Source organism: Phalacrocorax aristotelis, chromosome 3, assembly GCF_949628215.1.
Source record: "Phalacrocorax aristotelis chromosome 3, bGulAri2.1, whole genome shotgun sequence".
Classification (NCBI taxonomy): Eukaryota; Metazoa; Chordata; class Aves; order Suliformes; family Phalacrocoracidae; genus Phalacrocorax; species Phalacrocorax aristotelis.
Window position 1 is genome coordinate 67,408,743 of NC_134278.1, and position 142,813 is coordinate 67,551,555.

Consider the following 142,813-nt stretch of genomic DNA (forward strand, 5'->3'; position numbering starts at 1 on the left):
GCCAGAGCTACCTCAGGGACCTGGAAGCAATAAGGAATAATCTAATATACTTCATTACCCTACAGATAAATGCTAAGCACTGCATTTTTAACAGTTGGGTAATTCTGCTCTTAGTTACCTTGTGAAAAGCTAGCTCTGCTGTTCCACCTGTCAGTGGGTTTGCAGTATAGACATACTATAGAAAAGGAGTTGCTCCTCTCAGGTGCAGTCCTGAAAAAAACATTCACAGCATTCAGCCAAAGAGTTGCTAACCCTCCTGTACCACGAGGTGTGTACTACAACCTTCAGCTGGCTGACAGCAACAAGATACTCACCATGTACCTTTAGGAAGCAAGAGGAAAGGAAGGTCTAGCCTTTGCATGGATATAGGCAGCGATAATTTGAATCCTCTGCATACAGGAGTAATTTCAACAGATGGAGCAGATCAGATTAGTTCCTGCACTTTCCGTGAGAGTGTTGTGATGAAACTTGATGGTAAAGATGCAGGACTTCCAAAAACAATAGCCAGAAGAGTGAAAATCTGGGCTCTTTTGGAGCTTTAGTGACACCTACTGAAAAACAATGAAATCCACTCAAATACGATTAGAGCTAATATTTTAAGGTATACATATACGTATATATTTAGCTGCATACATATACACACATAATATGTGGATAATTCTTTGTTAATTTTCAGTAACAACTTTTCCATAGTTGTTGTTTTAATCGTCTATGTGCACATGGAAGACTGGTCCCTCTGTGTTTCACACTTCCTTTTTGAAACGTAATGAAACAGTTTTACATCATATTCCTAAAATACCAAGCATACTTTTTTGGTTTTTCTCAGCAAGGAGCACATATGCGTGTGCCCGTGTTTGCGCCCAGGCATGCTACATGGCATAGGTGCAATTTATGCAGTGTCGTATCACCAGCAATAAGAACTCATATATGGCAAAACACCGTTAATATGTATTATTTACACCTGTGCCTTCAAATTCAGCCTGGGTATGAGCTTGTGCAGAGCCACATTGCAAAGGTGCACACCAGTGACCCCTGTGGCACAGCTAGTTGAAGAGGCCTGTTCTGCCGGGCCAGAAGGCGAGTATCGCTGTGCCTCCTATCTCACACAGGTTCTTCATAAGTTTATTGTAAGTTCAAAGTTTATCGCATCTTACTGTAGCGCCCGATCACCTCCCTGCCCCTCTCCCCGGCCGCCCTCAGGCGCCCGCCCTGCGCCGCCCCGCCCCGCCCCGCCCCGCCCCCAACAGCCGCCCCCAACAGCCGCCCCCAACAGCAGGAGCAGGGGGTGGAGTCCCAAGCCTAAGCCACGCCTCTCCGCCGGCGAGCCCCGCCCCGCCCCCGCCCCTTTCTGCGAGCCACGGCACGGTCGCTGCGCAGGCGCATTGCCCTTTGGCCCGCTCCCGAGTCCTCCATTGCTGCCCTCTGGCGAGCGGAACCATTCTCCACTACTGGGGGGGGAGAAGGAGGAAGATACGTATATGAATGGTGAGGGAAAAGCACTCTGCTTGAGCTGACGGAGCCCCTCTTTTATTAAAGAGCTATTCAAGTCTGAGCAAACTCTCGCTGTTGTTGTTACTGTGAAAAAAAAGGGTCAAGAGTTGCAGCTGATCGTCTTCCCCCCCCGCCCTTGCTCACTGGTTTATCCCAAGATGGAGGCTGCAGCCGATCGGTGCTGAGGGCCGGTCCGCGTGAGGGCGAGCGGGTCGAGGGGTGCGGGCAGCGCGCGCCGCCTGTCCTGTCCTGGCGCCATGGTGAGCAGGGGCGGAGGGCACCGGGCGGCCGCCAGCCGCTCGCTCAGCCACCCACCCGCCCACCCACCTGCCTCTCCGCTCTCCCCCAGCCTTTGGGTTGAAATCGGGCCGTTTCCGTAGCGTGGAAACTTGCTGGGCTGTCCGGGGGCTTGCACCGGGCCCGGGCCCGGGCCCGCCACGGGGAGCGGCGGCGGCTGCGGCGGGGGGGCGGGCCGCGGCGGCGTGGGAAAGCGCCGCAGAGGGGCGGCCTGCCTACCTCCCCCGGCGGCGGCCTGGGCCCCGGGGCGCGTGCCGCCAGTAAGCCGACCTGAGAGGTGTTTGTCCGGGTGGCGCGTTGCCTGCTCCCGAAAACTTACCGTATTTCCTTTTACCGTTGCTCCAAGTACAAGATTTTAAAGCGCGGTTTGGGGTTTTTAGCTGAAAACATGTGGCAGCTGATGTGCTCTGGACTTTGATATGACACGGTGCGTAATGTTGTACGCTTAAAGTTACCAGGTGGAGAACATAGGTTAGGTCTGTAGAGTAGTTTCCGAGTTGCATACTTCTGCTATTAACGCTTTTTCGTAGGTAAGTAAAGCAGGAAATTTTGTGATAAAAGCGTTTCCCTGGGTCAGATGTGCTAACTTGTAGAAAAGCCTTTTCTACCCAGTTGAGAATGCTTCAGACTTTTGTTGATCCTGAATGTAGATATATTCTTGATGTTATAGCAAAGTCTGCGTAACGGTGCAGTCGATAGTTTTCATGGCCGATACCAAATTACTGCTGTAGGAACAGCTGCCTAAACAATTTTCAAGAAGCTAGGTGTGTCTAGATGGATTTCCTTATGTCAGTTTCCTGTGTTTCTTGGATGAAGTTTGTTTCAGATTTGACTCAGTGTTTAGAAAGTAGTTACTTTAAAATTCCTTTCTAGGATAATGTCTAATATGTATATGCTACAATCAAATATTTATTTTAGCAATGTATTGCCATTTTGCAGCTGAATACAGCTGCGTGTGCTGTTAGAACATACGAAATGGCTGTTGTGCATGTGGTGAGAAGAGTTAGGCTACCACTAGTCTCTTTTTCCTATGTCTCTAAGTATATGTTTATAAGACATTGCCTTAAAAGGAATATAGTAGCATGCTCCAGGCAAAAGATTCTCTTTATGTGTATTTAATATTTAATTTATTATTAATGGTTAACCAAATGTCCTTTTGCAGCCTCACAAGAAGAAGAAGCCCTTCATAGAGAAGAAGAAAGCAGTAACGTTTCACTTAGTGCACAGAAGTCAGAGGGATCCGCTTGCTGCTGATGATACTGCACCCCAGAGAGTTCTGCTGCCTACACAGAAAGTAAATACTTGCTTTAAACATTGAGGTTCATTTAGGTAAGAAATGTTGCAGGAGAGAAAAGTGGATATGCAATCATACAATTAAAAAACATAGTCTGAGAAGAGGTAGTTTTTAGTCCAGCTTATTGAGAAGAAGGGGATGTTGTAGGGAGCTTGATATTTGTGAGTTACTACGTGATGGGCTGAAGGATTACTAACTGGCAGTAGGGATATAAATGTATTTAAAAAACCAATAAAGGTTGCCTGACCCACCTTAAAAAAACAGGCTATGTTAGTTATGCTGCTTATGGAAAGAGTTGTTTATGGTCCTGCTCAGACACCACCTGAATGCTGAACGAGACAGTTACGCGTTCTAATTGGTGGTGCGTTAGGGTAATGAGTGAGGAGAGGCTACAAGGGCTTTAGAATTCAGGCATTGTCAATAGATGTGTTACTCTTCCTTTTGCTAATAAGTTTTAAATGGACTTAAGTAACTAAATGTATTTCTTTTTACGATTCCAAGGGGCATGAGGAGCAAAGGAGGGAAGAGCAGCGGAAGTATGGAGTCTTCTTTGATGATGACTATGACTATTTGCAGCATCTAAAAGAAGCTTCTGGTCCTTCTGAGCTTGTTCCTTCTGTGCATGGACAGCAAAGCAGAATTGTTGTCACAAGTGAGGGCCACATAGAAGATGAAATTCAGCGGGTTCCAGTAGGTACTATTTTTGCTAATAATAAGATTATGCTGTTCTTTGGAGTAACCATATATATACTTCAGGCAATGAAGTATGCCATTGCTAGTCAGTCACTTCTAATTGAGGGACTTTGGTTTAACAAAATACTGTCATTTAGTTGAAACAGGTGTTCTTGGTCAGAAACACCTTTTAGGTACAGTTTGGTGATACTACGTAAGATTTGAAGTTTAGATGTGTATGTTAGTAAGCTTTTGATAAGCCTTTCAGTAAAGGGGGAATTTCAAATGTGTGGTAGTGTTCTCTGAAACAAAAAAAAATATTACAAATTTCACTGTTTCTGCAGTACAACCATTCTCTAAAACACTTCAGAGGTGTAAAAATACTGTGTCTATACCTGGAGAATATCAGAGAGATGAGAATTAATACTGCTAATGCTTTACCTAGCTTTCATTGCATAACTGAAAATTTGCCACCAATGAAGTGGTGCTTGTCTTAATATTTAAGTAATACTCACAGAGATTCTTCTGGTCACGTGATTATCTGCACGTTTGTTAATGTGAGCTCAAATGAGAAACTGAGAACAAATATATGGTGGTGATGGGGTGTTTTTTTTTCTTTTCTAAGGCTCCATCTATTAAGTTGCCTTCCTCAGTATTTGCCACAGAGTTTGAAGAGGATGTGGGCTTGTTAAATAAAGCTGCTCCTGTTTCAGGTATCATTAAATCTTTTACCTTTCTGTAATGTGAGTTGCCATCTAGGCAGTAGGTGGTAATTATGGGTTTGATTACAGTGTCATATTTGTTTTGGTTTAGAACAGCTCCGTAGCAGACATAAAGAATGATCTATAAGAGGCCTATGTTTCAACTTGAGACCTGTTTCTGTGGTTCACTAATAATAGCTTTTCAGCTTTGCTTGGGGGGTGGAATTCATGAGCTCTTACTCTTGTGTGGCAAATACAAACTAAAAACGGGAAAACTGTAGCTAATACTATTGATTTATTACTCTATCTGTTTGAATCCAAGTCTGGGACTGGATTTTCACTCTCAAAATTTCTCTTCTCAAATGCTCAGTGGTGTTTACTTCCTTAGTATTCTTTTAGTATTACAGGCTGTAAGAATGCTTTTGTTTTGTATCCATGCTTGCACTGAACATTCACCTTACAGCTATCTAATATTTTATAACAGGGAATAATTGTGGTAGTTCTCTCTGTCCTGACAGGAGGATGCTAAAGACACTTTGGTTAATTGCAGTAGAGAAACACTTCTGACCTTCTCCAATATAGGGAATTTTAGGGGGTGGGAGGTAGGGTTGGCAGTTGATCGTACAATACTTTAACTTGGATATTTTTCCTTCTCTAGTATTCTAAGTAAAGTATATTAAAACACATTTATGGAAGCTTAACAGCTCTGGGGAATGTTGTTTTCTGCATGAGGAAAATTGACAAGAGGCTGGTGACTTGCATGGGCATGTACCAATCTACAAATTTTATTGAGAGGTTTTGTGATTCTTAGGTTTAGTCTTTCCTTAGTGCAAATTAACAGTCTAGTTGGATTCGGTTTTATAAAGAAAAGTAGCTTCTTAATGTCAGAGAAACTTAAATATTTATGTTTTCTGTTTGTTTTTTTTTTAACTTTCTAGGGCCACGGCTAGATTTTGACCCTGACATTGTTGCAGCTCTCGATGACGATTTTGACTTTGACAATCCGGACAATATCCTGGAAGATGATTTTGTTCTACAAGCAAATGAACTGCAGAAGGGGTATAGAGCTTTGTAGAACTGTTTGTCCTGTGTAAATAGGAATGATGCTATTTGTTATTTTATTTGTTGTTATAGGAAGCAAGAATGGTTTCAGATTTCAAATTGAATTCTTAGCTGTGTTAAAGGAAAAAAATATTACCTTGTGTTATATGGGTGGTAGCTTATAAAATCAAATTTTCATGTGTTATTCAAGAGATGAGCTCAAAATAACAAATGAAACCCATGGATTATATGTATTTGTTTACAGATGCAGTGTATGGAATAATAGGATTCTTGAACTATTTAGAACATTACCATCTCTCACATTTGAAATAAGTCAGTAATGATACTGATGAAGGCTAATGGGTGTTTCCAGAAGCTTTACAAATGCTTCACCTGATATCCCACTGCATATTGTTCAGGTTTTGGTATCATTCCCAACATTCTATGAACAATGAGAAATTTTGCTAGTTTTAATATTCAAGAATGCAGCTGGTGTTTTTCTTTTTCCACTTTGACAGGTGTAGCTGTATGTAAACATACTCTCATTCTCAGTGCACAGATGTGTGATCCAACAGTTACCAGGAATGTTTTCAGCTTTCAAACAAACGTATTGTTACGCTGACTTTAGTAGCACCGTTACTGCTAAACTTGTTTTTATTTTACTGGCTTGAAAATAATCACTTTTTATCTTGGCCTCTCAAGATTTGAATCTATTATTGCCAAATGGTGTCAGATAACCCAGCATTGGCCAGAGCTGTGGAAAGGTCCATGTATGATTCTAAAACCATTTTATACTTCTGTTCAGGGGATCAGATGCTGAGGATGAAGATGAATGGGAAGATGTGGAGGACGATAGTGATGAAAAGGATAGTTGTAGTAATGATAAAGACTATGATTCAGAAGGTCCTTTATCAGATGATGGGCTGAATGGACAGACAAAAGAATTTCTTTTTATGCAAGAAGAAACCAGGAGTCGTTTCACGGAATATTCCATGACATCTTCAGTAATAAGAAGGAATGAGCAGTTAACCCTGTTGGATGACAGATTTGAGAAGGTGAGGCGGCTCAAGAATGTAACTGTTAATCATGAGGGTGTTAAATGCTGCTTTGTCTTTTTATTCATCTCAAAGTGGTGTCCTGTATCCCTGCCCGAATTCGTACTGCCTTCAGTAGTCAGGGCATTTAACAGCTGTTCTTTGCACATATTCTGCACTTAATATTGTGTGCGCTAAGTGGCTCATATTACATAGTGTTAATTATTATTAAAAGGCCTGACACTGATATTGTTAAACAAAACTATTCCAGTCACTAATCATTCATAGTTGGTGTTACAATTTTATCTGAAAGGCTCAGTTCAATGCACCACGTCACGTACAAGTGCCTGGTAAAGACTCAGTTCTTTCACCCCTTCTCTGCAGTGTGCCAAGTATGCATTCATGAAATGATGTCACAGCAGTGGAAATATGGTGTAACTTTTTCCTTGAGCAGCACCAGGCTTTCTTAATGTACAAATTGAAATAACACATCAGAATAAGAAATACTTTCCAGAAGCTGATTTATATATTATTAAAAGATAACTTTGTGACTCTGGTGCTGAAAGAATACTGACAGTAAGAAGGGAATCGTGCTGCAGATGCGTTTGGCAGTTGTTTATCAAGTGAGAGGGGAGAGGAAAAACGGCAAGCAGAAATGAATGTGCAAATCTTCTTTAAGCTAACAAGAAGTTGCATGACAAATGTGATCTAATTACAGATATCCACTTCTTTATTTTAGTTTTTTGAACAATTTGATGAAGATGAAATTGGAGCCTTGGATAATGTGGAGTTAGAAGGCTATATTAATACGGACAATGCTCGGTTGCAGGAAGTCCTGAATGATTACTATAAAGAGAAAGCAAAGAAGTACGTATTCCCAGAAGTACTGCTTCACATAAGTACTTATGTAATCCTGTGTTTATACTGAAAGTTTTTGTATGTTGTTTCCAGTTCATGTACTTGGAGGTTACATCCTGTGGTAAAAAGCAGCTACATATGAGTATTAACCATTTTTTTTATGTCACTGAATGTCAGTCTTTGCTTATGAAATTGTAAAATTAGGTGGAGGCATTTTGTTGGTTTATGTGAAATTATGCTCCTTTTGTAAAATTGTGTTGAATTCAGAGTAAGTAATATCTAGAGGCATTCTTCCTTTTGCTTTTTAGTGTAGCTTACCTTTCTCCTTATACCTTTACTTTTGGTTTTAACAGGCTCTGTAGCCAAGCATATTCTGTCCTGTTGGCATGCAGCTGATTCCACTGTATACCTAGTCACACGATATGTGTGACTGTTGCATGGGTGCCGCTGTTTGCAGCACTGCAAAAATCAGTGCTTATAAAGCAACCCTGTGTCAGTGTAAGGCTACATTTCCGCAGTATCTTTACTTTGTCTTGAAGCAGGTGATATTATCCCAAAGTTAAATGGCTAAATGTTCTCACATTAGTCTTATGCTTCCTGACTGAAAGATATGGCAATGTGTCCCTTGTAGTGAAAGATGACTGGTCAGTAGCAGAGCCCATAATCACCTCTAGGGCTGCCTTGATTACAGGCTAAAAAGTATACCCTCTTCTCTTCCTGTCCTCCAATCACAGATTTTGTGTGCCACATAATTTTGAAACGCAGAAATACTGCTTTTGTCAACTGTGTCTCTTGTCCTACTGTTATGGCTTATTTGGGGAGTCTTACTTAAGGAAACTTACTTTTGATGCAAGTTTCATGAGGTTTTACTGAGGGGAGACTGCATTTACATAACTACACGTTTTCAAGAAAAGATAAACTTTTTTTTTTCTGGACTTCAAAGTTGTGTGAAATTGGATGCTCTTGAACCCTGTGAAGATATAGACTCTCCTGTGAATGAAGAAAGTGAGGAAGAAAAGGAAGAAATAGTAGCTGTAGTTATTGAAGAACCAAAAGAAAAGTGGGATTGCGAATCCATTTTGAGTAAGTATTTCGGAGTTCACGTGTTTGTTCCTAGGACTTCAAAGTAAATGATAGGTGATCTCATAACTTTTCTAACAGTGCTTTAGGTAAAATGGTTTATGCTTCTGGAGCACAGCAGCAGGAATTCTTGCTAGATAAAACTACTGGTTTTGTGTGGATAACTTAATTGTGCTATTTTATATCTCGAAAGACTAAATAATAGTACAATTCAAAATAGATTTACCTAATTTCGATTTGCAAGCCCTTCTTCACTACTTTTTTTTCCTTTGTGACCTAGGTACATATTCAAACTTATATAATCACCCAACACTTATTAAGGAGCCATCAAAGGTAAAATCATTAAACTTATTCTGAGTAACAACCTGGCCTGGGAAAATTTGAGACAAAAGTGATTGTTTTCTCAATGGATATCTGTTTTTAAAAGGAGGAGGGAGCAGAAAAGAGGTTTGGGGAGGGTGCTAGCCTCTGGTATTACTTCTTCACTGAAGAAGAGTTTGGATGTTCTTTTTTCTATTAGAAGGAAAATTGAGTAAGTTCAAAATGTCTGTAATAGCTAGGCAGAAACGTAGAGAGGAAGGAACTTATTACTGTCTTGTTATCTGTGATATACCTTTGAGTAATCTGTGTCTCACAACCACATATTAGGTTTTTCTTCTTGAAAATAGGCTTGTCTTTCCCTTCTACAGATTGAAGCAATTTATTCTAGTTCTTTGGCCTTCCAGACGTTCCCCATCATTAGAGCACAGCTTGATGTTCCAGATGTATGAGATTTTGAAAGGAAACCTTTTTCTTGAAAGCTTGTAAAGGAATATTAAGCGCCTACTTAAGTTGGGTTTTTTTTCAGTAATATTTAAATTAAAGGGATACATGTTTTCTTGTTCTGGGAGGCCAGATTCTGCTTACAGGTGTGTTTGATTTCTTACTTTGGGATTAATGTGCATTTTTCTGAGGGAAGAAAATAGTATGAGGAAACTTGTGTTATTGCTGTTAAATCTGAATCTAATGGTTTTATACTGATAAAGGAGTGCGACGTGCACTTCTTGGAGGGAAAGCTAGGGACCATTAATACAATGCGCTCTCTATTTTAGCCCAAACCAATAAAAGTTTCCCAGAAGACCGGAATTCCCCTACACGTCTTGCCTCAGAAAGGTCTTACTGCTAAGCAGATTGAACGCATGCAAATGATTAATGGCAGTGACCTGCCAAAAGCATCGACGCAGCCCCGTCCCAAAGATGAGAGCAAAGAGGATCGCAAAGCTAGAAAACAGGCAATAAAAGAAGAGCGAAAGGTATGCCTTATTTTAAAGAAAACCCTGAGAAACATAGTGTTATCTGAATTCTGTCTTATGAACTTTTTTTAAAGCTCTTTTTTTCTTGTGTCTGGAAATTAATGGGAAAAACTTGCTGGTCTCAAAGGACTGATTATTGCTTTTTTAAAAAAATCCACTGGAAAGAAAGTTAACCTCATAATTTTGTCATCCTAATTTCCTATTGGAAATTTTGGTCTGTTATTGTGGCCACTATTACATATATAACTTCAGAAGGAGCCCTCATATTTCCTTACTATCTAGGGAAGCAAAGAAAACAGTTAAGATGTTTCAGATCACACAAAGTGAAAAAAGTCTCTGAAAGAAATGTGGAAAATCTAATTGGCCACAATGATACACTAGTTGTTTTATTTGGGAGCAGAAATTGCTGGCATATTAGAAGCTTCAGCTAATTAAAGATGATAATCTTGGCTTTACACATATTAATTTGACTACTAATAATTAGTGCCATCAATAATATTACTGTCCAGATTGCTGCTGTCTTCATGATCTAGAACTGTTAATGGCTTCTTTTTGCACATTATGCCTATTTTGTAAAGTTGTAATTATTCATACGCGCAGGAACGCAGAATGGAGAAGAAAGCCAACAAGCTAGCCTTCAAATTGGAGAAAACAAGGCAAGAAAAAGAGTTGCTCAATCTGAAACAAAATGTTCAAGGACTGAAGCTGTCTTGATGAAACTGAGGAACTTCATGTGGAAACATCCTTAAGTTTTCATTTGTATTGAGAAGGGAACGGCTTTGCTCAAATGCTACTGTAACAGGAACAGTAACTTGTCATTCTTTCTGAAATGAAGTTATACATAAAACAAGGTATTAGTGATGTCTAGTCTGCCGTGAGTGACATGGCAACTGTTACAAAGTTTCATTACAGTAGAGATGTAATAAAATTACAAAAAAATATTTTTCTTACAAGCTATCACTGGACAAAGTTTTATATTTCTTGAATGTATTTGACAAATCAGCAGAATCCTACAGATTTGATCTGATTAATAGAAGAATCTAAATTATTTCCATTTACAAAGCAGTATATCCTTTTATGTCTTCTCTCCCCTATACTGATAATTAAATACAGTTCCTTGATATAGCACAGTTTTGTAAATTGAGGTCTTTTCACCCACTGCTGAGTTCTCTTCTCGGTTGGTTATTTATTGTTCAGGTACCATTATGAAACATGAAAAATAACCTCTTGTAAACAGGTGTCTGAAAAGCTGCTGTGTTGCTAGGCATCCCTGTTACCTAAGCTGAATTTTTATACTTCTTAGCCAATAAAATCTGTTGCGACAAGTTTTGCAGTTATCGTAGCCTGCAGAAAATGAAATTTTCCACTAAGTAATAACAATGGACCATGTGAGCTTTGCAAAACAGAATCAAGTGGACAGAGGAGGGAACTGAGAGAGAGGGGGAAGCATTTGTTTTGCAACTCTATCCTTGGAAGAACTGAGAGACTGGTAAAAGGGAACGTCCCACCTCAAAAGACACCGAAAGCTGAGTGATCAAGTATGAAGTCAAGGAGGACAATTAGTTGGGGTGTTTATACATGCTGATAAGAACTAAAACTAAGTGTCCTCTAGGTGAACTGTCCTGTATTATAATACTAAAAATCACACCCATAGGTCAGAAAGCCCCCTACTGCCCTGCCTGAGCATGCATGGCAGATTTAAAGGGAGCTGTCCCCGTAAGACCAAGTAAGGAAGAAACTGGCCAATGGTCAGCCGGGGGGGCGGGAATAGTGGCTGTTACTGACACGCGGAGCTGCATAAATACCTTGTGGTTTGTCGGTGCGGGGCACTGGCCTTGCGGAGTTACCGCCTAGCACCAATCTTTTTCATTCATTTCATATTTGCGCATATCTCCGCCCCGTGTGTAGTCTGGTGTTTTGCACACTGGGCGAATGAACCTGCCTTTGGGGAACAGTTGCAGTAGTCAGTGATCCTTACCGTTGCTGTTGAAATCAGCTTTGCTGAAAGTACTCGATCTGAGTAGTACGGCAAACAAAAGAGCAGTTGCTTAGGAAAATACTGTATGTTGCAGATAACCATTGTCTTGTTCAGATATTCTTCACATCTTGCATTCAGTTTGGTTTCACTGAAGTACGAATTTATGACCCGCTGCAAGGACTCTCTGAAGCTGAGCTGAGGGCCAGTATCTTTAAGCTTGCGGTGATCTTCTATTTCTGTACTCTGCAAGTGACATGAAGGGGATTTGTAGTCAGTCCTCCTGCATCCTTCTGTATTCCTGAGAAACACTCATGGAAACATTCTGTCTTAAGAATGAAGATTGTGTCATGTTTAGTGTGCCACCTGCTACTTTCTGGAATAGTGATGGTCTGCCCTGAGCCATGACTGGGCATCGCCGGCTCCTAATGACTTACAAACGAAATGGAATAAATGTGGGTGCAGATGGCCCGCTCTCGCTTTCCAGCCCCCCTCCCTGCATTTAGGCAGTGGTGACTTTGAGCACTCTGCCGTCATCTCCTTGCCCAACTGTGATGTTATTGTGAAAAGGCATACCTGAGCAGTCATGTGGAAAACAAAAAGCTGTCCATCGTAGTAAAGGAGAGCTTGTGCTTCACAGAGGCAAGAGAAATAAGGTAGTTCTGCAAAAGGGAACCCTGGCACGTGGCTGTAGATGTGCCTTTCTGACAATGAAATACTGTTTCAGCAAGTGCTCAGTCCAAATGCTGACTGACAGCCAAAAGCCATCCTGTACTGTGTAACTGAGGCTCTTGCACGGTTTGAATTTTACACAGCTGCCCGTAGTCAAGATCTGGTTCCTTGTGCAACCTGTGGAAAACATTTTGCACAAGATGTTCCAGTAAAACAAAACTTCTGTCTGTTTTCCTTTTTTTTTTTTTTTTTTAAATGGGAATGTCAGTGCATTTAGCTGAAAGGGATGGTGAGCACTGGGGAAGAAGGAGGTGGCTGCTAGCAGACAAATGGGTTGAACACATGTTTAAGAGAGCAAATGATTTAATAACTGATTTCATTAGTGAACTTGGTTAGAGAATTAATGTTCATAGAAATATTGTGACTTAATCTGCAGTCTTGCACTATCTTAATTTACCTGCTTGTCCGAAACCAGATGTTTACTATATATCACATTTAAAATAACATATTGTCTCTTGGTGAGATATAAATTGCTAACCTGAAGCTTCCTTTGTGTTCCAGGTTTCTAGGCAGAACTTGTTATTTCAGGCTTCCTGGGAAAAATAGACTAATAAACCATCTGATAAGTAGTCCCTTTGACAGCATAATGTAGGCACCAGGCTCTGTTCCAAAGCCTGCTGAAGTGAATGAAAAGATTCCCCCTGACCTCCCTGATCCCTGGATTACAAACTAAATGGGTGGCTGCACAGTTTGCCTGGCACAACCCAACTGCGGGGTTTGTCTGCAAGGGGGGTTCTGCACTCACCCCCCCCCCTCAGTTTGCATTACTGATCCCATGGCTCTGTGATAAATCAGATCAGCCCCGTGATAGAACTAAAAACTGATTTAGTAAAACAAAAAGAAAAGACAGGGAAAATAGGCTGAAAGCTGAGTAACTGTGAGCATGGAGATGCAGGTGGAACTACCCCGTGTTACTTACTAATTCCATGTTTTGGACCTCAGATCAAATACATTAAGAATATGATGGTTTAATCCAGCAAAATAATTTGAAAATACATGGTTTTGGGGAGGCAGGAATTTTCTTGTCACTATGACTAGTGTGAGATAAAAGTCCTGTAATCCCTGTCCATGCCCCAGTGATGCAGGACTGGCATGCTCCTTGGTAAGCAAGGCACCAGTATCTGCCGCCCTCTTGGTCCTGCAGAGGAATTCTCCTCTTAAGTTTGCTGTCAAAAATGTCTAGAAACAGAAGATAAGGACCTGAAGCACCTGAATAGAAAGGTTCAAAGGGAAATTAGAATGTAGAAACACTTGTTGTGGTAGAATGAGGTGCTGCTTGGCCTAGCTGAGCTGCAACGGGAATGCCTTGCTCAGGCAGCTGCTTAACTCATGGGAAGCGGGTGGGTAGCATAAAGAAACTAATGAGAAGATCAAGAAGAAAACTGAGAACAGGAAAGGGGGGCTAAGCAAAGGAAAATAGGAATGGAGCCTTTAATTTACCAGCTGTGCATGGGCTCCAACAGGTGTGATCCACAGCGCAAGAGCAAGGATGTAGCTTGGCCCTCGCTTTCACGTTGCTCCTCACAAAGGGGACTGGCCATCCTGTTGCAGAAGAGAGCGGTCAGTGCTAAAATCTGAGGCGCTTCTGAAGCTTAAGACCTCCTTTGTTGAAAGGTGTGGCTCTTCCAGAAATTCAGCACTGGGTGTGTACCTACCTAAAATTTCCCCATGCTTTCAGCTGCAGGTGTTGTCCCTAGTTTTCCTTCCGAGTTGCCAGGTTATGTGTGCTGGTGGGCAGCTGCTCCCTTTCAGCCTGGGGCTGTTGCTGTTTTAGTGGTGCTGATGGGATGGACAGTGCTGCTGTTTGTCAGGGGAGCCGCCGGTCTGGAATACTTATCTAAACTCAAAGAACTGATAGTGTAAATATCAGCCCCTTGAACAGGATCACTCTGTTCTCCCTCTTCACCAAGAAAGAAAGAAAACCAAGGGGGGGTGGGGGGGTGGGGAGTCCAATGGGACTGTTCCTGTTCACAGACCCACTCTGTTATTCTCTGCAAGTTGTTATTTGTGCTGGCCTTCAGCATGTCCCTGAGCAGAACAAACTGGAAATGGCTTCTATTTCTTATTTGTGTCAAACTGCAGCTGTACTTGGACAGCTTTTTAAAGTTTTGCTGAACTCCTTCAGGAGTTAAACTGAACCCAAGATAAATACTGCTTCAGCTCCCTGCTCTTGAATAAAAGTAATTTTAAAGCCTGAATAAGGAAGCGTATTAACAAAGCATGACTTCAACCCATAAACAACTGTTTTTCTTTGCATCCCAGCTGAGACATGATCCAATATGCAGGAAAGTCTTCAAGAAGAAGCGTAAGCCCTTCAGCTCTGTGAAACAGAGACTGCAGGGAACAGAAATCACCACTGTGAAGAAGAAGCCCCCGGCAAAAGGTATAGTTAAAATTGAAGCATGTGTGTTATCTCCATACAAAGTCTTTCATTCAGTAATGCTATTGTTTCCTCTGGGGACAAAACCTGGATGCTGTGGATGAGTCTCACATATGTGCTTGATTCAGTGCCAAATTCATTCCTCCCCCTCCCTGCATGGCTAGTGTTTGAGAATATTCCTCCATTCAGAAGCCAAACCAGTAGGTGTCATGACTACTCTGAGCACATGTCTCTGCTCTTCTAGGAAATTTTCAATTAAGTATTTTAAAGACTATGTGAGTGTCTGACAACTTCCTCTTCACTTAAATCTGAACAAGAGTGTGATCCAAGATGGTTGGTGCATGAATGCCCCAGGTTGAACCCGAGAGCTGTCAGTAGCCGCAAATATTCCATGGATGAAGCTATGGAGATTCACTGCTATGGAACTGAAGGGTTTCAAAATGTATTTAATTTGAACTTATTTACAGAACTTGAGGGGAAGAGGCTTAAGCTCTTACTGGAACAAGGTTTTTTCCATGCATTGTTGGGGAGGAGGCAAATACACATGGAAATGCATGTGTATAGCATTACCCAGAGATGCTAAATCACTGCTATTTTGGTATCCATGCAGACTGCTGTTGTAAAATGTCCTTTAAAATCAGTTGTGGAAAGAAACAGAAGTGTACAAAGGTTTAAAGCAAGAAGACGACTCTGACAAGTGGAGGAGAAGGGAAGGTGTTGGTCATAGTGTCTCTTCTATTCCCTCTGAAGAGCCCTTTGGTCTGCCACGACCAGAGTGTTTTGCTGGAGAGCGATGTTCTTTTATCCATCTTCTGGTGCCGTCAATAGACGGCAAGCAGCCAAATCAGCTTTCCTATGCCTTTCAAAAAAAAAAAGAAAGCAAATTTCTTTTGTTTGTAGCATTTTTCCTTTCCCTCAGAAAGGAAGAACCCTCACTCTATGATTTTTTCCTGTCCCTTGCAAGTGGGAAATATAGTTTGTGTCTTCCTTTATTCCATTACAGTAACAGCCAGAAAAGAAATCTAACTGGAGGCAGCACCATGAGGATTTTATTAATACTATTCAATCAGCCAAGCATGTCACAAAAGCTCTGAAGGAGGGCCACCCCCTTCCGCCTCCTCCCCCACCAAGCATCAATCCAGGTTTGTGGTCTACTTTATCTTATTACTGATCTTGTACTGATCTTTGGTAAAGCAGTGACCTCTTATTATCCACAGCTGGGCTTCAGTTTTGCACCCCCAGCACAACACAATGTGAACATTAATTCCCTTTGCTATCTCTAATTTTCAGCTGTATTTCTCGGATTAAATTGAATAGGAGTGCAATGCAGAGGTGGGAGGGAGAAAGAGAAGACTAACTGTACCTTTTAAGTTTAAAGGCAGCAAGTTTGGGGTCTGATATTAGACAGTGCTTTGGGAAGAGAGTCGGAATGCCTGTGTTCTAGCACAGGATGCACCACGGTGTAATAGAGGGAGAAGTACATCCCCTCCACATTCAAAACAACTGCAGTGCACATGGGCTTCCCCACTGCCATGTGATGGCTTTTCCACTGTCTCCTCCTCCTGTGTTGTTAGGGGAAATCAGTTAGAAAAAGACAAGTCTGGTTTACTACTAGTACCAGGTGTGGTCTCTGCACAGAGCTCACTGTGTTCAAAGTTACAGATCCAAAAAGATCCACATACAGCCAGTATTTATCATGATATGTGATTTATGAAACATGGGGAGCAATCTTGGAAAGGGTCTCAGTGCAGTCCTGCCTGCTTTAGGAAGGCAGAGGGAGGGAGGGGGAAGGGGGGAGGCTCTCTGGGCTCACTTCCAGAGGAGGAATTCGTGACTGATAGCAAAACCAGCTGCCGTGACTCCAGCCTTTCTCCTCTTCTAGATGACTGAGATGCAATATAAGCAGCAGGACACATCTTCCTTCCTTGATTGGGGTCAAGCTCCCCTCTGAATTTCCACTGGTGAATTCTTTAATGACTCTGTTATTTCTTGTCTGACTCTACTGACTCTAAAACCAGACCCCTCCCTTTCCTTCTCCCTCTTGGAGGAAACCAAGTTGTGCAAGAGCTGCTGCGGTTGTGGAGAAAGGAATTGAAGAACTGCTTTTTAGGAAAGACAAATTGCTGAGGGGCCTAGTGAGGATGTATATCTTATACTACAGGACTGGAGAGAAAGCGTATGGATTGTGGGGAGGAGAGATATTCCCCTTCCCTCTCCTCCTCCTCCTCCTCCAAATAGAGCCCTAAGCTCCCCGTTCTCCCCCAAAGTGCCAGGTCCTCCTGCAAGCCCCCCTGAAGCCAGGCATCTGCCCTGTCTCATCCTCCCCTGCTCTCTTCAGAACCATTTTGCCCATGCTGCTGTTCTGGGGCTGGCTTTTGGTGGCTGCGTGGGCCACCTTTTCTGGGCTGTTACTAGGAGAAATGGTTTGTAAAGGTGCTATATCTGTAAGATGAGGATAAGGACACTTGGGCTGCTTTTGTGAAAGGCACAGGGTGGGGAGGAAGGGTCTGAGGACAGCAAGGGCAGTGCGAGGGCTGAATGTGACTGTGCTGACCCCAAACACCAACCATTCATTGAAACAAGAAGGACTGCACCAGTAATAACTGTAGCCGAACAGTTTTTAGGAGAATCAGGACTATACCACCATCAAAAATTACTCTAGGAAGCACTGCTGTGTGTTCTTCACAATGCCGCTTCACACCCAGAAACCTGGCTCTTGGCTGCACCTCAGCTGGTGGGCACAACTTCTTAAGCAGTATTTTGTCCATGTCCAAAGGAAGTGGGTTTTGTGAAACCAACTAACAATCTTAATGACCAATCTTCAAAAGTAGTCTTAAAATCATTGGTTTAGACTACTTGAGGAATTCCTAAATATTGCTTTTTCTGCAGATATGTTAATTGTGAGTTTGGGTGGGAATAGGACAAAGATAATAAGATCTGCTTTTAATAATCTCCAGGGATTTATTTCTGAAAGCAATTACTGTTTAGTTGCTGGGTTAATACTGTAAGCATGTATTTTGGGATCCCAAGTGCTTTTCTAGAGGAGGCTTTTGTAGTTCTCCTAAGTTTGCACTTTGGGAGCTCATGGGAACTCACCATGGTCACCTGCTGATGGAGCCAGGTTTTGAACTACATCTTGAGTGCTCCAGTAAAGCAGGGCAACTCTTCCCCTGTAGTGTATGAACTGTGACACAAGTTGTTCCTTTCTCATGATCAGAGTATATTCAGTGTCCACACTGCTCATGAAGGTTTAATGAGGCTGCAGCAGGGAGGCATGTGAAGTTTTGCGAAGAACAAGCTGCCCGCCGTGCCTTTGCTGCCAAGACTACTGGGAAGGCTTTGTAAGCAAACACAGTGCTGGAGATTTACTGAACTGTAGTTTTTAGTGAGACCTATATTAATATAAAACTTAAGACTCCAGGGAAGTTGGTAAATTTTTAAGACAAGACACGTGCTGAACATCAGCTAGGAGTTCCTTGAAGCTGGAGCCCTTTGATATAAAAAGTGACAGAATATGATAGTATGAAAAAGTTGGACAACAATTCCTTCAGACTCTTCTGCGATTGGATTCCAGGGTAACAGCTGTAGGGGAGCGGAAACCTGGCAGCTTTTGCAATATGTAGAGAAAGCTCTTCCTGTTCATAAGGGCTCCCTCCTGTCTGCAGGTTTGCTGCTCCTTGCAAATGTATAGCTGATTTACTGAAGGCCAAAGGGCTAAGCCCCTCTGGGGAATCAGAAGGTGGAGCTAATTGTCAGTGGCTTAAAGTGAGCTCCTATTTTATTATAGAAAAAAAAATTAATGTAAACAGTTCCTTTAGGAGAGTACTGATTCTCTGGTTTGTTGGGTTTTGGTGGTGGGTTTTTTTTTGTGTTTTTTTTTCTTTGATTGTTTTGTTTTGTGTTTTAAAAGGCGTTTTAAAAACTTATTACTCCTTTACCTATTTGGGGCAGGAAAAATGGCTTCCAAGGGGGAGGGGGTGCACCTCCCTGGTCCTGTTTTTCCTGTTTCGAGCACTGCTTCTGCAGCAATTTGGAGAGTTGTCACCGGCTCCGTAAGCTCATTGCTGGAGTTGTGTGGATTGTGCATCTTCTTTTACTAGGGCAAGCAGCCAGTGACTCAGAGAAAACCCCCAATGTTAATAACTGCTGTGCTTCTGCTTCAGAAGAGGCTACAAGAAAGTGCCAATATAGACAAACCTAGGCCAGGTAAGGCATTCATTTAGACATATTTATGTTTTTAATACAAAAATCCTAAACTCATTTCCATACAACACTTGTTAGAAATGAAGATGGTCAGAAATTTCCCAGTGGATGGTGTTGATATTGAATGGCTAAGTCATTATCCGGATCTGTTGCGCTGAGTGTATGCACAGAGGTTTTCATGTGGGTTCTCAGGAGCGGCTTCTCAGCCTTTTCAATTAGAGGTCCTCAAACAGATATGTCCAGATGTAAACCTAAAATACACAGTCTGGGTGTGAGGTTCCTTCTGTCCCATAAAGGACTCCATAACCGTTAAACTTCAATGTTAAGATTTATTCCATATTCTTTAACTTTCATTAAGTCCATGTAGATGAAGCATCAAGCTTTGTATGTGTTTTGTTCCATATGACTTTCCCCCTGTTCATACCTTAAAGTTAACACCACCACATCTCTAGAACAGGATACTATATAATACATTTGCTAGCACCCATCGCTACTGGTAATCATGACCCATACTCAGTCTCTGTTAGGAAGACGTTTTATAATGTTATTTTAATAGTTATTTCTAGTATAACCTGTGAATGATAACACATGCTGCTGTCTGTATCAATATCTTTGACACCTACATTTCTGGGTTTTATATTGAATTTATGTAGGTTATAAGTTTTATGGTCAATAAGTTGTTTTAGATAATGATCTGCAGAAACCTCTCTAGGAATACTGTGGGAAATCAGATAATCTTTGGGTATGTCTACTGGAAAAAATCTTCAGGAGAGTGTGAGCAAGACCTTTTTTTTTCAACATTATAACATAAAAGGACCTCATTTGCTTTTGTGTATATACAATATCCTGTTGCAATGTTTGCAGTATGAACTTCTTTGTATTAATTGAAGCAATCAATTGCACTGAAAACTTTTGCAGAGCTCCTCATGTCCCCAGTGTAGGCTGCTGAGAATATTCTTTTTGGTGGTCAATGTTCTTTGGTTTGGGGCAGCTCCATCTCAAGTAGGAAGTGACTGTGCTCAGCCACAACGGGCATCTTGAGAAGATTTGCTGCTTGATCGTGCAAGCCTCTCTAGCAGGTCTTGTGCTCTCGTGATGTGCTTCCATTGTCCAAGTGAGAAAGATGCCAGCATCCATTTCAATAATCACTATGTCAGGATGATGGTGTGGAGGCTCTTCCTCCTTCTCAGTGTTTACTTTCCCAGACCATGTTTGGTGCTTCTGCTCCTCAGACCATGCAGCCAGTCTTCTTCCTATCTTGGGCCATGCAGAGCCATGTCAGAGCAGCAAGAAGGCCTTTCAGTCCCTGCTTAAGGTGGTTGTGGTGCTGTTGTGCAGGGGGACAGCTCAGGTCATCAGCATCTTGCACCCCTGTGACATGCATATGACTGCAGAATATGAGATTCTGGCAGGGAACATAGCCAAGACAGATCCCCTGTAGCTGGCAAGGCATTTTCAGCCTGGGACATGAGCTCATAAGAGCGCTTGGAGTGTGCGATGAACAGTAACTTGCACAAAACAGTCTGTTGCAGAGACTCACATTCAGAGTCTTTGTAGGGTCCTACTATGTGGAGTTTTGCTGTCCTTGTTTGCTGCTGGTCAGTTGCAAAGTACCTACAACTGTGGGGAAGTCTGCAATGGGCACGGGAGCGTTCAGTCCACAGTGCCATCATCAACTCTACCTACCTCCTTGACTTTGGCAGCTACAGAAAAAAACTGTTGACAGTAGGAGACCAGTGGTCTCATCTGGTGTTCTCCACTCCCTGGATTACCTGTGACTAAGTTAACAGTGCAGTATCTCTTAGGGTTATTGTGCAGGGCCTTGCAGACCATCAACAAGGATTTATTGATACCATCACCATTCTCAAGGTTTAGCTGCTGAACTCTGAAACTCAGGGCTTGACGGGACTGGGGAGTAGATGCCTCTTCCCTAGGGACACTGGCGAGTCCAGGTACCACCAGGATTGTAGTTGCAGCCAGTTTACAGAGAGGCTTGGGGCAGCCAGTGCCTCCAGCAGGTCCCCAGCACAGACATCCACACTAGCGTCCAAAATACAGGAGAGTCCTGTATGTCCCTGATAACTGTGGGAGTGGCTACCCTGGGTGAGCTTGTACGTGCTGGGCTGTGGGCAACTGCTGCTGCATTTTCTGTAAAACTTGAGCTTTGCCAGGTGCTTTACAGAGCGCTTTGGGCTAGTGAGAGATCAGTTTCAGTGCAGAGCAAGAGTGCTTTTTAGCTAAGAAAGCATACATGAGAAACTGGCTTCGAGTGGTGCAAATAAATGTCCTCATTCTTAAAGTGTTTCGAAATGGTTTCCAGGGTGAGCTGCTCCATCACCTTCCCAGGGATTGAAGTTTAATCTTCTTAGGTAAAAATATAAAAGCTGTTTCTATGCAAACAGCATATACATGGCTTGTGGCTGCTTTCAGACAGCAAATATGCAACAGAAGATAGAGTGGTTGGTCAGCAAATATGTGTTAAGGGTTTCTTCTGACGAATTATGGAAGACCTTAAGCAACACAGTTTTCCAGCAAGTCTTCTGCTCCAAGTGCTATAGCTACCACATCCAATAAAATAAGCAGACTGAAACTCACTGTTCTTTTTTTTTTTCCTTCCCCACCCTCCCCAGGCTTCCCAAATTAACAAAGTTAATTATGCTGTCATTTTTAAAGTTGTGAGGTTATTTGTGTATCAGTTGCCAAAATGTAATTAACTGATTGCCTAAAAGGAGATGGATGTTACCAGTAGTTCAGTCAATGGTTTCAAGAAAATGTAGGAAGATCCAATATAATGTTTTTTTCCCCAACACTTTGTTTTGTTATAGTGAACAAGACAAATGAACATTTTAGAATTTTGTGTATATGTTTAATAGAATCTTCCAGTAAACAATGATGCTAAATGGTAGTGATTGATAAGTGATAAATGGCCGTGTAAGCTCTGCAGCAGCTTCAAAGCACCTCAAGTTCAGACTAACCAAATCTCATTCTTCCATTAAAAACTTCAATTGCTTTTAGAAATTGATTGGCAAGACAGAGATGTCATGGAGGCATATCCCCTTCTTAGGTCTGGCCACCTGATTTATTACCAACCTTGGAGCACCTTGCATAAATTGTCAATGTTGCAATATGCTGGGCTGGGGTTTTGTTGGTTTGGTTTGGTTTTTTAGCCCAACAGTTCCCAGTAAGGCTTTCAATTAAAACCCTTAAGGAATGCTCTTGGCCATTAAATGTTTATAGAGTAAATGAAGATGAAAAGTAGTTGGACACACAAATGACCAGTACCAGACTCTGCTTAGGCTGTAGCTAGCCACTACTAGCTAAATATAGAAAGGATGACACTGAAACCAGGGTAACTCCTATAGCTAACCTGTCTTAGAAACAACAGGCATGAAATTACCCCAAATATATTAAATCAGTGCTTCTCAGGCTTTTTTCTCATCCCAGAAAGAAGGAGGGAAACAGCCCATTCTGGACTATCCTGTGCAACACTAGCACAATTGCTTTCTTTTACAACCAAATAAATGAACCCTTAAAAGTTAGAGGAAATTTTAACTGCGTTTGTTTTCCCCTCCCACCATTATTGTCTATCTGTGTGTAGAGCTGTTTGGTATTGATTTCACAGATCATTCCCTGTGTCTTACAGAAAATGTAATTATAGGGACAGGAAAGGTGTATTGAAGAAGAGCACCTTAAAATTCTGCTAGCAGAAAAATGAATTGATCATTAATATATGGAACTTACCATCCTATATCAGACCGGCTGGGAAAAACTCTCAGGAATTAACAGCAACTCATTGGTTAAGAAAATGGAGAGCCCCAACAGAAATGTTTAGTAAATAAAGGAATAACAAATTAACATAGTTTGATGGGAAATGAGCTAAACACAACTAGAAATAGTTGTGTTTACATAGAGGATGCAGTCTCTTTTGTTCCATGTAGTAGAATTTTAGCTCCTTACCGTTATTTCAGCAGGTTTACATGACTTCCTTTTTTAATTTTTTTTTTAGTAACATGAGTACATTTTTGTCTATGAGACCAAATTTTTACCAAGTTTCTCTATTTTATGGTATCACTTGATTATAATAATTGTGTTGCTTAGTTGGCATGTTTCACTCTGCTTCCACAGCTTTCCAAGCAGTGTCCAGGAAAAAAAAAGTATTTTTCTCTGTACTAGGATGCGAGGTAAAATACCCTGAGAAAGATCTCTAGGAGGGTCAGCGCTTGAACTGGATTGGATCTTTCTGTTGCATCTCTCAGCTGCTATGCCACGGTCCCCTACCTTCCCCATGGCACCTCTCTGCCCTTGCATCCTCCTCTCCCATTTTGTGCCACAGAGGAGGGAGGACCGGCCACTGATGAGGCTGCACTCTTCCTCTGCCATACCCGCGGCGTGTGCGTGCGGGGCCGCCTCTCCCCACACTGGTGCTGCTGCAGCCCTGCATGAGCCAAAGGCAGTGCTGCCAGATGTCCTGCTGCTCTCGCTGCCTTCTCCACCGTCACCTCCTGAAGTCACGCCTGCCCGCCCACTGCAGCCCCATCCTCTCCGGCACCACAGGTAAGCCCAGGGAGAGCTGGTGAGGACTTGCTGCTGCCTCCACACCTCTCCTTTAGCACTGCCTTGCCTGTGATCTGAACCCCCCCCCCCAAAACCAAACTATTGCTCTTTCAGAAATGCGATATTTAGGCTCACACCAGGCTGGACTGCTGAGCTCAAAGAATTGGTTTGCCCAGAAACAAAGCAGTCATGAGCCTCAGCTACTGATGGCCTCTCAAAAATGCTCACGGAAATCCCCCTAACAAAAGCTATGAGAAAGTCCAGCCCTACTTTAAGTATTACATGACTCAGGGGTAGCTCCCCAAGTTGTGTGAATTTTAAAATGAAACAATTTTTCTGCAAACATAACCTTCTGAAAGAACTTGCCTGCCTTTGTGATGGAACATCATCAGCTTCCTCTACATTTATGCTAGCAAGAATCTGGAAAAAGAAATTTGAATGGACCAAAGGGTTAAAGCTGCAGTATCACACAATTAAGGTTTGCTTCTGTGTTTTACTTGCAGACACCATCATGGTGTGCTTTTTAAGCGTTTTAGTATCAAAAGTGGTTATTTTGTTTTCACTTGAATGAGATTTGGTCTTTAACCCATAGTTACATACAATAAGCATCTCTTGTCAATGCATCTTTGCACGTTTCGGAAGAGGCTGAGGTCAGGCAGCTGCACCTCTCTTGTCAGCTCAGAGCTCAGGTACCCTGCTACAGTCAAGCAGGTCAAAGAATATGGGCGCCCGTCTAGCTCACTGTTTGCATAATGTTTGCTTCTTAAAATCACATTTTAATTCAAAGACAAGTATTTCAGTAATTAGTTACACCTCTTATAGAAGCACAAACCAAAATTACAAAATGTCTATTAACAGTATATGATCAGGAAGTGCTACAAAATTTGTGTGGTGGGTTGGTTTTTTTTCTTTTTTTACAAGTACATAAGCTTGGATGAAGCCAAGTGAATACAATTTGCATGAACAAGGAAAAAAAATGCAGTAAAGTGAATACACACACATACACACACATCCCCTTTCCAAGTCCAGATGAAAATATGAGCCTAGCTGTAGAACGTGCATATAACATTGTTTGCAACCTTCTCCCTATTCTAGAACTCGTAACTTAAATAGCTGCTAACTGGGCACGAACTGTGCAGCACCTGCTCCTCCTCCTGCTGTTGTCATTACAAGGATGATCTTAAAATTCCTTCTGGTTTGCCTTATGCCAAAAATTTTCATAACAAAAAAATACCCCTCAACAGTGTATCTGAAGAACATATTCTTGCATGAATTGCAACAATACCACCTTTCCTTAATCCAAGTTCCGATAAACTTGTAAGAATATTCAGCTCAGTGTAGTTCATTAACAGCAAAACAGCAACCATTTAAAAAAATATTTATTTGATGCTGTCTGGAAATATTCCTGTGATTAATGGGGGAGAAGAGAATATGCTTGCTTCATGCTATATTTGTAATGACCATCAGGTACTACTAACTCTCTCTGGATTTAATGGAAAAGTAGCTCTCTGGGTTTGAGAATTTACTCAGATTCAGAAATTCTGTGTCTGTTTTAGCTGCAACACAATCTATTAGTAACTACATCACCATTAAGACCACAATTTTTTTTTTTTAAATAATTATGGGTTAGGTAAGAAAAAGTTTGTTTGTTTTTTAATAATGTCATCCACTGGGCGATGTGATTTTTGCAATTTCTGCCAGTTCATGCATCAGGTGATAGGACCGCCACACCAACACACTGTCATCTGGAAATGTACATGGACGATTTACCCCAGGAAATAAAACAAAAGTCCCGGTGGTTCTGGTTTAGAAGAGACAAAGGCTGGAAGTCCAACTGCAGCTCTCCCAATGCTACTGAGCAAAACCCCTGTGATTAAAATGGCCTTGACTGTTATCACACCCACTAATTTCAGGTGATGCTTGTGAGGCAGGTTCATAACCTGGTTGTGAACAGGGCCCGGTGCTGGCTCCCCACCACAACCCTTCTGTGTCTGATACCTTGCCAGATCCAGCTCTAAGTGAAAATTAATGTTTTGCTCTAACCTTTGAGACCATTCACTTCCCGTTCTGGAAACAGCACAAATACAAGACATTGGTTCTTACATGGTCATGCAGAAGTGGGAGTTATGTTCCAGCCCTAGGAAAAAAATACAGGAAATGTGCACAGCTCAAGTGTGTTTCAGAAAACAAGATCTAGTTAAACATAATCACAATAGTGATCTTCATTTTAAAAAGTGAAACAAGGAGGTAAGATTTATTCTTGGAATGATTCTGATTAAAATTAAAGATTCGTAAAGTCCAGTAATTAAGTGCTTCACAGAAATCTACGTGATGTTGATAAATCGTTTGTTACATTTGCTACATGTATGAACTTGCTGTGATTTATGGCTCATCAAAATTATTTTTATGTGATTTCTCCCTTCTTCCCATTCACCCTAACCCTATTTCTCCTGCCGCAGCAGCCATAGTTTCACTGTGCCTGTTACGATGCTTTGCTATCATTGAAGATATTTACTCAGTTGTTTGCGTGAAAGGTAAGAAACAAAAATATAGAGGGTGTTGAGGGAAATATGTTAGTCCTGCTATTGTCATATGCTAAAAAACTAATAGTAGTATGAAAAATAGAGCTTCTTGTTTATTTACATCCTGAATTAAACTACCATGCTCATAACGTGCTTTGAAAACATGTGGGGCAGTTTTTCTTAAAAATAAACCAAAACCAAACCAAAACCACCCCGTCCTAACATATTTAAGTAAGAAGCACAGTCTTAAAGAAAGAAGGAAAAAAACCACCCCCACGGTGATAGTTATTTGAAGGCATGGTGAAAATGAGGCAACGTTACAGAATTTGTAGTGGATGGAAAGGAGCGAGGAAGATGATGCAGCTGGTTTATGGCCATCCCACCAGTTGCCAGCTGAAGACCTTGCTGTTGGCTGAGGCCATTCAGCATTTGTGACGGTTCCTCTGGACCAAATGCCATTGTGATGTCCCCAGTAGTGTTCTGGTTGTCAGCTGGTGGGAGCTGCCAGAAACTCATCACATGAGTGAGATCCATGAAAGGCAGGCTCATAGTTTCAGCTGCTCCCTCTGTCTCCTTGTGCACTGGGTACTTGTTAGTATCCCCTACAGGCCCTGAGGAAGCTTCTTCCAGACTGATTTTGTGGAGAGATTGAGGTTCCGGTAATGGCAGGTCCTCAAGAAGATGCACGTTGTAACCTTTAACATCCACTTTTATCGGTAGATTCTTGAGGGCTCCTGCTGCACATGAGGTAGAATTAAGGTCATATTTATTAGGCTGATGAAGGTTCAGGTTGGCAGGAATGGCTGTTGAGCATGGTGTGGTATGGACAGCTGGAAGGCTGTCTGCACAGCCCATCCTTTGCAAATGAGAAGGTTCAAGAGGAAGAGCAGTTTGTAAGCTTGGCTGGGAATGAAGATGTGAACAGTTGTATTCCCCTGATTCTGAACTATTCAAAATCCCATTCTGCACAGAGGCCCTTTCAGGAAAAGGGGACAGTATGCTGGCATCTTCCTTCAGCCTGAATGGAAAAAGCTGGTCAAGGAGACCCACTGAATCACCGTTCTGCAACCTGCTCTTCAGCAGTTCTTGTGGATGAGTTTTCCTAGTATGGCGAGTCAAGTGGTCCTTCCGCCCAAACCTCTGGGCACAAAACTGGCATAGAAAGTCTTTGCAGCCTGTGTGAACTACCATGTGACGCCGCACATCTTTACGGGTATAGAAGTGACGCTCGCAGTGGTCACACTTATGTTTCTTTTCCTTGGTATTGCCAGTTGGTTTCCCTGCATGGCTTTTGAGGTGTTCCAACAAAACTTCAGTACCACCAAACTCCTGGGCACATACCCTACAGGTAAGGTCTCCGCTGGTGGCTGCATGAAGAGCCAAGTGTCTCTTATAGCCTAGCTTGGTGTTGTACTTCTTGCCACACTCTTCACACTTGAAGGCCATCTTGTTAGGGTCATGAGTGTGAAGGTGATTCTTTAGATGGTCTTTCCTATGAAAGGTCTTTTCACAGTAGCCACACTGGTGAGACTTCTGTGCAGAATGAGTGGCTGAGTGCCTAAGACCAAGAAAAAAAAAAAGTTATTTGCATTTACATTCACTCTAGTACACAGTGCAGCTTCAATACTTGAAAACACTGGCACTCCTGAAGGAAGGCATTTTCACAGGTTCTCAGGTTATTAGTAAAAGCCTAACTTTTTTTGGGGGGATGGTGCTAATCATAAAGCATAGAGTGGGTTAAAATTGCTCAGCATGATCTTTTTGAGTAGCCACTGCAATTGAGGAAGATTGGTTTCCCCCAATTCTACCAAAACAGGAATAATAAAAACTGGTACTCAGGGATTAACTGTCACTAGGGTGCTCAAGATGAAAAAGATGTCCCTGTTTTTTACCCCACACACCCATCAGAAAAGGATTGCCTTCAGAGCTGTACCTGAGCAGTTTATATTTGGAAATGAAGGCTTTCGTGCATCCGTGCTGTGAACACTTGTAGGGGCGCTCCCCTTTGTGCGCATAAGAGTGGACTGTGAGCTTGTCAATGGAATCAAATATCTTCCCACAGAGTCGGCAAGAGTAACTGTCTGGCTGCTTCACTTCTCTTCCCTTCAACAGTGAAGACCGGCCATTTCTCCATTTAGGTATAAACCTTACAAGAGCATCACAGTTGCTTCCTGAGCTGGCACAGCTAAGCTTTGCAGCAGAGGAACAGGAAATGGTCCCATAGCACTGAGTAATGCTTTTGCCTAATGCCGCTCCTCTCAGTTTCCCTTTGAGTTTACTTTTTGCTTTTACAGGTCCCAGTTTATTTGGTGGTCTGAACCTGGTGGTAAGGACTCGGTCTTTATGGATGCACTGGTGAGATTCTAGCAGAGCAAAAGTTGCAAAAGTGCTTCTACAGCTGGAGCATATCCAAGGGTCTACAGGCTCTTTCTGCAATGAGAAGAGAAACAGGTCTTTCTTATTAGCCGTTCTGAGGAAAGGGTGTATTCTTCTCACTGACCCTACATTTTCTCCTGGGCTTTCCCAAGACCTGTCATTGTCCTTAGTGATATTTACTTCACTGTACTACCACACAACTGTTCAGCTGGAAATGGATTCTCTCTAGGAGTCTACAAACTAGAAAGAAAAAAAATATGGTTGGCTAAACACTGATTTCCATGTTTTTGTTTAGCATTTACTGTAACAGTCCTGAGTCATTCGCCTTTATCTGTGCTTACTGAGTTTCAAGGTCTCTACATTTGTTCCTTTTATGGAATTACTCAAAAAAAAGCAGTTGCAAATTGTACTTTATCCTTAGACTGACATAATATATTTGCTATTGTAACCATACAAAAATTGGGTGAGCTTCTGCACACAACTGTAATTTAGCCATACAGCATTTCCTAATGTTTTGGGCTGACTCCATGCTTTACCAGATGGTAATGGTCAATGCCTCCAAGAGAGACTTCCTCACGTAGCTTGACATTTGGCATTAGACTTTCTTAAACTCAATAAGAAACACCTTAGGTTTGGAATAATAGAATAGAATCATAGGATAGTTTGGGTTGGAAGGGACCATTAGAGGTCATCTAGCCCAACCCCCCTGCAGTGAGCAGGGACATCTTCAACTAGATCAGGTTGCTCAGAGCCCCGTCCAACCTGACCTTGAACATTTCTAGGGATGGGGCCTCCACAACCTCTCTGTGCAACCTGTTGCAGTGTTTCACCACCTTCATTGTAAAAACTTCTTCCTTATATCCAGTCTAAATCTACCCTCCTTTCATTTAGAACCATTACCCCTTGCCCTGTCACAACAGGCCTTGCTAAAGAGATTGTCCCCATCTTTCCTATAGTCCCCCTTTAAGTACTGAAAGGCTGCCATAAGGTCTCCCCGCAGCCTTCTCTTCTCCAGGCTGAACAACCCCAACTCTCTCAGCCTGTCCTCATAGGAGAGGTGCTCCAGCCCTCTGATCATTTTTGTGGCCTCCTCTGGACCCGTTCTGACAGGTCCATGTCCTTCTTGTACTGAGGGCTCCAGAGCTAGATGCAGCGCTCCAGGTGGGGTCTCACCAGCACGGGGTAGAGGGGCAGAATCACCTCCCTCAACCAGATGGCTACACTTCTTATGATGCAGCCCAGGATATGGTTGGCCTTCTGGGCTGCGAGCGCAAGTTTGGGGATCTCTAAGCTTATCCTGACTTAGAGGCATTAAAAATTAAAAGTTTTTGGCAAACAATGCATTATTTGGAAGTTAGTTCTGTAGAAATAAAAGCTCTACTGGATTCAGTTGAATTCACTTTAAACATCATCTTTTTTAAAATTCCATTGAAAATTAATTACAAAAAACCCCCAGTCATTGATGAAAAACTTCCAATTAATACACGACGATGTTGTTCCTTAGCTGTCTCTATAGTTTACTTAAGCTTCTCATAAACTGTCCTTACTTTCCCTTGCTCTAGCTTGCTCTGGAGAACATGGTGATGCTACGTCCGCTCTGTTTTTAGTTACAGAGTCCTCTGCTACCTTAGCTGTGTCTGATGCTGTGGCCCTCCCACCCCTTCTTTCTGGCGTATACTCTAAAGCCCTCATATGCAAATGCAACAGTGGGGGTTACTTGCCTTCCTGGAGCACCTCTGAATTCCTAGTTTTATCATATTCCCTGTTTAACATTTCATCCTAGAGTAGGTATGGATCTTCACAGTCATGTTTTCAACACTTACAGACTTTTCCTATCAGTTTAAGGTTTCCTGCTTTCATACAGAGGGGAAGGTACTGGGATTAGAAGAGAAAGGTTATTGCACAGAAAAGACTGAATCTGACCAGCTGGTCAGGGCATATCAAGTGGGAACTGGTGAAAGAAGTCAGACGCTGGATAACTTGATTATCTACATATTAAAGCCAATCTTAAGTCTTTCCAACACATCCCAGTGGTGCCACTTACTTCTGCCTGTATCTAATAGCTCCACTGGTTTACAAACACAGGAGAGGAAGAACAGCCTTTCTCTGAGTAGCTGTTTGGTTAAAGTTGATCTTGGCTCTGTCTTAGCTTACTGCTCTGTGGTCTATTTTAGCATTACCAGAGTTACATAAACAGAGATAGTATGTAACTATTAATTTACTATGTCTGGTGATGGCTTGAATGCAGATTACGGGTACTTACTGTTACTGGAGGCAAAGGACAGACATCAGATTCTTCTTTAATGAAGACTGCAGAAGCTTCCATAAATTTGGCATAATCGGCAGCATACCATACTTTCAATTCTGTGTGGGGTTCAATTGGCTGCGAATGGAAGAAAATAGCACGTTTACTTGTGACAGTTTTCCTATACCAAATAATACTGAAGATTGGCAGTGGGTGTGTATGCAATTTGTGTCATTACCCAAGCAGCGTTCTTTGAATCTGTTTGAATTATTGGTAACTTAGTTTCAAGATTCAAGTACTTTTTGAGCCTTACTATCCACTAGTGTTTGACCCCTTCACAGTTTCTAAAAGCAGAAATGCATATGTACAGAGATTTTGGGCAACAGTAGCAGGAGGGGTGCTTTAGCCCTCATGACCTTTGCTCAGTGAGATCTATTTGTCTGTGATGTCTAGACATCCAGCAGTCTTTCCAAGCAATATCTCATGCCTACTCCTCGATGTTTCGAAGCCCACTGGACACAACACTTAACTATAGGGTACAGGCAAAGGAAAAAAATGCATTGTGAATGCACAACAGTTTGGATGCCTCCTGGATGTGTTGCACTCAGAGCGTGGGTGCAGAGTTGATAAATATCAATTCAAACTTGCATGTTTCCACACGCTGGCTCTAATGTGTCAGGCTCACTACGCATGTGCTGTATTTTACCTCTGCTTTCCTTTCACTGAAGCCTTCCCGCACAAGTCTAAGGGACCCCATAATCTGCAGTCTCCCATCCAGTCATGCCTGCCCAAATTTTTCCTTGGACTGGACTATGACCTCCTCTGACAAATACTTTCAGTCAATAATACAGCAAATAGAAAAAGAGAAGAGTGATAACACTCACTGGCTAAAGATCCATTAGTTATTTAAAAGTAAAGGAGAAAACTAACTTTGGAGTCATGATTTATATGACTCCCTGGCCCTGTACACAATTTTCTTCATCTATAATAAAAAACACCATCACTGCAACAGGGGTAGAGCCAATCTGCACTGCACTTGTAGTTTTTTTTAAACCAAACTAAAAAGAATGAACTAGCCTAGAAGGGGAACAGCTGAGTCTTATTCCACAAAATGTGACATCTTAAAATGCACTTATTTTTTAACATCCGTGTTGGATAAGCATGGGAGGTGAAAGACAACTTAGATTGCGAATGCTGACAGGTGACAGATAATTGTGTGTATAATGTCAAAAGCTGAACTTTTGAACTCCCAAGCACAAGCCTGCTTGCAAACTACAACCAGTATGGGTTGGTTGTACATTTTGATAACAGAAATGGTATGTGCTAAATTCTCCACTCAATAAAGGACATGAGGCAGAGCCACCAACTAGGAGGCTGATCATGCATTGTGCTCCTGCATGTAGTCTGTTTAGATGGAGAAAACCAAGCCTCGGGGAGCTCCACACAGACGAATGCCTAGGGATGCCCTTGGACCTTGGCCGGTGACACCTGAGGCTGGTACCCACAAAGAGCTGCACAGCATGATACTGTCATGACTTTTTGCCTGACATTCCTGGACCAGCGGTGATCTCTGTGGGAAGCTGAGACCTAGCCCACGTGACTTTGGAAGGAGAGCAAGCACATCACTGTGTGGCATAGTCAAGTAGGGTAAAAGTTCTAATGTCAGTAAAACCAAGATTAAACACCAGTATCCAAATCCGCTACAAGTTGTCATTTACTGTCTCACCTGTGACAATAAGAGAAAGCTATGGCAGCACGCACAAGAAACTCTCCTGTGATCAGACAGACAGCAACCGTGAATGATTTTTACTTCCTCATAATTCTGTACTTTTTAACATATTTATTTCTATGGACTGCAGTCATTAGGTCAGCAAGTACGCTAGCAGTGCTGTTAGTACGCCACTTACACGTATGCTTTTGTGGCAGCAGTTTCATGTCACTGAAACCCCATCTCTTTGTAAAAACAGTGGGGAGAGGATCCAATCCTTCTACTCCCAACTTAAGAGACTTTATCCAAAATATCGAGAAACTATTTTCATAACCAGCCCTAAGGCAGCCTCATGACGTGACCAGCAGGGTGTGCCTAAGTGTACACAAAGGCTATCACTTTCACTGACCAGGGGGCAATCTGCAGGATGCTGCAGTACCGTGAATGATACTGGGACTTAGGAGCAAGAAAACCAAAGTAATGCCCCAGGATACACTTTCCTTATCCTAAGATACTCTTCATGTCAGTATATAGGATGCAACTCTCCATTAATGCCAGCGAGCAGAGTTTTGCTCTAGTCAGCAGAGAGTCGGTTCAATAATATTAAAATTATACTGAAAATTGTAAGTTACCAGTTCATAACTACAACTGCTTCGAAAAGCACGTGTTCACGCTTCCCAAATAAAGTATAATTAATCCTGTCAGTTCTACGCATACAGTATCCATTGAAAAATCAAATTGAAATCTCAAATGGTATGGACTGCATCAGAATTTCAAACACAGCCTAAACACTGTCTCAGATTAGCATATACTGTTTTACATTGATTTTCTTTTTCTTAGATTTTTTTATTATTCATCCAAAAGCTATTATACTTAACACTGTTATAGAAGACTTTATAGAAGTGTTATCACCATTAACTTATTCTTATGCCATCACTGTGTGGTAAATAGTTTTCTCACTTTGCAGGTGGAGAAACAAAAACGGAGGAACAAAAGTAAACACTATGATCCCACAGAAATGTGTGCCAATCTTGGAAACGAAACTGAAATGCTGGATTTTAATCCCACAGTAACTTCTTTTGACTAGTATTCTCTCTCTCTTTTCTTTTTTTAATGTTGCCCACAATGATATACAAGCATTAACTTAAGAATAAAAAAGGAAAACAATGAAAGTTCAACATACAGACTTCAGTTTCCCAATTGTGCAAAAGAGTAAGTTCTGATTAAAACAAACTTTGCCTGAGAAAGTGGCCAAAACAACAAAAACCAAGCCTGTATGTTCCAGTGTAATTTATAAATAGAGTACTTTGTTCTCTCTCCTCAGACAAAGCCGCAGTCCAGAATCTCTAACATAAACTGATCATCTCACGGCAACATCACAGTATTGTAAATTCTGCAGTTAAGCCTTCAGATTTAACAAGAGAGGAAAACAGTACATAAAGATTCTACTTAGCACCCTATTCCTCAGCACCTGATAACATGCTCAGAATACAATGTGTGTCCAAAAATGTAATAAAGGAAAGGAATGTGTTTCTTCTTTCCATGATGAAGTGCTGCTGAATGTAACATTGCTAGATAATCTCACCATGTACCTATCTGGAACTGAAGATCTTTACAACATTCCCGTTTAAACACCACCATCATGAATGATATTTCTGTTTCTCTCTGGTCGGTTTCTTCACCACCCACAACAGTAAGAACACACCGCCTTTTACCAGAACATCCCATATGCTGCTTGCTCTACTACAGATTAAGTGAGATAAAAGGTGATATGTAATAAAGATTCAGTTGCCCGAGTATAATCAATCCTTCATCTGTAAAAGGGTTAGCCTTTCAGAACCTTTGCCTATAAATTTCGATTTGGATCATGGGTGAAGCAGTGTGGGTTTAACTACCTTAACAGTTGTGAAGTAGACTTCTCCACAGTGCTGATAAGCCACAAGAGTCTGTTCTTCTTGGCTCCGGGCTAGCCGGACAAACATCATCCAGTTTCCACAGTCTTCATTGGGAGTGTCCAGGAAGTACTTCCCTCCATCTTTCAATACCTGAAACAATGGGGGAGGACAGGAGAAAGAACATGATAAAACCAAGTCCTGTACAGAGGCACAAAGTAAAGAAGTTTTTCCTCATATTCAGGTGGAACTTCCTGTGTTCCAATTTGTGCCCATTGCCCCTTGTGCTGTCATTGAGCACCATGTTTTCTTTAACGTGGAATCATGGCTATCAGTCATTTACCCTGTCTTGGTCATATGTCCTTTGAAATCATGGTTGTCTTGAAACAGATCACTCCTAAAGAATACTGAGTACACCAGAAAGTGGAGAATGAATACCTGCCGTGGCACCCAACTACCGAAGTAACTGTAGGCCTTTGTATGTATTTCCAGTTCATATATCATCATTTTTATGTTATATAAAGATAATATTATAAGAACTAAGTGCAGGCAGGTAGAAAGATAAGCTTTATGTTTTAATGTACTTCCTGAGTACTTGATAATCTCAAACTTTAGTGCTGTATTAACACTGCATTTTGCACAGAACAATTGTATAACTTGTGTAATAAGTCCAGAGAGGTAACATACGATATAATGGCATTTTAACAGTCCTCTCTTTTTCCCCTTAACAATGCAAAAGTAAACACAAATGAACAATTGTGCCAGAAAAATAGATCTCCTCCTTTTTGCTTTACTTCATTCTTCCCAGATTCCTTTCCAAGAGAACACCTCTACAAGGCAAATGCTCCCAACCTCATGCAAGACAGTTGCTTTTCTGCAAATACACTCTCAAATATGGACAGCCGAAGCTGCGAACAGATGTCAGTATAGCACGTATCTGTTCTACTAACCATGTAAGTGAGCAATTAATTGCAAAACAAGTTGCATTTCCATTGCTTCTGGGAACTATTTTATCTAACTTTGTCATGTTTCCGATGAAAATACCTGCCTGTTTGACAGGTTTGGTCACATACTCAGAACACTGCTGGGGAGAAGTCAAGGCAGCTATTGCTGTCATGTAGGAAGTCTGGGACTCTGGTCTCCTTTTCTGAAGAAACACTCCATCAGCCAGAGCTGCACTCATCAGCGTATACTTTTAAGCAAATGGGGCTGACTGATAGAGGATAGGGTGTGGTTTACAATGGGTTGGTGAAGAGGAAGGAACTGGGTGCTTAGCTCATCCATGCTCACAAGCTTGTTAGAGAAGAATGTTTGCTGCATTTGTGAGAATTAGTGTCTCATAAAAAGACAGAAGAAATTTTGTTATGGAGAACAACAAATCCTCTCTGGTGTCAACATGCCATGAAAATCCCACAGAAGGACAGTGTTACTTTCCTGGAAGACCATTCACATGACTTCCACGAGCAAATGAAATTTACAGAAATTACTGAAGCTATTACTTTTGCTCTCAAATGAAATTACAGAAATATCAGTATCTATGCCTTCATCCAAAACAGCCAGTGTTTTCCAGTCCCAGGCTTCTGGAGAAAGCTCAAATGAAGACATAAAGCATGTCACAGGACAGCTGCTTCTGGTTGCTCTCTCCTGTGGGTGAGAGGGCCTGATATGAAATGCAGGCTCTGGAAGAACTGTGGCCTGTTAGGAAGTCCTAACGGAGGCTGTGGCTTGACCATGGACTCGTTGTATGACAGAGAAGTGTGCCCAGGCATGACGCTGTGCAGCAAAATGCAGAGACTGGGATGTAGAGGATTATGGTCAATTATCACTCCCAAGGAATTCCTGCGGGAAAGGATGTGCATGCAGCTATGTCTATGCTAGGCTGGTCCTGAGAGGCTATTTTTTGTGCTGGACAAAGTACAAACAATAGTGTCACAGTCCAGATGAGACGATCAGTGTCTGCGCATGCAGCAGGGGATAGTACCAACCCTAAATTACAATCTGACCAAATAAACTGAGTTAGTGCCTTATGTGTCAACGTTTATATATAATCACATTATTAAGAAGTGTTCTCCCATCTCTGCACTGCTAAGTGGGTGCCTTCATGCATATTTCTGCCACTGTTGCTAATTTAGTGCACAAATTTATCCCTCCCAGTGGTATAGTATCAAGCACAAATCCTTCTGTTTTATTCGGGAAGACAGTACTATCCCTGGATACTTTCAGTAGCTGTGCTCTGAAAGTTTATTTAGAGCTGTTAGACTGATAGGTAAATCACCCTGGAAGTGGTAAAACTAGAAAGCAGGAAGGCAAACTTCTAGAAAACACAGCATACAGGAACATTTTGGTACTTCAGGCTATGCTGTGCAGCCTAATAATATGATTCAAACTCATAGATACATATTAGAAGTACAATTAATTACTTAGATTTGAAGGCAAATTGACTGGTTAGAATACATAAATAAAACCGAACAGTTAAAGGCATATATACACTTCATAGTAAGTCACCGGGTTTTTACCTGCAGGACTAGCCTGCTCTCATCATAGCGGGTCAGTTTTGTAGACAGTTGACCAACATAAGGACCAAACTGTGTTCTCTTCTGTATTACTTTCTTTGCAAATACTCCAAGGACTGTGAATAAAAAAAGACCAGTCTAATATTAATATAGACATCACAAACTATTTCTTGTATATTTACAGTTGTGAAAATGGATATAAACACAATAGTGCTGAACACATTAATTATTCTTCTAGACAAATAACTCAGGTAAATAATTCTAATGGGAAGAATCTGAAAAGGATGTAACTATGTACAGAGACTTTTAAAAAATGGGTATTATACTGAATACAAAAGTGCCTAAAATCCATGACAGGATATTAAACTGAGTATGCAACACAAATGTGCTGATACTCTCCAATCTACAAGCTGATGTTAGCATAGTGCTCTGATTGTTGGCATAATTTACCAGGTTTTTCTCTCCCAATATGAGTGGAGAGAATCTACAAAAACACATTAGTCACCTTCATCATTCCAGTTATTCCCCTGCCTCATACCAATGGTCCAGGCATCTTGTCATTCTCTTTCTGAAATGCAGTCTAGGCAGAACTAATTTTATACAAGTAGCTGCACACTGAGGAGGTAGATCCCTTGTTCAAGTTTGGCCATTCAAACCGCCCTGCCCTCAGAACAAAACAACAGTCTGTCTATAATATGAACTGAAGGTGCTGCAAAAAGTAAATTGACTCCCTGTGTTCCTTTGAGTTTGCAAGGGCGTGGGCGAGGGATATTATTTACCATTTTGTTTCTGACCTTTTACCAAATATTCTTTCCTGTTTTGCATGATTGGCGAAAAGAAAAAAAAAAATGTAATAGTGCATGGCTGTTACTATCAGATACAAATTCAACATTCATTAAACTTGTATTGACTGAAAGGAGCTAACTCACTGCTCACAGCTAAATGTCACACCAGCTCTGGCTAATGTCCTGCCGTCAGCCTATGCACTGAGGTTACTAAAAATCAGTCATAAAACAAAACAAAACAGTAGCTGGATGTGAGCTTGAGCTGTGCTCAGCTACAAATAAAGTAGTCTTCATATAGTTAACACCCAATGATTATGCCTTGAGTTATTCATGAAAACAAGCCAGTGTTAGTACTTTTGCTTCCTCTTTCGCAAATGTGGGAAAAAAGAGCTAAAATACTTACTCTGCTGGTTTCCAGCTCGCAGCTCCAACACTCGCAAAGTGAGGTAATGAGGTAGGGTGAGACGGGCTCGGCTAGGAATAACCCTATCTTTAGCCCTGATGAGTGGTCCGTGGAGTTTGCATTCTCCTATAAGGCTTTTACCGCAATCCTCACACCCTACAAATCCAGAAAAGGGAACCTGTTACTGAAAATGACATACTGCTCTCCAATTTAGTCTCTTCTGATTTTGTCACCTTGAGAACACATCTTGAATTACCAATGCTTTTCTTCATACCACTGTTCTACATCAGGTAGCAAAAAGGTTATCTGCAAGCCAAAACTGAACTAGGAAGGTTTGAAGTAAGACCTCCAGTTTGTGCGCTCTCTCCTGCGCCAATTGGTGGGTCCTGACCTCGGCAGATTTATACACATATTCATTTGGAGGTGTTGGAAACTGTGCCCTTGAAGACTAGGATGGCAGCAAAACTGGAGCTTGCAGCATGCACACGTATAAACCAAGGTGCATATATTTATACAGAAATGAGGAGGGCAAAGTTGCTAGTAGTAACCAAGGTAATTTGCAGAGATACAAGGAGTCCAAGATAGATCACTGTGACTTTGTGAGCCTGTACAGACCATTCTCAGTAGAAGGCAAGACCCTCAGCGTACCATGAAAATGAGTACTATGGGTCTTACAGTCACAACTCAGTTGACAGTCATGCAAGGGCAGCCTTCTCGTAGGCCATGCTGCCTGTGGAGGTAAGCAAAAAGGGCACACCACATCTCCCAGTCATCGGTTCACAATAATGACATCCGCAGGCTGAACACACGAGCCACCCAGAGAAGTCATTAATGAGAAATACACATCAGCAAACTGAATTTCCCCCAGCACAGTGAGGTATTTTTGGTTCAGCGTAGCTCAAACTGGTTGCCAGGGAAACTCATACGGAGCAGCGACACAACTGAGCAATGAGACTTTCCAGCAGAAGGTCATCCCAGCACTGGTGTCACACAGGGCAATGGGAAAACGGGGACTTCTTGCACAAAACCTTTTTATAGACTGTAGAAACCAAACCAGTGAGCCAACAATGCTTTATGACTGAGTTAAAAAGAAAAGCTGATATTGGTCATCCATGACTACCTCGTTTTGTTTTACTTCTGAAAACTCTGCTGAGCAAGCCTATTCAGAAAGCGGCAACGAGCAGCACAGGAGGGGAGCCAGAACAGCTGAGAGAGTCCAAGGGAGCCATGGGATGCTGTAGGACAGACTGGGGCAGGAGAGGTGAGGCTTCACCACAGACAGGGACTCATAGCCAAAGAGGGGTCAAGAGAAGCATAAGGGCTCAAGAGACACCATCTGGAGAGACATCGGAGATGGTCTTTGAGACAGGACAGTAACACAATAAATGCATATTCAGGGTAGCTTGAAAAGGTTTCAGTTTGTAAACACAATTAGGCACTTCATTAAATTACACACCTCGAAAGCCTAGTCCAAAATCTCCCTAAATAAGCCTGAAGTGTTCCTACTGAGTTCTTTGGGCTCTTCATCAACTCTAGATGAGGAGGTAGACTTGCATGTCAGTCAGGCTGCAGGCACTGCAGCAGTCCATATTTTTCAATAATTTGGGGACCATGTGATAGTTTTCTCTTGCCATGGCTCCTGGACTGCAACACCTGCACTACAAATACCTGAAATACTTTTTTTCCCCCTAGTGCTACAGATAAAGAACATGCCGCTCTAAAGCAGTTACTTAAAATGCACAAAAAAATAAGTAATATAGCTGCTTTTTCTTGTTACACACTGTTTTATGTACCTGAAAGTCCTTTACAGCTAAGGTGCAAGAAAAAAAAATTTTTCTTGGTGATTTAGCTTAATTGGCTTTTAAATAAATTGCCAACAATCTGTGTCTTCTGAGGGCAACAAAATTATGAGTGCTTCCTGAGCTTACCTAGAATAATAGCGACTTTGTCTTAAGTCAAACAGCTCCTGCTTGGAGAGTCATTGTATGCAAACTGCTGAAAAACATTACCAAAAGCAAAATGGAGACAAAGAACCGCTGTTAGGAGGAGGATGTATCTAATCATAAAGTACACGACCTTATCAATCCATGCCATGACTCCATGATTCATCACTACCGAGCTCCTTAGCAAACCTTCCAGCCACCCCAGGGCAGTGTCCACCACGGAGGCCCCAGGGTGGGCAAGCTCACAGGAAGGCTGGAAAAGGAAAGCAGGGGAGAAGGGTTTCCCTTGAATCAGTCTCCAAATTCAGCACTGGTGCCCCACTAGCTAACCTCCCTGGGAGGCAGTCCTCCAAAATCAGGGACCGCTTTGCATGCAAACAGCTGCCAAGCATGCCTCTGGGGTTAGGGGCCCCAGAGACGGCTCCCCAGGTGGCATGCCCAACCAGCGTGATGAAGCCAGCACTCTAGCACTGAATGAAATAATACCTGCAGAGCTGGAAGTGGTTTTTAAGCACCTGGCTAGTATGGCTTGGGATTCTGACCCGGCATTGCCACACGTCACCTTGAAATATCCAGAGCTGCCCAAGGCTTGTTCTAGGATTTTCTATGTTTCATTACGTGGGGTATGAAGATAACTAGATGACTTAGTTATTGTGCATCTTGGAATTACACTCCCTACGCAGTATTTCTGACCCCACCAGCATGTTAGTACCCTGACTGTCAATTTATTGCACACTAAAAATTGTCAGGTGTACCAGCAGCACAGGATTGGACCACTGTAAATATAATAACTTTCGGGACTACCCTGAGGAACTGGTGTCTTTGCAGTTTCTTCCCCCAAACTAACAGCACAAAGCTGTCAATTTCACATTCTTCCTCAGAGGTGATTACAGACCAAGTCACGCTCCTTTGTATTTCAGTGCTAAATTACAGACGCCATTGGCGAAGGAATGTATGCATTATCATAGCTGCAGCATGACACTGGTTTGCAAAGCTCATGCTTTGCAAAGCAGCCGTCTTTTAACTTGGCTGCTTAAGCAAAATGTAATTTTTTCAACAACAGCCCCAGAACACACTCTAACCTGTTCTGAAATATGGAGCATCCAGCTACGGAAACAACACACACTGTCATATTAGCACTAGGAATGAAATACACTTGGTTAGAAAAATCACTTTCTGTGAAGAAGATTTTTTCTGCTTTTTGTTAGGCACTTTAGTACCTCACTTCATGCTTTTACAGTATCCCTGCTCCCCTAAATCGTATTTATACAAACAAAATTAATGGATTCAATGTCATGTTTACAGGAATACTTGATAATGTGCAAGCACGAAAGAAAAAGTAAAACTGCCTATGTTTCTCTACTCTGCTGTTATTTAGATGAGTAGACAACAAAAAGAAGTAAGCAATTCACAGGAGTTACAAGCTGTTAAAAAAACAGATTGTATCATTTACTGCACCTTTAGGGCAGCAGTGCTAAATAGTCCCCTAGAGGGTATTCATTCTTTCCCTATGTCTTTGCAATGATTCTGAAAAAGTTCCAGATAATGCCTTTTTTTATCTATCTGTAGGTAAAACTACACAAGCTAATAGATCCTGTAGCTGGTAAGATTTTTATTTTGCTGAACTCCAGTGCAGCAATGGGGAGGCACACGTACAGAAAAGCCCAGCATGGGTGCAGGTGCAGACTCCAACCAGGTTTTGGGTGTGCAGCCACCACCTTATCACACAGATGAGGTGCTCATGCCCTGCAGCCTGCCACTGGAGGGGCTAAGAGAAAGGTACGTCTCCTGTAGGCCCCAGCCTGGTAGCCCTTGAATGCATCTGCTCCCACTTCTGCCCAGCCATCGAGAGGCATGGCTGGCAGCTATGGCTTTCCTCTGCTCCTTGGGTCACCAGAAAAATGATACCCACTGCCTCCTGCAGGATTCACTCCCACCTCATGGGCTGATCAAAACACTGGCAGCCACGTTCCCAGGGAGGAGAACGGGCTGTGAGTGTGGCTCACCTGTACCATCCTCACCACGCTGGTGCTTCCCGCCAGTCCAGGTCTAGATGACAGCTCTCCTTTGCTGTGGACTACAGCATGGCAGCCTCAGCAGCCAACTTGCCTCATCCTTCAGACAGCTCTGGGGCCAGCCACACTGCACAGGGACGAGCTCCCGCAGCCAGCAGTGGCCAAGCTGGCGTGGCAGCTTGGGCCAGCTGGACTCAAGCACAGTTAACAAACCCGGGTTTCGAAAACAGCGGCACCGTCCGAGCGCCGTGCCACCCCCACAGGCACAAGCCCAGCCTCAGAGAGAGCTCATTAGTGTGGGCAAGGAGCCACAGGCTGCAGTTACACAAAGTCCAGCTGCAGAGATAACGGCAGCTATACATAGCCATACTAGGAACTGCAATCACTGTCGTGATAGCTCGAACATACCACCAGCTCCTTAACCAATCAGCAGCAGAACACCACTTTTTAAAACCAGTCTGCTAAAAAGGAGATGCCTATGAGGCAGTCCCTCCTACATTTTCACCAACCTCTACTTCCAAGCAAGAATTTACGGTACCTGAACACTTCAGTGACCTGCAAGACGCCTGCGGTATGATTTACATGCCCTATGAAGGCAGAGGTAAATCATTCCCTTTAAAATGTCCACTTCAAGCAAAGACGCCCCACGAGAAATGATCGTCCGGGTGAGCAGCGCTTGACATTTGCTGTGCTGTTTTGCAGCATTAGAATTAGCTCCCGTGCGCAGAGGGAACAAAGATCAGTGTACACAGCCGTCCAAATCCTAGCCTAATTACAATCATAAGATTTGCATAGCAAACAACAGTAATTTATCCCAGAGCAAAACTGTACTGCTCCGTTACCCCTGTTCAGCTTTCGTGTAGAGAAATGCTGCATACATACCTTGTGGACATTTTCTGTCTAATAGGAATTGCATGTGCAGCGTGTGAGTCTTGGTTCTCTCTACACAAAGGTACACAAGGTTCTGCTGCCCTGTGATTTGTTCTGCAGCACTTGTTGCTGGAAAAGCCTGAAAACCTTGTTCCACAATATAATTTATTTGGCAAAAATTCAAAGTACTCAATTAGCAAACAGTTAATCCCAAGTTATTTTCCCATTATTGTGGGCCACTGCCATGCACTTCATCTGTAAAAGTTCTTCATGAAAGCCTTTACATGTCCTAAGTTTGATATGCAAAGTGCATTTACAAAGGAGCTGAAACTCTTAACTGATTAATAATTCATCCTATTTACAGTATAGTAAAATAGAACTCGTTATAATTACCAGAATTCAGAAGATAAGAATTCTATTCAAATCCCAGTAACGCCTGGTATTTTGTCATGCTAAATTTTCTACTTTCACTTTTTACCTGTAATATCTGATTCCCTATTCCAACACAAAACGAGATGAACATTTCTTCAATGCCTGCTTTTCTTACACAACAAAACCTTGTAGTAGCAGAGAGTTACAACTGCTCAGCTCTGCATGGAGAAAAAGAACAAATAAACCAGGAAACTGCACTCCAGGCTCAGATTGCCATCATAATTGCTCACCTAAGCAAGGACTACAAACTTGCACATTCATGCACCACACAGTGTATCTGGGAAGCAGGTATTGTGTTTTCTATAACCCCGTACCCAAAATAACATCCCCCAGAAAAAGAAGGGGGGGGGGGGGCAGGGGAAGAAAGGAGATTGACTCCTAAGTGCTTGAAAGGAAAACTTTTGAGAGATTTCAAGCAGTGAGTCTCCATTGTCTTTGGCACACAGAGACCCTGAAGCCTCACAGTCTCTACCTGGTGGCACCAGCACAGATACTGTGGGACAAGCTGCTGGCGCAGCATCGGCTCCCCTGCTGAGGCCTTGCCCTGCTGGCTGCCATCCTCAGGCTTGCCAGCAAGTGGATTGGAGCCCCTGAGGTGCTGGTGGAGGGGGAGGAGTCCTGGTCCCGCACAGGGGTGAGCATCACCCTGTGAGTGAATGCCTACGACTCTTTTGGGGCCCCCTCTCCCCAGGGAGGAGAACAGTAGGTGGTTTGCAAACATCCCAGCAATCATTCTTAAACATATTCATAGGAACATGACATCACTCTACTAAAATGTAAAACTTAAAAAAATTAGTTACTATATCTGGAGACAGAAACAGAGAAATAAAACAGCAAACATGCCTTACTGCCACCCTGTTATGTTCTGACTGAACCAGCACGTTGAGCTAATTCCCTACAACTGGGACCCAGCACTGCAGGTGAGGCCACCCCTCAGGCATCCGGACCCAGATGCTAATCTGCAGTGAAACATTCCCTCACCTTGCCTCCATCCTCCCAGTGCCCTGCCTTCATTCCCAAGAGGAAAGAAGATTTGGATGGAGGGTACATCCTCAGGTCTCCAGCAGTGGGAGATCATCCATCAAGGCACCCACTCCTGCCTCACAGCAGTATGATCTTGTCCAGCACAGCTGTTGTTATGGAAGGACGCCTGTAGAAGGGAGACTCGGCACTTATCTGACTGTAAAGAAATCCTCTAATGCAAAGCACACGTGTATTTTCCTGGCAGACTTGAGTTTAAGTATGTAAACTCTTTAGAACTCCAAAACTATTTGTTATACAAACATATAAATGATAACAACAACTATGATTCATTATTAGTTCCTAATAGGGAGTAATCATGATGACAGTCGAGCACATCTGGGAACAGTGAGATTTTTTTCCTGGTGATCATGAAGTACTATGACAGGCATAGCCAGAAGGAATTTAACCAGCCTCCCATAAAAAGCCATCCTCCTGTCAACCCCAAAGAGGCTTTCTACCATGCTCCTTCTGTCTAGCAAATCTTAGAAGCAAAACAGTTAAGAGAACCCTCAAGGAGCACCGCCAGGCTGTGAAATTCAGCAATGTAACTGCACGTAGCAGCTTTAGCAGGAACCCATGAAGTCTGTGCAGCAGAAGGATACCCAAACTCTGCTGTAACTTATAAACTTCACAGCTAGGAGAGGAAAAAAAATACCTTACCTTCACTGTTTAAACACCTGAAAGGGCAGTGGCTTATAGGACTTTCCTGCAAACTTAAAGAAAAAAAAAAACCAAAACCAAACATCAGGGAAAGTATGTAGGTGTGTTTATCAAATCTAACTTCACTCTGCAGTCTGAGCAACTGGTTTATCAAAGTTCTTGGTAGGTTCATTCATCTAAAAATGACTTAACATCAAAGCATGGATTGATTGACTGAAATCTAATTTAAAAAAAATAATCTTTTCCTCGTTATTCTTGAGACTAAAACGTACGTGTCACATTTCTGGTACACCACATGGGGTTTGGTTGCTATCAGAACCCATATACATAACAAGTACAGTTCAAGTGAAGTCACTTCCCATAGTTTACATGTAATAGCTTCTAATCAGCGTGAACAAAGAGACTTCTCTCATTGCTGAAAGCTGAATACATTTCAAACAATCAAACTGAAAAATGCAGTTGGATTTTTCAGGGTTTTTTTTTTTTTTTCCTTCTCTCCCCCCTCCCTCCACTGGCTTGGCATGAAGTCATACAAAATTAGATCCAGAAACAAGGAAGGAGGTTAACAGCAAATTCACAGAAACAACTGCCATTTTTTACGAGAAACAGCCTCAGTCAGCATAGCCTGGTCCTAATGCCCAGAAAAAGCTGCCTGGGAGCCGAACCTTCTTGTTGCGTGCTGCTTATCTCCCCGCAGCAGTCAGCAGTGGCTTGTCCTAGTGTGAGGCTGTGGCTCCTGGCTGTGACACCGGCTTGCTTTAGGTTTTCACTAGTGCTGTCCAAACTGCACCTGCTTCCATGCTGCAGACAGTAAAACTAAAATCCTCCTGTCCACAGAAATACAGACAGCCATCAAGGGAGTCATATTCAAACTAATTATACATACCCTGTGGCTCCTGGGCCACATTTTGGACCCCCTGTAATCTATACATCCCATAGCAGAAATTTTACCTCCCACAGCAGAAGTAGCTTTAATTGGTCTCTAGCACTTCTCATTTGGGGAGATTTTTGGCAGGCTGGTTGATTTATTTTAGTGTCAGACCTTTTAGTGGATAACAGCATTGCTACTGTTATAATTTAACACAGACACCGGAATCTCCTATCTTTGTTCTAGCACAAAAAATCCCAAGCATGTATGTCTTCCTAAATGTATGTACATATAAATACACGTGCACACAGCCATACACACCATATCAAGTCCATCAATACAGTCAATAATTTTATTCATGGCAGGTCAACACCATGGTTTCAATTCTGATAAACGAAGTGCAGCGATTCTAATGACTAATGCTTAGCATTAACTAGTTGAAATATTTCCAGACCTTCCAACATTCCCTTAAAAGGGAACCTTAGATTGGGTCTCTCTCTCTCCTTCACTAAGCTTGGTTGTTAGTGGTCACCAAGTCCAGATGTCATCTGCAGGAGACTGCTGGACGGCTTGGTGACAAAAGCCACCTCTCCTTAGGAAACCAGCCCAAACTGATTCTTGCTCTTCCACTTGTGACACAACTTTCAACATGGACTTGCAGGAACTTTCCCAGCAAGCACACTAGCAGCTGGGATATATTTCCAGCTGCTTGCTGGTAGAACAAGCCAGCCAGGTAGACATGCCTGGAGAAGGAAATACGAGTTTACTGTAGGATGCAATGAGGAAGCCTAGCATGACAAAGCGAAGAGATGTTGTACTCATCCTGCAGGTGGAGAACTTGAGGTCTTTAGAGGCAGTTATAACTAAATGAAGCAAGCCTTAGCTACTGGGAATAAAAGCGCAGAGTAAAAGTCACAGGACCCACTTCTGCAGGTAGAAGTCTGTACACTCAGCTCTACTGGTGTGCAAATAGACATCTATGGAAGAAGGAAGTCTGTGTAGACAAGTGATACACGGACAGTTAGGACTGGTGGGGGCTGAGACCTTGGAGGGCCAACCCTGAAAGAACACTCCAATCCATATTACATTCAGTGGAAACTAAGTCTGAATAAAACTGCAAAATCCGTTAACTTTCTCAGTGAACCATCCAAACCTCCTCCTGGTATTCCAATTCACCCAAGAGAACAAACAAACAAAAAAGTTAATTTGTTTTTTTTACTAATGAATCCTAAAGCATATATTTAAAATACTGAAAGGTAGGAATCTTCTTTCAAAAGCATTGGGTTTTGTAAATGAAGGGTCATTAACAGCTTAGCAGAACATCTTTAGCTCTTACTATGCATCACCTTCATAACAGAGGACACAGCCAACAACTGTTATTACTTGCCTGATTTCCAACATGAAAAGGATGCTTGATTCCCAGCTTATCTGAGAACAAAACGGGTAGGAGACTCTCATAGTTGGCCTTTATGATCCTGTTAAATTATTCTCTTTTAAGGCATGAAGTGATTTCTCTAAAAAAACCCCATAGACATTGGGAAGCTCTGCTGCTGAACAGACTCAAAAATATATTTCTGTGAAAAAAATACTCACACATGCAAGTGTCATATCTGTGTTTCCATTTACTTGTTCTTTTTCCTAAGATCTAATATATACTTTTTTTCTACTCTAAAGACTTTCAGTGGGAACCATAAGATAATTATCTAACATCTTGACTCATATTGTACTAAAGAAATTACATCCACCTGAGTTTCTTTAACAGACTGATTAAGTAAAGATAATAAAGTTGGCAGCAACAGATTAGGCAGCAGTATAGTACACTTCCCTTACAGTAACTATTGTACTCAGACATAAGAACAGCCTTGAATCTAGTTCTCTAAAACAGAGGATTACCAAGGACGTTATTACAGAGTATTATTGGAGAATTACATCTGAGACCTGCAAAAATATGTGGATTTAGAAAAAAAATATGCAACTTTTTCTGCAGATGAAATATTCTAAAATCAGATAATGTATCTCCATAAAGCCCTATTTATTCTCCTGTTGACAGTCATCTCAGTCTGAGATTAAATAAAATCTGAACACTTTTCTGTATTTGTTTCTGATTAGTTTGTAGTTTCTTTAAAGTACTTCCAAAGGTCACAAAAATAAAAATAACAGTAGTCTCTATTACTAGAATGTAAGAAGCAACCTTGTAAAGCAAAATTGCAAAGAACTTGTTTTCATACTTTCCTAGCTTGAAAAGCAAGATCAACAGATGGTAAAGGCATCACCTTGGGGGAAATGTACTGTTCCTCAGATATGGATTTGCATAACCCTGGTCATTTAACATGCATATTTACTTAGAGCTGTGTATGATCACATATCCCACTTTGTATCTGGTATATCTCACTCTCTTGGTTGGAAACCAGTTCCTTCGTACTCCTTCCACTTCAACATTGGCAAGAGGTCACAACGATATTCATAAAGATCCTTGATGTTAGAAGAGGCAAAGGGACAACTGTCTTGCCAAAACATCCCCATGTGCTTCCCTACGTGCCTCTGCCTGAACACAGTCCAGTAAGTTAAACATAACACACTCTGCCTTGCCCTATCGTCCAAGTAACAGAGAACAAATGCCACCTTCCATGTCAGAGATGAATCATCTACTTTCTTCTCCATTATACTAAAATAGCTGTGATCAACTGAGCTTTCCTTGACCATAATTCTTTTCTATTTACACCATTACAACTACCCAGAATCCCTCACCAGTCAACATTTTCACGACATGCCTAGACTATAGCGGTAAAATGGCCTACAAACACACCTCCTTTCCAACTTGAATGTTAACTTTAAGTTAGCTTTAAATTTTAGCAGTTTCCAATGTCTGTCATGTATGAATACACATAAGTGAGGCCAAAAATCACTCTTCATGCATTTGGCTAACAATAATGACAACAGAGCTCACAAACACCAGTATCAGCCTACTTGAGCTCAATGTTTCACCACTGTCGAAATCATAAATGCATTTTGCTTTTTTTGCTTTTTTCTTTGAAAACCTTGGAAATTTGAAGGCAGGCACTACAAGCCATAATGCTGACACTCTGCAATTAAGCAATGTATTTTCATTTTCAAGATTGCAAAGTATTCTAAAGAAGGCATGTTTGCATATGAAGCCCCACTGCTTCCAAGAAAAACAGATAAGTTATCTCCTGCAGAGACTAGCAAAATGAGACAAAACTAGTTAAGATTACTAGCTCAAAGTCACCCAAAGCAAAAATGCCAGACTGAGGAACACAAACTACTCCAATAAACTTCTCAAGCATTTCCCCTGAAACAACGACGTTACTCAAGAGTTTTCAAACAACTGCACTCACGTGCAGACACTTTGAAGCAGGTTCGCAACACAAAACCAGCCATTCCGACTCACACGACAGTGATTATTCTGTTTGGAGCTTGTCCTTACACTAAAACTGACACAAGAAGAAATGACATTACTTAACTTTTTTTCCTGCAGTCATAAGTTGGCCATACCTGAAAGTTGTAACTACTTGAGCTCAGAAACTGTTTTCTTCAGTCACCACAGAAACTAATATAGAAACTCCGGCGATTTGTTCTCCTGTTTTCAGTAGAAAATTTACATATGAATTACACACCAAATTCCTTTGGTCTGATAAACTGTTCTGGACTTGCATGAAGAAAATACAGCTTCTCCATTATCACCCTCTTCTTGCTATTCTTTGCTGTCTTTACAAAAAACTGTACATCTAAAGACAGCAAGCATAGTGTTAAGTCCATTTCTTGCCTTAGGTCTACGCATAGAAACAGAGGTTTGGAAATATACCCATACATTTCAAGGGCTTTTAGATTCCTGGATTTTCTGCGAGACATGCCTGCCTGTTAGTCCCTGCCTTGCTTGTAAGTATTAACGCAACGATTTGTACCAGTCAAGAAATCATTTGATGCAGTTCAGCTATTCTCAAAACCAAAGAACTGCACATAACAGCCTACATAAACAACTGATGTTCAGGACCTGACTGCAAGACCCAAATACAAAATTATTTCTATTACTTTTCATATCATCGATCACCATTAGGAAGAGGACAAATGAACAAGCACAGCAGCTAGAAACAGCACAGGAGTCACTTAAGTGTTTCCCGTGAAAGAATACAATTCAAACATTGTTTCTGCACTTGAGAACACAAATGCAAACATTTCATAATTGCACTACATATGGGAAATCAAAACAATCCTTACCTTATTTAAAACGGCATTTTTAGTAAAAAGTCAGTCTATGCTAGTACAAGGTGGCAGAAACCATGCCATCCTCCTTCGGCAGACTTTTCCAAATGCCCCTGTGTTCAACTAAGTCTAACTTCGCTCTGTTTTGTTTCCCCAGGAGGACCCATTCAGCACCATGTGCTCCTTTTCAGCTGTCAATAAACAGAAGCAGTGAATTCCCCTGCACTTCACAAAGCTAGTTAGGCATAGCCATTCATTTCTTCAGGAAAACAGGGCATTGATTTCAGCAAATTCCCAGGGAGCAGCTACAACAAAGGGATCAAAGACCCACCTCCCTTCCTGTGCAGCTTTGGCTGGCCTGGCCAAGAGGAGCAGCGACAGGTTTCCTCAAGAGTGGGCTCAAGCCCCACAGACCACCGCGTGCTCCATTCACACCCATCGCCTTCCTACATTCCCGGGACAGCCCCCGGCGCTAACCGTGACAAACCCCTACATTCAGGCAGCATAATATACTGCACGCTAGTTCATCCAAGGATAGAAAGAAAAACAAGCTCCAAGGGAAGTCCATTGCTTTTCTGACCGGCCGAGCCTCAGTAGCTGCCAGACATTTTATAAACTTCTCTTTTTTTCCTTAGCTTCTCCATCTAAAACAGAGAAACACTTGCTACCTCAAATTCATCGTGCCAAAACTTCACTGGGATGTTGGCTTTTTTCAGTTTATTACCACAGGATTGAAGACTCAGCTGCTAGAATTGGAAGTCTAGCTGCAGCAGCCCTTGTATTGTGCAGCCACGACATTTTCTTTGTATAATTTGCCCCAGAAGGCAGCGTTATTTTTTCCTAGGAACTTAAGGGGTTTTGTTCTGGTTTGGTTAGATTTTTTTTTCTTTTTAATTATACATCTAGTCTTCATTAATGTGACCTGGAACAAGATTCTTAATCCTAGAATCTGACCTTGTATTTCATTAGTGAACGACGATGCTGTGGTCAGGCTTAGGGTCTGTGTGGTTAGGCTACATGCCTACTACTACACAGTAAGAGCCAGAAACTCTTCCCTGATGCTGAGACCACCTGGTATCAGCTCCACATGTCTAAACGCTCCTCACCTCCTTCCCTTTTCCCGCATAAACAGTTTGGTTCCATCCGGGTTCCTTACCTGGAACAGAGCCTGGTAGATGTTATCCCCAAAACACGCCATGGTGTTGCTTGTTAGCATAGGTCAGTACTAAGCTCATGGGCTGGCTCTGTACTATTTATTTATATAAAAACAGACGTAAGGATCTAGAGTCACTTCACATCTGTACAGATTTGCCATGTCGTTCTTTAGTGTTCTCCTGTGCACTGACATTTTTCCAAGGCACTACCTGGCTGTCACAAACCCCACATGCACGCGTACTACCACTAGCTGGAACCTGGAAAGTTCCCACAGCACTGGCATTGCCTTGAGGCTATTCAGACATCTCCAAGTGAGAAGACAAATGTCTATCCCTCTAGCATGACCGAGTATCACAGGACCTGCCACAGCACAAGCGGTACAATATCAAGACGACCAGGGACAGGTGGTAGGAATGACTGATCATTGCGCAGAAGACAGCTGAGGGCACAATGAAACACAGAACTGCAGAATTATCTAAATTGCAAGAGACCTGTGGAGATCAACTAGTCCAGCCTCTTGTTGAAAGCAGCCCTTAGGTTAGCATTACTCAGGGGCCTGCCAAGCCGTATCTCCAATATTTCCAGTGTGGGAAATTCTACCACTTCCCTGTGCAGCTTATTGCGATGTTCAATTGATCCCACGGTGAAAATACCCCTTACATCCAGGAGCATTTCCCTTGAAGCAACTTGTGGCCATCGCCTCTTGTCCTATGATGGTGTATGCTTGGGGAAAGACTGCTTCCACCTTATACTCCAAATCTACCATTTTTGTACTGGAAGGCCATGACCAGATCCCCCTAATGCCTTCTCAAGGCTGAGAACGTGCCCTGTTCCCTGGCTGAACAGAGAGCTTTTGTTGGGACTCAGGAAAAAAAGGAGAGTTTACCACTTTTGGAGGAAGGGGCAGGCAACTCAAGAAGAGTACAGGGATCTCGTTAGGTCATGCAGAGAGAAAATTAGAAAGGCAAAAGGCCAGCCGGAACTCAATCTGGCCACTGTTGTGAGAGATAACAAAAAATGTTTTTACAAATACATTAACAAAGAGAGAGCCAAGGAGAATCTCCATCCTCTCTTGGATGTGAGAGGGATCATTGCCACTAAGGATGAGGAAAAGGGTGAGGTACTTAATGCCTTCTTTGCCTCAGTCTTTAACAGTCAGACCAGTTACCCACAGGGTATTCAGCCCCCTGAGCTGGAAAGCAGGGACAGGGAGCAGAATAAAACCCCCATAATCCAGGAGGAAGGAGTTTATGACCTGCTGCACCACCTGGACACTCACAAGTCTATGGGGCCAGATGGGATCCACCCGAAAGTGCTGAGGGAGCTGGCGGAGGAGCTTGCCAAGCCACTCTCCATCATTTATCAGCAGTCCTGGTTAACAGGGGAGGTCCCAGATGACTGGAGACTGGCTGATGTGATGCCCATCTACAAGAAGGGCTGGAAGGAGGATCCAAGGACCTACAGGCCAGTCAGCCTGACCTCAGTATCAGGGAAGGTCATAGAGTGGTTCATCTTGAGTACGCTCACCAGGTATGTGCAGGACAACCAGGGGATCAGGCCCAGCCATCATGGGTTCATGAAAGGCAGGTCCTGCCTGACCAACCTGATCTCCTTCTATGACCAGGTGACCCACCTAGTGGATGAGGGAAAGGCTGTGGATTTTGTCTACCTGGACTTTAGCAAAGCCTCTGACACTGTCTCCCACAGCATCCTCCTGGAGAAGCTGGCGGCTCATGGCTTGGACAGGTGTACTCTTTGCTGGGTAAACAACTGGCTGGATGGCCGAGCCCAGAGAGTGGTGGTGAATGGAGTTAAATCCAGTTTGCGGCCAGTCACAAGCGGTGTTTGCCAGGGCTCAGTGTTGGGGCCAGTCTTGTTTAATATCTTTATCAATGATCTGTACAAGGGGATCAAGTGCGCCCTCCTTAAGTTTGCAGACGACAACAAATTGGGCAAGAGTGCCAATCTGCTTGAGGGTAGGAAGGCTCTACAGAAGAACCTGGACAGGCTGGATTGATGGGCCAAGGCCAATTGTATGAGGTTTAAGAAGGGCAAGTGCCGGGTCCTGCACTTGGGTCACAACAACCCCATGCAACGCTACAGGCTGGGGAAGAGTGGCTGGAGAGCTGCCTGGCAGAAAAGGACCTGGGGGTGCTGGTTGACAGCCAACTGAACATGAGCCAGCAGTGTGCCCAGGTGGCCAAGAAAGCCAACAGCATCCTGGCTTGTATCAGGAATAGCATGGCCAGCAGGAGGGGAGTGATCATCCCCCTGTACTGGGCACTGGTGAGGCCGCACCTCGAATCCTGTGTTCAGTTTTGAGCCCCTCAGTACAAGAAGGTCATTGCGTTGCTGGAGCATGTCCAGAGAAGGGCAACGAAGCTGGTGAAGGGTCTAGAGCACAAGGTTTATGAGAAGCGGCTGAGGGAACTGGGGTTGTTTAGTCTGGAGGAGAGAGGCTGAGGGGAGACCTTCTTGCTCTCTACAGCTACCTGAAAGGAGGTTGTAGTGAGGTGGGTGTTGGTCTCTTGCCCCAAGTCACTAGTGATAGGACAAGAGGAAATGGTCTCAAGCTGTGTCAGGGGAGGTTTAGATTGGATATTAGGAAAAATTTCTTTACTGAAAGAATGGTCAGGCATTGGCACAGGCTGCCCAGAGAGGTGGTGGAGTCACCATCCCTGGAGGTGTTCAAAAAACATGTAGGTGTGGCACTTCAGGACATGGTTTAGGAGGCATGGTGGTGCTGGGTTGATGGTTAGACTTGATGATCTTAGAGGTCTTTTCCAAGCTTAATGATTCTATGACAGTATGATTCTCTTCTCCAGGCTGAGCCCACACAATTCCTTAAACCCCTACTCAGGTGACACCTCCTCTAATCCACTGATCATTAGGAAAAACGTGAGAAAGGTGCTGACACTGAGCTGAAGAGAGAGAAATGAAACTGCCAGGGCATAAATTAGCTAAAACAGTCAAACCAGCTTAAAAGTCTGAGTAGAGTTGAGGAGTCAAAAGAGATTTTGACAAGGACCACGGTGCAGACACCCTACCCTCTCTCCTTTCTTTAACATTTCACTCCTGACAGCAGTTTTGCCTGTTGTATACAATACAATAAGGCATATTACATTCCTCATTTTGGAGTTCTCTCTGTATCTAAATGGTAAATTAAGTCATGCCCCAAAACTGCCAGTTATCAGTTAAAGCTCAAAAAATGCACTTTCACAAGTAACTTGATCTTGAAGTATAGATATCGCCTCCACAAGTAGCTTCTATCTGCCAGTAAGCCACTGATATTTTTGTATTGCTTAACTGATTACAGTCATTGACAACAAAAAAAATGTGTTCGTTGTTCCTCTGAGTAAGTACTGGACACTGATAAAATGGGTTTCTGAAATTCCCTTCTCTTATACTGCATAGTGTAGAGCTGGGCAGCCCTCGGCAGTAAAAAAATGGCAGCTGAGGCATCGGAGGAACTCCAAAAGAAAGCATGTAGACCAGATCAATAACCATAGAAATTGTGCTTAATGCTGCAGATGGCTTCGGCTGGAGTGAGAGAGTGCGAGTATTGAGAAGACCTGAGCACTAGTTTTCTGTGGTAGTTACAACAGCAAAGTATGAGGATATGCCACTTGCATATTCTTTGCTGTTGAAAAAGAAGGGTGGATAATAGCGATGAGGCACGGGATTTGGATGTGACTTGGATAATGATGCCTTGGAAACACAGGAGTTAAATTCACAAAGTGATTAAAAAACCCCAAGCACATCACTCAGTAGTAATCTGGGATGGCATTTGTGCCAAAGATAGATAAAACATTTTAGATAGAATTGTAATTTTAAGTCTCAATGAACCAGTCTGTTCTTATACATGGGCCAGATTTTTACAATTTTACTCATATTAAGTCATGCTTCATTCCAAGAATAATCCCGTTGATTATAATGGTAATATTGTTCCACAGATGTCTCAGAAGAAACGCAAATGTAAAAGCAGACTTTATACTTAAGATAAAAGGCATCAATCATGAGCACATCTGGGAATCCGATAAAAACATATGGTACAAAAAATCACTGTGGGATGACAGAAATGTACTTACATAGCAGGTCTGTGGACATGTTTACAGATCAGGCAAAGGAAACCTACATAAAATAAATGAAAAAAGAATGATCAGTTTTCTGAACTAACACTATTAATGTTTAAACCTCATGCTAGTTATCATATGCATAGTTTTTTAGTTCCTTAGGAAATGAGGAGAACATCTAGGGAAATCTAACAAGGAAGAATTTCAATTTGTAGAGGAAAAGAGTAAGTCCATCTATTTTTTACTCCTTAATAAATGATTCCACTTCATTTGACAAACAATGTGAACTCACAATATTAATGCAATGCATTTTAATTAAGAGCAGTTCACTGTATCCCACGTCTTCATTAACATTTATTATTAGAACAGAATTTTCAGGCGCCATGTACTTTACTCCATTGCACGCGATTCTGTGCTTAAGCCTGCTATTTCTGGTATTCCTCTCAAGAGTTCTCACCCTTGCAAAGTCAAAGGGAATATTAACTAGATATAGGACACGACATTCTGTTGGCTCTCTTGAAAGACTCCTGGAGACTTCTAGCTTTCTGCTGAACTCTGTTCAGCTTGTTCCCTTCCCACTCATCTGCTGTTTGACTGAAATTTTACTATTATCACATAGGAACAGAGTCTGAGTTTTCTGCAGCTGTCTGAACAGTCTCCAGCACAGTGGGATCCCAATGTGTGGATAAGGCTACTGGGAGCGACAGTAATAATAAGGTGGCATGCAAATAACAGCACAAATCACATCAGCCTATGCCATTTTGTCGTGTCCTGTACAAATCTCAAAAATTTCAGGCAGTGTTTGAAGGTGTATGTATATGATTTAGGGGCAAAACTTAACTCTGATGAAGACAACATTATTTTGTTGTGGACTGAAATGGGTCAAAGAAAACATCTTCATTTTTAAAAATACAATGATTGTTAGTAAGATGCTTCCAAATTAATTGGAGCTGGTTGGGAGAACGGAAGAGGAGTATGGAAGAGGGCAATAAAGATGACAGGAAAAATGGATGGCAAAGAATAATGAGAACCAAGAAGGAAACAGACCCAAGGAGAGTCAAGAAGCGGTAAGACTAGGTGAATGCAGAGCATGATGAGGCAGAGAGAAGTCAGTGGCCTGCTGATGAGAACTTGCCAAGGAAGAAGCTGTGACTCTGCCAGGTTGTCCATAAGCAGGCTGAGGAAGCTGAGATCCAGCTATCTGCTGAAATCTATGAGCATGCTGTAGTGCCATTTTCAAGTTTGAAAAGACTAAGACAACACTTCTAGTGATCCACTGCAAGCACCTAAGTTGCCATTTTAGCTTGAGGATGTGCCATTTGTCCCTGCATACAAAAGCAGCAATGCCGAGCACTCCCCCCAGCATTTATTCAACAGTGATGTACATACATCTCATCACTACTGGGCAATGTAACAAGTATGCTGATTACATTAGCAAGCTAACAATTAATAAACTTACATATCCTCGTTTAAGTGCTCACAGACCCAATCCCAAGACCAAGGGCCAAGACACACAGTAAATCAGACTTGCTGTCTCACCATGTGTCTCACCACAACATAATCAACCCCCCAAGGATTTAAATTGTCAAATCCTAGCATAAAAGACAATACGTAAAGAAAATAACTTTCATAGATGCTCTGCACTCTGGAATTTGGAAGACTTCTGATGTCAAAATACTAAGACCTGCCTGGTCTTTCCTTGTCACATGCTTAAACATGTCTTTCAAGCCTATTCTGCTTTCATCAAACAGAAGACAAGTACAAGCGTTGCGTTGTAAAGAGCTATTCGCAGTGGTGGGTGCCGAGGGGTAGCTGATAGGTACAATGTAGTCTTTAATGCAGAAAATTCATATTTTCAACACAAACCCCAAAAGACTCGTCCCACCTTTGGGCTGCACACATTCCATAACATCAGTAGGATAAAGCTGACAGGGAGCAGCTCATCAGAGAACCTCAGCAGGGAAGACACTACAAGGAAAGATGCTTGATTGCCTGTGCACAAGCGTCCTGTGTCTTTTGAGGTGCCCTAGGACATTTGAAGCACCCAGATGAGGCAGATAGCTATAATATTGATTATACAGGAAAAACAGTCCATCCTGGACCAGGAGCTAGAAGCCAGGCCAGGCTACCCAGGACATCTCAGGCAGCACTAGACACTTATGTTTCAGCAAATTAATCAAGTCCTACACTATTGCAGTTTGATTGTTTTTGCAAGAAACCAGGCAGAGAACAGGCAAACTGCTGGTACATCACTTCTGTCTGAGGTAAAGGGGATTGCAGATGAGGCACAAAACACAAGTGCCAGCACATCAACTTCTCTTCTGTAACCTCTGTCCTCTGCCAAAACAGCTTCCTCCGGTGAACACACAGCTTATAAACTGGCTCTTGTCTCTGACTGGGACTGTGTGTAGATGTGAGAGCAAAGCAGTAAAGGGGCCCACACGCTAAAAGGACATCAGCAAGTCCTCTTTCCAGGTGAAAACAGCCATGCTGAGAGCAGGCTTTCTAAGCAGCAAGTGTCCTTTCTCTGGAGATTCCATCGGCCACAAAACAACATTCTTTCTGCAAAAAAACTACTCTGCAGTTTGACTCCATTCTGGCTGAGAGCAGGGCACCTGTCTGTGGTGTTAATTTCTACGAATTTAGGCCTTGCAGAGGGAACAGTGGACTTTAATGGCATCCATATGTGACTGTACACATGTCAACCTTTGTCATCCCCAGAAACAACAGGCTACATGTTGTCACTGTCAAAGCAGTGCCATCAACTAATAAAGATTTCATCCCCCCACTCAATTACTACGCAAAATGATTTAATTTTGCCGGCATTCAATCTGTGAGGCAATTACCTGGTAAACCACCACAACACAACAAGTTATCTCCTTCTATATGGTTTGAGTTAGTAGTATACCTTCATCCTCCCACATCTGGTCTGCAGCAGCCTCCTGTCATGAGAAAGTCCAGCCTCAGTCCATCCTCTCCCCGTCCCTCACACATCTGCCATCCAGCCATGTTTCAGTGACTCTGTGGTCCACGGAAACCCCAATTAAGGTTTGGTTGAATTGTTCTGTAGTCTCACTTTGGTGGTAGAGGAAGGGGCATGGAGAAGAAGGAGCACATACACCAGCTGGGACAGAAAACCATACCTCTTGACACAGACTATGACAGGTCAGAATGACATCAGAGGGACTCAGATGAAGAGCAGCACAGCCCAGAGCAACACAAACACCTATGAGACACCTCCCTGCAATCAAAAGGCTAATCTGCTGCTGGGGTGGGTGCAGCTATCAGAAGCACGAGAGGTTCTCCATTCACTTATTACTCAGAAGTGGCTACAAAAACCAGAGCAGAAAAGTGATATTGCACAGGTTGGCTCTTCCCCCCCATTCCTTTTGCCCATGCTGATAGGGCTGCCTTCTCCTGTGGTCTGGAGCCAGGAAGGAATCAGTCTGTGACACTGTCATCTATCTACCTTCTTCCCCTCACAGCATTAAAGGCGCTTACTAGTACAGGCAGATCACCTAGTATAGAGCTCTGCTCCTAACAGTCCTCATAGCATGTGGTCAAAGGTACAAGAGTCTGCTGTAGAAGATTTGCCCTAGAGAATGAGGGCATTGTGAAGAGGATAACCATAAACCACCAAAGTGTTTTTCTCCACAGCCCATCAAATCCTGGGAAACTTTCTCCTTTTTCCCCCCCTGTACAGTCCTCTGATAAAGCAGCATTAGCAGCAACTTGGTAGTGCCCAAGTCCAGCCCTTGGGAAGGACACAGAGACTACAGACCAAGAGGGAACACATACGTGAGGGCATCCCAGTCACTGCAACACAAGCCACTTGCAGAACAACAGAGCAGCAGGTACACCAACACAAAGAACTGTTCCTCTTCTGGCAGTCAGTCAGAACTTGTCTTTGACAGGGCGAGGATAAGCACAGCAAGGTGTATTTGCAGAGGCAAGGGAGTGGAAGCAGAACTACAAGCTCCTTCATAAGCTAAGCCAGCTCTTCCCCAGTTACCCTCATCGTGGACCCAGAACTACCTGTCCTCCTAGCTGCAGAAAAATCACCACCATAAATCCCTCTCCTGCTTCTAGGTCAACCCTCTGGTGCATGAGGGCACCTCTTGTGCAGTATATTGCCCCCTCAACCAAGGGGGCTCCCACACATGCAGAGTCATGGCAGCCACTCATGCTGTGCCAACCAGGCACAGTGCCTGGTGGTTTCTGGCCACATCAGACAGTTGTCAACCTAAACGTCAGTGGTTGGCCAGTAGCCATGCTGGCCTCAGTTTAACAGTCCTATTGGCCAATCTTCTCTGTTTTTACTTCTTGTAAACCACACTGACATACCACATTGACCTTTATATGAAGTGCTGCAGGTATATTAGCCATATTTGCTGTGCTGCTCACACAGACAAAAAAAGTTGTTTGTGGTTGCTCTTAAATACTGTCCTATCTCATCAATGAATGGGCAAAAGGAGAGGAGGAGCAGAGTGGGGAATGTTTCCCATACATGAAAATTGCAGCCCTGAAAATTTGAGGCAAAGCTTTATGATGTTCCTACAGGCTTTGAGGTAGCTGGAAATTAGCTTATGGATTTAGGTTAAATAGGACTGGATGGGTTAAGTATAATAGATGGTTAACAGTCTGCAGATAACACAGTGATTACAGGTGATTGTGGTGGTGAAAAGTGGTTATGTGCTCGTTAGAGGAGGTGAGGATGGTTTCTGCACTGCCTATTGAAGAGAAGGACATGTTGCAGAGCACATTTGTGTAGGAGCCAGGATTTTAGGTTTTGTTTTTCTTAGTTGTTCCACCATTGCCACAAATTTCCAGACTATGCATTTTGTGTTTCAGAAGTGACTGCAGCGGATGCACTGTGGGCATGTGTGACTTGGGATGGGTACACATTATGGTGGTGCAGTTGCCCTCGGATGTGCAGGATCCACAGTGGGAAAGGCAATGCCTGTTACCCCTTCTGTTCTGATGCAGAGGATGTAGGGGTAATGAAATCAGACAGCCAGTGTCCAGGTATGGTCCATGAGGAGGACCTACATGAGGACTGGGGTCACTGCTGCACCTGAAGAGGGGTGACTCCCTCAAGGAAATGCACAGCAAGGGAAACCAGCCTGCACCAGACCTCCCAGGCTGTTCATGATGCCCATGAGACATCTGTGAAGGCTGCCAACAAGAGCCTTGATAACTACCTTGCTTACCAGTCATTCGTGTTGAGAGGCAGCAAGGGGGGCAGCAAAGGCTCCACTTTCTACTCCTACTGTGCCTGGAAAATACTATGATGGCACCTTGCTAAAGCTTCTGAATGCAGTTCTCACCCAAGATCCCATCCACTGCAGGTCACTGCAGATTTCTAGGAAGATGTCACAGTTTTACCAACCAGCGCTTGCTTTACTCGCCCTGAAGCTCATCTTCACCAGAGACAAACAAACTACACGGCAAGGGAGGCCAGGAAACCACTCTGAGGGACCTTTGCAACGTCTGCAACATCAGACTACAACTAGCTGTTCAAGACAGCTGTCTTGCATGTAGCACTACAGCATTCTCACATGGGTTCATGTGACAGAGCTCTTCCACTGACCTCACTCTCTTCCAGAAGAGGTACATCTATCTTCCGGGGCATCATGCTCCGGAAAGCCAGAGGAAAAGCAGGCACTGATGTGGGAAGAGACATAAGTGGCAGCAATGGGAAAAGCTTTCATACTGCCACACTGACACTGTGGGCGATACCCTTATGGTTGCATCATGATGCCACCTGTAGATGGCAAGAGAACATGCTGTCTGCAAAAGTGACCTATGCCATGCAGAGACAAAGATCTGCATCACAGCAGAAACATGGCTGTTCTGAACCAGTCAGCATCTGCCCCTCACCAAGCCCTCAGAGGTATTATAGAATTCTTTACATTGCTTTCCACACAAAAACGATGTCAAAAACCAATGGCAATTGTCAGCACAGGCATACTCTTTCTAATGATCTAACACTATATGGCTCAAAAACGTGCCCCAGTTTCATGCTGCATGCCAAAGAGATGCATTAGTTAAGCAGTCACCCAAAGACTCTTCTCATTATGCTGTGAAGTCATCTGTCCACCTTACTCATGCAGCTGAAAAGAGGACCCTGCTATACTTCAGATACTCGGAAGAACATCCAGGACAACCCGTTTATAGATTCACAACAGTACCAGGTAGATTACATTGTTATCTAAGCACCTTTTATTACATTTTAACTGAGTAAAGGTAAAACGCAAGTAAAAGCAGTTTTTCAAGACATCTATGGTAAGCAATACGGTTGCAGATATGTCTAAAATATACAAGCAAAGATGTGACAGGAAAACCACACTTAACCTACTTACACTGAGATTAAATCAGGAAGGACTGTCTTCCCCTGTTACAGAAATCCGTTGCTGGGGTTTAACTTTCAGCATACCTTATGTCTCAGGCTGCATCCATCAGAAGGAAACATACCTTCAGTAGGCAACGCATCTATTACACAGTATTAGCATTCCACTGGTGTCCCTGCTTGTTCTCTTTCGGCTACTGCTAGTGCTCGTGCTGGGCTAAGTGCACTTCTGCTGACATGGTTTCTGTTCTCCCAAATTCATGAACAGAAAGGAAAACCATAACGATATAGAAATTATTTAAGTATTAATGGAGTACTAGCAGAGAAAATTAATATGCAGGGTCAACATCTTCAGAGAAACCTATGTAGATTTTCTGAAGTTTGTGTCAGTCTCCCATGTGCATCCACAATCAGAATTTAGTACATGCTAAGTACAACTCAAACACGTCCAACAGTGAAATTCTGTGCATTTTGTATCTACCACATGTAGAGTCCCTCACTGGAGAAAACATGACATTATAAATCACTTCATAATTTATCACATAAAATAATATATACTTGTATTTTTATAAAATTACATTTTTTTTTCAAATCGTGGAGTTATTTTATAATGATAAAACAGGATAACTCTTCTGCCATCATAATTTTTTTTCTTTAGGTACAGGACTCCGCACCTTTCCTTTGATTATGCAAAGACCTTAAGTGGTATAACACAAACACTTGTGTCCCTGATCCAGATTTCTGGCTCATTGATATTACAGAAGTTCTTCAAACATAAGTCTTATTTGTGAATGTAAAAAATAGTGAAAAACCCAAGTTACGTATGGAAGATCTCTTTTACAAGGGACTATGCAGATGTAAAAGAACAGTGCACAAAATCATAAGGCAGGCTGTGGGTGGATAAGTCATGCACGCGAGGATATGTTTTCTCTAATGTGTTTACTAGGAATATTTTGTATACCTTCATGATACTTGTTTTAGAGTGCATATACACACATGCAAATACTATACGAATATATAAACTAGTCCTGCTGCTGAAGGAAACTTTATAACTATATACATGTCTCTACAGATTAAATGCCTTGGCATGCAAGCAATCAAGAGCACTATCAGCTTCCAGTGTCTTCAGGAGGTCAGGCAATAAGATATCCTATTGATTTTGATAATTTTTGGATCAGTTGGCTATTATTTTGCCGAAGATATATCGAATGTAAAAGTTGGATACACAAAAAAGTCCTGCCTTTCCACTCCCTGCACCAACTGATCAATATTCTAACCTGGTTACAATCGCCTCAACATGTAGCATCATCAAACACGGTCCACTTGTGCACCGAATCTATCCAAGTCTATTTTCAGTTTAAGGCAAAAAACCAATTTTCATTAAAAGGAAATCCATTTTATATCTTGTGTCCTGATTCCAGAAACACAAAGATCAACAAGTCCCACTCCCTGTTTCTACGAAGTTTTTACTGTTCTGAAATATGGTACTGTCTCTCATCATAATTTTCCTAGCCTCTTATCGCTTGACTGACCACTATTTTGATCAGCAAAAGACCTATGGTAGACAGTGCATCATGTACAAGTCTTTGCCCATCTCCAGTGTCCCGATAATAGAAGAAATGCTATTAAATAGTATTTTTTAAAAGTGATAATAACAATAGGGAGACAAATCCCTAGGGAATGATACCAAATGGCATCTCCTGCCAGCCTGCCTTACTGAGGGCTGCTCTTGTTGTTTGGCTTTGCAAAGCAGTCAACATTTTGATTGTGATCCAGCAGGGATCGTGATCCTGACTTGCAGGGAACTATTTATACATGTGAAGACAAACCTACACTTCATATTTTGCTGGGTCAGGGTCAAGGCACCAATGATCTTTCTGGATCCTTGTTTTGTTATGAGAATTGGTTAAAATAAGCTTAAAAAAAAAATCTTAAAAGTGTGAGTTTTAAAAAGCCTCAAGACCCAGGAACATTCCTAAAATAATTTGCATTCCACAGCAAAACCATTTCCATTTCAATGAGCCTGTGGAGAGGACTCTGGTCTACTCCCTGAAACTCAGGACTGAACTGGCACAAAATAAACACTGGACCCACTTGTACAAGGTCACGTGAAAAAGCACTTTTTCCTGTTCTCCCTCAATACCTTGGCTAAACTCTTTTCATCGCTTCAGGCCTGCATCCCAACACTCCTCTCAGGAAGGGCACTGCCACTTCTCTCCACTGGACAGGCTGGTAGCAGGGAGATTTCCCTTCCTTTCCCTGCATCCTCCTCAGGCAGCCTACTGCAGAGTCAACAAGTCTCCTGCAGCTTCAGAAAACATTTTATGCAAGCCTTGGCTTTAACACTCTCTACAAATAAAACTCATTAGCAGCCACCTGCTTTCCAAACATGGTGAGCAAAACCCACAGTGGAGACAGAGGGACCAATGAGTTCCCGCACAGTGCAACAGCTGCTCCTGTGCCCAGAGAGGGGGATACACATGTAGCCAGTGCTTCAGCAACATTAGTAAATTTCAGGAAATCATAAAAAAGTATTTGTTGTCTGGAAGCCAACACCTTACCTCACACATCTTGCTTGAATTACGGTAATCTAAAACCTCTCAGCCTCAGATGCTCGCAAACTTTACACATACATACAACATCACCCAGGTGCATCCTACAGTGCTACTGCAATAGTGCAATGTTGCTGCTATATTATGTAAATATTAATATTCAAATTATTTGGTCAAATTTCTCTTTCAGAGTCTTGCTCTCACTCTTTAGCAGCTTTAAATTTTAACGCTGTGAAATGACCATCTCATTTCTGAATGAATAGAACTGAGGAAGCTTTACCTGAAAAAGATTTCAGGTCGAGAGTATTGGTATTTTTACAGGTATTTTAGATGCAACATATGATCTGAACAGTGATTTCAACAGGTTTAGCAGCTTTGTCTCTTTAGCTGCTTCATGAAAGCTGAATGTCTAATACATAATTTATGTACTATTAATGAAGAGCATTATTAACGCTCTTCCGTAATATGCCCCACTATTTGTTAACAGCATCTTGGCTACTACAAATGTTTTCTTTCCTCTGTCTACTCCTAAAGGCCTCAGGCTTAGAGAATGGCTTGAGCTGCCTGAAGGAAGCAACGATAATGTTAATACATCCTCAAAACTCAAACTAAAGCATAAGCAAAGAGTTTTCACTAAGAACTTAATACTCAAGGTAGAGAGACAACAGTAGCTGATTTGTTCAATTAAATGCCACAAGCCTTGTACTGGATAACAGCTGCCTGTCACATTCCTCAATTTGTTTGCTGCAACCTGTACACTCAGATTTTCTGCCAACAGCAGCTGGATTTGCCAACAGCAAACTCAGCAACAAAACCACCCATGTCCTTTCACTCCCATTGGCACACATGGATGGGCTGGGGTGGGATACTGCATGAAAAATGCAATCTACCACTTCATACGGTACAGGTGCAAGGGGCAATTATTAAAACTAATTTACTGAAAGAGAGCCGTTACATTAAACCATCAGGGACTAATTCTGTTGGAATTAAACTGTAACCTGAGAAGTGATTTCTTATTGCCTTTTGTTAAAGGGTATGTTAGTGTTAGTGGTTTTATTTTCACAGTAGTGCTTAGAATGCCTACGGTGCACAACTCTAAAAATATACAAATCCTCCAAATACTGCATATATGCCTGATTAATGAAAGCTATGCACGTTCACAATTATTACTTCGCTGTTTCCTTAATTTTTCCTTTGATTATGAAGCCATGTGATTCAAAAAATTGTGGCTCATAGACTATTGTTGAATAAATGTTGATATAGATGCAGATTCAACACAATGAATCACCATTCATACTCAGCACTGTAACCTGTTTCTCAGATAAAGGAGAGATAAAAAGTTGCTGCCCACTGTCAACTAAAGATCAGTTGAACCTCTTGCTCTCTCATACTGACAGCTTGTAACACAGAGTTATAATTAGACTCCTGCCTTTCCAAGGTCTGGACTGGAAGCCTTCTCGGTAATTGCATGGTATACAAACCTTCTTGGGATTCTGTGCTGTTTCTTGCACATTATTTAAACAAGAAGCCAAAGATGTGGCATTACAGTCACGGTGTTCGTGCTTGTTTAAAATTTCATCCTGCACAGTAACGTAGTTCTACCCTTTTCTGCAGCAAAACTGAAACTTGAATACATTAGAGGAGACTGGCTCTTGTCTACGCAAGCTTCTTTTTTTCAGCATAGGAGAATGCGAAAGGAATTACGAAACCAGAATAACAAGGCCAGCGCTGAAGAGCCCTGTAGAGACCGATAAAGGAACAGTTCAGCCACTACCTCCACAGAATGAAAAAAAAACCACTTAAAAATAAGTGACCCTAACTTCTGTATCAATACTAAATTAGGCACCTGAAATTTGGTGCACCATGGATTAATGCCTGCCTAAGTACAGGCAGATATAAAATATACCTAGTATTTCAGCAGTTTGGCATTTTTATTACAGTCACTTACTTGCCTGTATGCCATTTCTTCAGGGGCAGTCTTGGAATCTGTTTAACTTCTCTAAGGGCTCTAGCAACAGGGGCAAGGAACAACATTTCTTCATTTAAAAGCTATCCTGATATAGCAAAACTTGTTACAATAATGCAGGAAAAATCGTGTGATCTCTAACCTTTCATTGAAAGTTCACCAAGAGGTCATTTGTCCTTATTTCTTCACCCCGTTGCATGACCTCTTCAACTCCAACTTTGACATTTGAAACACCCATTCAGTATGGGTCAGTGAGCTAATGAAAAATAACGCCAAACAACTCAGATGTTTGACATTTGCACCCCAAGTTACCACAAGGTCATTTTAGCAATTTATAAAACCTACATGAACATATTCTGTCAGATGTTCATATGGGATGTGAGGTCTGCAAGTAGGAGAACTTCAGGTTACCTAAGTGTTCACTATCTAATACTTAGATGGTTTCAGTCAACAAACTACTGAAGTGTATTTTACTTGTTGCACCATAACATCTACTCCCCAACATCTACTACAAAGTTAACAAAAACCCAACAGATTTCTAATAAATGGTCACTGATGACTTGCTAACTAGATTTGCATTGGGAGAATCAGTATGATTGAAGAGCCAGTGCTCTGCTGGGACAAACTGAAGGCACAGGTCACACTTTTTCCACAAAGATGCTGTTTTAAGCTGTCCTGTAAGCTCCATGGATTCAACTTTTGAAGAACACCCTTGTCAAAATAAATGAAATTAAAATTACAATTTAATGCAATTTAAGATTCTGGGACCCAAATATATTATTAGAAGTATGATAGCAACCTTAGCACTTAAGTCGATGCGTGGCAACTTTTGCTATCAGGTTGGCATTTAAGTTTTAAAATTATAACCTGATTATCGTTTTTTCTAAATTATATGATTAATAAAGTAATCAGTGCAAATCACTGACCATAAAGACTATTCAGAGACGTATATAGTCTAAAAAATGAGTGAATTTGACATGAAAAAAGTTTTAAATTAATATATCCTGCTAGTATTTTTACAGATCAAAAAAGACAGTCAGTCTACATTGTCTTCAACTGGTTTGTGAACCGCTTTACTGATTTGGGTACAAAATAATTAACCTCATTTTCATACTCTGTTTTCTATTAGTTTAAAAAGTCCACATTCATTTTTGTAATTTCCCGTTTTAAAATGTTGATATTTTTAATGTTGATAAAAGCGGTACAAAAAACTTAGCAAAAATCTGACAACATGTTTTTTTAAAGGACAGAGACCCACAACCTGTTCTCAACGGTCACTTTGATGACCTCTAACATCCTCTTATACACTCTGCAACTCTGTTACACTCTGTAACAGAGTATTTAATCTCTGCTAGGGATCCAGAGATTTGTAAATATTTGCCTGTATGGGTGCTGAGGCCTGCAAAGACTGAAGTGTTCTGAGGTTCAGGCTTCAACATTGACAAATGACTGAAACTATAAAAACAACTTACAGGAAAAAAAAAATCACTTACAGACTTCTCTTTTCTTTTAGAATCAGATAAAGTGGGAAAACCGATTTACTCTCCCTTTTATCCTTGTTCTGTTTTCTTCCTTGTCAATCGCTCTGTTTTGGTCAGGGCAGCATGTCTTAATTTTATTTAATAAATACTTGAAAACTAGGATACACTTTTATTAACCAAAAACTTCCACATACCTTAGCAGACTCAGTGAAAGATCTGTATAGCAAATTCATGCATTAAAAAGGGAGATGATTCCATCTATCACTCACACTAAGAACATTTTAGAGAGAAGAACAGCATGTAAATGTGCACAGGTCAAGTAAAGATGATTTCCAAGCGTGAAAATTATTCTTGTCACTGGCATCTGTTATGCGAGAAGTAATAAGGTCCAGAAGCCTTGCCGGGCCCAACCAGTGATGAGAATATCATTACAATCCATCTGCAACCTCCAGGAGACCCAAAATGCCTCTGCAACTTTTTGTTCTAAGCAAGAGTAAAAATTTAAAGCAACAGGTGTCCAAACCAGGACATTGTGAGTCTCCCCACAGCGGTAAGAAACTTTTCACAAACACCCCCAGCAATGGGTTCACGGAAGGGAAAGCAGAGAATACTTTTCAGAACTACAAAATTTCAAGATTACACCTTTTATAGTAAACATGTGCTTGCTTTGCCTGCTTATTTGCTTGTTTTGCGGGGGAAGGAATATTAGGTTTGTAAAAGCAAGTGAGTCACGAACAAGTCAAAATATTTCCAGTAAAACTTATTTCTTTCTGAATACACTGAGTTAACTGAAACCAAAACATTTTGTGGAAATACATCAGTTTCACTGGCTTTGTGATGAATCAATGCTGCAGGTTGTGTTAAATTTCACTTAAATTGTTGGTTTCATCTTCCTTCCTATACTTGGGATATATCAGCCTTCCCCCAAGCCGTAGAAATCCTCACCTGACACATTTTTTCTTACTTTCATTGGCACCTACCACTGAGGACCAACCACTAAGTGATCTCTTCCCAGTGCTTGGCACCATCAGAATGAGGAAGGGCTATTTGGCTGCCAGGTCTACAAGAAGCAAATGATTCATCCCCTCAGGATACATCATGTGCTAATTTTCAAATTTCTCTTCCACCAAAAGAGGGAGGAGTGGTTTTATCCTAGTGCATTTGAATTAATTCTGGCCAGCAGCCCTGGTCTTCTCTCAGATGAGCCCTGAGAATACAAAAAGGTAGTGTTTCAACAGGTAAATCACCTTATTTCAGCAGGCAAATCATCTGCTGCTATTTCACTGTGAGAGGTATTAAGTCACTTGTTCAATTAATATGGGTGCTGTGAGGTATCTAAGTGCAGTTGAAGCAGAAAAGAGTTACATTATTTCTTCTTAGCTTGTCTTATTCACTTAAAAAGGGTTTAATGCCTTTTACTAACTCAATGATGCAAGTGAGCCATGACTCCCACCAAGATACAAGAAAAAAAAATCAGAAGCCAGAAAGCATCCTGGGCCACATATGTACAGTCTTTTTGCTTTCTAGAACATTAAAAAGGTTGCCCCTCTGCACAGGAAGGTAAGCTGGTTGCTAAGACTAAATGAAAATTGAAGTAAAATAGAACTTCTTATGCTGACAAAACAAATCTCTGGGTTTTTTGCACTGTTCTTCCATCTAACAGTTTCTCTTTTGTTTCTTCAGTCCCACTTCAGTTATGTTTTTGGTAACTTCTTCCCTTCAGCTAATACTTTCCAGTATTTCATGATCTTTCCTTTGACTTTCACTTACCGTCTCTTTCCAGATCTTTGCTCAGTATCGCTGCTTCCCTTCCTTTCATACTCCCCTCAGTTCTCTGCACTCTGCATCTGCGGTGATGACTCTGGAGGTAATTCCATCTGACAAAGAAGGAATATCCACCCCTCTAGGGACAAAACAAACTTTAAACTAGCTTAGCTATGTCTTTAACATCTGCTTCACTGGTCCTTCCATTGTTTATTATTGCAGGACAATATAATGATTAGATACTTGGTGTCTTCTTTGGACATCAATCTGCAAGGCACAGGGCAAGAGAATGTTAATGCTTTATAAATCACTTGTTTATTGCTCAGCCTTGCAGCACTTTTATTTGTAATCTTTAGAAAAGCTGTATTGATTCTAATGTTACTTCAAACCAATGCTGTTGATCACATTATACAGCTGTGGTGATGGAAATAACGTTCTAGCTGAAGTAAAACAACAAAACTCCAGTGACAGTTTATGGCCAAAAAAGCACATGGGACTTCTGCTGTCGCCTCTCTGAAAGATATACGTGACACTCTTGCAAAAGATATCCTTGCTTATCCTCAAGATTCCCTCAACACCATTCATAGCAACAGGAACCTGGAAGCAAGAGTCGCAGTGCAGGAGCAAAGTATAATATTGCTCACTGCATTACATTTGCTTGCTATTGTATATGCTAGCCCAGGTTAGATATTGCTACTCTAGTATTTTCCTATGTGCAATACTATTACATGCCCTGAAGAAAAGCAAAGCACACCTACACAGATTTTGTTACCTGTGCCACGGTACAAGGCTTGGGGCAAATGCTGTGCCCTGTCTTTGTCTGCTCTAGGTATCAGATGGACTGCACGGGAGCACAGTGGCTGTCTCTGCACTCTCTGTCTCTGTGTGACTATACTACAGGACTCTATAGCCTACCTACACCATGCCCGTGACTTGTATGCCCAATGCGCACAGTCGACCACACCAGTGGCACCACCCTATGCATTCTACCAGCTGCTATTCTGCATTTGCTGCAAATGCATTTCTTGCTACAGTTCTTCAGATGATTGTTTGAGAGGCAATGGCATCAGAAGGTTGACAGGGGGACAGTGCCTCCCAACAGGATGAACACAACAGATTTATTAATCTGTGGTTTAATCTTGCCCTTCTGGAGTGACTAGAGCTCCCAAACTGGCAACACACAACTTTCCCTAACACAGATAGTGCCACTGTGAAGAAAAAGCATGGTGCCATCTGTGCAGTGAAGGTGGTGAGCCATTCCACATAGTGTGTCTGGGTTGTGCAGGTCATCTGCAACACCCCTCAGCAGAGAGAGTTGACATTTAGCCCTGAAACAGCTCTACGTGCCACATGCAGTCCTGGGCAGCCACCAGTTGAACTACCTTAACCACAAGCACAAGTTTTTCTGTCAGGAGCCCCACTGCCCCATGGAAGCCAAAAAGAATGCTATCACTCCAGACATTCAGGAAATGACCGCTGTCCTATTGTATCTCAATACACAAAAGGGACAACTCCCCTACTCTTCCCTAAGACACACATAAAACAGGCAATGAAGAAGCATCCTCATAGGACAGATCCATTCCCACCTCCCCCAGAGCAAGGGAGGAGGAAGAAATGGAGGAGAAAACAACTGGGACATGGAATCCATCCACATTACACAGAGGACTGGCTCCCAGCAGCTGGGCTGGGATGAGCATCAGCACTTACTCTCTGACCCCTGTGGGTCAGACAGAGCTGGAAAGCCTTCTTCCCCAGCAATTATTTGTGGGAGAGTCAGGACTAGGTGCCACTCACAGCAGGCCATGGTGATACTCCTGAAAGACTCCCTACATCTTCTTTTGCACTCCAATAGCAGCACCTAAGTTAATAACAAGATGAAATGCACACAGTAGTTCTGCACAGCTACCTTTTCAGGCTCTTCACTGATACAGACAAGAACTGGAGTTTTAATTTATATTTGTCTAATATCTTCAAGGATTTATTAGCAACTCAAAGAGCCAAATCTTTCTATACTTGAAACTTGAGGCTCTCCAGAGGAAAAAAATTACAACAATCAAGGTTTAAACCCTTCTACAACGCACCACAAGGACCAGAAATGCACGCTTTTCTGCATTTTATTACCACTGCAGTTTTTCAGGGGTTTAAGCAAGAGAATATACTGTGTCAGTGTGTTCAGGGGTGTCCTTTGAATGGGAGAAAACACTGGGAGGTAATCAGCATGATCAAGCTATCTCTCCAACTCATCAGAACTATAAATCCATGCCTTATGATACAATCTCTATTGTATCATCATTCCAGCTTGGAATTAGGAGTAGTTAATGCTATCTGGAAAGCCTAAATTTTGCTATCTCAAGCTGTTTGTGAAGTAGCTTCTCCTAAAATAGTGCTCTAGGTGCAGGAAGGAGAAAGATAAAAGCAGATCTACTCTGTTCTGCAAGGCAGAATTAGTTTACAAAGGCATCCTGGATCCTGATTTAGCACTGCAACTCATGCGATTTTAGAGGACAAATCAGTAACAGGCAGAAAAAGCAAGAAAAAAGAGGAAATAGGAGAAGCACATGGACAAAGACCACCGGAAAGAACGGTTGCGTCTAGATCATGTCAGAGACATGTGGAACCCAAAACGCTCTTTCACAGCAAATTCCAAATAGCCCATATTCAGATGAATGCATGGAAGAAAGAGATAAGTCTGCTTCTAGCTTTCCTTTTTTGCTAAGTATTTATTTGATTATCCTTGGGATGTGTGTGGAATTAGATTTTATTATCAACTTTCAAGTTTTTCCCATACAGAATTCAAGTAGACTGACCTTCTTTCTGTCCTAACTCTTGCTATTTCCTGCTAGTTATCACAAAATAGCAGCATCCTTGGCATCATTTAAAGATATTTCCTACTTCTTTCCACACATGCAAGAAAAGAACAAACAGTTTCTTCTGGGTTTAGTGACAATTAAATGATGTCGCTAGTTGTATGGTTGCACATGCTTAAGTACAAGTGTGTGACTGCTGTTCTCTTGGTGTTTAGAGCAGTCTCGTTTGCTTCATGCTTATCTTTGAAAGCAGGAACATCTTAAAATAAAAACTCAGTGGAGCCAGTAGGGAACTAGTTGGCAATGCATACTTTAAATATGCTCTGGTTCTGCAAACATCTTGTGATCCAGATTGCTCTTACTGAAGAGGACTATTTAGGTTCATAAAGTTAGGTGTAATGTCGCATGCTCAAACACATGAAAACTTATACCAAACACCAGCACAGACTGCCTTAAGTACAGTGTGTGTATTCACTTATGGGTGGGGTGGTGGCTGATGTTTTCAGTTTTTAATCATCAGCCAAGAAGTTAGGAGCTGGAGGGAAAGGGAGAGCAACTCAGGTCCAGCTCCTGCAACACACTGTAGAATAACTGTGTCTCAATAGTTGGGGGGGAATTATCTTACGCTGTTTCCTTTCCACCGAGTCCTGGCAGAAGAGCAGGCAGGGAGAGAAGAAATGTCTGTGCTCACAGAGCTTTACACCAAGGGATTCTCGCTGCAGAGCAGATTACAGAATTGAAAGGAAACAGAAGTTATTTTCTTTAGCCAGAGAGTATGAATCTGTGACCTGCTGGCTTACATGTCTGCTGAACGAACGCAAAACAAGTGCTCACGTTAAAAGACAGTCTACCTACAAGCAATGCACTACAGATTTAACTCTTCATTTTTATCTTGAAAACAGAAATTTTAAATCAACTTGAAGATGTCAGTCTAAGGCTTCAACCTGGTTAAACCTGGAGAACTAACTACATGATCAAATAGCCCCTTCTGCCTTTAAGAAATAAATATTTATGTGTTTATGTGCTTTCTTGTATTGAACTCTCCAAACCTCCGGCTACTGTTCTCACTGCAAAGCGCAGGTCCAGAGAAACTGGTACAGGCCTTCTGATCTTATTTCTAGCTTTTATTCCCACTCATCCCATCTTCTACTTCCTACACAAATAATCCTATTTTCAGTTTGTAGCATCTGCCTGCTCAGAAAGATCAGGTCCTGTTTAAATGTCAGACATACACCTTGAGAGCACTCAACAGTTCAAAACGCGGTGGCAATCAGCCTGTTACGCAGTTATACTACTCCAGGATCTATAGCGGCTCCCATTAGGTTTGCAAATGAGATTTTGACTGCTTTGATTTACAATGCAGGGCAAGGAAGTGCATGCTAATGGTGGAAAATACACTGCACATATAGTGGCACCGCAGCAGCAAACACACACAACATCAAATAATAATCACACAATTTGTCACTGATCCCGTCACTGTATCCATACTTCTGATTAGCAGAACTATCTGGTTTCCACCCAGAACCACCTGCCCAGCACAGCTTCATTTCGTGTTGTACAGCGTGACCGCTCCCCGTGCACAGAGGCGGAGCAGTGCTCCGCGCACTACTCCAAACCAACAGCAGGGACCTGAAGGACCAGTGAAGGCGAATTCCCAATGACAGCATCTTTATTTCTCCTCAGGGAAGGGTCAGAGCACAACAGAGGTGCTGCACGTGTGGTGTCAGTGGAGTACTGCAGACCTCACAAGAGAGACACTCCTGTTGCGCAGGAGAAGTTGCCAAGTCAGGACAGGACTGCTTGACACTTTGAGATATGTAATCACATGCAGCGGCACAAACAGCCAGATTTTCTGCTAAGCACTGGGACAACCAAGAATGAGGTCACACATGCTGATGTTAATTTTACAACTGCAATACCGAGAGATGCAAGTGTTCAGATTGGGAACCACTTCTTTCCTCATTCTGTCAGAGCCAGATTTGCTAACCTTTTGGCAATAATGCCAAGCACATCTTCTACCGCTTCTTGGAAAAAGAATGCATGTACCATTTGTATTTATTCATGAAGACCCTCATCATCAAAGAGATATGAATAATCCTATACGCTGGACAAAGTGGCCACACATGAATACGTATGTAGACATATAATATACCCCAAAACATAGCCTGAATTTTGTCTTATACACTCCTTTATAAATTGAAAGTATCAGCTGAGGAGAGAAGAGTATATTTAAACTCACATTTTAAAGACAGCTACTACTTCATGCTCTTCATCAACTACTTTAAGTATCTTCTACAGAAACAGCCTTATTGGTCCTCCTTTGTAAGGAGGAACATACTTGTCATGCTCAAGTCACACAGGGAAAGCAACAGACCTCAGAGAAGGGTTTGTTTGTCCCGAATTCACCTTTCTAGAAAAATGAACTGTCATTTGGCTGTGGGGCGCAGACTTTTAACAGGGAAATAAAAAACAACAGAAAGTTGAAATCTGAGAGTTATGCACTTTAAGAAAAAGTAAATCATACAATGTGGCAAATCCCTGTTCCCCCCAGAAAAAAAGAAAGTCATGTCTCCCGTAGGAGTCAATGACAGCTCAAGACTCGACTGCAGCAGGTTGTCACCCCACCGAAGGGGGATGAAAAACCGATGCAAACCCGCCGCGGCCGCTTCTGTCGGCCGAGATTTTGAGGCAGGCGTCAAGACCCATTTGCGAGCGGCGGGTGCACGTTTGGGCCCACGGACGGTTCCTCACACGAGACCAAAACTGCCGGACCAGGACCCCAGTTCCCCTGGGCCGGAGGGGTGCCGCTGCCGAATCCGCCCGCTGCCCCACGCTCTGCCCTAACGCCCCGCAAGTGCCGTGGGGTGAGGAGAGGCACGAAAGGACGACGAAGAGATGTGGCCCCCCCCCAGTCCCCGGTCCTGAGGCCTTTCTGTTCCCGGAGGGATGAGGGGCTGGAGCGGGCCCGGGTGCGTTACCCCGTTCTGGGGCGAGGCTCAGGGGACGGAGAAGCGGGAGAGCCTGCGCAGCGGCTAGGGCTTGGGAAAGGTTGAGGGGGAGAAGGGAAAATAAGTAAATACATAAGTAAATAAAGTCTCCTCCTGAAGGCGGACACATGTGGCGCAATTCGCTTTCCTGCAGCGGCGGCGGCGGGCGGCCCGCCCCGCCAGCCCCGGTACTCGGCGCTGCTGCCCGCCCGCCCCGGCCCCCGCCCCTCAGCGCCCCGCCGGCGTCCCTCAGCGCCGCCGCCCGCCGGCCGGCCCGGAGCGCGTCCCCCGCTCCCCCGAGCGGCTCGGCACCGCGGCGGAGCTCCCCCGGCCCGGCCCAGCCCCGCACGCCGCCCCCGCTCACCTGCCTCCCCCGGCGTGGCGCGGCCCCGCTCACCTCATGGCCCAGCTCCGCGGGCACCGCCCGCTCCCCCAGCGCTGGGCCGGGGAGCGCAGCGGCGGCTCCTCCCGTACCCGCAGCGGTGCCCGGCCCCGGGGAGACGCCTGGCGGCGGGGCGGTGGCGGGGCGGCGGCGGGCGGGGCGGGCCGGAGGAGGGCCGGGCCGAGGGGCGGGCGGGCCGCCTCCCGTCCCGTCCCGTCCCCTCCCCGACGCTCCGCTCCGGCGGGGCCGCGGCCACTCGGCCGGGGGGGAGCGGTGCCCGGCCGGGCCGGGGGGACCGCGGAGGCGGGCCGGGCAGGGTGGAGCTCCGCCGCGGGCGCCCAAGGGCCTCCTCTGCAACGGCGCTGCCGGGAAACTTGTTAAAAAGCAAGTGTAAGTGTCCCGGCCCGCGGCTTTCCGACCGCCGGCATTGGCATTGCCACTGCCACTACTGCGGCCGTACGGAGTTGTCCCTGCTTGTAAGAATCCACACAAGCCCCCTCACCTGCGCTGGTGGTAGTTAATTACTCCCAAGGAAGGCACCTCACAGCATTAAGAACTTCCTGCACATATACCGATTTTGCTTCGTTATCTTGGGGTTTTGTTGCGGACTTGCACCCTGACAGGCTGAGGGGCAGAGGAAGGGAGGTGTGCACATTGCCAGCCGACCCTGAAGCAACTTGTGGCTGCTGCTTCTTGTCCTGTCAGAGGTCATCCTTGAGGTGCTTCCACCTTCTCCATAACCACCATTTCAGTGCTGGAAATCCATGATCAGATCGGGTAGAGCCTTCTCTTCTCCAGGCTGAACAGACCCAGTTCCTTCAGTCTTGCTTCGTATAGCGGATTCTCCACATTTAACTATCTCTGTGGCCCTCCACAGGACCCTCTCCCGTTTTTGATTGTCTCTCTCGAGCTGCGGAAGATCACAGCCGGGCTCAGTCCTCCAGGTGTGGACCAACAAGTGCCAAGCAGAGCGGAATCATGGCATCCCTTGATCTGTTTCCTGTGCTCTTGCTTATGCGAGATGGGACATAGTTTGCCTTCACGGCTGCAAAGGGGATTGCTGCCCAGCTTGCAGGCCTCCAGGCCCCCCAAAACTGTTTCAGCAGCGCTGCACCCCAGCCAGTCAAAGTCCAGCCTAGTCTAGGGCCCTGCTTTTGGGGAAGGTTGGAGCAGGTGACCGGGGATTCAGAGATCCTTTCCAATCTAGCTAGGCCTTTCAGTGATCCTGTGATTCAGTGTGTTGTGGTGGGGAACTGTAGATAACTTGAGTATAATGTCAACTCTGTTTGAGACAAGTGTATTTGATTCATTAATTACCATTAATTAAAATGGTAGTGGTTGGTTGGCCCATTGGTATTTGTCCATTAAATAATCTTTTAGATGTACTTGTAACTGATCATACATACAAGTACATTCTGACATGATCATCTTAAAAAAAAGCTATGCTTAAAGTAGATACCATTTGTACCATTTCAGTTGCCAAAGCATGACTGAATCACAGTTGCTATTGAGTCAAATTCCACTGTTAGGTAATTTTTAATAGTGTATGTTTTCTCATCAGTGGCTGCAAGATCCAGCTAGGACTCTGGTAGATAGAAGTAATCTTTCTGGGGCAGTTTCAAGCATTATTGCATCAGCCCCTCAGCCAGACTTTTTGCCAGGAATCATGAACCCCATGGCAGTTCGCAGCATGGGATATGCCACTACCACAGCTGCTACAGTTCACTGTCAAGTTCATTAACTTAAACTGCCAGTGACCATACATGTGTACTAATATTATCCTACATTAATAACCATGACCTGTGCTACCTGAAAGGGCCAAATATTTGTGGTGGGGCTGAGGAGGAGGCATGAGGCATCATAAGACACTGTATAACTACCGTGATTCTGCGATAAAGCACCATCACAGCTAGACCACTGAAGCATACTCCAGGCCATGTCTGGCTTCAGGTACTTACCAATAAAGCAGCCCTGGCAGTAAGAAACAGCACTGAAAAAGTTCCAGTATTTCACTACAGTAGATACTGTCCTACTGATCTAAAGGTGTCTCCTGCAGGAGGGAAGGACAGGAATCTTCACAGCTTTGTGAACACCACAGGGCTGTTGCTGTGTATTGCTGTATGCTGCATGTTGCTGTATGCTGCTGCTGTTAAAGTAATACAGCTTCTGTGGGCTCCCAAGGCTGTAGCCAGTAAAGGTGGATAAGGTGAGGTTCATGTTTAACACAAGCCTATAAGCAAGTGAACAAACACTTTCATGGTGTATTCTTTTTATCCATTCTCTCCCCAGCTCTTTGAAACCTGTGATTTCTGCCAGCAGCAAACCAGCCACGAATTTTAGCCTCAACAAAATGCTCCCAGTCTGTCAGTGTGCAATAGAGAAATGTGGAGAGTCCAGTTTGGTCCACCACTATCAACAGGATTCTCAAACTGAATCAAGGCCAGGCAGTAAGTCTCAGTGTCTTTCCCATATCTCAAACAAGTGTTGAAGTAAACATGGAGCTGAACTGCTGAGCTGGTTGTTGGAGTAATGCTTTGGATCTTTGCAGAGAAATCAATAGATGGAAACCATGTGGATACAGTCATATTGTAACCAGCTGCTTTTGACAAAAACACACAGAGATAGGAAGCTTCACTGTGCACACACGCCACTTTTTGAGGCTTTTACTGACAGGTACCAAGCCTGGGCATGACTTGATGACTTGAGATACTAGCTCAACTCCTCCATGCTACAAGTGGTCCGTTGGACACAGTTCAATGCCAAAATGACCTTTGCGTCCAGTTTCTGATGGTTCTGAGAGAAAGCACCCACAAGCCTGCATCCTGGGTCCAGCCCGCAGATGTGTTAAGAGTTGCTTATCATCTGAAGAGATGGTTGCATTTTTCCTCCAATTTCATTCACAAGACAGGCTGAAACAGTTCTGCTCAACTTTCTGAAATGGTTCGGCCCAGGGCTGAGACACGGCATGGAAATACTAGCAGCTGCAGTTAGAAAGCCCTGAAACCCACAACACTCAGAGAAGTTTTGGATGCCCAATATGGGCATGGGAGTCTTCAGGGTTGGCTGGGGCTTTCAGCAACCTGATCTGGTGAAAGACGTCCCTGCCTACAGCAGGGGAGTTGGGCTAGACGATCTTTAAAGGTCCCTCCCAACCCAACCCATTCAGCAATTTTGTCATCTTAGCGTGCACTACGCTGGGTGACACCATGAGTTGGCTCCCCGTGTTATAAGGAGATTTTGCAAAGAGTTGATGCCTTTTTATCAGGGTTTGTCAGAGGAGGGAAGTCCAGGCGGGTGTCACTAGTGCAGGGCTTGCAACGTGCAACGGGTGATATCAGTGTCTTTCTACACGTCTCCACAGCCAGATTGCCTTGGCCCATCCTGCCCTCTAGTGCCTGCGGCGCCGTCTCCCTCTCTCTCCTCTCCACTCCCCCTTGCACCCACACGCAGGCTGAAGGGATGCTGCTGTGGTTCTGAGCAGGGAGCAGGAGCTGCAAACCCACAGGCCTTCCCTATGCTACTGTGGGTGCGGAGCTGGCCACCCCGCAGCCTCACCTGCCTGCTAGGGACAGCTGCTGCTGGGGACACAGGCCAGAGAAAGGGGGTTTGGAGGGGAATGGTGTCAGGAGGGGTCCCCATGGGGAGGTGGTGTGAGGGATGTGGTGCTCACACCTGGGCTCGGCTGGAGCAGCTCCCCCAGCCACCTGTGTGCCAGCCCCCGAGCCACCCTGCCAGCGGCAAGGCCTGTGCTGCAGAGCCTGCATATCTGCCAGCATCACCCCAAACGGGACAGCTACGCCATTGCCCCATATCCCTCTCCTCCTTACTGTTGCGCACTGTTTTCCGCTTCTCCAGTGACTGACAGGGTGCAAGGGGTTCCCTCCTCTGCCAGCCTGCCCATGTCTGGGGCTGAATTCAAGTACAGGGCTATTAATGGAAAACTGCCAGTGCAGTATAAAGAAAGCTTCATGGCTGTACGGCCCCATAAAATCATAACCTGTTACAGCACATTCTACCACAATACATAATGCTTGAGTTGTATCTATACACTCTAATGATAAAAAACGCAGAGCATACAATTAATTATTTTTTAATAATAATTTTAAAATACACAATAATGCCACAACCTATTTATACAGTATAATTCAACGCTTCAAGTAAATTTTCTAGCAATCAAACACAGAGCAGGAGTAACAAAAATGAAACTATTCCAGGTGATCACCTGCCTATTGAAACGTTCCAAAAGCAAATATACAAGTCAGCATTTGTTTGAATTTTTCAGGAATCATCCATGGCAGTCCTCTAGGTTATGCTAAGTCTCCTGTAAATACATGACAAAATAATGATTCAGTAATGAGGAATCCTTAGAACTGACATACAGTGTTCCGAAAATGAGCTGAAACATTTACAATTCTCATGAATCATGTCACAAAACCTTTTCATTTCTCTAGATAAAATTAGTCTTAAGTTATTTACCTTATTTACCTGAAGTCATGTCAGGAGTCTCCATCATCATGGGAAAAAAAACCCAATGCAAAATCTTGGTCCTACTGAAATTGAGGTAATCCTCCCACTGACTTTAATGCCTAGACCAGGGTCTCATTTCAAGCCTTCAATTTCATTCATATGCATAAAAATAAATTATTCTTAGAAACTTATAGACAGATGTAGTGAGCACTGACTACCGTAATTTCATACATGTAACACATTCTGCTGGATGCTTTGAAGAATCAATCATAAATGAAAAAGCAAACCCACTTTGTTGAAATACTGTCAACTTAGCACACAGAGAAGGAGCTTACAGAGGAATATTCCAGCTTTGAAAAGCATCCACAGGTGTGTCTATCTACAATCTGTACTATGTGACTCCAGACACTCAGTTTTAACACATTCGTGTTACATCAAACCACCAAGTGGATTTGTTGGTGCTTACATCTCATTATTTCTGATTTTCAGCTACCTACAGGGACAGGTGAATGCCTGACACCTTCCAAGGGAGCTTTTCCACATAAGCAATTGCAGCCCTGATTACCACTGGACGTCCTAGCCCAGGAAGGGTCTGCCTGTGAAGCCACGTGTACAAGTGGCCTAGTGAAAAGTCTGGACGTCCCTTTTGAGGGTATGAGATGTGGAGCAGGTACTCGTCTCTTCAGGTGTCATTCCTGAAATCCCACTCTCAGAGTGGGATCTGGCCTGCTGGGATAGCACAAAGCTCCTCTGACCTGCAGAGAGGAGGTAGCACAACGCAGTCTGGACAAGGCAGGACTTTTTCCACAGGTGCAGCTAGCAAGGAAACAGTGTTGCTGCGATGGAGTGCAGATATAATTTTATGAGGGGGAATGCCCCACTTGTGGAGCTGGCCTGTGAACAGATACATGTGGCGGTGCCGGCGCATTTTGTTAGTCATGCCTGGTACCATTTCCAGTGAACCAGCAGGAAAGGACGATTACAAAGAAAACTGAGGCTGGACTTAGCACATGGCTCCAGCCTCCCACCAGCGCTCTGGGAGTCAGGAGGCTGAGGAGGGTTTTGCACTGGCAGAAACTCCCAGTGGCAGATAACTCTTTGAACCTGAAGAGCTTCAGGAACAACAGCCTTTGTTCTATTACCTGCTGAGATGCCCGTTCAAGTTTGTCAGGACTAACATAAGTGAAAAGAAATTTATCTAAGTGCTGTAGCAGCAACCTTTCAAAATAAGGAAAGTAAGGAAATTCTGTTCTGAGAACATTACCAAAGCACTTGCAAACGTTATTAGGATGCTCTCAATGTCCTTCTCAAAACCTTTGAGCACAGGGTGGGGGACAGCATTACTCTTCAACTGTAAACATCCCAGGTTTTTGATGTATTGGATTGTGTGGAAGGGGATAGAATTTCACTGCCGTTCATTGCACTAGTAACCTCTAGCTGGATTCTTACAGCCTGAAATCAGCAATGTCAGCATATGGAAAACATGCTTTAATGCTCAACTGTTACTTAGGTTCATCCTTCACCATGGCTTGGGCACAATAATTTGAAATAGATAGGAATTAATTTCTTCTTTCAGCTTCTTCATTCATCTCCATTTACTTGATGACTTGCCTGCTTGTTAGTCAGTTTCCAAATCCTCTGTTCCTGCTTGATCTGATTCTTCTAACTGGAATGAGATGTGACGTGAAGGCTGTTCCTCAGCAACAGGTTGATCAGTCTCTTCTTCCTCTGTGACCGGTTGGTCAGCAGCCTCTGTCTCACTGGCCACCTGAGGTGCTGCATCTGTTGGCCTCAGCTCTTCAGCAAGTGCCTGATCAGACAGAGGTTGACGGCTAAATGCATCTAAGCGTTTTTCAACCACTGAACAAATCAAGGCTGAAACAGAGAAAGGTACCATTAACAAACATGGGAAAAAACCCCTATAATTTGAGATTATTTTATGTATTACTGACTGATAACTTCTTAAATAGGGAAAAGACCCCGAAATAACACTAAAAATGAAAGAATACTTGAATGAGAAAAATCATCCCTGCTGCTGTAGCCTAGTTCCAGTTAAACGAGCAGTTTACGCTGCAAGCAGTGATTTGAAAGGGTTCACCTGAATTGTTTTGTTGATTTCCTCACAGTTGTTCCTCACTTCCAGAGCGGGTCACCCCGCCAGGAACAAGGACTAGTCAGGTTGCACACAGCATGATGGTTTGGCAGTGGGAAATGCTGGAACAATGGGAGTCATTAAAAGATTTTCTCTTTCTGAAAAGCAGCAGTAAAGCACCTACTCTTTATTACTTTTGCTGTTTAGCCTTCACAAATTTTTCTAAACATTATACCCCTTCCAAATCAAAGAACACAACAAAAAAAAAGTCAACACTCACTTTGATTTACATCATTTAAATATGAAAAATAGAGGCCAACAATGAAGGAAGAGAGGTTTAACACAAAATAGGACAACCTACAGGTACTAAAAAGAGCTACATTGTTAATTCATGGGTTGACTTTAGCAAGTTAAAGACGGAATGGTCATCTCTGAGAGGAAAAACATAGCCCCCTTATACTGTGGGCGCTTCCCTTGTAGTTCACAAATCTTTTATCAGACAGTGACAAAATAAATTCTTGAAGTAGCATATTCATTCAAACAGGCTAAAAATGGATCCTCAGAGATTTTTCCTATGCTTCTGCGTAAAGGGGAGAAGAAGCCACAGACTATCTCAGCAGAGGCTGGGCCTGCCTCTACAAAATTTGGAGAATCTAATTTGCAGTTCCTCTTACAGGGGTGATGTTTTCTCAACAGTTGGTGATTGGGTATAAGTTAGGAAACAGAAAAACAGGGGCTGGTGGTATTACTTATTGACCTGCTCCAGCTGCTCTGTTTATCTTAGAACTGGTGCAAGACCATGATATCTGGTTAAAAAGAATAAAGATTTAAACAGGAATATGATCGATATTCTCATTAATAGTGTATCCTGTAGCAACATTCTCCTTGGGATGTTTATTCAGTAGTCACATACAATACTTCTTTCTTAAAAGGAGAGAAAATTCCCTCCCTTCTGAAGAGCTACATGAAGAAGTGATCCTTGAGCGTATATACCAGCACATACATCATAGGATAAAATACCTAACAGACCAGCTGTAATTATCCAAATTATACCCTAACAAAGGATCCTGGTTAAACTGAAAATAAACCCAAAGGAAACAAACACAAATATAATTCAAACCCAAAATCACAGCAGGAGGAAAACCATAGGAATGAAAGACGTAACGCAAGTATAAAAAGTGGTTTGATCTAGGACCACCACGGTGGACCACATGCATTCATCATAATTTTGTGTTTCTACACAAGACAGATGTTACATTGTTCAGGTATTTCAGCTACAGCCTCTGAAGACTGAGTAATAAAAGAACTTGAACACTTAGCTTGAACTAGCCCAAAAGACCACCAATAAATATTTTAATCTATTTCAAAAGCAAGAACATGATTATTGACTGCTGAGGAGGCAAGCCCTTGTTTTGATGAAAAGTGTTGGTCACCTGACTTCTCAGTCAACCATGGCCTACGATTACCCCTCTCTCCTCCTTTCATGGAGGGTGAACATATTCCATAGCTCAGGGAGCTTACACAAACGAGTTAAGGGACTTTCATGGTATACACATGTGGCTGTAGACAGAATGGGCTTTTTTGTTCCCACTGGCACAATCAGGCACACTACAGAGAACAGCACAGCAATGATGGCTGTGCAACACATGAGAAATAGAAGTTTTATAGCAGAGAAAAGACTTGGTGCTCTTTAACCGTTCTGCTCCTGCCAAACGTACTGCATCTCCCAGCACCAACACATCTCAAACAGTAAAGAGACAGCAGAGAGAGGGTAGTGCAGCATGACTGACGCTTCATTATTTCAGTTGAAAATCAATTACCTAGGTGTATGTAGTAGTAGTTTTCCAACCTAAAAATGTCTTAACATAGTAAAAAACCCAAAACAAAACACAAAAGCCACAGGTACCTGGAGTTCTTGCTAAAATGACACCTTCTACCTTAACCCACAATGACCCTGTAAATGTGATATTTGTCTGACTGGGGAAAACAATCAAGAACACCAAGCAGCCCAGATTACATTCCAGGATTTGGTGACTTACAGTCAAGAACTATCCTCCCCAGAATCTTCCTTTCTAGTGTTTCTTCCACTTCTGTCATCAGCCATGGAAGGAATTCTGTCTCAATATCTGTAAGCATAAGACGGGGGGGGGGGGGGGGGGGGAGAGACAGAGTGGGGGTAGACAGAGTGGGGAGAAAAGGGAGAAAAGGGAGAAAAGTATTTTTATTAAGGATGAGCAACAGGATCTTGGGGCTGTTTTTCATTTGCTACGATCATTAAGGGATGCATATCCTTGCCAAAAGACACTTGCTTTGCAAAAGCCAGACAAAATCTCTCAGGTGTTGTTGGGTTTCTTATCTCCCGCCTCTTTTGCTGAGGTTCCTCATTGTTATGGATCCAGACCAGAGTCCTCTCAACTGCAGTGATTTTCAAAGGGGTCTGGCACCCTTGAAAGGCTAGCTAGCACAGATGAGACACACAGTAATGTTCTAGCGAGATGAAAATAACTATCCTGAACAAGTCAGGAGAATAACATTTCCTGCCTTGCTTTCCAAAGACGTCTGGCTTCTGGTCTGCTGAAAGCATTTGTTCCCTCTGACTAAAGAGCTCTTGCTTACCCATGTACTTCTCAAATCATGCTCTTTGTAGGCTGTGGTCCCAAAGCATGACCTGTTTGCAAAATACACTCAGTGTATTGCCCTGAGACTCATTCTGGAGAGAGCGTATCCATTCCTAAGCTGTGGTCTGGGCAGCTGTGCAGAGACTTGGGAACAGGGGTGCAGCAAGGTAGCCCATAAGGAATGGCGCTGATTCTAAAAGCTTGGAAGTCACCGATGTACAACTCTGAAGTTATTTTCAGAGCCTAATTTTAATCGACTAATTTCTCCATTGCTCTGATAATCATTAACAAAGATTCAGAATGACATACAGACTTCCTTGCCTGTCCTATCATAATACATTTACTTCAGTTTGGATTTCTTTCTCTCACCCCTCTACCAATCCTTACCACCCATTTATTTCTTTCCAATTCAAAAGCAGCTCTTCTCATTGCAACACTGTCAGCTCTTGCTTATTCTTGACTACTTGTACCGATGACCAATAATGTTTGTTTTAAAAATTTGAGTTTGGAAGCCCTCTCTGCAGCCACAAATGTAAATGAATAAAGTCTTGTGACACTATTCTAAATCATAGGACAATAAGCTATGTTTCATGGTTGTTTTGACCTTTATATTACTTAGTTCACATATTAAAAAAAATACAAACCTCTTTCTATAGGGTCATAAAAAAACCCACTCTCACGAAGATTGTTGAAGACAGAGGGAATGAGATCAGCCAGGTAACGCTGAGCAAATGCCCGAGCTGCAATTTTCTCTGTGGTCTCTTTCTGTTTCTGCAGCATTTGCATGTGCTGGACTCTGCGACGTTCCTGTCAAGACAATATTGCATGTAAAACTCTCAGGCCTTTAGCTGTTACTCCATTAATCTAGACTTTGAAGAATGATCGCAGTGTTAGAGTCATAAATGGCAAAGATAATCAAGAGTACCGATACTTATGGCCTCCAGCTTTCACAAAAATTTCTCATGTGAACAAGTGCTTGCACTTGTGGAGTACTAAAATTCACAAGGGTTAGAGGGAAACACGTTCCTTTGGTATACCTTTTTATTTTGGCAAGTCTGTAAAATAAGGGCCTTGTAGCTGGACAAATGAAACCCTTCTCTGGTTAGCATACATTAGTAAGCATTGATCACAATCAATTGTGTCAAAGTATTGAACACAATACCTTAGTATGCATTGATCTCATGACTGTCTGTTTTATTATTGCAGATAAAGCTGATCATTGGCCTTGGTATGAGATGAAGTTGGATCAGGACTTCCTGAACTTTTAATCTTTCTAATTTTATACCCTATTTCATGTAATTAAAGATTAAAACTCAAAGTGGTTCAGGAAAACATGGGAAAAACCACAAATATATAAGGCTGATGAATAGTGAGTAATTAAGGCTTGCCCTTTGTATTTACTAGATAGTACTAATATAGCTTAATAATTGCAGATCTTGAGAGGTATGTGTGCACATACAGTAGGTGCATGCATTGAGTGTGAAAGATTAGGAAGTGCCTCTCTCACTTTCAAGCTCTGTGACTATTCATTTAGCACTTGTTATAATGAAAAGGCTTGAGTAATAACTGCACCAGGTACAAAGGGTACTGTTGGGTTTGGCCTCTCGATGAGGTGTCTGCGTACACCAGGTCACTGGAACGCAACTGCTCCAAATAAACAAAACAGCATGGCGCTGCTGCATGAGAGCAAATGGCAGAGTGCAGCTGTACAGCACCAAAATACTTTGAGGAATATCAAACTTGAAAATAACCTTTTGGGCACATCCAGCTTATTTCACTGCTTATCTTTCAGTACTGGAAATGGTTTTCTCTCTTCTGACAAGTGTGCAGACAGGCCTGTTCTGCTCCTAATAAGTCATGGTGTCAGGAAATTCATGGTGTGAATTTCAGGGTTATCCTATGCAGGGACAGGAGTTGGACTTGATGATCCTTGCAGGTCCCTTTCAACTCAGGACATTCTGTGATTCTAAGGCCTACCTTCTCCTCTCTGTATCGCCTGTCCTGCTCTTCCAGGCGCTGTACTTCAGCAAGTTCTGCATTACGCAGCTCTGCGTAGGCACGCTGATGTGCCCACAGCTGGGCCAGCTCTTCTTCCTCCATGACTTCCAGCAAAGATTGCTCAACCGTTTTCCCGATCAACACTTCCAGGATTGGCTTGACTTCAACATCAAAGTCAAACAACTGAGGATGGGAGTCAGTGAAACAGAGATAAATATCCCTCGATCACAATCACTCTTAGCCTCTTGGCAAGGAGAAAAGGAGGATGAACAAAGCCCTCGTGCTGAAGGCAGGCCTGAGAAGTACAGGTGGGGGACCCAGTGTCAGCTGAGGCAAGAGGCATGAATGCAGCCTAGGGGGTAAATGAGTGACACGCCGCACACCCTACCACAGCCATTGTGGGGGCTGCCAGGGAGAAGCAGAGCACTCACCAGGACCCTATTTCTGCTCACCTCTGCATTCCCAGCACCTTCTTAGGCTGGACAGTATTTCTACAGGGGAGAGCTGTAGAAATGTGTAAGCTGAAAGCTGTATTTTTACAGAGAGATTTCTCCACATTGTAGTTCTTAGCTGAAAGCAGCAGAACCAGTGCACATGGAGAAGCACCTTCCTTAATTTTCCACTTAACCTCACAGCAGACATCAAGGACTTTTTTGTGGGGTTTTTTGGCATGTTCTGTGAGGATAAGTTCCTTTCCGTTTCTGCCTCAATTTTGCATCAGAAATGTGTTTTGTACGGGAGACATGTTTTGAAAGCACTTGTAGACGTGACTTTGCTTCATACCTCTCCTTCTTCTATTTGCGTGGCCACATCTTTTCCCGTTTTGGCTGGTATGAAGAGTGGAGTGGGTGGTCTGTCCAAAAATGCATCTGTTTGACACTCTATATCAACCTCTATTATCCGGTCACTAATCTCTTCCAAATACAGCTCTAGAAACAAAAGCACAACGAATGCTGTAAATTGGATTCTTTTAATTTTAACTCTCAACTATTTTTAATGACTTTACAAGGTGAATTATATCCAAAGAGTGCACTAAACTGTCTTCTATAAAGTTAAAAAAAGACACCTCAACTTAAAACATAGATCAGTTTGCCGCATAGGCCATCTGACGCCACGTTCTCTGTAATGTCTGGTGCACTTCCTAAAAGGGCATTTCTCTTTGTAGGTTTCAAAAGTCAGAGTCTAGACTTCAGCCCACCTTGCAGAATAAACAATTCTTGATAGTCAACAGGATAGGACAATTTTAAAAAGGGATGATTGCCCATCTACTAATCCATAATATTGAAAACATAATTTTTTCTCCACTGTATGTGCAATCACCAACCACATGAAGTTTAACAGGGGCAAGTGCCAGGTTTTGCACATGGGGCACGGCAACCCTGGATGTACATACAGACTGGGGAACGAGAGGCTGGAGAGGAGCTCTGCAGGGAGGGACCCAGGGGTTCTGGTCAATGGCAAGTTGAACAAGAGCCAACAGTGTGCCCTGGCAGCCAAGAGGGTCAACCAAGTCCTGGGGTCCATCAAGCCCTGCATTGCAGCCAGTTGAGGGGGTGATTGTCCCGCTCTGCTCTGTGCTGGCACGGCCTCACCTCGAGTGCTGTGTGCAGTTTGGGGCACCTCAGTACGTTAAGGATACAAAGCTGCTAGAGAGTGTCCAGAGGAGGGCCACAAAGTTGGTGAAGGGCTTAGAGGGAAAACCATAAGAGGAGTGGCTAAAGTCACTTGGTTTGTTCAGCCTAGAGAAGAGGAGACTGAGGGGAGACCTCATTGTGGTCTGCAGCTTCCTCACAAGGGGAGGAGGAGGGGCAGGCCCTGATCTCTTCTCTCTGGTGACCAATGATAGGACCCAAGGGAATGGCAGGAAGATGTGCCAGGGGAGGTTTAGGTTGGATGTTAGGAAAAGGTTCTTCACCCGGAGGGTGGTGGAGCACTGGAACAGGCTCCCCAGGAGGCAGTCACAGCACCAAGCCTGACGCTATCCAAGAAGCCCTTGGACAATGCCCTCAGACACATGCTGTGAATTTTGGGGCTGTCCTGTGCAGGGACAGGAGTTGGATTTGATGATCCTTGTGGGTCCCTTCCAACTTAGAACATTCTGTGATTCTATGAAACCAGAATACTGGTTCTGTTGGGTTTAAAGAATATTCTACTTCTGGCCCCACCAGAAGTGGCTCTGAGGTAACCAAACATCTATAAGAACATGTGCTTGATTTAAATTATAACTGTCTCCTACTGCAGAGATAAATAGCCTGGCTCAGGTAATAAAGTCTGTGGAGTGCTTAAAATCATCTGCACTAGTCAGTGGTAAGGACACGAGACCAAGACTTCCACACTAGATAGCCTCCTTCTGCATCCAACAGTATTTGAAAGGTGAAAAGTTGCTGTGTGCATTGGAGGTGGGGTAGGAGGTTCGGTGGGGCTGGGGCAGAGGGAACGTTCAGAAGCCAAAGGCCATGTCTGATTAGCATGTAACACACCTGTTTTCCCAGTTTGTAAGTCAGTCCAAGCTGAAATGATTTTCAGAGGGCACAGCAATACATTACACCCCCCTCATGACTATCCCACTGCCAAATTTTGTTTTTCCTACAAATAAAATTGTTTTCCCACAAATAGGGCAGTTTCCTATTCTAACTTAGGGTGTATCCCCCCAGTTTTTAATAGTAGCTTTGTTCTTACATATGACTGTAGTCTTAAGCAGAATTTTAAAAACCCCAAATTTAAGCATATACCAAACTTCTTTGATGATACTGGAAAGGAAAGAATAAATGAAGAAGTCTTGACTAGTGTTTGAGAACGGACACTGACAACTGAGAAAGAGAACCTCTGGAAAAATGTCACTAATTAGCTAAGTTTATTAAATACAGCTAAAATTAAGGGGTCATAATGGAAAGGATTAGAGAACCTCTGTTTCTAGAATTCTGTGATTCTAACCTTAACCCTATGTGATTCTACCAAATGCATCATCCATTTAGTAAGTGAATACAAATCAGCAAGTTTTTGTTTTCAGATAATTTTTTTTTTTAACAATCAGCCTTTTATACCTGTTTGCACATGAATATGCTCTCTGCCTTCCACAGGCTCAGGTGTTCTTTGTTGCATTTGCTCTTTTGCGCGCTTTCTAGCCTGTGCTCTTTGCCATGCTTCCCTCTGCCTTTGAATCTCAAGGGGACTGGGTTGGGTACTCTGAGCAGGGATGAAAAACAAAACCACAAAACAGAATACATTTTGTGCTTGGAAATTATACTAATTTCTCTCTAAAGGAAAATGAAGGTTGTTTTTTGATTTCAATTCTACAACTGTAGCATTTTGAATTTACTTTTTCTGGGTCCTGACCCTACATTTTCAGTTATTTTAAAGATTGTGGGGTGTGAAGTTAATTGGGTATGCTAGCTGCCTATAGGCACATACTAATGGATTCTCATACTAAAAGCAATCAGTTGCTATTTGGAAGTGGATATTATATACAGGACTTTGCTTTGCGAGATGAAGTATATTAAAATGGCATGTTCTTGCTGACCAGTGAGAGTTTCTAGGTAAAGCTTTAAGAAGGTCAAATGGACTGAAATCCAGTTATCATATTATCAACAGAATTATTTGCTAGGTAAAAATTATAGGTTCTTTGTCACTGATGAAGCAAAAGAAACCCACCCTAACTTTTAGATTCGGTAGTGTGTTTGTGGATTGAAATGAGGATCACTTTTGAGCTTCTTAAACAGGACATATGTGAAAGTCACTCTAACACACAGCTATTGAACAACACAAAGTTATTTCCACAAGGTAGCTTTTAAAAATACAGGCTGCTTTAAACTCTTATATGATCAGAGTAGCTATATGGAAATATTATCTGAAAATTGAGTATCACTAAACCATTTACCACTGTATCAGGTGAAGTAAAATACTTTTGCCTCCGCATAAGCAGCTTTTGTATACGGCTGGACCATCTAGCTCTGCTTCTTTAGTAGGGTAAGCCAAAATCTCCCCCAAAGCTTAATTTCCCAAGAGGTGCTATTCTCACTGGTAACACCTGTGGAGGCACATGGTAACCGATGATGCAGCGATGACTTGTGCTCAGTATCATTACACTAAAGAAATGGGAGGGGAAAACATAAGTACTTATGGGGAAAAATAATCAATTACAGAAGCTCATGGGAAACTAAGTGCTTTAAAGAAAGGCTGAAAACAGTCGCGTGCTAGTTTAACTGGAGAGCTTGCAACTGCGTGAAATATATTAGGGAAAATTATAACTTCGGTCGTTAAAATTATTAACGAGGAACCGTTTTCCCGCCTTACCTATTACTTTTCAACAAAGCTGTCGTATGATCTGCATAAAAGAAACATACCACAGGTACGACTTGGAGGGCGTAAGTGTTGCCGCGCACCACTCTCCTGTCATACATGAGGTTGGCGTAGCGAACCGGTTCCTTCTCCCTGCAACACCGAGCACAGACAGCTGTAGTTACAGAGCTGCAGCCCGTACGCTAACGCCTCGACGAGCCAGAAGGACTTCGCAAGACGAGAGGTGCGAGTTCCCCCGAAGGACCCTCTCCCTCCCGGAGCGGGGCGGGCCGGACGGCGCGGCCCGGCCCGCCGGACACCCGCACTCACGGCTCAGCGGCGTCCGGCGGCGGCGCTCGGTACTTGGGGCGGGCGGGCAGGGCGCGGGGCCGGCTGCAGTAGGTGTAGGGGCCGGCGGGGGCCGCCTCCGGGCCGCCGGCGGCGGGCAGCATGGCGGGGTCCGGCCGCGGGCGCCGAAGGGAGCTGCAACACCGCCCGCGCCGCGGCAGCCGTCTCCAGGGCAACCCGCCGCGCATGCGCGGGGGCGGGAGGGCGGCAGCGGTGGGGCAGCCGGCGGCCGTGGGTCTGTCCCCTGCCCACTCGTGCAGGTTTTCCTGCCAGGAAAGACCTAAAACCTGATGTAGAGTTGAGGAGGACGCGCCAGCTCTCCGGGCACTGGGGTGCTCAGCGGGCAACGTGCCGTGTAGCTGCGCCTGGCAGCGCCGTGGGCCTCCTCCTGGGCGAGGTAATGAAGGAGTTTAGCCGCGAGGTGTCACCGTCCTTCTTCCTCCTCTCTGCAAGCTGCGCAGGGACTGGAAGGTTTCCAGTTTAACTGAACCCGATCTGCAGTGCCTTTGGGATTGCGAAGATCGGCTGGGGGATCGCAAAAGCCTGCCTGCCGGTGTGCTGGTGGCTGAAGTACCGGTGTCCTGAAAGGCAGCCCAAACAGCTGCGCTCCTAATTTTGTTTTTCCCACACAAGTAGGGGATTTGGATACCGTAAGGGTGTTGTACGACGGGAGATAGGAGCGTGAGGTGGGCCCTCGGTGCGCTATCCCGTGCCCGTAGCGAGCTGCGCTCCCTGTCGCGGCAAATAGTGAGGATGTGCTTTCACATCCTGTGAAAAATTTTCACTATGAAAAACATGAAAGCAATTAAGGGTTACTAATATAGTCATAGCTTTCTTTTTTTTTTCTTTTAACCTATGTGGGTGGTGATACAAAGGCTTAATTACTTTGGCAAGGCTGAGTATATAAAATAATCCATACCCTTTGTTTCTGAAATCTTTGTTTCAAATGTAGTTCACGGGTGAAATGCTATTTATTTCAGCTCAGTTATGTTACTGTTGCAGGTGTCTGTGCTCCATGACAGCCCTGTGTAGACAAGAGAACTGCAAGTAGCAGAGAGCTTCATAGGAGGCCTGCAAAGCACAGGGGAAGCTGTACAACAAGAGAAACTTTTAGAAAAAGAAGTGAAAAAAACCCCACCCCAAACAAACAAACAAACAAAACCTTACCAAAAACCAAGGCCAAGTGTGAGAGGCAAGGGAAAAGAGGAAGGAATGGTTTTGTAATTAACAGAGTCAATACAGGAATGGGAGTTCTGTTGACTACCTGGTTACCAGCTGGGTGGTGGGACAAGAGGTTGTGGGGCTGCAGGAGCACAGTGCAAGTGTCACTGGGGTGGGAGGGGAGAGCAGTCCTAAGATATTTGCTTGTGTCTGGGCAAGCAAAGTTAATAAATGAGCAGCTCGGTCCAGCCAAGGCAGAGCACTATTGACCTTACATTTGACCAGAACCAGTACAACCCTTTGATTTTGGGGACCTGACTCATATTTTCTGAAAAATTGAGTTGGGCTGTATACATATTTCTGCTTTTGATCTGGGTACTTCAATTCTGGGGAGACATTTCCAAGCTGTTAGGGGCATGGTGTTTACTGTTTGCATGAAAAAATAGCTGCAGTATAGCATGCAAAAACATCAGTCTGTATGTGTTTGGTAAGGAATTGTTTGAATGTGCTTGCTGAACAACCTGGGAAACCCGGCTGGAATGGATGAGGCAGGGAGGCAGCGAGAGGAGAGCCTGTAACCACCTGAGCAAGGATTCCTGAGAAGCTGCCTGTTAAACACCCGTTGGCCACAAATCTTGTGAAGATGAAGGTGTTGCATTTCAGGTTCATTCTGTTAAGCTGGCCCCAGCCTGGTGTCTCACCTGTTGGGTGAAGTTCTCATTCACCTAACTTGTGCATTGATCAAATGGCAGCAACCTTCCTACTTATCTCTGAAACGCTGGTAACTCCTAAGTTACCAGTTTTGTGCAAAAGCATTGCAAGTACCCTGTGGGAGAGGTGGTCTCTGGCTTTGCGGGTTAGCAGACCTTTGTAAGTGACAAAGCCATGTCCAGGAAAAACCTCTGCTCTTCAACCTTGTCCCCTTTTATGTTGGGGTTTTTTTTGCTAAAAATACCCCATGAGTTCTGGAGCATATCATGTCATCACAAGACTGACAGCAGGAGAAGGCAAAACCACGTTGATTGTAATCAGATGGCTAGGCTGCCATTAGTACCCATAGCTGCATGCCAGGTCTTGCAGTCACAGAGGCTGTTTCACATATTCTTTGAAGGATTGCTTGGGACATGCACAGATCTCGGTGCAGGAGGTACTGCCTGGGAAGTGGGCATGCCTAGTGAGGGATGAATCAGCTCCCATATGTCAGCTAAGAAAGGTCTTTTGAGGTGCGTTCGGACGACTTGAAAGCTGCAGAGCAAGGACTTTGTCTCCTTCCAGGTTTGCTGTGGGTCTGTTAAAATTCTTTGGAGCCACAAACAGACTATGTTTTTTTGTTTTCATGAGAGTTTCCTGGCATTGTACCATGCCTTATGGAACACTCCTTGGCAGTGGGCTTTCTGGATGTGAAATGAGTTTATTCACAGCAAAGCAAGTGTGAAGGTGTCAGCATCTAGTAACAAAAGATGTGCATTCACCATTTCCTCCAGCACCTGGGATGCATTCTGTAACTACTGAATGACAACTTTAAATACAATATAAGGGGAATACAGTGCTGAGACTGGGTTTTCCTGGGGCCCTAGACCGGATGTTGCCAGCTCGGGGAGACCCTGTGCCACAGTGTATTGAATAATATGATGCTGAGCAAACTAGCTGTGTCCAGGTTCCACTATCTTAACTTTCTGTGGCATTGCATAATTAAGAAAGGAAGGAGGTTTACAGAGCTGTTTTGGATATAGACAATGCTTAATTACCAAGGAAGGACATGGAGAAATATATTGCCTTCCCAGAGCATTGCCTTCTGTGTGGAGAGGGCCATGGCTGCTTTTAAAATTACAGGAATGCTTCCCTGATGTAATACTGTGTAATTACCTGAAATTTGGGTTAGATTTCGTTTTCCATGGTCCTGAGATGGAATTCTAAGCTGTGGTTCTTACCCCTCTGGGCCTGCAGATAACAAGATGGAACTCTTAGTCTTGTAAGTAACTGCTTGAGGCCAAAATGCCGCTGCCTTCAAGTACATGTCACAGAATCACAAAGCAATCTAGGTTGAAAGGGACTCTGGAGGTCTCTAGTTTAACCCCCTTGCCCAAGCAGAGACAAATTCAAAGATAGATCAGATTGATCAGGGCCTTGTTCTGCCAGGTTTTTAAAATCTCCAGGGATGGAGATGCTTGGGGTAGCCTTGAAAATCCCAGAAAGCATCATGCTGCTGCTAATCAACGCCCTGAGATGTCTGACAGAATTACAAAAACCACAGTACAAAAGTGGAGGGCCATCAGCGTGCCTGCAAAGCTGAAAGAATCGCAGAGCCCCAGTGAGGTGCATATGTACTATTTTCCCAGTGCTGTTGAAGAACAATGAATAGAAGTGCTCTGAAATCTGCTTTTAACTTGCTGCAGTGATGTGATCACCAAGAATCAGCAATACCGCACTGGTATTGTATCACTGGTGTCTGCCAGCCCTCAGGTGGTCTCTTTGCTACTGTTTGTAGGCATTAGGTTCAATGCTTCCATGATATACAGACATTGCCTACATATAGGCCTGGTCCTAATAGTGAGATGCTTAGTTTTTACAAATCTATGCCAGCCTGAGTGTTTTGACAGATGAGAGACATAGAAGAAAAAATAAATAAATACCTGAGCTAAACTTGAGTCCCTATGGTGACATCAATATTTTTTTAAGTAAGGCTGTTAATCTTGATATGTAATCGTGAATAGAAAAAAATGCAGATCCTATCACTCATGTCTTTAACCCAATAACTTCCTTTTCTCTGTAGCAGCACAGCTTTCTCTTGACCCAAGTCCTGAGCTCGTGGGGTCGGGCAGGACTGGGAAATTCCACTTCTGAAGGCCTTCATTTCTCCAACACTAGTCAAAAAGCCAGATTTTATTCATTATTTCCAGCCAAAATTAACAATCCTCCTTCCCCCTACCACTTCACATCTGAATCTCAGCACCTTTGTCCCTCCATTCCCTTCCCTCCATGTGCCCCACAATCTTTGTTTTTCTGTGTGACAAGCTTGCTCTCAGGGCTTGCATTCATGTTGTATGCCACTGCAGGACTTCAGAGCCAGGGACCAGAAAGAATTATGGAGGGGTGAGAGAGCACCTTAGAGGGTGGAGCAGTGCACACTTAATTTTAAACTACCGTTCCTTAAACTGATAATTGGAAAATCGATTGTTGGTGACCTTCCTATTTAAGCTTAAATAGACTGTGAGTGGCTAATCCCTCTCCATCCCCTTCTTACCTTTCCCTTCCTTGAAGAGGGCTTCCATGAAGAATAAGCTCTGCCTTATTTTCCATCTCCCTGTATTGGGGGCAGTTGTTCAACTGCACTAAACTTGCAGTGTAAGCAACAAGACTGGTCTGCTTCTGTTGCACCTTCACTGTAGCTTCGTGTTTGTCCATCTGGAAAAAAATTGCCCTTTATCACATTTCTGGGAGTCAGAGCAGTACAATCTGTGCTTTATTGGAGTTAAACTGCACAGTCCACAAAGGGCTCTGGGCAGGAGGCATGTGGAAAAAGCAGACTCTGGCATTTGAATAACCTAACTACAAATCTTCAGTCTTTATCTCAAGTTCATCCTCCCTGAACACCTACGGAGAACTAGTGACTGCTCTACTCTTTGACACACGCAAAGACTTCTCAAATGCCTTGTTTTCTGGTGTCTGTGGCTCATAAGATGGGTATGCATCTGTATATCGTATCATGTAACATGTGCTCCTCAGAGTACAGCGCTTGGCAAAGTTCTTAAATGATGCTGCGGTTACTTTCTCACCTTGTGGCCAGTTGTGCTAAAAAGAGTTGGTTGGTGAATTGCGGGCAAAGCTGTCCAGCTGCTCTTGCTGTGTGAAGTCACAGCTTTATGACAGGGAGACAGAATTCACACTGGAAGGAGTGAGGGGAAAGGTGAGTGCAAAACCTCTTCCTCAGTACACAGAGGAAGCAGGGCTCTGCCCTACGTATGATGAGGTTGAATTGCACGGCCCAAGACTGTGCAGCAAGCATGTGGAAAAGCAGACAGATCTCTAATCTTTATCATAAGAACATCTTCTCTGATCATCTGTCTTGGAATCTGCTTGGGTTTGGCCTTAAAACTTTTTAAAAATATACTTTTATAATTTTCAGCTTGGCCTGTGTGATGCCGAAGGTGCAAGATTTGAATTTGGACCATAGCATCTGTCAAGGAAGTTGTTGGGAGGTTTGTGGGTGGTAGGAAGGAGGAGTTTCAAGCAGCCGTTGGATCAGTTCTGTAAATAGCTGGTTGGCTAAAGAGCAAGTTTTGTTTAGAAAGTGCAAAACCCTTCATAGAAAACTTTTCATATTATTAGCCAGCAAAGGAAGCAGAGCTCAACGGAACCAAACCCTGTTTGGGATTTGTGAACCATTTTTTCAGACTTATATTCTGGCACCTCAAGTTAGAAACAGAAAATAATCTGCGGTTTCCTCTCCCCTAATGAAGAATTTGGAACGGGCTTCACTCAGAAGTGAGATTTAACTTGGTATATTTATCATGGCAAATGGAAAATGAAAAAAAAAATTAAAGCAGTAAAAGTAATGCATGCTATAGGAAAAAAAAAAAAGGATTACATAATCAGCATTTCTGAGTAACAGATAGACAGGAAAAACAATTGTTCATGTAACATCCACGGAGACTTGCAGGTGGGTATGTATATGAGAGTCAGCTGTCCAAATGAGGATTATATCACTTCTACACTGCCTGCCCTTTTCCCATGGATTTTTCTCTCTATTATTGTCAGACTTTTTATTTTAAAAGTTGCTTTATGTTCTGAATTTTTAGTCTTCAGAAGTTCCTCTGAAGTTTTCACTCTGTTCTGATGACACATGTGATAAGGACTGACTGCTAACAAAATTCAGAGAAAAATGTAACCAGAGCACCTAACCAAGGTGGGTTTCCTTTTCCTGTAGTCAGAAATTGTCCTTGTGGAGACACACAATAGCCACAGTAACTGCTATCTAGCTAATGCTAGCAGAGTAGCAACATGTTTTAATCACCTGAGTTTTGCAGCTGGATGTTATCAGTTATGGACATGAAATGCCATGCTGGGTCAGACAGTCAATGAAGCCAACTTGAGAGTGAACTTGGTTAACTTCATGGCTGAGTTTCCAAGTTAGCTTGGTGAATGAGTTTCTGTGCTGCTTTCCATCTGAGACAAGCATATTCTGCCATGCAGAGGGAATGTGTACCAAGAAAACAGCTCTTCACACCTGCTCCACACAGCTCTTGCCACCCCCTGAGTCTGCAGAGCAGCGGAGAAGCGGGCCTGCTGCCTTGAACATGTCTTTGTAGGCAGGTGAAACATCTCGTGCACTCATTATCAAAGGCATGATCTACATCGAACAGAAATGTAGGATTGCATGAATGACACTTGAAAACATCCTCTTTTTCCTGAGAGAGAGAATAAATTAATGGATTTAAGGGGCAAAAGATAATATTACTGTCATGGAGTTTTTGGCAGTGAGCCACTGGGGTTTCTTCTCAGCCTTTTTTGTAAGGCAGTTCCCTTTGTAGGAATCCTATGGGAAGAAGTGTCTCTGGACACGTTCAGGTGGTAGAAGGATAAAATTCCCAACAATCATAATCCCATCTTCCTCTAGGGAGCCCTTGAGCTTGGAGGTCCTGGAAAAGAGGCGCTTGAAATCAGTGGCTCCTTAACTTCAGTACTCTTTTATCTACTATAAGCTGTTGTTCAGGATCCTGGGCTGCCTACGTCTATTTGTTCAAAGCTCACCCCTGTGATAGCCAAGTGCCGTAAACTCTTGGCCTCACTATGGCAAAAATTTTGTTCTCTGAGTCGAGACCTGCCTGGGTGTAATGGGAAGCTGAAATTATCACTTGTGGTGTATGGGTGAGGAATGAGTCAGCCCAGGAATAAGCAGTGCTGGTGTAGTGCTTCAACAAACCACCAGCTTTCTGTGATGGATCAGCACCACAACCAGAACAGGGAGTAGAGGAATAAGAACTGCCGTTCCCAGACTAAAAATAACGCAGATGGGATTTTTGTCTGCTGTGATCCTCCTGTTGTAGCTGGAGACATCTGATAGCAGTATTACAAGAGGGAACATTATGGTAAAAATGGTCTGTGTGGAACTCCATAAAATATGTAACCGAGTTATGAGGCAGGAATTTTATTGTTAGCTTTTAACGTTAGGTTAGCTTTTTAACATTAAAGTATACTAAGTCCAAGCAGGAATCCCAAAACCGTCCATTTTGGCTTTAGTGCTACAGGAAAAAGAGATCTATTTCTAAGCAAAAGGCTGAAGAGATACTATTCCACTACCAAAAAAAAAAAAAATTTCCAAGTTCTTGGCTTTAGTTTAGGTGTCAGAATGGTGGAGCACAGTCAGATCCTACAGACTGGTTCAGTCCCAACAGAAACAGAGTTCAGGGTGACAAACAGCATGCCCTGCCTTCCCTAATACTAGCTGTTGAACCCCGGGTGATGTTTGTCAATGCAGGGCATGCAGACTTGTGCTCCATTTACATAATGTCCAAATAAGAAGATTGCAAATGCTGTTTCATCAAACTAGGTACAGTGTAAGAAACTCTGAAGAGTCAAGCGCACTTGAAAAAAGAAAGCCAAGTGTCTGTGTTGTAAAGAAGTAAATGTCAAATACAAAAGTGTGGGCAGTAACACTCCAGGCTACTAGTTAGTATAAAGTTCATGGAATTTGTTCCATTAATATTTTTGCCATGGGTTTGTACTAGCAGTCTCTGTGTTGCATCTTGTGCCTGAGGTAAACAGGTAGCAATCATGGGAGGAAAACACAGAAGAAAGATCTTATGTAGAGAAGTGGTTCTGTTCTGTGGCTATGTCCGGTGAAGAGCTTTCCTGGGCTATGTTGCAGCATATTATAGAAGGTGTCCATGGTAGTAACAATTCTTTTGTGCATCATTTTTTTGTGGCTAGCAGTAGTTCTTCCTGTGGTGTGAAGGGTCTACAACTACCTGAAAGGAGGATGTAGCGAGGTTGGTGTTGGTCTCTTCTCCCAAGTTACTAGCTATAGAATGAGAGGAAATGGCCTCAAGCTGCATCAGGGGAGGTTTAGATTGGATGTTAGGAAAAATTTCTTTACTGAAAGAGTGGTCACACACTGGAACAGGCTGCCCAGAGAGGTGGTGGAGTTACTGTCCCTGGAGGTGTTCAGAAAACATGTAGACACGGCACTTTGGGACATGGTTTAGGAGGCATGATGGTGCTGGGTTGATGGTTGGACTTGATGATCCTAGAGGTCTCTTCCAACCTTGACGATTCTATGATTCTATTCCATGATATCTTTATTTATCACCCCATAGAATCACTCTTACTAACAACAGCAATTGCAATAAAACTAGGACTAGTACCATTTCACTTTTGATTCCCGGAAGTACACAAGGCTCATCCCTAACCACTGCCCTGCTGCTATCTACAGTAATAAAATTCCCTCCAATCATAATTCTCTTCCTAACATCACACCCGCTTGACCCGGCTCTATTGACCACTATAGCTGTCACTTCTGATGCTCTGGGGGGCTGAATAGGATTAAACCAAACTCAAACTCAAAAGATCCTAGCCTTCTCATCCATCTCACACATGGGCTGAATAACTATTATCATCATTTACAGTCCAAACCCTATTAACCCAAGTCCTCACCCTATTAACCTTCTATCTCTACTCCCTAATAACTGCCACTGTATTCCTCACCCTCAACACAGTCAAGGCCTTAAAGCTCTCCGCAATAATAACACCATGAACAAAAGCCCCCGTGATAAACGCAACCTTAATAGCAACCCTACTCTCCCTAGCAGGCCTACCCCCACTAACAGGCTTTCTGCTGAAATGATTAATCATTCAAGAACTTACCAAACAAGAGATAACCGCACAGCAATAACAATAGCCACACTCTCACTTCTAGGCCTATTTTTCTACCTTCGCCTCGCATACCACTCAAGAATTACACTTCTGCCAAACTCTACTAATTTCATAAAACAATGCACGAACAAATCAACAAACACTCCAACTGCTATCCTTGCCTCCACATCAATCTTACTTTTACCCCTATCCCCCGCAATCCTAACAGTCATTTAAGAAATGATTTTATTTTTTGCCGTTCCCAGAAAGAGATGCCCTTCAGATAACAGCTTTGAGAGGAGGTCAAACAGGTGAGAAAACTTCTTCCTCAATTCCTTGCGTGTAGAGGCAGCAAAAATCAGTGTACTGTCAATGCCTTTTCTCAGAGAATGTAAGCAGATTACCAAAAATATCCCTAACATCATATCTTGTGCATTGCTTTGGTGAGGCATGGGGGGAAATGGCTTATTTTGAGTTGCTATTTTACTTTAACCTAGCTCCAAATCTCCTTCCAAAGTAGCTGACAGCCCATACTTACCCACAACAAGAGATGTGCACACCCTTTGCTAAAATCCCATAAAGTCAAGGACCTCCATCCATGGGAGTTTCATCCTAGAGGCTTTCCATAGTTACAGCTGTGAATTGAGGTCATCACTGGACATTATGAATTCTATATATTTTCTTCTGTAGCTTGCAGAGGTGTTTCCTTTTATTCTGATTCTCTGCATATGCAGAGTCTAAAATAAGGGGGGTGTGGGACTGAGACTAGACGAGTGTTGATGGGCCTTATTGCTGTAACAACCAGTGCAGATATGAGGGAAAAATGTGGAAGAAGTGGAAGAGGACAACAAACTGGCTGACTGAGAGAAGTGGGTCTGGGGATGGAGAGGACAGGAATTAAATTGGGATTTTGACAGCAAGTTCACAGAGATATATTGGGTTTGGTTTAACTAAAAGATAAAGAACAGGATGAGGTGAGGAATGCAGGCTCGGAATGGGGAGGCAATGAAACTGAGGCAGAGATGAGAAGTCAGGAGTGGAGAAGAGGAAGGTCACAGTCAGGGTTGTCTGTGGTGGGATGGAGCAGAAGGACTCTGGAGCAGGGCAACTAGAAGGGCCTATACCTGCTCAAGAATGCTTCCTTTGAAGGCTTAGGTGGAGCCTAAAATCCCAAGTTTTACTGTTTATCTGCTGTCAGTAAAAGTATATGTCAGCCCTAGATTATAGAGACCTATATCCAAAGTATCTAAGCTCCCATCACAGTCAGAGAAGATTTTAGGAAAGGATTTGGCTGCCTAAGTATCCAGGCCTGCACCCACTTTTGATGCCTCAGAAAATTCAGTGAGGTTCCCTAAGATACCCAGATAACTGTAGACACCTACTTTCAGACAACTGTGTTTCAGCTGCGCTCAACTCAGTCCCAGGAGTCCAGAGGGATACTCAAATGCAGACTGTGCAGAAGATGAGACACAGGGTCACATAAATGCTTGCACACAGGTAACCAAATATAAGTGTCTATGTCTGCAGTCTGCACCTGAGTGCTAGTCCAAATGTTTGTGAAACCTGCAGGCGTGGTATTTCTCTTAGCCTTCACTAATGTTTGGCCATAGAGTTGACAACAATGTGCTTTTGCTGTAAGTTGCTGTCCTAATTCAAGTGGCAGAGAACAAGAGTTTGCAACTACCCAGTGTGCAACACAGGGAAGGAAGGAGAGGAGCGTGTTGCTCCATGAGGAACTCCTTTGCTACACAACCTTGGTTCCTCCCAGAGCAGGTGCATCCTGTGGGGAAGAACAGAGTGCATCATGTGATTGAAAACAACAGCAGGATGCAAACACAGGGAACTGAATTCAGGCTGCACCAATAGCATTAATTCCAGCATTGCCTTTCACAGCAATGGCTTGGACCTTCTGCTTTAATATTCCTTTTTTCCCTCTTTCAGTCTTATATGCCACATATGTTTAGAGTGTTTTCATGAAATTTAATTAGAAAATTGCATGTGTGAAGCAAGTGATGCAATACTGATGGTGGAGTAACCTTTGGAGAATAGAAGGCTTGCTGTCATCATTCAGCACTTGTGCCAAATAAGTCAGCTCCAGCTGACCTAGCTGTAAATGGGTGTTTGATTTTTCTGGCTAAGGAGTCAAAGACAGCTTTGACAAAAGCACTTAGATAATTCACTTGTTGGATATAGCAGTTAAAGGGCCTTACTCCTGGAGGTCAGCGTAGCTGGGCTTGATATCTGAATGTGGTACGGTGGGCTGGTAGCATGATAAAGCTGTTTTCTGAGCTGAAGGCAGATGAGTAAGTGCTGAAGCAAAGCTCTCTGCTTTCTTTGTCATTCTAGTCTTTTGAGGCCTCCTAAGTGCTTATATAGAAGAGAAATCCCTTGTGTGAAGGGATGTGACATGAAAATAATGCTGACTGAACAGGCAAGTCTTAAAGGATTTGGACAGGAAGAAGAAAAAAGTTATGTCATGAGGGAGTAAATCTCTTTGGGGTCTGTTTACACTCAGATTTTATTTAATCCTGGTGTTCCCTGGACTTGAAGAAATGTAAGAGCAAGGTGAGGGGGACTGGGCCAATCTTTCACCTTGCCCCTTGTTTGTTAACAACGTGTAGACCTCCTCTCTGTTACGCTCATCTTCCTTTTTCTCCCTCTACTGAAGTTCCTTAAAAGAAAATCCAAATTGACTTTCTTATCCAGGAGCTGGAAGATTTAGGTTCATCTATATTGAATATTTAGAACCCAGGTAAGCTTTCTGAATGTGGTTGTCATGTCTGCCTTAGGACACCTTGGACCTAAAGAGAGACTCTCCTCGCCTCTGGTGAAGTGACCCTCTCCATGGGTTTTATGGTGTGGTTACAGCACAGGAAACGAGCAGTTCCTCTTCTTGGGATTCTTAGTCTTGTCAGAGTCAAAAAGAATGAGTCACTTACCAAAGTAGCCATGTTGTTGTCTGAGAACATTTTGGAGTTCCCGTTTTCTGTTCTGTGGCTTCTGACCCTTTCCACTGCATGTGGATTATCTCTCCACACTCATTCTGCCATGAGGGCAAGACGCTTGTGCTTTTTACAAAAGGAAGCTGTCATTCACACTCAACACAGGAAAAGAGGCAATCGGCACAAATTAAAACACATAGAATTCCATCTGAATGCAAGGAGGTACTTTTTCAATGTGAGGGTGGTCAAACACGGGAACAGGTTGTCCAGAGATGTCCATCTGTGGAAATATTTGAACACCATCTAGGCATAGTCCTGGGCAGCCTGCTCTAGCTGACCCTGCTTGAGCGGGAAGGTTGGACAGGAGGTTCTCAAGCCTGACCTGTTCTGTGATTCTGTGACGCAGGAGTTGCAGATTCTGGAAAATGGCAAAAAACTTTTGCAGCTTGCAGCAGAGCCCTCTCATTCAGCTTGCTTGGAAGGAGAGTTTCACTCCTTAGGGGGCTGAGTGAGGTGGCATTTTCTCTGGTTCATAGAATCACAGAATGTTCTAAGTTGGAAGGGACCCACAAGGATCATCAAATCCAACTCCTGTCCCTGCACAGGACAGCCCCAAAATTCACAGCATGTGTCTGAGGGCATTGTCCAAGGGCTTCTTGGATAGCGTCAGGCTTGGTGCTGTGACTGCCTCCCTGGGGAGCCTGTTCCAGTGCTCCACCACCCTCCGGGTGAAGAACCTTTTCCTAATATCCAGCCTAAACCTCCCCTGGCGCATCTTCCTGCCATTCCCTTGGGTCCTGTCATTGGTCACCAGAGAGAAGAGATCAGGGCCTGCCCCTCCTCCTCCCCTTGTGAGGAAGCTGCAGACCACAATGAGGTCTCCCCTCAGTCTCCTCTTCTCTAGGCTGAACAAACCAAGTGACTTTAGCCACTCCTCTTATGGTTTTCCCTCTAAGCCCTTCACCAACTTTGTGGCCCTCCTCTGGACACTCTCTAGCAGCTTTGTATCCTTAATGTACTGAGGTGCCCAAAACTGCACACAGCACTCGAGGTGAGGCCGTGCCAGCACAGAGCAGAGCGGGACAATCACCCCCTCAACTGGCTGCAATGCAGGGCTTGATGGACCCCAGGACTTGGTTGACCCTCTTGGCTGCCAGGGCACACTGTTGGCTCTTGTTCAACTTGCCATTGACCAGAGCGCCTGGGTCCCTCCCGGCAGAACTGCTCTCCAGCCTCTCGTTCCCCAGTCTGTATGTACATCCAGGGTTGCCGTGCCCCAGGTGCAAAACCTAGCACTTATCAAAATCTGGTAGTTGCAGCCTACCAGTATGGTCCTTCTCACATAATTTCTCCTGTCAGGCCAGGTACTCTCCTTCCCCTTTCTCCATGTCCTGTGAACACCTAAACCTGGAAAACATAATACCTGAGATGCTGGTATGCTGTTTTCTAATCTGCTCCACTTTTGGAGCAGCATCACCTCTTTGCAGCTCCTTCTCCACCTCACTGATAAATGCTGTAACGTGGAAGTGTATCTTGTTTCCCTGACAGAGAGGGATTTGTACCCCAAATCTAGCCTGCAGCCTCTTACAATAACAATAGTGATACTGCTGGTCAGTTACTTTCCTTCCCACTACTTAGAATCACCATGTCATTCAAGCAGACCTGCAGTACCCATAGAATAGTATAAAAGTAGGTAGAGTACACATAGGGCCTGGATGTTTTAAAGACAGACAATGGACAGTTCAGCATTCATGCATAAAAATGTTTTATTGTAGTGAACTTACAAACGAAAAAACCAAAAGTCTTCCTGCTGCTGGCTCAAGGCTACACTGAGCCATAAAAAGGCAGGTAAATCCTATCCAAAACAAATTTATACATTCCTATATGTAAAAACACATTGCACTTCCAGTCATTTTTACAACATAGGTACATGCCTGGGTGTTTGTTTGTTTGTTTGGGGCTTTTTTTGTCTTTTTTTTTTAATTTAATGAGCTGCAGCTTTAACTACTTAAAGATGGAATCAAAAATATTTCCTTACAGGAGTTTTTGTTGTTTGGGTTTTTTTTTCCCTCATAAAAGGAAACCTGACGATACTTTTCTTTCTGCTTAGCCTGTCCAGTTTATTTAGACTAAAAGCACATGAGTTTTACTTGATACATTCCCATAACAACCTTGTACAGCTTCAGTGGCTCTAAACCCAGGCTCGGTATATAACACTAATGCTGTTCAGTGGTCAGCTCATTCTCACCACCAGCAAGCAGGAAGGGGGAATGGCAGCAGATGCAGGGAGTTTATGGAAGAGTGCTGAGGTGGCCTTGATGGCAGAACAGCTCTTCCTTACTTGGGGTAACTACCAGCTCACTTCTTAATGCAGAAAATCAGCAAAGTATTGCATCAGCCTGGCACACGTGTGACAAATGGCATGGAGTCTGTGACCATACAGAAAAGAAAAGGAAGGTGGGACAGGTTTTAATTGTCCTTTCAAGTGTGCAAATACAACACTGTTCATCAACTACTAACTAGTTTTTCCACACAACAGGTTATGTACAGCAAATTCACTTATATTTTTTACATAGTAATACACAGGTCTTCCTCACCACCATCTCTTGCAGTGAAAGAATGTGACATGTCGAGGTGACAGACACTTCAGGAGACTCTCAAGGAAAAAGAAGTTCATGCAGACCTAGCTTATTCTTGGTCTCTTGAAAGGGAAATCTTACCAAGGATGAACAAATGTCTATTTTTACAATATTTACTTTGTACAGTGCGAAAAGAAGGGACACGCTTTTTAAACATAGGATTCCTTAGCATACTGGATCTGGTCTACCTCAAAAACTGGCTGGCTGCACCTCCGAGCCACATACTCAAGTTTGTTCTTTTGACAGGATTCAGACATGGCTCTCATTCGGTAGACTCCTGGAGTCACAGGTAAACTCACACGGGAGTTTAATCCAACAGTGATGCTGAGGGTTTCAGTTTCCACATCAGAATCCTTCGCTGCGGAAACTCTGCCACTAGGTAAATCTCTTAGAGCCGTATATGCTGTGTCCTGTGCACAGCTGCTGCATGGATGAGGCGGCAAAGCATCTTGGTTTGACACCTTTAATCTCATAGTTTGAACTGTGAGACTGTGGGAGGGAACTTTAGTGGCCAGGCAGTTTTTAGTAGCCTCTTCATAAGAGGGTGGTCTTCCAGGATTCCTCTGGTCTACCTCTCTGAACACTTCATCAGCTGACCTGAAACGGGGCCTTTGCTGATACACTACAGGCAATGGTTTGTCATCATCAGGGCTGTTCTCCTGGACAACTCTGCAGGAGAACTGATCTTCTTTCTTTGTGAAACTGTCTCTCTGAAAACCCATGTTTTTTCCAGGCCCCCAACTCTGGGTTTTTAGTAGTGTTTTCCTGCGGTTTGCAAAAGAGAATGACATGGAATGCTTTTTGATTTCTCTGCTAGGCATACTGCAGTCTTCGACGGCCTTGGTGGAAAAGGACTGGGGCCTATTTAAAAAAGTTTTTTTAGGACTAGAGGGTGAAACTACTGGGGAGCTGGTGAAGACTGAGCCATCAGAGCTCTCCAGGGAGCAACTGGAGGAAGTTTTGGGTAGAGAGTCAGTTGATAATTGGGAAGGTAAGATTGCAAGCCGTTTCTCCAGGGCCTCCAACCCTAGCTGTTTCTGCTGAACCGGAAAATTGTCCTCACTTTTGTTTAGCTTCTGATTCGTTATCCTGCCTTCAAGGTGGTTCTGGGAAGACAGGTCTGGCTCGGAGTACCTCCTGTCCATCGTGCTGATGTCATTTCTGAAATTAGTCAGTGAAGGGGCAGAGACGCGTGTTGGATTCCTTCTGCTCACACTAGTGGTCCTCCCTTTGGGATGCTCCGTCTGAGAGGTACGGGGGCTGCCTTCAGCTTCAGGATCTGGGCTGTCATAGGCAGAGTCATTCTGATGAGCAGCACATAGGTGTTCTGTGGGGAGAAAGCACCTGTTAGTTTTTACTGACCATCTGAGGACATTAGGGAACTATATGGGAAGAGTTCCTCTAGAAAAACACTGCAATAATGTATTGAACTCTATGCAACACACGTGTTTTCACAGATGTATTCCCATACCATATTAAAGAATTTGCCCCAGCAGTCCCAGTCTGTGACAGCCCCAGTCCTTTCTCATACCTGTGGAGCTGTCTGTGTGTTCCGGTGATGCCTCAGCCAAGGCACAGACAGAGAAGGCAATGTCCTCCCCAAATATTTCTGAGCAGTTGTTTATGAGGAACTCCACCAACACTGTCACCTGCACACAGAAAGGTTATTCCAGTCAAAAGGTCTGAAAACATATTAAACAGTCTTTCTGGCTCCTGCCTTTGTATGAAGGACAGCACAGAGCAGGGTGGCCTCTGCCAAAATCATAGAATCATAGAATACCAGGTTGGAAGGGACATCAAGGATCATCTGGTCCAACCTTTCTTGGCAAAAAATCCTAGCTTAAAGTCAGAGGGTGAGTCCACTCTGGAGGATGAGGCCTGATGCTGAAGACTAATTGATCTGCCCCAATAGAAACAAAATGCCATCAGCTGCAGCTTCACCCTCGTTGCCCAGAGGGCCCGCAGGTGGCAATGCCCACCAGGTGCCCCTTGCTCTCTGCATACAAAGTATTCAGGAGCTGTGATACAGCGTAGGGGACTGCAGGGCAACTGTTACTTTTGCTCAGAGGAGGCGAGACAAGGGACAGCCTTGCCCATCACGTTGCGGGCACCTGAGCTGGGAGGCACCCCCAATGTCCAGGGGCGCTGTTTTGTTCAGCTTCTACCACGGCAGTGGGATCCCTCTGGATGGCCCTGAGCTGCCCCAAAAAGGGTGGCTGCTTATGAGCTCAACACACCTTGTCATTCATCTCCTTCTGGACTTCCAGGGGGAGTGTGTTGTCCGTCTCTGGGCTCAGCATATTTGGGCCAATGCAGATGGCCAGATTGCTGGAGTCCATCCTGTTGGTCTCAGCGTTCTGGCTGATGTGGTGGAGCAGAGACAGCAAGTGCTTGAGCAAGACAAGGTTTGGTCGAGGCAGTTTGTCAGCCACCCTGCATGAACACAAACAAAATGGGACGTTAATTCATGGTGCAGCAGCCTCTACTTCTTTAACTGAGCAAGTCTCAATTAAACTCAGGGAGATGATGCTTCCTCTAGTACGAGGCATGCATGTGCTTTTTTCACTGCTTAGCAGAAGTATCATTCAGAAATCCCCAAATGCAGTTGAGCGTGTGGTTAATTATGAGATCTTGAATTACAAGGTCTTGCCTGAAAGGCAAGTATTACAGCAGTCCATGTCCTTGAGCAGATGAGGTGGCATCAGGAGACATCACTGGAGGCTTCCCAAAGGCATGTGAATGCCTGCAGTTGTGCTGTGCATATTTCAAAGCACTCCCAGTCAGCCTGTACATCTGCTCTTTCTAAAGAGCAAAACATGGCCGTGGTATCCATGTGCCTGACTTCACCGCCAGCAGATGTGAAGGCTCCCTGCCAGTGCCTGTCCCACAGCAACTATGATAGCTGTGACACCGCAGCCTCTCTCCCCTTCCTATGCTAGTCGTTTCGTACAGCAATCTCAAATACCTGCAGGAAGTGCTGCTCCTAGAGCCCTATAGACCAAAGCCCATGGAGCAATAGCAAGATGAGATAATTGACAGGCTTTTAGGTAAGACTCTCAATTTTGAGAGACATTACTGGCCTCTACCAGCCACTCCATCACATTGGGACTGATTGCAAAACTTACTCTTTCAATTCTTCAATTTTCTCCTGCTTGCTTGGCTTCTCCAGAGCTTGCATCCACTTCTCATAGAGGTCAGCCGATAGGAGTTTGGAGGGAATATTTCGGAGGAAGTCCTGCAAGGTCAAGAGATTTAGATGAGGCTTTGCACACTACCCCTGATCACACAGAGAGCATCACTGTGACATGGGCTCACCAGGAGGCAGGCTGGCTTGATCCACCTGACTTGAGCATTGGCAGAGCAGTGGGGTTCACAAGAACATGCCAAGTACACTAGCTTTGGTGTAGTAAATGGGACCCAGCTCTTTCCTGCTTCTCATTCACCCATAAATCTCAGTATTCCCCCACAGGGAGGATGCTGAGGAGGAAGACAAAGTGAGTTTCCTGCAGGCATGTAGGAAATCGGTGGCACAACATATGGGACTGAAAATCATGTGGAAAAGGAAAATGCCAGACCTTCCTAAGCCTGAAACATTTAGCCTGGCTTTGCTCTGCCTGTAGCTTGGAGTCCCACCTAGGTCAGCTGTGGGGACTGGAGTGGGCCTGTGCAGGTTAGCAATGTCCTCCCACTACTGCAGGAGCTCACCTTCAAGCCCACTGCCAGCAGGTGCACAGATTTGTTTTTCAAATCAACATTCCCGCCTTTGTTTAGGTCCTCCTTCAACTCCTTTCGTGCTTTCTCGTTGGCAGCTTTTCTGAATATCCCTTCAGTGGAAGGTCCTTTCAAATACAATATAGCTAGGAGATCCTGCAGGGAAAAAAACAGAGAAGAATAAGAGAACTGTTACTCGGGTGAAGAAAGGTTCTTTGGCAAGTGAATATTTAGAAACAGAAGAAAAATTGTCTGGAGGTATACTGTGCTCTAATTAGGTCAGTATCTAGTTCTTGCTCCAAGGAGATGACAAAGGCAATAACCTGATTTTCCCTCAACCCACCCTCTTTTGGGACTGGTGAATTCCACTAACTTCAGTGGAGTCATCCCTGCTTCCTTCCAGAAGAAAACAAGGGATGGCTTAAATCTTGGTTCAAAGCCTTTCCCTCCCAAGCCAGGCAAATATTACTTAGAAGAGCCAAAAGCCTGCCTATTGGAAAAGTCAACTCAGTGGGAGAACCATCACAAAACTGTTTTTATCCAGAAGATGGAGTTTAGATATTTGTCAGTGCCAGTCCATAGCTGAACAGAAATCCTTGTTCAAGAAATCTTTGGAAGTTTATGCTGCTGAAAGATTCATTTAAAAGACTTCTGTAATCACAGATGTTTATACTAAGGAGCAGATCTTCCTCTAGTCCTGGTCCTGGGCTGTCTTCATTCAAAGTTACTTCCATGAAAGTTGGGTGGGCTGGACAAAACCCGCAGACCCGACCCTTTCTACATCTGGGATGGGCCCTGAGCTTATCAGGTTTGTGTGTGGAGGGGAAACACCAAAATCACTCATCTCCTGGGTGCTGCAGCACAAGTACTGGGGATCCTGCCACACACTGGAAGCCAGAGGTATGATAACTGTATCACAGGCTTGCTTACCTGGATGGGTTGGGGCAGTGTGTCATCTTCCCCACAGATAAGTGCCAGAGGTTGGCCAAACAGAGTGATTTTGGCACCCAAGCCTAGCTGCTCTGGGAAGTTCCCACTGGTAGAGCTTCGTCTCAGAGTAAATGACTGCGATATCACCTTCTTTTTTTTCTTTGTTCCATCTGCTGCAAGCAAAAGGAAAGCAAAAAATCACTTACAAAAAACCCCAGCACTCTAGTTCTCTAGGTAGCCATTCATCTGTGTGCAGTGCAGAGATGGAGATGTATGTTGAAACAATTCAAACTAACAAGGAGAAACTGAAAGACAACTAAGTGGTTACTAAGGAAACAACTGCCTAAACTGTAAAACTGTGACCATCCTCTAAGGCCACCACCTTTCCTGTTTTTGGGTTGTTTTTTTTTTTTTTACATTCTAGTCACTGTTTCTTCTTAGAGAGTGGGAACATACAACGAAAAGAAATAACAGCATTTACAGAGATTTTTGATATTGCAGCAGTTTACATGATAACTATCTAAGGCAGATAATCACTTGGGCAGCCAGCAATGTGGTCTTACTGTGCCCCAGTCTTAGGGCAAGAGTAGAACTAGGGGCTTTTGCTTTTCATCCTCTTTCACAGGCTGAAATGAAAACACTCAGCTCTGCCAGCTTCAGAGCCAGCTCTAATGATAGTGGTCCTGCTAGAGCTAGTGCCTGCCCCCTGTCAGCCAGCTAGTGGAAGGTAATGCTTGGTCCAGAGGATGGGAGCATCACAGTAGGGCCATCATTGGCTTCAGGGTTAGAAATCTCTTAGCATGGGTTTTGCATCTGCATCTTAAAGAGGAGGGCATGCTAGGAATTTGGAGATGATGGTTGTATCAGGATGAGGTGTGGCATTTTTTCCCTTTCAAAAACAATGAGAGGAGGATCTTTTTACTAGAAGGCTTCCTAAAGGAGTTGCCTTCTGCAAATTTCCTATAAAGGACTTGCCCTCTACTCCAAAATGAAGTTGTCTTACGCAGATGAGAATGTCTCAGGACCTGTATTTGTGGCTTCGCACAAGTCCTTGGTAGGGAGGGGTTAAAAGCTATGAGAAAGCCACATAACATTATAGTATCATACAAAATGTTTGCTTCTGATCCTCCTGAAAGTTGATCTGATGTGATGGTCTGCTCCAGATCTGACCCTGCCCTGCTAATAGTCTCCTCTGGGTTGCTTACAGGTGCTGAGGTTTTGCATGGCAAGAGAAAACAAGTGCAGTTGCTGCTGCAAAAAGGGTTTATTTGCTCTGGCGTGCAACCGCTGGTAGCTGTACTTGCTTGCAGTGCCACACCTCAGTGGTGATGCTTCAGTGAGAAAGGAGCACATTTACTTCCCATCGCTGCCAGGGAACACAATGAAATGTCGCTCTGAGGACCAGGGAACAGAGATAGAAGACCACTGGCACTCAGCACTGCCACCTCTGCCACTAAGCATAAGGGAAAGAGGTCATCTGCAAAAGAGTGGCACTCCAGCGGTTAAGCTTCCTCCTGAATGGGACTGAGGTCTGTGGATTGCTTACAGGGAGGTGAAGCAGGCAGTTTCGGGTGGTTTTGTAGAAGCGCCAGCTAGCAAGCATTATATCAGAAGGCAATTCCTCAGTTTGTTTTTAAAACTCACCAGTCAAGAGGCAAAGTCCATCTTCAGTATCTGCTGGAACCAGCGGGGGACATTTCTTGGCATCAGCCTGCAAGAAGCATGTTGGTGTTACAGAGCTGCCACCAGCAGCGATGGCCACCTGCGAGTTGCTGCAGCTCCTCAGAAATGTGTGGGAGGCTCCGGGGAATAACCAGAGCAAACCTAACACCTGCCGAAGAGGTGACACTGCCCAATAGAGGTGTTTGTGGTAACCCCTGCAGCCAGCCACCCCAGACCTGCCCAGGATGTCCCAACCTCGTGCTCTTTCAGGCTGCTCTTTCAATCCAGAGAAGCCACAGCTGGACACAGCCTGCCCTCCTGTGTCCTCCCCTGGCACTGGAGATTTCCTCCCAGACTTCTCCAGGGAGCCTTGATGGCTTCAGGGCCTGCCAGATTCCTGAGCAAAGCTCCCCAGGAGCCCTGAAAATGCACTGGCTGCTCACAGCGATGCCCAGCTCCTGCATAGTGCTGCATGGAGTTGCTTTCAAAGGGCTCTGCCCGCTGGTGGGTAATGGTAGGCAGCCGGTACTGGTAGACAGCAGGCAGTTCCTACAGAGCCCACCCCTACTTCGCTAAGATACCTCACATCAGTACCCACAACGAGTCTCGGGGAAATGTAGCAGCTGCTTACCTCTGACTGGCACTCGATCAGACTCTCCATGTTCCCAGCATTTAGTGTCTTTGACTAGGCAAGAAAACAAAGACACTACGTGAGTAACTGAATGCTATAGTTTAGAAACCAGAGCTTTTCAAAATCACTCAGTTGACAGAGCTGAAACAGTAAAGATACTCACGGTATTACAGCTGCTTAACACTTTCATTAGGAGTTTGATCGGGGGAGCTCTGGACACTCTGGTTTCCTTTGGTCCTTTTGTTTGCCTGTTTATTGAACAGGGAATGGACAAAGAAAGTTTTGTAAAACTGCACCCTTCTTGTCTTTCTCCTCTGCAAGCCAGTCTAGCATTTAAGTATGATCCTGAACAAGCAAGATATCCCACACAAGTCAATCATAAAGCCCTTCTCTGGAAGGCACTCAGCCCTGCTGCTCTATTTGCCTCTTGATTAAAACAGGAAAAAAGCAGCTTTCCATTTTTAATCCATGCAAAAAATGAGCAAGCGGTGACAGCTATGTGAGGTTGTTGTTAATCTGCAAACACAAGGCTAAGCAACTCAGTCAGCTCTGCCCATGAGCTACACTTAGCAGTGGGTGCACCTCTCCCCCATCTATATTTCTGTACATCTCTGTGCAGCTGTGTCTGGAGCATTCCACTGACTTCAACCGTGATGCCACAGATTTAATCCCAGGGAGTACTTACCCAAGGAGGGAGTCCAGCCAGAGCTCCTTCACTTCCCGTGAACTGCAGAGGAAAGGAGAAACAGCATTACTCCCCACTGCTACTAATCCTTTGGACGAAGGCAGGTGACTAAACAGTTCAACCCCACGAGTGCACCCTTATATATACGGACAGGAAGAAGCGTCATGGGGCAGGACTGAGACACTACAAAATTTCTGGCTTCCTCTTTCCTTTTAAAGAAGCTACTTTTTTTCCTTAAAGAAAAAAAAAGCACCCTTGTAGCTGTTATGGATGGAAAAGATGAGACACTCGCCAGGTAAAGGTTCCATCTAGCATCACCAGTGTGAGGTGGGATGTGCAGAGGGGGCTGCAGTGTGGGCAGCTTCTTACCATTAAAGGGCAGTGGGTACAGTCTGTCCTCTGACTCTCAGAGACCTTAGAATTTGCAGTTTAAAGATGCACCACCAGATCAAGTTACACTATGAAAAGTTAAAAAGATGTGGGTGTGGAATAGACAGGATTCAGAGAAATGTTTTCGTATATTTTTTTAAAACTAATAGCAACATTTTACTGTCTGCAGGCAGGTGTAGACACACACTTTGCCAGTGCCAACTAGTTCTTAAGAATCCAAGCACTGGACCTCTGTAGAAGAAGTGGTGTTATGTAATAATACAGTAATGTATGACAACATGTAATAAAAAGTCTTGCTTAAATTATGTCTTAGGAAGAATTATGTGTCCAAGTAATAAAGTTTAATTCAATTGAAGAAATTATTAAAAAAAATCTCCCTGTACCTCTTCAGGGTCATTTCTGACACCCCCAAACCTGGGCACATCAGGAACATAAGGACAACAGTACTCATTCTAGGAGGCCACGTTTGATGTTAAATGCTTATTAGTTCCACTCATTCATTGACAGAGGCAAATTACAACCCGGTATTCTGGGTACCAGTCTTTTGATCTAGTGAAAAAGAGGGCCTAAGGCTGAGAGCCAAAGGGTCAGGAATATTTCATCGGTGTATTTAGGTGGATAGCACGCTTGTAAAACTGTGGTCTCTGCTGCTTCCCCCAGTGGATGCTCCTCCCCTGGTGGATGCTCCGTTTCCTGCATGCAGGGGACGAGGCTGTGTTGTAGCACGGCTCTTTGCAGATTTATGTCATGGCTACATCCGCTGTTGAATTCACCCTGAAAGCCGTTCTTTGCTTAACCATTTCAGTCCTGGCCCCTGTAGTACTGACCCCAGTTGTCATGCAAAAGAGACAGGCGGTCTCAGCTTGACTCTGGCAGAAATCCAAGGTGCAAAATTCACTTTTGGTTAGACAGAGATGTGCCCAGAAGGGCAAAAGGAGAGCTGCCCTGCATTTGCAGGGGAAGATGATGTAGATGGCCTTTCAAGTTCTCCTGAGGCCCATCACTTCCATGCTTCTGTAGAGAAACCAGCTTGTAGACTTGTTTAGGGCTGAAGCTTACAGGAATCTAAATCAATTACTCTGCAGGCCTGTGCATTTAACACTGATCTTTTACTCACTGGTGTAACTGATTTTTTGTTAATTAGCCGTCCCGTGACATCTGTCATTTCTCTACTAAATTCCATGGGTTGATGCACGTTTTTGCAGAAATATTGTCATCCTGCATCTTGTTCTTCTGAGAATTTCTTCCAAGGCTTGCTGGCAGCTCCAGCACCCCTGCTGATAGTCCCAGCGGGATTTCTGGGACAAGGGGTATCTATTTTTCGGTACATCTTTTAAATGTGTATCTAAACATATCTGTCTGTTAAGTATCTTGGAGGCTTAAGGGACCTATGCAATTCAGTTCTGCCTTGCTCTCACTTCCAGCACCCTACACAGACGTATTTCTGAGCTCAGCCTGTTGCGCGATTAAGACATGGTGTTTGATCTGGAAAATGTGCTACTCGTGCAGAAAATGGGAGTTTAATAGGTGGTGATTAGCCAGGCCAGAAGCTTAGATTACAAACAGGGCACAGCTGTACACAGAGCATAATGCTTTGAATTTCCCTGGAGGAAAACAAACAGTAATGGGTGGTGCATCAACAGCACATCACCAGACTGTCTGTTGGTGCATGCTGCTGTATTGCTGTCTAATTAGTTCCCATCTATTAACAGTTCTGGGGATATAATGGCCATTGAATGTGGAAGGTATGTGTATAGGCCTGCCTGCCCATATGGAAAGCAATTCAGGGTTTTTTTTTACCCTTATGATAGCATTCATTTTTGATAGCTCTTGTATGGTGTGTATCACAAACAATTTGTGTATCACAAAAAGCAGGTTATTTCATTAGGACAAACATGCCCTGTCTGAATAACAGACATCCTAAAAAGCTATGGTTTGGTGGAGTAATTGTATGGTCGCACAGATGAAGCTTGGCTGTATTTGTAAAAAGCAGTTAGCAAACATGTGCTGGCTCCTGTTGAGCACTGCAGGGCTGCGTGCAGGATCCCAAGGTCACAAGATCTGCTGCACTGGGTGGGTGAAGACAGGAGGACCAGCACAGCATGAGCTGCCCTCTCACCTGCCAGCCAAAGCAGCTTCACAGCTTCCACGGCCAGTGTGTAAAGGGTAACATAGATATAGCTCGCAAAGCTGGTGTCTGCATGAATGTTAACAGAAAAGGCCTGCCGTATGGGGTATTTACAAATGAAGGTCCCTTACATGAACAGCTTCTCTCCTTTAAGAGACCAATTCCTTCTCTGCCACCCAGCTCTGCTTTGCAGACTCAGAGCCTTTGCTATGGTCTGCCCCTCAGTTTGGTACAGACCTTATACCACGATGCATTAGAGTACAATGGCTTTTCAGAACCACAGTGTACAGTACAATGTAAGGTTTGTACCACAGCAGTTGCCCTAGGGCAGGCGGGGTAGATAGCAGATGGCTTGGGCACACCTGGGGCCGTTTTCAAGGAGATGTGTTTCTCCCACACCATCCCTGAATAAATTAATGCACTCTCCTTCAAAGACACGGGGACGTTTACACAGAGATCAGGGTGTGGAAGAGGGGGTGGACTTGTAAGGGTTTTGTAGAACTAGCTTGTGTATGAGCTCTTCCCCTCCTGTACATCAGGTTGCTTCCCCAGTTCTGCTCAGGTGCTTTGCATTCACTGGAGGGAAAGCAGGAGCGGGCAGGTCCGGCAGAGCAGCAGATCCTGGGTAAATCCAGGCCTCTTGGGACTGGCTTTGTTCCTCGAGGTGTGAAGCATTTTCCTTGTAGAAGCCAGGACATCAGATTGAGGCCTGTGCTTCCCCCTGGGCCCAGGCAGCCCCTCTCCTCCCCCAGGCCACGGCTGCATTTGTGGTCCACTCTCAAGTCCATCTTGTCCAGCCAGGTTTTTGAGAGAAGGCTTATACAGCACTTTCTGCCAACACAGACTAAATGGTGATTTTTCCCCTTTGTGTGAGCTATAGTCAAGTTAGGCGTTTTCTCCTCTTTTCTTCTCTCTCCCTTTACACTGTAGTTCAGTGAAGCACCACAGACAGTACCAATGAAGGGGCAGCATCAGCTGGGAAGAGAAAGGAATCAGGAACTGATAGTAAGCACAAGAAGAAAAGCACAAATCTGCTGTGGCTGGAAAGTGTCTGTTTTTCTTCTCTCCTTATCAAACCACAAATGGGAAAATCCCAGCCACAGCATTGTTTATTTCAACGCTACTTTCACAAATGTTTGACATGATGGCTCTTAAAAATGGGGGAGGGTGTGAATGAATCCTGAAACCTGTCTTCAGCCTGTTGTCATACCAGCAAGGAAGGAGCAGGAGCATAGCTGTGAGAAGGGTACAGCAGGACACGTCTGGAGCAGTGACTCTTTCAAGCCCATATAGAGCAGAAAGAGCTGAGTTCTGCACCACTGCCTCTCTGTGTGGAAAAGGGGTTGTATTCCAGTCTTGTCTCTACTGGCACGATTGTGGTCTCCCGGGGGACGATAGGAACATTTACCAAAATAAGGAAAGCAATTATGCCAAAGTCAGAGAGTTGCTGGGTTGAGTTTTTTTGGAAAGAAAAGCCCTGCACGATCTGTCCGTGGACTCAAAGAACAGAGTGGTGTGTGGGTTGCTGAAAATAGGTCACAGTTCTACCTGTCTTCTGAAGGCAGCTCTAATTTCCTACCACTTTCCAGAGTGTGCTGCAGATTGCACAGGCACGGTTCAGGGTTTCATCACAGAAATGAGGGTGGCCTGAGCTTTAATCAGGCCATTCCCTACCCCCTACCTGTAACAGTTCAGACCGAGATCCATCAACCCAGCTGGTGCTGAACTCCTACAGTTTTAGTCATGTGGGACCTGGGCTCATGCTAACCCTGCCTTTGGAAAGTGAAACCCACTGGCGATTTCTCCCGGCTCTGCTCTGCTATTTTTACCCTTAATCAGACATCAAGGTTAGATTGCAACGTGAGGTAGATTGCACCACTCTTCTACACACTGGGTGACTATTGCACAGGAAAAAGTTACAAATCAAAAATATTGTAAGAACAGCCCAAGGTGTGTTCTGTGCCCTTCCCATGACAGCCTTTTGGTTGTATTTGCTTTGCAGGATGGTTTGTTCAATCTTTCATGGGTGCTCCCCCCAAGACTAAGTTGGCAGCTCTAAAATTTTTTACCAGTCATCAGCTGACTGGTTCCAATGGGTTTTTTTCAGCTATGAAGGGCAGGCATATGTCGACCACTTTTCCAAAGAGCCTGTGCTGGTTGGTGTTCAGTCGTGTCTGAATTCAGCTTTCTGTTGTATCTTGGCTGCGCTTAGGAATCACTCATTCCCTGGGCTCCCCAAGGTGGCCAGCATGAAGGAGTCTGGGAGTTGAAGTTGCCCATCAGATCTAATCAGATCTGCCCAGCAGATGCAGATCTAAAATGTTGCTCCCTTGCAACAATAATAGAGAATAATAATAGAGAATAATAGAGAATATGTGTAATTAAGTCTGAATTCTATCCTTTTCAAGATTTCTGGTTGAAGGTACTCAAAATGTATTGAAAAGTGAGATGCTACTCACTTTTTTGTTACGCCACCAGGTTTCTCACTTATTTTGCTTCTTTATGTTCATTTGCAAATCAGAAACTGAGATGGTGCTTTTCTACCAAGTTCATTTGCTCTCAAAGATCATATTTCTTACTGAATCCAGAGAGGTGTGAATCTTGATTTTGCTTTTCAGGATTAATACAAATGTTTTCAATTTTTGTTGATGTAGGCTTGTATTTCTCCTGCTTCTGCACCTTGTGTTTTGTTTTGAATTTCAGCATCAAAACAATCTCAGATCTCAAAATGAGACTCAGTGGAAACCACAGGTAACCTGGATTTCACACCGAATTCTAACTTGCCTGTGATTTTCAGGCATAAGTCATCTCACTTTCACACAAAAGATCTGCTGACTGCCAGTGGCCTAGGAGCCAGTCTGGAATGAGACCAAGAAAACTTGGCCTGAGTGTAATTGTGGGTTTCATTTTGTATGTGTCCCAGTGATACAAAAACTAGAAAAGAGAGCCAGGATCAGGAGTGGCACGACCTTACAACTCCCCTGGTAGAACAGGAGTTGATCCAGGCACAGCAAGTGCTCGTGGCCATGATCACAGCTGTCACTGTAGATACCCAGGAGGAACAACCAGAATTTCCCCATCCTTCACCTCCAGCTGGCCTCCTCTGAGCCCCAGTGGTATGATGGGAATAGCCCCAAACTCTTCATCATAGCAATGCCCTTGTGAGTTTGTCATTTCTGTGTTGTACCTGCTTCCTAAGTAATAAGTAGAACTGCCAGTAACCAGGCCCTCTTCACCACTACATTAACAATGAATGGGAACATTTATAACCACACACCTGGACTCCATCCTCCAGGCAAAAGCAATGTCAGGCAAGGCCAATCTTTTCAAGCACAACTCTACTGGCTGCGGTTAAAATCCCCTGAGCACATTGGACCCTGTGCTTTGGAAGAGTTATTTGCTGTCATGCCCTCTGTCCTTGTGCATATACATCCACACAAAGCAAAATAAAATGTTCTTCTGCAAAGTTTTGGCCACCCATCAAAATCAAGATGATAAATTCAAAACAAACATCTCCATATTAGCTGGTGATTGCCATATTGTTGCTATTAGCAACAGCTGCTGTATTAGTGTTTTATATAAACTCTCCACTTTGGTACTGCTATCCCGTTTTAAAGCGGGACTACCTTATGAGGATTTCAGAAAGCAAATGCTTCTCCTGCCGCAGGGCACCACGAGGTCTCTGGGCAAACGGGACTGTTGCTACTGTCGCAGAGGGGACACACGGAGGGTGGAGGTGCTCTGCGCCACAGCTGCCGTGGGTCAGGGCAAGCCAGCCTTGGGTCCCAGCACCGACCCACCGACCAGCACAGCTGGCGGGTGGCGAGGGCTGCCCACCTGGAACCAGGGCAGCCAGGTCCTTCCCTCCACATTTGCAAAAGCACAGTGACTCTTTCAGGCTGGGAATAAGAGGGGAACTCCCACCCTCCAGAGCAAGCAGGACTTGGGATCGCCTGCTAGTGAGAGTGGGGTGAGGGGAAGAAAAAATACTTTTGAGATTGAGTTCAGCTATATCAGCTTATTGCTGGAGAGGGCTCAGCTTGAAGGCCAGGCTGTTCTGTTCAGGACTGCATTCCTGCAAATTTGACCATTAATTACTGCTGCTGCCATGCAGACCAGGTGCTGTTATGGCTGCATTTGTTTATTCCACTCATGTATGCCTGCTCTGAACCCTGCCTTTGCTTTCAGACCTGTAGTCACTGCACAGAGGTAACAGTGAGGGGTACACAGAGAAGGTACCTGCGTGCCACCATGTCCATTTCCCTGTTCAGCAGTGGCTGAGGCTTGAATAGAAGATTTTGTTCTCCCTCTCCACTTCCTTTTAAAGGTTTGTTTGTGCTTTACCTTTTCTCCCATTTATCAGATGAGTATGTTTCTTTGGGATTTTTCTCTCGGAAAACAGTCGCTGTGTGTGGTCTTAGTCTTGAACTGCCTTATTTAGTATTAGCAAGAAAGTTTGCAAGGGGAGGATATATCTTTAACCAGGCCAACTGATATAGGTGCAAACCCCTTCCTTAGGTCTGAAGGGAAATGCCAGTCTTCGATCTATGGACCAGTTGAGAAAAAGTGCTCTGAGTTTTACTAGATACATTAATCAGTTACACTGTTACTTGTTAAGGTAAGATAGGCACCCTAGAAGTACCTGAAGAAGGGTCTTGTCAAAGACAGACTGAATTCTCTTACCTTTGGGCACCATAAGATATAAAAATGCTAAGCCAAAAGATGTACAGCCCAGCAACTGCTGTAACATTTGTGTAAATCAAAGACCATGTTGCTATAGAGTCTTAGTATGGCTTGTGCAACACTGTGAACCGATCCTGTCCTTGGGTAACTTAACTGAACTTAGTATTCAGGGCCCAAAAATGAACACTCATCATTCTGTAAGTTATGCCAAACCTAAGATGCTGGTACATTTGTGAGGGAGTCCTACTTCCATTTGGTAGGTAACAAGGCAAAGTGCCTATTCTTACTGCATTGCAGATCCCCAGAGTGCATCTTTCAAACGTGACCCCCTGGAATTATTATAGCTCTAAGTTAGTCACCTCCAATGCTATACTCAGTAAAAACATTTGCTAAACTCAGGCCCTGAAATACAACATATCACTGTAATTGACTCCTGTCTGTGCTATTTTAGGAGAGCCAGATTTGCTAGAAGAGGAGTTTGAGAGGCCTGCGTTATGTCCCAGGGGTTGTCCCTCCTCCCTGCAACATTTCTCCTTGCTTCCAGAACCAAGTGTTCCCGCAGTTTTCTTTGGACACAACTGTGCTGCAATGTAAACTTGTCATAACTGTGAGACTGACATGAATAAACAGTGCAGATAATAATTCTGTACTGACCTTAGAGGAAAAATTCTAATGAATGTCACAAGCATGGAAAAAGTCGTTACTTTAACAATTGAACAGGCTTACTCATCAAACCTACAGTGCTCAGTGATCCCCCTATTAGAGAATTTTCAGACTAACCAAAAACTGTAATTGCATCTTTGTGCTGGGGTTTTGTGGGTGAACTCCAGGAGATGCTTTGTTTTGCCCTTTGATTTTCCACATAACATCTGAAAGGTAGCTTGCCTTCTTTCTTCCTCAATTTCCCATGAATAATGTGCCACAAATAAAAGGTCACTGCACTGCATAAGGTGCTTTGATATCTTTTGATGAAAAGTGGTACATACAGGAGAACCCAGTAAAGAGTTTGGCAGCTGTTGCCTCTTCTGCCTCCTATGTGCCATGCAGCAAAGAGAAGACCTTCATTTTAGCCTTAGTGGCAAATCTTTGACAAATGAAGGCATTTTAACTGCATCATCTGTGAGGACAATGTGTTATTTTCTGGGCGTTACTTGTGTCCCTTGAGGTCTTTGCAGTTCTACTTACCGCATTGAAATGCGACAGTCACCTTCTGGCCAGATCAAATACTCATTTATTTTAAGCAGGCAGCTTATCGTCAGGAGGAAATATGACAATGTCACTATGAAATAACCATTCAGTATGGTACCTGAACTAACCATTTTATCTAGAGTCTGTAATAAAAATGTTTCTGAGCATGAACTCCCCTCCCTTTGCCTGACCTCTGAGAAGGAATCTGACCTGGGGACTCCAGCACGGTCACAGCAGAGGCTATGCTTTAAACATCAGGCAGATAGCAGGATATAGTGTCACACAACGTCTACATGAGGAGCTACTTCCTTCAAAGTAAGCTTGGGAAGGGCCACGTGGCACTGCAGGCATTGCAACCACTCTGTACCTTCCAGCTCCTATGGAGGCTCTTAGCACGAAAGTTTGCAAGACCCCTTAGCAAAAGGGGTATAATTCTGCATGGCGTTGGGGGGCCTCAGTGGCAGCTACTCAGAAACCCCAAGCCAACAACTATCCCCTCTAAGACACTAGTGTCTTAACTTCTCGCACGCAATATTCTTTGTCCTCTGATTTTTACTTTCCTATGCCAAATTCTTCATCTTCAGCCATGCAGAACTTTTACCAGACTTAACTGGATTTAGTCCTTTGTATGCCCTTAATCTTGGGCTCCTAGTCTCACAGGCAAGGCATATATGACTGCACTTTTTTCCCAGGTGTTTTTCACTCCTCTATCACCCCCAGTAACTTTTAGTCTCTACATTAATTTCAGTCACAACAGGCAAGTGAGCAGCTCTTCCCCAAGCCAGTGAATTTCCTACAAGCATTTTGGAAATTAGTGGATGGTGGGGATTTTTTCTCTAAGAAACTGTCATTAAACAATTTTGGGTGGCTAATCAGCATGTGCATCATGGCCACTCAGTCGCTGTGCCCGCAGCTCTGGGCTAGCTGTGGTGTAGAGATCAAGGTCTTTGCAGGGAGGTGAACCAGATCACAAAGGATGCAAACCTGCAGGAAACCTTACATGGTTGGTTCCACTGTTCCCAGAACAGCATATTCAGATTATCAGATAAAGCTTCGGTCACTGTGTTTGAGGTTTGAGCTACAAAGATAAGGAAATGGAGAGTGGAAGGTGGTTAGATGGACAGCCCATTCTATCAGCAAGGCCTGTGCCAAGGTGTGCCTCTGTCATCAAATACATGTTTGGAGGTCTGTCAGAATATACAAGAACTTCTTTTATATTCAACATACAAGAAGTGCTGAAGGTAAGCAGTAGCTATCAATTTTTGTAAACTTCATATTTAATCTTCTAAAAAAATGCTGGGATGGTGACTACAGGGATATGTGTATGGAGGTAGACTTCTTGCTCTATAGCCTAACAACAAGCCAGAGAGCATCCCTTTACACCAGTGTGACACCATCTGCGTAAACACTGAGATGTTCAGAGTGTATCAAAGCATTTGATTCAGTTCATCACTTTTCAGCAAAGAGCATAGACAAATACTTAGCTGAACACGATGAGCTGGAATGTGAACTGGATAAATTTGGTACCAAGACAGAAATCACTGCTTTATCCTTATAATTAATAGGTTTGTCCCTTTCCTCTACTTTCATCATAAACAAATGGAAATCAATGGCATTTGGGCTCATGTATCACTTCAGAGCTTGGAATTCCCCTCTTCCATTTTCAGGACACTGGGGTACCTGGTCAAGAGACAAAGGCCCATTTTATACCCCAAAGATTACTTGTTTTTAACAGTGGGGGAAGAATCCAATAACAAATGGGACCAACATCCTCTCTTTGGTCAACCAGTGATTTTTGCTTAGCATACCTTGGAGAATTTTGGCTGGGGTTTGGCCAGTATTCTATGTAGATAAAGTGATTTTAATGACACTAAGGAAAAAAGATGCCTGTATTTTACAGATTAGTTTCTAAATGCTGAATTATGTTGTATTGATTGAAAACAAAACAAAACAAAACAACTTTCATCAACTTGAAAGTAGTTGCTTAATTTCTTACAAAGAGGTAATCCTCCAAAAGGAAATTACGGTCAGACACTGTAGTTGTTTTTTTTCTCTTCCTTCTCGTTTTTTCCTTCTTTATTACTGCTTAGTAGATCCTAGTTTTAGTTCCTCAAAATGCAGTTTTTGTTGGTTCTCTTTTTCTCAGTGCATAAGATACCACTAGTTTTGCAGAACGAATTTTCCCGCCAAAAATGCTTTCCCTTGCAGTGTTTTGTGTGGCTGTTTCTGTATCCATGTAGGTGTAACTGAAAATCGATAGGCTTCATAGATAAGCTCCTGCAGCGTGGCTTTCCGTGCACCCCTGGTATAAAATGCCACCATTCTGATTTAAGGTGGTGTTCAAAGTTAAACTGAGATAAATGACAAGAATGGGAAAAAATCCCAGGCTTTTGGTGTTGGATTGTGCCTTTATGACAGGACACCTATAAAAGCCTGCTGTCATGAAATATTCTATCACTTTTAGTGAAAATTTCTGTCCTCCAAATAGGGAATTTCCATTAGAAACCACAGGCTCTTTCACAATGATACATGTGTATGAGGGCTCTACTTTCTATGGTCAAGGTACCACTCCAGCTTCTGTTCCTTAGAAGAGAAGAAAGGGTGGAAACAGCCTTTGCCCACTTCTGGGATTTTATCTCCTTTGTTCGTGACTTCTGTGCTGTCTCGGTGGGAGGAGGCTGGAGCTGACCTTGGCGGCTGTGGGGAACGTTGAGCTGGGAAGTTACCACTGAGGGCTCTGGTGAGGAAGTGGAGTCAAGGACTAGATCCTCAAAGATACTTAGGGACCTATCGCCTTTTTAGTCACCTACCGACCCTGATTTTAAACAGGAGTTGGGAACATAACTGCCTTGGCAGATTCTGGATGAGATCAGTGGCAGGGAGAGGGTGGGCAGGCTCTGGCCGTGTGCAGTGTAACTCATTTGGGTCTGCTTTTCTTCACGACCACTGTGCACTGAGCATGGCTGAGAGAAAACTAACTTGTGCTTGGGCAGTGCTTTTCATTGTGATCCCTTTTATTTTCAGTACCAGTGAATGGAGGTACAGAGAGTCTAGATGATGCATACCCCAAATCTTTTCTACAGAACACAGATGGCAAAAGCATGACTTAGACTGCATCTGATAATTACAGAAGATGGATTTAATATCAGGGTGCTTGCCTGGAATACCAGGTCTGGGACACAGAGAGAAAAGAGGCAGGGATCAGCATCCAGGTTGTGATTTTAGTTGTCACAGAAATATTGCACAGGAATGCTGCAAAGCTTGGATTCAGAGATTAATTGCTCCAAATGGTGCTTGAAACAAGTGTTAGTCAATGGCTCATCTCTAAAAAAATTAGTATGATTCAAAGATCTACTACCAGCCAAAATCTTATGAATGAAGAGATTTCATTGTGTCTGTAGTGGAACTCTTCTCTGAATGAACTCTGCCTTGGACTAACTTATGGGGCCACAGTGAGATGTTTCCTTTAGTGTAATTTCCTTTACTGTAAGAAGGCACTGGATCACTGACATCTTTTGGCACACCTCCACCATGGTGGCACATCATATAAACCTTTAAGAGGACTTTGACATGCTAATAATCTTGTGCACAAGCAGAATTCACTCCTTCTCCAGAAACTTGATGCACTAAAAGTGATATGTATGACCACAGGAAAATGAGGAAGGTACCATTTTCTTTAATAAGTAGTGTTACAACGCAAAGTGTAACATACAGATCCTGCTAAGGTCTTGTGGGAATTCAGGAGCTGTTTGGATCTGCCCACAAAATATGCAACAAAAACAAAAGTGTAGAGAAAACGAGAAACCATCCTATTGTGTTGGCTGATTACGCATAACAGCACTTGCACATGTAATACTTGATTTGTACTACAGACTCCCCAGTCACCACTGGGCCTCACCCCATTGCTGCTGCCTAACCTGACTCCTAATAACCAGCTGCCCTGCAGGAGAGTGAGCATCCACTCACACTTCTCTGAACACCTCAGAAAATACGTACACTTTGACTTGGGAGCAGGTAGTGACAAATCTTCAATGTACCTGATGACTGTAGCCCTCTTCAGAAAGGTGTTTTAAGGGGGGGATTGATTGTGATCCCTATTTTTTCTGTATATGAATCTTACAAGCTTTCATCTGAGGGACCCACAAACCTTCTCAGTGTCTTTGCTGTTCAGCATGTGGAAAACTACAGAGTTATAGAAATAGTTTTGCATTATTTTGTTGAAGTCCATTCATCTTTTGGAGAGGTAGAAAGTACCAAACATTGTCAAAGACCTTCCGAAGCTTGGGTTGCCTTGGAAACACTTTGTTGGCCTGTCCAAATAATGACTAAATGCAGGAATATTGAAGGCCAAGTTCCCATCAATACCAATCTAGCAACAGCAGCAGCAGCCGTGCTGAGAACATCTGACAACTGTCAAAACAGCTGCAGCTGAGTGGGGAGATGGGAGATGGTTTAGTCAGTTGAACAGCTTCCACCTGAACTGCAGCACAAATTGCTCCTGGCCCCACTGAGATGGGGAGGCACCAGTTGACAAGAGATGCTGGGTGAGGAGCTGGCTGACTCCTCAGATGCAAATATGCATCCTTAGCTTTGAAATAGCAGCCCTCACTTGGTGCAAGCCACCGTGACTTGTTTTTTGACTCAACCTTTACAATGACAAAGGATTCAAGACCCTCAGCTGGTGCATAGTAGTAGGGCTTGTGGCAAGGACATTTGGCTTCTCTCTCATTTTCTCTTTTCAAACCATGGTCTGATGGTGAGGTGGAGTAAGAAATGCAGATACTAGTGAAAGTTACATATAACAATATGCACAAGTCGGGTAGATGAAAGAGTGCTTAGTGAGGAGCAAGCAGCTCTGATCACCCCCCAGTTACCCATCAAGAGCAGTGCCTGTAGTCAAGGACAGTGGTAGCATGGGAATCAGAGACCCCTGTGAAAGGTAGGCATGAAAAGTGACAAGCAGAAAGAACCTGCCCTCCAGCTGCTCAGCTGTTTACATCTGTTTTTCCATTTGCTGTGCCTTTGGGAGACAGATCCAAAGCCACAGTAGAGACTGTCAAGAGGGAAGACTGGCTGGAAAGGGTCTGCAGGGTGTCTGTAGAGCCACCTGATGTTAGTGAGAAAAAGCTATGCATCGTGCTTGCTCTGAACAAGAAGGACAGGGAGCAGAAGCGTCTCCTGAACCGTATCTGTAGGCTGCCTTTATTAATGCGCACTGTTGCTTTTTTTGTCTCCTGTTTGTGGAAACTTTTATCCCAAACAGAAGGGGAATGAGAATCTATGACTTTGGTGGGAATGCTGTCCAGTTATGGACATCTCCCTGGACTTGGCTTAAGCTGGGTTGTCACTTTTCTTCCATTCAGATTTATAAACATAGCTAATTCTCCTTGCCAGGGGCTTGGGAGCCCCAACTTGCTGACTCAAGCTCACAAACAACAAAATCTGAATTGAAAGGATGCATGTGCCTGCACAACAAAGCAATAAGGTGACTCTTGTTTCCCTCTAATAAAGACCTGGGAAATTACGTTGAAGAAAGTGATCTTGATCCTGATTGACAAGTCAAACTGGGAAGTGATTGGGAAGTGTCCACTTTATGGCTGCATGGGCTGCCTTGTCTCCGTGTGCTCTTGTAATGTCTCTGGTCATGACTACACAGGTGGGTTTTCTGTAAGATCCCCGTCTCATTTTGCATTTGAAATGAATGCATAAGGAGTAGTCTTAAGATAAATGTAAATAATATTCTTATATTTCTTAGTTCAAAATTTTTGAATACATCTCATCACAAACCATGTGATGTTTCCTAGCACATTTTTATTTCTGCATTGAGGTACACAGCTACCACACAGTTTTCTGTGATTATGTTTCCCCTCCACACTGCTCAGTTTCTCTTCTCTTTGGCCCATCCAGCCTGAGGGTTTTTTTTCCTGGAAATGGATTCCTCACTAGCCAAATTATTTCCTTCATGATTTCCTGGAATATGTTTCACAAGAGGGGCAGAATGGCAGTCACTTCTGCAGTTTATGGAGATGTTTTTCTCAGAGGCTCACCATATCCCTAAACTGACATCATGTTGCAATTGAAATCCACCCACTGAATTTAACTTTTGTTTTACTAGTTTGCAACAAAAGACAGGAAAATGGCCCAATAGTAGTAGGTCTGTGACTGACATTAGGTGTCTGTCTAGCCTGATTTCCCCACTGCTGTTTATTTCGGTGTAGCTCTTTAATGTTCCCTCTCAGTTTCATGGGAAGCGCCCCAGGAAACTGGAGTTTTATGCAATCTGAACAGATTTTTTTTCTTAAAATTTGTAAGACTCAGAAACTTTGAATGGGATAGGTAAAGTGCTTCTCACCCAGCTTGTCATCCCATACCTGAAGAGATCAGGAATTCCTCACAGAAGAGGGGCTAAGGAGGCCAGGGAGGATTGGGTTTGGATGCCAGACACCAAGGGCTAGCAAGCCTAAATCCCACCTGCCCTTCAGCTCTGAGCACAGACCGTAGGTTTCTCCTGGAGCACCATTGGTGATGCGTGTGCCTGCGCCAGCCCAGTCCCACCCTAGGATGAAGGAGCTTTGCTCCTACATGGGAAATCCATGAGACCAGCTTTTCCCTTTCCATTTTCCCATTCTTACTTCTGCTGAATGTAAGGCTGCTTACATTCTGGAGTCTCTCCATACCAATATAATGCCTGCTGGGGCTGCAATGTTAGGATTGTTCCTCAGAGTGGTCATGGCAATGTCCGAGGGAGGTGACATGGGCTTTTCCAAATCAGCATGCTCCTCTATTAGCTCTGGCAGAGACAGTGCAAGGTTGGTAACAGGATCTGACACGGCAGCACCTGGCCCTATCCTGTACCATTATTTTCTGTCACTGAAAAGTTTTGCCATCAAGCAAATTCATCATCTGGGTCCTGCTCTGACAGCCATAGATCATTTCACAGAGTGTCCTCAGCCTGCTGCTGGCTAAAGGGTAGGTGAAGGCTTGAGGTGCCCTTTACCCCTGATCTCATGGTGCCTCAAAGGAGGGAGATGCCTTGTTTTCCCTGTGTGTTCAAACGCAAACGGGGAGCAGAAACAGTGCAGGGCATCATCTCCCTGATCATACAGGAAAGGAGGTTGGAGGCCAGGACCAGGGCCATGCCCAGTAGTACCAAAAGGACCTGCCCAAAAAGGACCTCTCCATTACTGAGGGCTGCCATTGGCCCCAGTAATATGCAAGTTGCAATGGACAAAGGAGATGTGGTGCAACAAAGGCAATGTTCCTGTACTCCTTTGGCAGATAAAGAGCAGAGGAATATAAAATGACTAAAGGCTTGTCTGACACAAAGATGTATGAAGCCAGAAGAAGTCTTTACGGTCACCCCTTTCAATCCTGGATCTCTACGTCTTGTATAACTGCCACTTACTGGTGAGGCCTGTCATGAAATAAAAAGAACTCAGTGGTTCTCCAGATTTTATATAGGTAGTCCTGCCTTCCAGAGTTGTCATGGCCTGCAGTTCAGGATTGCGAAGAGGAATGGTGCTGGCTGGTGTTTAATTGGTTTTAGATGACTCTTAGGTGAAAGTAAATTTGTGGTCTTCTGTGACCAAGAGTGACCACTTTCCATTTGGTAGGAGTACACAAAAGATGCATCCCTGCACATCTGCTCTTCTTGTTCCAGCAGTCTACACGTGCACACCTCTCAGTACGCTCCCTCCTGCAAACCTGGCCTCACTGTTATGGTGTTGCTGCATGGCCTGTTCACAAAGGGGAAAGGAGCGATTCAAAATATGTGGTCTAAATACAAAGTGGTGCCTCTACTTTCTCTTCCGAGATTCTGACACAAGCCTGAGGCAGCCCAGATGATTGGCTGGGAGATGAACATACAACCATACATACATACAACCCAGCACAGCTGTGTGAAATGTCACCAAAATTCACCAGAAAGTGCCAAGAGGGAAGTTGGTGGGCCAGAAAAAGATCTGCTGCATCTGAAGCTGAATAACTCCTGCTCTTCTTCACACATTGATGCTGCCTTCTCACTGCACACAAGCCACAGCTCACCAAGACCCAGCTGTGCTTCAGGCAGAAGGTTGTGCCACAGCTGCAGAGGGGAGCAGCAGGGACTCACTTCTAGGCTGCCTTCTTAGCGCAACCATGGGAACCATCTCTGGGAGTCTTGGATGGCAGAAATCAGCAGCAGTCACTGCTGAGAAGACATGCTGACTGGCACTGCCATGTTTTCTGACCTATGACATGTATCTCTTCTTCCCCTCCATCCTGCCATTTATACTACCATTGTTATCTCAACACTGAAATGACAGAAGCATGAGACAAACATACTTTCATTTTTGGTGATGATGATTATAATTGGTTTTGTGTGTGGCAACATTGAGGGTTCACTGAAGGAGCAGGGACTGACCTTCATTGCTCAAGGTGCTGTTCAAACAGCAAAAAGTAACAGCTTTCACTGAAAGAGGATGCAGCCAAAGGCTGAGACTGAGTGAACACAGCCAGTCCCATGGAGTGTCATGAGGAACGGATGAGACCTTCCCTGTCAGTGCAAAAGGTAGTGGGCATAACATCCACTGGCTATTTTCTCTGTCTAAACTGACACATCTACCTCCAGGTTAGTCATCTAGACTCTCTCTATAGTCCAGAGAGACAACAAGGCATGTCTACCTGGGGAGGAATCCTGTCCTACAGTAGGAACCTAACACAGCTCAGAGGGCTTCTGCATCTGGAACTGCCTCCTTCTTCCCGTTGACTGTAAAGGGGCTTAAACCATAGGCTCAGATGTTCAGTATTTCCCACAACACATAAACATGTGGTAAGTGCATAGTACATACACAGTAGCACACAACAGGAATGGTAGCACACTTCCTTCAGTCTAAGAGGAAAACTGGAGGAAGCCTATTTTCCAGATGGAGAAATAAAATGAGACAGAATAAAAACTTCTTCTTGCACTTCTCTATAGAAAAGTGCTTCTTTCAGTTCCTGATAAAGACAGACATTCTCCTTGTGCAGCTCTTAGGAAATAACACCACCACTTTCCTTCCACCTGTACTGCTCACATAATAACAGTAGCACCTTGCTCTTAAACTGTTCTCCCCAGCAGTAGCTCTTACGCTGCTCTTTTATGCACTGAAGAGCATCTCAAGGTTCCCTTCAGCAGCATGGGTCTGTACCACTCTGATGCCCCCCTTATGACAAAGAAGCTTGGGATTCCTACATCTGATTTTTCCTGACAGTTTTGTAATATCTGCTTTAGGCTCCCATCATGCCACTGGGGATGCTCTAAGCTGGGTTCTCCCCTGCTTTGCCCAGGGCATGGTGAGTGCAAAATGCTCCCAGGCCCAGACAGCAGTTGGATTTATGCCTCCAGTTTGACTAAGCAGAAGGCAGAAAGGCAAAAAAGGAATAAAAGAGACAGATCTTCAGTCGTGATTGCACATGTCAGCAAGGGTCTCCTCCAAAGACTGCACAATAGCAGTGCCAGTGAGAGGACGTTCCAGCCCACTGTGCATTCAGAAAGCAATTGCTGGTGACATTTCTTCATGCCCTCCTCCTCGGAGAGAAATTGGCAGGTTCTGAGGTGTCACACTTCTTGTTTGCATGTGGAAGGCTGATAAACTAGGAGCAGAGTCTACTTCCTTGTGCTGAACTAAACAAGAAAGCAGGGAAAACCAGTGCTTTTAATCTGACAAGGTATAATAATTTTTAGACTTGCAACAATCTACACTGGAGTATGAAAAGGTAAAAGTCTACCCGCTATCACCTCATGGAGACTGGGGGCCTTTGTCTCTCTCTTTAACCCTGCTAAGGACTCTTGAGAACAAGTGTTTAAGAATACATAATGCTACAAAATGTGAAAGACAGGTAACTTTTTGCAAGGGCCAGGGCAGCTAATCTGCTGAGTAACTATGTAATCTGGCTCATCAGAGAGATTTTCTCTGCAAAGCTGGTTCATGTGACCAATGGCATCATATGATCCGTGGCAGCTGGTCGGTGTCTTGCCTCAGTGCCTAGTGGCTTGTTGTGCAAGCATGAAAGCTCAGATATGCCTGATTTCTTTTAAATGAGCTCTTCATTTTGCTGCCAGTCAAGTGACCTAGCTTGGCTTGTGTTATTCTTTTGAAAGCCACTATGTGCCTTTTGCTCTTTGAGAAATTTGCTGAATTGCTCATTCCCATGACCAGAATTCTCCATTATCTGGGGCATGTTGGTCATCATTGCCACACAGGGTCTTCCCCCAGTGCTGAGATGACCATTGCTTGTTGTCCTCACAGCAGCTGACAGACTACTTAGTGATTACAAACCACAGCATATTTGAAAAAGGCCAGAGATGGGGTTTCAGATTATCTGGTAAGACAGAAAAAAGTCTACAGTTGTCACATTCATGCTTCATCAACTAGCATTCAGCTAGCCCAAACTGAGTCAAAAATCTCTTCTCTTGGATGCCTGAGAAACAGTTATTTGTCAACACCACCTTTGTGTGACTTCAAGCTATTTTTTACATTTTTCACTTGAGGGTTTTAACATTTCACAGACAACTTCAAGCCCTTGAAGACCTTCAGAAATCAGAACACACATGATAAAACCTGTATCTATCAGCCCAAATAAAAAAACCTCTTCCTTTCTGTGACATACCGCTGAAGCTCATGCAGGTTGCACTTGAAATACGCTGAACTTCATTTACATTTATCAGTCCAAGTCACTGGGGCACTTTGTCTTCCCATGTTCCTGAGGTACCTCAGTGTCCCCTCAGATGAGATCCTTGGTTGCAAGGCTAGGACAGCAGCACCTCTGACATCCTCCCCACCTTCAGGACAAAGAGGTGGAGAAGATGGGCTTTGCAAGGTGAGAAAAAGACATGCCTGAGGTGGCCTTACTCTTCTCCAGGTCTCCTCAAGCCCTGGTTGGTCCCTGGAACTACTGCCAGCCAGCTCCCAGACATCTCCATGCTTCTTGTCTCTGCTGTATGGAGCATCTTAGCATGGGGTCTCATGACAGAGACACCCTCGGAGGCAGAGTGGAGGAGGTCAGCCAAACAGTATGAAACTTAACAGGACTAAGTGTCTCTTGCAAGTATTTTTTAATGTGGAAGCTGTTGCAGCCAGACCCCAAACCCCAGGGCCAGGAGGAAGGTGAGGGAGCTCTAACTGGTTCTCCAGACACCACCTGCTCTCAGCCTATGCACTCTGTGCTGAGAAGGAGCTGAAATCAGTGCAGATGGTCCTCACAGCGTTGGGAAGGTCTTCCAGGGATATCAGATGACACTGGGTACAGAGCCACTGTAACAGACAACCTCCCAGCCACTGCTCTGAGCTGATGGTGATAAAGCAGGATTCTGCTTTTGGAGTGGGTGACCATATGTCATGAAACAAGCTATTTTTATTCCATCTAGTTGTTCCAAATTGAACAAGAAAACTTGAATGTTTGGGGAGGCTGGCCTAAAACAGAGCTACCTGAATATTATCGTCTTAGTCTCCTTATAAAAATGCATTGTGTAAAGAAAAGACAACAGGATCCGTCCCAATAACTGCATAGTTACACAATTCTGTCATTTTTACTTGGAAGAAAAATACAGACATCCAGGGTAGATTTGCAGACTGTATTTATAATTCACATCCATAACAGTTCTGAGCCATACAGTATCAATTTAAGGGGACTACCCTGACCTTTCTCCATGCTGATTGTGTTAAGGCGTCTACAGAGCTAATCCCCAAGAAACACATTCGAACAACCTGAAGCCTTCTGCAGTATGGGCTGATTCTGATGGTTTGTGGTTCTCTGAACAGCCAAGCATAGTCCGCTTACATTATATTTAAAATATACTCAAGGATGGGGAAGACCAAAAGTCTGGGTGGCAGGAGCACTCAACAAGAACACATGCCTTGTGAATGAGGCTAACATTTTTATTAGCTCTGTAGGTCTTACCAGCTTTCTTCTACTGCCCAATTTTAGAAACAATTTGGGGAATATCCTTTCCTGTGCTATTCTAGAACTTCTGCTTGTAGTTGCAATTGAAACCAAGATCTGTGAAGACGTGTGGTGGTGGGAAGTCCCTACAGGTGACCAGAGCTAACTTCTGTATCCAAATACTCATCAGCTCATGGAAGCCTTGAACACAGCTGAATTTTCAGCTTGAGCCATCTCATTGGGGAAAAAGGCGTACATAAGACATAGGAATGTAGGAATTAGCAAGTTGGATCAGGCTGGTGCTCCACCCATCCCAGCTTTCTATCTCTAATGGCAAATGATGCTACTTGCTTCAGAAATAGTTGCAATTCTTATGCCTTTATAAGAAGCTTTTTCTTCCAAGTCCCTAGCTTATTAATTTTATTTATTCTTGACAAAAGAGCATAGGAGAAGGCTGATTTAGGTTCTTATTTCATTAGACACTGTCTGCCTAAAACAAGTAGAAATGATAATACACTGGTAATCATTTCAGTTTGACCCATATATCAGTTTCTGCCCCCATGGGCAGAAGAGCACAGTGTTCAAAGGAAAGATTGCTGGTAGGGCCCCAGAGCATTCTTCTGGGGCATCTTCTACCCCCAAAATAGAATAAATTAACAAATGTTTGTCTAATCCATGCAAGCTGTGACACATATGCTGCCTTTTTGCGTTCAGTCATGGCAGCAGGACTCTGAGCTTGCTGTCCTGGAAGGCAGGAGAGCCTTCCTCTCTGCAAGAGCCTATGCTTTTCGCATCACCCAGTTCTCTGAGTCACGTCCAGAGAGACCCTTATCTTGGTTGTTCTCTATAAAGCAGCATACAGTCATGTTAAAGAATGACTAACAAAGTGAATTAATGTGTTCTGCTATTGCTTTAGCCTTTTCACGCAATATAAGCAAGACAAAAAATGCTTGAATGGGCTTATAGTAAAAATTCTGGATTTAATTACTCTTTTTTTCCTTGAAGGCTCCTCAAAATTATGCTTTTTTAATGCTATCTGCTGCAAGAAGGTAGATGAAGATGTATATATTTACAACTGCCAAAAATGAAAAAAAACCCCAAACAAAAAAAACCACCCCAAAGAACGAAGAAAGACTGTTGCTCTTCCTTATGCTTCTCAGCAGAAAAAAAAAAACCAACAAAAAAGCCCAAACCCATATCGTCATATTGCAAAAGTGACATTGCAAATCAATTTTAAGAATTCTGCTTATAAGTATTGTCTAGGGGGATTTCTGATTGGAAGTGTATCTAATACTATAACTGAAATTTTTTCAGTTACCCCAAACAATGGAAATGAAAAATGACATCTGAACTGACTGTGAGAAGACATTAGATAGGAATACATTTAGATCTTTCTGTTCTTTTTCAGTCAGCTCTCTCTGATAAGTCACTTCTCAGCAGAAATGAATAGCATTGATGGGAAACACAATATACACTTTGTCCATTAGTAAGGCAAATATTGCAGTTGAGGCTGAATCAGAAGGTGTAGCCTCTGTTATTTCCCAGCCCTTCAGACTGATAAATTAAGTTCCTCCCCTGAGTAATTTAAGAAGTGTGGGCTTTATGAAGAAGCACCAACTTGTTTGAATGTAGGAGGCAAGGGAAAAGTCAACGAAGTGTGGTGGGCTGGCTGACCTGTGCACAGGCTCTATGTTTTGCCTGTGTGAAGAGAAATGTTGTCCAGGGGTGTTTGCGGTTTAAGACTCTTTCAGAAAATCTGGTAGTTTTTCTCCCCACAGGATTTAGAGCTTAGGCTGACAATTTTACCTGAGGAGAGGGTCTTTCTAAGAACAAACACAAATCCTTTGGGCCCTGAAGCACAGAGTCCCTTCCTCCAGTGCTGTAAGGAAAAGGAAAATTAGTCTGATTTGTGGTGTGTTTCGAAATCCCTGGCTTAATTATCTGGATGGGATGCAGAAGGAGGACGTGATAATTTTTACTCGATGTATGAGCCACACAGAGTTTAGATGCATGCATACAGAGCAGGTGCAGGGGAAGAAAAACAATCCCAAAACCCAACCAAAAACCAAACACCAGATACGAGGGATCATCATAATTCAAAACCCATTCTGTGTCTCCTAGGGTTCAGAAGACCTTTCCTTATATTGCTACAAAAGAGCTGTCCTGGTCCACTGGGCAAATACTTTGCTAAAACTCACTAGCCACCTCTATTTACATATTAGTTTGCAACACATCCAGCTGGCACCTGTTTAGAGTGGCAGCATTTTCTGAATAATGGCCTACACAGTCTACTCAACTCCTGATGCATTTTTTGTGAGGATAAAGGGCTTAAGAAGCCTGGCTCCCCTCAGAGTGCCTAGCCTCCTTCATTTTTCTCTAGCTGCAAAGCTTGCAAAAAGATAGAGCTGGGACCCTGAAATGAGCCCTTTACCCAGCAGAGTCCAGGGGAACATTTATGATCTGTGAAGCAATGAAATCTGCTAAAAGGTTGGACCTAACTTTCTCTGTGCTATGGACTTCCCTGTAGCTGTGCTAGCAGCCCCCCTCAGACCAAGCCTGTCCAGGGAAATTCCCTTTCTGCCTTTAGTATCCTCCTGAATGATTACATTTCAAAGTTTCTTTAAAATAAGCAGAGCTGCTGGCTCTCTCACCTCCATTTGTTTTGAAGGATCTGCTCATTAGATAGCCACTGAACCAGAGACCGTATTACCAGGATCTGAATGGAGAAGTCCAAATAGTAAAGTAGAGCTGGAAGAGGAGAGCTGCCCGTGGCTGAACACCAGTGTGCAAGAGTGGTGGATATTGATGACTTCCTCAAGGTGAGCACAGGCTTTGTGCAAGTCACTCGCCTGAAGCGAAAGCTTGCACCTTTCATACATAAATCCGGAAACATCAGATGGCTGATTTGAAAACCAGTGATGAATGCTTAAATGCTAGATAAACAATTGACTGTTTTGATAAGGAGAGTTACTGTGTCACTATGTTATATATAGAGAGGCTGGGTTTGGGGTCCGAGGGTGGGCACGCTTGATTAACTCTGATGTTGTTGATCTAGCCATTAGCATGATTATTATTAACCTTCCTTATTATAGCGCAGTGCCTGGGACTCAGCCAAATCAGAGCACTACGGGTGAAAGAGGGACCAGGTTTCTCTGTGAGCAGGTTATAGCCTGCACACAGCAGGTAACTGGGGTCGATGCGAGGAGACAGTTATCAGTTTGAAGGGGCCTGGTAATCCTTTTCAAATTAAGAACCTGCTACCACTTTCCTGGGAAATATTTTTATAACCTAAACATAATAGCCTAGAGAGGTCTGCCATGAGCAGGCTCTCTGAAGTTAGGATGCGGGTAGATTTCCCTTGGGTGAGGATGGGGACAGCGACATGCCCACTTGCAGGGTCCGGGTTAGTGAGCAGGGTGCTGATGGGGCAGCTGCGGCTGCTTGACTGTGCTGCTCCCCCCAGCCAGCTCCATGGTGAGCCCCCATCAGGGTCAAAGTGGTAAAAATGCTGAGGAAAAAATAGGTTAGATTCATCTCTTTGCAAAATGAAGGGAAGACTGAAACTGGTTTGGAAATGACTTCTGCATCATGAAAAGTTTAACTGAATACAAAATGCTTTCACTGAAAAAAGTAAGGTTTCCTCAGTGGAAAACAAACTATTTGAAATGTGAGTCAATTTCGTGTGCCGCAAATCCCCAGCAGCCTGCCAAAAATGAGATTTTGAGAAGCTGTTCTTTTTTCTTCATTTTTTCTTAAAGCCAGCACCAAAAAGACCTGTTTGTTTTGTTTGGTGTATGTCAGTAAATGCGGAGTCGCAGATTTACCCCGCTCACCTGTGCCTGGCTCAGCAGGGTTCCAAGCAGAGCCTGGTTTTCACTTTCGGTTTGGCTGTTAGCTCACTCGTGCAGAAGTTGAACTTTGAGAAATCCCCAGAGACGAAGCCTGGTCACAGTACTACAATTAGTCAAGTGGAGGATTTTCCCATCGTCTGTTTATAACTGACTGGAGAGTTTCTTGGGTTTTTTTGTTATTTTTCAAAAACTTTTAAGGTAGGGGGGTTTCAGGGGTTATTTTTAGAGATATTATATGAAGAAAAGAGAAGCATAAGTTAAAAAATCCATTTGACTTGATATTTGTGAGACACAACCAGTGTACACATTTTCTTGTGTAGAAGTAGGGTTACTGCTGTTAGCCAAGAGGAGATGGATGCTCATTGATGGGTTTCTGGGAGGCTGCAAGCCAGGGCCACCACGGGGCCAACCTTACAACAGATAAGAGCGAAGCATGGCTAGCTGTAGTTAAATATTGCGGTTTGCCCAAGAAAGCGAGGAGTTGTCTCTTTAGATGCCTCTGGATGTGTCTGGTCCCTTTTAGATGCTTATTCTTTTCCTGTCTTGCAACTGGGCCCTTATTTTGCAATGAAGCAGTGAAATTGGCACATCAGAGTCATGGTCTGAGCCAGGAGAAGGGCCAAGAGTGACATCTGGCCTTGGCCTCACAGGATTATGTGAACAACACTTTGCAGAAGCTGATGGAAACTGTGCTCAGGTGAGGACTGCAGGATGAGGGTATATCAAGTAGAAGAGAGATGTTTCTCTTTTTCCCTTAGGAAAACAGGTAACATGGACACAGGTTCATCCACCATTCCAAGCCAGGAAAGAGTCCATGAAATCATCTAGTCCAGCTGCGTGTCCACACTGGAATTTCAGCTGATTAGTCTTGGAGCAAGCCCAGCAAGCAATATATGTCTGACTAAAATACTTCTGCTTTTAGTTAACACATACACCCCCCCAAAAGGCTCTTCCTTTCTACCTGGAGATCTCAACAGAAACACTGCCATTTACCTTGATTTTTTTTTCTAAGGTTCAAACTTTCACAACTGCTTATTAACGGTGTCGTTATTTCCACATTTTATTTTTCCCAGTTTGTAGAGCTACCAGTTATCCTAATGCCTATTTCTGCTTGCAAGAGCTCCTTGTGGCAGCTGTTTCCCATACATAAATGAATCCACACACATACCCTGAGTCACCTCCTAATCTTCCTTGCAGTAATCTATATGGACTGATATCCTCCAGATTCGCACTGCAGAGCTTTCTCAAACCTTGCAGCAGTTTTTATGGTATCTTTCTGCAGTTTCATCAAGTTTCAAAACCCTTTAAAAAGTACAAACACCAGCATGTCGACAGTCCTTCAGTTCCAGTGTTTCAAACACTTTTGTAAGGTAGAATTAATGTCCTTACTTCTGCTGTTTTTTATATACCCAAAGGTCATATCAAGCTTTAAGTATCTAAAAGCTGCCTTACAAATGGTTGTCTTGCTAACAAAGAGCTGAAAGTCTCAAGGAAACGCAAACTCATACCCAGACAGAACTTTGATAAATTTTCTGTAATTGGATACACAGTGTAGAGACCAACTCACAAAGACGACAAGTCGTTTTGATCAAGAGTGTTTCTAAGAAGCAAAAGGGCTTACATGCAGTTGATACATAGCGAGGACAGGGATAAGGCATCTCCCTGGATGAGTTTTGTGCTGTCAGGCTGGATACAAGAGGCTTAGCAAAACAATAGTTGACAGTATTGATATTATTTGTATTGATTATGTTGTTCAGTAAGAAGCGGATGCAATGAGTTTGGCCAAAATTCCTTCTCATGCCCAGTGGTGGGCAACTTTGTGGGATTTCATTTTGACATTAAAGCAAATGGCATTTTTCTTTTATGGCTATAACTGATTTAAAATGAAATAGCACATCCACTGAGGGACAAGCATTGTGCAGGAAGCACCAAGGAGGTACTTTATCCTCCAGCGGGAGTTCCTCATCCCTTGCTTTTCACCTGGTACTTGAAATCTCGGTGACTGCCAATTCCTTCATATGCAAAACCAGCAGCATTGCCTCAGGCTGCAGCTTTATGGGGCTAATTTCTGTGCCCTGGTCTCCTCTCATTAATCCACCAATACACGCGGAGCAGGGGAACCACTGTGACTACACACCAGCCCTAATTCCTTCAACACCTGAGTTTTAAAAGACATAATCAGAGGCTAAGAGCCTGCCACTTAGCTTCTTGGCAGTGGACAGTGGGATGTCACTGCTGCCTGGGACAAGAGAGGAGACAAGATTGGTGTTTGATGACACAACAGGTCCAGCAGCTGGGTTGTGTTTCCATATAAAACCCAAACACGCAGACCTGTCTACAGTATACCAGGGTCCTCCAGAGGCTTGGGTGGCCTATAGATACTTGCATTTGCCCTGGAAGAGCAATAAAGACATTTGCTTCTGGCAAACCACAGGTCTGTCCACGGCCACAGATCCTCCAGTGAATCAGGCTGAGACTGACTCAGGATCCTGTGTCTCCCAGTCTGCCCTCTCTTGTGAAGGGTTAAGAAGTGCAGCTGGAATTTCTACCTCATTTACACCTGTTTCCTGTGACAGGTAACACTCAAATCTTCTGGGACCTCAAAGAGAGCAGAGTCAGAGCGATATGGTGTGAAGCACGCCATCAGGACGTATGAAGGTTCTCCTACGTCAGACAACTGCAGCTTCACTTGGTTGTTCCGTCTCACTCACAACTTGCCACATGTCACCTCCTCTGCAGAGCAGGTGACAGGGTCACGTGTGGAATGAGAAACACGAGCGATACTCCAGTAATGTGCAACAGGAGGAGCACACCCACATACACAGTACACGCTGCTTCCTCCTGAATCCTCACTTACCGTGCCAGCTGCATGGTAGCAGGGAGCTCAGGGCTGGTGCACAACTGCAAAGGTTTTGCTGCTTTTGTTGATATTTAACTATTAACCAGCTTTGTGGAGACTGAAGTAAAAGGTGCTGTTTGTGGGAGGTGATGTGTGGATAGGAGAAAGAGTAGGAGTAGCAGATGTCATGCAGTAAGAGCTGTTTGATTGAGTTTATGCATTTTAACCTTGGTTTTCTCAAGGACAGAGCCCTTCTGGGTCCCCTGCAGCCTTGTGAAGCTCCAGGCACCCGTGCTTGGCTGACCGTGGGTGCTAAGTACTCCCGGGCCTGGCTAGCAGGAGGCTGCCTGGCAGTGGAGGCACTGGTTAACTGCGTGACTGAGTTTAAAAGCCTGTCAAATATGAAAGCACAGATGGGGAGTGGGTGGAAACCCTCTGGCTCCATTCATGCTGGTGGCTGAAATAGCCCATACAAGCTGACACCATGGCACAGTCTGAAGTTGATCTCCAAACAAGCCTGGAGTTGTCTCACCTTGCTGAGGTGAGACTTGCCCAGGTCTTCTAGCTTCAGTGAGCGCCGAAGGCTCTCTGTCAGGGAAGGGGCACTGCCTCAGGCACACATGAGCAAGAGCAGGATGACAGTTACTTGGCTCAGCTCAACCCTGGGGCTTATCATAGCACTGGGAGGGCCCTGCAGCCCTCCATCTCTCATTTTTCTTGCTCTCAAAGGTGCCTGTGAATGCTGGCACAAGTAGGCCATGTACATGCCAAGTACACTTGCACTGCAGTAGTAACAGGACCCAGCTCTTACCTGCTTCTCATTCACCCATAAATCTCAGTATTCCCCCACAGGGAGGATGCGGAGGAGGAAGACAAAGTGAGTTTCCTGCAGGCATGTAGGAAATCGATGGCACAACATATGGGACTGAAAATCATGCGGAAAAGGAAAATGCCAGACCTGCCTAAGCCTGAAACATTTAGCCTGGCTTTGCTCTGCCTGTAGCTTGGAGTCCCACCCAGGTCAGCTGTGGGGACTGGAGTGGACCTGTGCAGGTTAGCAATGTCCACCCACCGCTGCAGGAGCTCACCTTCAAGCCCACTGCCAGCAGGTGCACAGATTTGCTTTGCAGTCTCGGTCCTGGGAGGGCCCTGCAGCCCAGGCACTGGCAGCGTCTCCCCAAGTCACAGCAGGGTGTGAAGGGCAAGGGTCAGAAAATAGGCTTCCTGGATGGGTTATGAGGGACTCAGAGACATGTAGCTAATGCAGGTCTGCACAGCCAGTGCTAGATGACCCACGGAATGGGAATACAGAGAGGGACAGGGATATCCTCTCCAAAAGGCCTGTACGCTGCCACCACTAAATCCCAAGTGCAAAAGTGATTCAGGCTCTCAAGATGCTTTAGAAAAAGAGACTTCTGTGTTTGTGATTATTTGACCCAGCAGCCCTGGAGCCAAGGAGGCACAGAAATGAAGGAGGGTGGCTGGGTGTGGGTCTGGGCCTCCAGAGGGGCTGCTGCTCCCCACTGCACTCGGGCTGGCATGTGACCACCACATGCATATGGGTCCACACAGCCGGGGCTTGGGGTACATGCACCCTCCAACTAGTGCAACAGACAAGTCATCCGTCCATCTTCACCTCAGATTCCCCCATCTGGAAGTTGCACTTCCCTGCCTGAACTGGGGGCCTCCTGGGGCAGCGCCAGGATGGAGACACATGCTTTTTCCCTGCTTCTCCCCAGTGCTTTTCCAGGCATGATTTGTAGCTTTGAAATGCTCCTCCCTGGGCCAGACAGGCAGTTTCTGTGCCGGTGTTAGTAGACCCCCTGCTCACGCAGTCATGGTGACAACCAATCGTGAGTGTGGGGCTGGAGACCTCCTGCCAGGCTGAGAAGGGGAGGTGTTTTTTCACTTGCTCCCACTCCTGCCTGGTTTCTTTCCCACAGGTCTCCTTCTGCCCAACATCCAGTGCTTTCCCTCCATCTTTTCTCCATGGGTAACCGAGGTGACGGGAGCTGCAGCTGGAAGAACCGGCAGGGCAGGGCACCCGGCTGCCACAGAAAGTGGCAGCTGCTGGTGCTTTGTGCACAGGAGAAATATGAAAAGGTCCTGTGGTATGTCTTCCTAGAGGAAACAGCTTTGCCTTTGTGTCTGGTAAGAAACCTTCCACCCCTACAGGGGAGAGCACTGTGGGTGGCCAAGGTGAAAGTCTTCAGTGTCCATGGAG

The 142,813-nt window shown here is 43.8% G+C and overlaps 5 protein-coding genes and 1 pseudogene across 8 annotated transcripts in view; 3 read left to right on the forward strand and 3 right to left on the reverse strand.

Annotated features, from left to right (window-relative positions):
* Positions 1–1,625: 1,625 nt before the first annotated feature.
* Positions 1,626–11,085, forward strand: LTV1 (LTV1 ribosome biogenesis factor). The gene is made up of 11 exons (XM_075087823.1): positions 1,626–1,751; positions 2,951–3,082; positions 3,584–3,772; positions 4,380–4,467; positions 5,394–5,514; positions 6,302–6,551; positions 7,270–7,397; positions 8,332–8,471; positions 8,749–8,801; positions 9,560–9,760; positions 10,361–11,085. Exons 1-11 carry the CDS (start codon positions 1,749–1,751, stop codon positions 10,472–10,474), a joined length of 1,419 nt encoding a protein of 472 aa, XP_074943924.1. The 5' UTR covers positions 1,626–1,748; the 3' UTR covers positions 10,475–11,085.
* A 104-nt stretch (positions 11,086–11,189) lies between these two features.
* On the forward strand, positions 11,190–19,153 carry ZC2HC1B (zinc finger C2HC-type containing 1B). The gene is given in 5 exon segments (XM_075087824.1): positions 11,190–12,615; positions 14,730–14,855; positions 15,857–15,989; positions 18,065–18,201; positions 18,948–19,153. Coding segments are annotated over 5 exon segments (705 nt in total). The 5' UTR covers positions 11,190–12,429; the 3' UTR covers positions 19,071–19,153.
* A 5,206-nt stretch (positions 19,154–24,359) lies between these two features.
* On the reverse strand, positions 24,360–75,844 carry PLAGL1 (PLAG1 like zinc finger 1). 3 transcript variants are annotated; one of them, XM_075087821.1, is made up of 8 exons: positions 75,612–75,844; positions 55,324–55,366; positions 38,049–38,204; positions 36,864–36,976; positions 34,351–34,500; positions 30,766–30,885; positions 28,060–28,556; positions 24,360–27,684 (listed from the first exon to the last, which is right to left on the reverse strand). In XM_075087821.1, the coding sequence occupies exons 2-8, from the start codon at positions 55,340–55,342 to the stop codon at positions 26,412–26,414; spliced, it is 2,328 nt and encodes a 775-aa protein (XP_074943922.1). In that variant the 5' UTR covers positions 55,343–55,366; positions 75,612–75,844; the 3' UTR covers positions 24,360–26,411. The 3 variants fall into 3 exon arrangements, with proteins under 3 accessions (XP_074943922.1, XP_074943923.1, XP_074943920.1); XM_075087822.1 differs by lacking the exon at positions 75,612–75,844 and adding an exon at positions 44,992–45,044 and having other exon boundaries at positions 55,324–55,360; XM_075087819.1 differs by lacking the exons at positions 55,324–55,366; positions 75,612–75,844 and adding an exon at positions 44,290–44,432.
* Positions 75,845–79,678: 3,834 nt separating this feature from the next.
* RSPH3 (radial spoke head 3) lies at positions 79,679–91,562 on the reverse strand. The gene is made up of 8 exons (XM_075087825.1): positions 91,380–91,562; positions 91,115–91,202; positions 89,816–89,957; positions 87,555–87,700; positions 86,751–86,954; positions 85,418–85,580; positions 84,195–84,281; positions 79,679–81,938 (listed from the first exon to the last, which is right to left on the reverse strand). The coding sequence occupies exons 1-8, from the start codon at positions 91,499–91,501 to the stop codon at positions 81,682–81,684; spliced, it is 1,209 nt and encodes a 402-aa protein (XP_074943926.1). The 5' UTR covers positions 91,502–91,562; the 3' UTR covers positions 79,679–81,681.
* Positions 91,563–99,798: 8,236 nt separating this feature from the next.
* LOC142055613 (NADH-ubiquinone oxidoreductase chain 2-like) lies at positions 99,799–100,646 on the forward strand (annotated as a pseudogene).
* A 4,453-nt stretch (positions 100,647–105,099) lies between these two features.
* Positions 105,100–142,813, reverse strand: part of TAGAP (T cell activation RhoGTPase activating protein) — a 54,600-nt gene continuing 16,886 nt past the window's right edge. Inside the window, exons 3-12 of one of the 2 annotated variants that reach the window (XM_075087827.1) lie at positions 113,610–113,651; positions 113,088–113,172; positions 112,925–112,978; positions 112,276–112,342; positions 110,632–110,801; positions 109,696–109,857; positions 109,116–109,225; positions 108,228–108,423; positions 107,522–107,639; positions 105,100–107,317 (exon numbers count right to left, since the gene is read on the reverse strand). In XM_075087827.1, coding sequence (XP_074943928.1) covers positions 106,140–107,317; positions 107,522–107,639; positions 108,228–108,423; positions 109,116–109,225; positions 109,696–109,857; positions 110,632–110,801; positions 112,276–112,342; positions 112,925–112,978; positions 113,088–113,172; positions 113,610–113,651 — 2,182 coding nt within the window. In that variant the 3' untranslated portion in view covers positions 105,100–106,139. Of the gene's footprint in view, positions 107,318–107,521; positions 107,640–108,227; positions 108,424–109,115; positions 109,226–109,695; positions 109,858–110,631; positions 110,805–112,275; positions 112,343–112,924; positions 112,979–113,087; positions 113,173–113,609; positions 113,652–142,813 lie in introns of both variants that reach the window. The other variant, XM_075087826.1, reaches the window with a different exon arrangement.

What these genes read in the sequence shown, in the direction of transcription:
- LTV1 (XM_075087823.1), top strand. An exon ending in TTCTGCTGCCTACACAGAAA is followed by an intron (nt 3,083 to 3,583) that starts GTAAATACTTGC and finishes TACGATTCCAAG; the next exon opens with GGGCATGAGGAGCAAAGGAG. An exon ending in TTATTAAGGAGCCATCAAAG is followed by an intron (nt 8,802 to 9,559) that starts GTAAAATCATTA and finishes TCTCTATTTTAG; the next exon opens with CCCAAACCAATAAAAGTTTC.
- PLAGL1 (XM_075087819.1), bottom strand. Translation starts at nt 44,386, where the DNA reads ATGATCTCCCACTGCTGGAGACCTGAGGATGTACCCTCCATCCAAATC. An exon ending in TCTACTTCACAACTGTTAAG is followed by an intron (nt 30,886 to 34,350) that starts GTAGTTAAACCC and finishes TTCCATTCGCAG; the next exon opens with CCAATTGAACCCCACACAGA. An exon ending in TCCAAATATAAACTGCTCAG is followed by an intron (nt 27,685 to 28,059) that starts GTACAGCTCTGA and finishes TCTTGGTCTTAG; the next exon opens with GCACTCAGCCACTCATTCTG.
- RSPH3 (XM_075087825.1), bottom strand. Translation starts at nt 91,501, where the DNA reads ATGCTGCCCGCCGCCGGCGGCCCGGAGGCGGCCCCCGCCGGCCCCTAC. An exon ending in CCGCCGGACGCCGCTGAGCC is followed by an intron (nt 91,203 to 91,379) that starts GTGAGTGCGGGT and finishes TCGGTGTTGCAG; the next exon opens with GGAGAAGGAACCGGTTCGCT. An exon ending in CGCAAATAGAAGAAGGAGAG is followed by an intron (nt 86,955 to 87,554) that starts GTATGAAGCAAA and finishes TCCCATCCTCAG; the next exon opens with TTGTTTGACTTTGATGTTGA.